Consider the following 124608-nt stretch of genomic DNA (forward strand, 5'->3'; position numbering starts at 1 on the left):
TGTGAAATCAAGAAAAGCAAACCTTAACTACAGTTGGAGTCTGGAAGGTCTCTAGAGGGAGCTCTCATGCCATGTCATTCATCCTCAATTACCTTAACAGGAAGAGGGCATTTACAGATCCCAACAGGAAGAAATATACCTTGCATTCTCAAACAAGAAGGGCAGCCACATTAGCACCGCAGCTGGAGGAGAGAAGACTTCCCTTTTGGCCAGCAACAAACCCAGCTAATAGACAATTTTGCAGTTTAGCTAATAAGAAGCCATTTTCACTTGAATGTTTCCTTTCCTCCACTGAAGTTACACTTGTTCTCTTGCTGGTGACTTATTTCCTTGTCCTGCTCTACTTAGCTTAAAAGCCATCCATGATGTTTAACCCCTTGGAGTATCTCCCTATCTTCCAAATGAAATGATGCCTGATTCATGAATCATTTACTAGAGGCAGTTTATTACAAATTCAAAGTAAATCTTCAAATTTGCTCAGTTAATTTTTGTTTTTTTAATGTACTGGTGGCAGCAATGGGATCTCAAGGGAATTTCTGATGACATTTGGAGACAAGGAGAAACAACTGTGGTGCCCACACATCCTCTGAGTTCACTGCCTTTCTTGCCATCTGTGCAGGTTGTTAGTAAACTCCTTTTGGTTTGAGCTTCATTCTCTTTGCAATTGTGCCCCTAAACTAATTGGCTTTCCTTTCAGGGCAGGTTGGGTTGGCTGGCAGATCATTTTGCCTGAGGCCAAACCCATAGCCTTTTAGATCAAATTTCCAGTGCACAGCAACATTTCTTGGTTGTTGCCAGTCTATTTTCCAGTGGTAAACCCTAGCCCCTAATTTTGTTTGCTAGATTCCACATTGGGAACTGCTTACAGTGTAGTCTTTACTTCCCTATGTGTTCAGAATCAGTATCAGCTCCTAGATTCAGCGCTCAGAACTGGTGGTGAGCAGCTATAGCTCTCCATTTTGCATGGAATCAGTTTGTAGTGCCCATTTCTTGGGATGTCCTGCTTCTATGCTTTTCTTCATACAAGGCTCCCTGAGAGTTGGTGCTTGTGCATGCCAGGCCTCATCTGGCCAGGTGGTGGTAGCATCTCTCGGGTAGTGCTGGAATATTATGGCACAGGTGTGTCTGTCTTGTTTGGGGATGACAAAGGCCAGCTAAGGAAATGGGAGCCTTCACCCCTGTTGAGCATGAGCATGCCACCTTCTGGCACTCCAGCTTATTTTATATGTTATATGTAAGAGCTATGGACTTTAAGGCTGTAGATATTAGAAAGATGGCAAAATTTTATTAATACTGATCTAGGATTATCATAGTCATTGTGCAGAGTGTTCCAGTTAGACAAGATTGTTCATTTAAGGAAAACCCTAGAGAGCATCAGATCCCAAATTGGACAAGGGGCATGAGATGCCTACTTTAATTGATATGAAAAAACTTACAGAAGGTTTCAAGATTCCAAAATAAAGGCCTGCTCTTTTTAAGGATTCAGTACAAAAAGCTAATGAATGCATTGAAGTGTGTGCTTTACCGTATGTAAAATAGTCAGCTAGTGAGAAGTTGCTATATAACACAAGGAGTTCAACCTCCTGCTCTTTGACAACCTAGACAAGTGGGATGAGTTGGGGTGGGAGGGAGGTTCAGAAGGCAGTATATATATGAATATACGTATGGCTGATTCACATTCTTAAACTGCAGAAACCAACACAAGATTGTAAACCATTTATCCTCCAAATAAAAATGTTTATAAAAAGCTAAAGAGACAAAATGTACCTAAAGCAAAATACTATAGACAGATGTAGCTAAAGACTTAAATCCTCCTACCCACCTACCATGTCTTTTTTCATGTTTTACTAATTGTCTGAACTACTTTCCTAATCTAAAGAGATATTTAACAATTCTCATTTAAGATAACTCTACCTGAGGTTTCAGGCGATCCTCCTCAATTGCTCTTTACTCGTTGGTCAAAACTGAACTGAGAGCTGTAGTCAAAGAATTCTTTAAACTTAAGGAGGAGCCCCCAAAATTTTTTGAAGAGCTAAGAGTCATTGTCAGGGCCTGTAACCCCAAACTGCTAGATCTTTCTCAGCTTGTACACATGTTGGCAGGACCAGGGGAGGCCTCTCAATGAATGGAGGAAGCAAAACAGAAAACTCCTAGGATGATATTCAAGGGTTGGGCAGAATCCCCTGGGGGAGGGCATGACAACCTACTCCAGTATTCTCGCCTGGAGAATCCCCATGGACAGAGGAACCTGGCAGGGCTACAGTCTACGGGGTCTCAAAGAGCTGGACACGACTGAGCGACTAAGCACAAGACAGCCTTTAAAAGTCTTCCAGAATAACAACTGACTTTTACAAGCCATTTCTAAAATCATCCCTGCGCACACTGATTGATCTGTTATTCGATCATACAAACAAAAGAGGGAAGAATCTGCGGCCATTTGACAGCTAATTTGGAAGCTCTCTTTTTACAGCATTTGGGGTTCCATGTAATACAAAGGACACTCAGCCAACTTTAGCTGCCCTCTTGTAAACATATTATCTTCTGAGATTGTTGATTTCAGTCCCTAAATCCTGTCTAACTCTTTGTGACTTCATGGACTGCAGCACGCCAGGCCGCCCTGTCCTTCACTGTCTCTGTAAGTTTACTCAAACTCATGTCCATTGAGTCAGTGATGCCATCCAACCATCTTATCCTCTGTCACCCCCTTCTCCTCTTTCCCTCAATCTTTCCTAGCATCAGGGTCTTTCCCAATGAGTTGGCTCTTCAAATTAGGTGGCAAAAGTATTGGAGATTCAGCACCAATCCTTCCAATGAATGTTCAGGGTTGAGTTCTTTTAAGACTGACTGCTTTGATCTTCTTGCAGTCCAAGGGACTCTCAAGAGTCTTCTCCAGCACCACAGTTCAAAGCATTAATTCTTCGGCATTCAACCTTCTTTATGGTCCAACTCTCAAATCTGTTCATGACTACTGCAAGAATTATAGCTTTGTCTATAAGGATCGTTGTCAGCAAAATGATATCTCTGCTTTGTAATACACTCACTAGATTTGTCATAACTTTTCTTCCAAGGAGCAAGCATCTTTTAATTTCATGGCTACAGTCACCATCCACATTGATCTTGGGCCCAAGAAATGAAATCTGAACACTCTTCACTTTTCCCCTCTCATGTGCCATGAAGTAATAGGACCGAATGACATGATCTTTGCTTTTGAATGTTGAGTTTTAAGCCAGCTTTTTCTCTCTCCTCTTTCACTTTCATCAAGAGGCTCTTTAGTTCCTCTTCACTTTCTGCCATTAGAGTGGTGTCATCTGCCTATCTGAGGTTATTGATACTTTCTGAGCAATCTTGATTCCAGCTTTGAGTCATCCAGTCCAAAATTTCCTATGATGTACTCTGCATATACGTTATATAAGCAAGGTGACAATATACAGCCTTGACGTACACCTTTCCCAGTTTGGAACCAGTCTGTTGTTCCATGTCCAGTTCTAACTGTTGCTTCTTGTCCTGCATACAGGTTTCTCAGGAGGCAAGTAAGGTGATCTCATATTCCCATCTCTTTACAAATTTTCCTCAGTTTGCTGTGATCTACACAGTCAAAGGCTTTAGTGCAGTCCATGAAGCAAAAGTAGATGTTTTCTGGAATTCTCTTGCTTTTCCCATGATCCAACGGATGTTGGCAATTTGATCTCTGCTTCCTCTGCTTTTTCTAAATCCAGCTCGTACATCTGGAAGTTATCAGTTCATGTACTGCTGAGGCCTAGCTTGAAGGATATTGGGCATGTTTTTCTGGCATATGAAATGAGTCAGGGTCTCATTTCACAGCAATTGTACAGTAATTTGAACATTCTTTGGCATTGCCTTTCTTTGGTATTGGAAGGAAAAGTGACCTTTTCCAATCCTGTGGCCACTGTTGCGTTTTCCAAATTTGCTGGCATACTGAGTGCAGCACTTTAACAGCATCATCTTTTAGGATTTTAAATCACTCAGCTGAAAATCCATCACTTCCACCTACTTTGTTCAGAGTAATGCTTCCTAAGGCCCAACTGACTTCACAGTCCATGATGTCTGACTCTAGGTGAGTGACCACACCATCGTGGTTATCTGGGTCACTAAGAGCTTTTTTGTACCCTTCTCCTCTGTTAATGGAGATTCTTCAGGCAAGAATACTGGAGAGGGTTGCCATACCTTCCTCCACGGGATCTTCCCAACCCAGGCATGGAACCCATGTCTCTTATGCCCCCTGCATTGGCAGGCGGGTTCTTTACCACTAGTGCCACCTGATTGACATAAATAGGCCAAAAGAGCCCTCATATCCACCCTGCCTCTCTTAGAGGAAAGATTGTCATCATGCAGATAATCTGACTTAACAGTGATAAATGCATGATGGCTATCATTAAGTCAGTGTTACCAAAGCAGGGAAACTAGTCGTTTATGTGTAAGAGAAGTATGTGTGTGATATCACTGAAGTCCCCCTTTGGAAAGGGCTGGATATACAATGTGAGGATTTTGATGATTGCTGTACACTTGGTGTATGGTAATGCACACTTTGATTATTTATGTAAACTTTCTTTGATTCACATATGGAGTCCCTTCTGGTCATTTTATTAGGCCGTGTGTATATATCAAGCAAGATTAGATGGTATCTTTTGTAAATTCCACACTATTTGAGGAAATGTATCCTTTTCGTAACCGTATAATGAGCATAAAATGGAGCCCATTTGAGTCTTGGAAATTGTACATTTTAAAAGAATTATTTAAATACTGAATCTTCTTAAATAGTTTAAGCTATGTTACTTGGACATTAAGATTAGATATCATATGTTGGAAATATGCAAATATCATTTGAGAGCATTACCACATTTTGAGAAAAAAATAAGTATTTTTTTGCAGGGGACCAAAAAGGAATATTTCCAGATATATGATTCATTTGAAAAACTTACACATAATTTTAGGCTGTTGCATTTGAACATAAAACCCAAGCCTGACACAAGCTGTTATGTACAAAATGCTGCATTAGTTGCACAGCCGCCTGGGAGGTGAGTGAAACTCCACACACCTTGTTGCTGGTTAATTTTATTCCTAGAGCCCACTTGCTGCATTAAGTAAAGAAACCTGCATCATAAGTTCAGATCTTATCCTCCAGAAAAGAAAACAATGTGATCTTGGCACCATCTGACAGGAAGATGAATAAATGGGACAAATAAGATGCTTGCATTGGAGGTTGGCAGCATTTAACTCATGTCTAAAATCTGTGATGCTCTAAGCCATGGGGCAGAGCTCAAGCTGATGAATATCTGTGGAGGAAAGACTTTTGCAGGTATGTACGTGGAGCACCATGACTCTTCTGATCAGAGGCAATGGTTGCAAAAGACAGAAGGCATGAGCATGTCCCCAAGCAGAGAACCCCGTTTAGGGCAATGCTGACAATGTCTGGATGCCTGGAGCTCTGGGAGTGGGCACCATCACTGGTCCTTCTCCTGTGCTGCCTGACATCAGACCCCCCATGAAGGACGTGTAGTGTCAGTGCGTGGGTACTCAGATCCTAAAGAACACCTGGGAGGTGTGTGCATGGGAGGTGTCAGAGAGAGGTCTCTGTGGGATGCCCTGAGTGGTCTCAGGGTGAGATTTCTCAGAGTGGATGTGTGGGAGGTCCCCCTATGGAAACAGTGTGGGTCTCTGTGTGGAGACTCCTAGTGAGGGCACCTCGGTTGCTGACTGTTCTGCCCCTTACAAGAGAAGGGCACAGGGATTTTCCCCTTCTGGTTTCTTGCTGTTCTGTCGCTGTCCCTCTGTCTCACTTCTCCGCACAGGTGTCTGCGGGGTCAGCTCCCCCCACCCTCAGCACTGACCTCTTGATGCCTCTGAGGACCAGGCAACCCCCAGGCTCAGAGTCTCTGCGTGTGCCTCCCTCTCTCCTGAGCTCTGGAGGCCACTCTGTGCCCTGAGTCCCAGCCGCTCCCTTAGACCCTGTCTGAGCCCCCACTGCTGTGCCCACCCTGAGGGATGGGGCCCAGAGGCAAGACCTGGCTTCAGGCACAGACCTCAGCACAAGCAGGCCTGTGCACGCCGCCATGCAGACCTGGACCTGGTCCCGTGGGTGGGGGCCCTAACAGGCGTGGGGGCAGGCCCATTCCAGCTGTCACCTGGATCAGTGCCCCCTCCTGGAGCCAGTCTCTCTACCCCATTAGTGACTCTGACACAGAGCCCCGAACTGCTCCAGAGAATTGCTCTTGTCTCCTTGCCTTCCAGGGCTTCCCTGGTGACTCAGATGGTAAAGAATCTGCCTGCAATTCAGGAGTTCTGGCTGCGATACCTGGGTCAGGAAGATGCCCTGGAGAAGGGAATGGCTACCCAGTCCAGTATTCTTGTCTGGAAAATTACATGGACAGAGGAGCCTGCAGGGCTCAAAGAGTTGGACATGTCTGAGTGACTCACAGTTTCTTGTGTAGATGGGTCCTGGGGAGACAGCTGACTGCACCCTTCTCTACAGGTCACTTCCCACACACCAGGGGACACATCCTGTCTGCTGGCTGCCTCCATGGCCAGGCTCAGGGCTGAGCGAAGCTGATGACAGCTGAGGCTCGGTGTGACACAGCAGAGCCCCTGGGCTTGTTGAGTGCCACCTGTCCTCTGGGAGCCTCCTTGGGCCACATGCACACGTAGAGGTCCCGGACCGTGAGTCTGTGCTGAGCTCCCGGTCCTGAGAAAGCCGATTAACTACACTCTGGAGAGGTGGAGATTGCCTGCTTGGAGGCTCTGCTGCTTCTGAGGGCCTGGCCCTCTGTCAGGGACTCCAGGTGACCTCCCTCAGTCTGGGCTCTGGGAACTGGAGTAGAGGGGAGGCTCTGGGGTCGGGCCGACCAGAGCCAACGGCCCCGTAACTTCTTTCCTCTGGGCGTGTAGATGCTGGTGGACACCAGGGGCTCCTTGGTCACTGCACCATCTATGCGCACCTCTGACACCTGCCTCCTTTCCCTGCATGCGACACTAGGGGTACTGTGTCCCACCCTCAGACAGTGAGGTGACTCCACACAGACATGCCCCCTGCCCATTCCCTGGCAGAGGTGAGTACTATGAGCTGTCCTCTTCCCCAGGGCAGGGGTGGGCCAGCCCTCAGGGGCCTTCATGCTCCACACTGCAACCCTTAGAGCTGAGAGTGTGCAATCCTCATTCTCACCCCTGCTCCAGAGCATGAGAAAAACAGGGGAAGGGTGACAGGCCTGGCATGTCTCATTACAGCTCCATCTGGAAGATGAGGAGCTTCCAGTACAGCGCCATCTAATCCCACCATGACACGTGGATGAGGTTTCTCCCACCCTGGACTCAGGGCCAGCACTGCCCCAAACTCCCTTCCTTATTCTGACGGGTGAACTTGCTTCTGACACTTTGTGAGCCTGGGGGGAATTTCAGCTTGGGCAAACTCTTCCCCTACAGACTCACAAGTTCAAGGCAGAGAGAGAGGTGGGCAGGACTGAGCTGCATCCTGAGAAGAGGGAGGTCTTCAGGTCTAGTTCACCGTGACATGTCCTGAATGCTGTTGCTTGTTTCTGTAATGCTGTGCTGGTATTATGGACACCGAGGTGCACGGAGGGAATTAGGGTGTGGATGAGTATCCACGCTGGGGTTCACTTTCCTTCCATGACCGCATCCCATATGGAAGTCAAAGCAGGCGCCTGGGAAGAGTGGACCCTGACCCATTTCCTTTCTCCAAGCAGGGCACAGACAGAGCACCATTTCTCAGGAGAAAAGACATTTATTTCAGAAAAGAATTTTTTGGTAGGAAGAAGCTTTTAACACACAGAGGATGTCCTAACATGAGAGAAAAATTGTTCATATGCACAGTATGCATTTTTTCTGGGAGAAGAATTTTCCTACCAGGAATGCTGTGACAGGGATGTTCTGATTGACCAGCAGAGGTGTATTTCTGAAGAAGACAGTGCCTTGGGCTGCGGAGGGGATGGCCTGGGACACTTGTCACTCTTGATCCGTGCTGGCAGGCTCTTCCCAGCTGGGGACCTGGCTCCCTGGGTGGGAAGGTCCACGTGCTGTTCCTGGGACTGGTCCACTTCCTCTTTGTAGGATACATATGGCCTATGGGGGTAGCTCGCTGGTGGTGGGCTGTTTGTTTCATCACTCTCCTTTGCTCTTGATTTCAGAGAAAGCCGTGGTAGCAGTAAGCTGGACTTAATGGGGCCTGAGTTTCTGCTTTGTACCAGTGAAGCTCCGAAGATGTGGTCCATGGTGAAGCTCCATCTTCTCCTATAAGATCTGTCCAACAGATGTCAGTCATGAGAGCCTGAGCCTCAACAGCCTTGCTGTCCGCAATCAGACTTCTTTTGACAGTCCCCTGCCTCTGGGCAGTGTCTGCTGCAGGCTTGCTTTTTGCAGGGCTTGTTCCAGTCTTTTGCCTTCAGGGGCAAATCCACTGCAGAAACTGCTTAATCCTTTCTTTCAAGTGGTTTTCTGAAGAAACCTGTCCCTTCTTCAGGATTAACTGTTTTGTAGGGACTCTGCTGATTCCTTTTTCTGGCCAGGGTGGCTCATCCTGCGGGCCTGGTAGAACCTCTGTACCACCAACCCCTTTTTATGCTATTGTAGTTTGGGCCTCCTATTAGTCTCTCTGGCATCAGTGGAAACGAACTTCCTTTGCTGACTCTTATGTTGGGGCTGCCTTCTCCGGGCTTTCTGCTGTCCCTGGCTGCTCCCTCCACTGGACATAACATCACATGTGTGGGAATTGGACAGGGATTCAGAACAGCACAGAGTTTCCTGGGAAGCCAAGGTGTTTGTGGCAATGAATATATCTGAGTGACAGGTTTTGAGAAGCCTCCCAGCGGCACAGTCTTGAAAGAGCAGGCAAGTGGCCTGGCCTTGAGCCAGTTTCTGCCAGTCTATGAACCCTTGGAACTTAAGCTTATGAAACTGTTCATCAAAGTATACATCTTCTGGATTTGTGGCAACAGTCTTTGTGTTTGAGGAGGGATTTTTATGGGACCTTGGAGACCATGATCTTATATCAATATTAATTATTTGGGATTTGATTAGTAGACTAGATTCAAAAGAACCTTTCTAAGCAGGGTCTCCCTCCACAGTCTCTTGTTTTCTGGAAGATTGGGAACATTCATCAGGGTCCATGACAGTCACACTAGAGCAAGTTTCTGGGGTGGCCCAATCCCCAGATTCCTCCTGTGGCTCATTCCTGGCCATTTCTGGATGTGGACTGGTCTCCAAGCTGCCTTTGTCAGCCTCCACAATAGACTCAGTGTGCCAAATTCTGCCCCCAAATGTGTATGTGGGGGCCTGAGAAGGTGGCTTGTCTTCCTGCCCAGCCACAGGGGCCTCTGAGGGCTTCTGGATGTTTCCAGTTGAGGTTCCTCCCAGAGCCCCCCAGGTTTTCTCAGTTGCCTGGTAGGGGTCAGGGCAGGTACTCTCCAGGGTGGGCACTGCCTGGATTGTTATCACTTTCTCTCCTGGATGGGGATGAGAATGTTTTCCTGAGCCCTCTGTTAACTTGGGTTTTTGGGTGGTCCCCAGAGTCACTGGTAATCTTCAAGGTGGATCTTGGAAGTCGTATGTGATGAGAAGTTTTCAACTTCAAGCTATACAGGAACCTAGGAGAAGGACCCATCTGTGCCTCACCTGAAACTTTATTATATGAACTTCCAGCTTCTGTTCAATATAAGGACTGAGGAAAAAAGACTCATAGGAAGTCTACATGGAAGCTTCCCAATCCTGAGAACAACCTGCATTTTCTGTTCCCATGGGAGCATTTGACTGTCCAGGAAGGTCTATGAAGTGGTTGGCAGAAAGCCTTGAACAATAGACATTAACAGGGATCCAACCATTATGGATCTGCTGTGACTTCCTGTTTATAAAGACCCCCAGGATTTCTTCTGGATGCTTCCTGCCTGGGCTCAACTCTCTTTCTAACTCAGGCTTTGCACTTGGGACCTTCACTGGAGGGTTTGCTGAGGTCATGCACAAAACTTTTAGGAACCTCCTCATGCTCTGCTTTACATCTTGGCTCAGGAGCTTTCCTGTTGGGATCCTTGCTAGGTACCAGGATGCCATTTTCTGTGTTTCCTGGCTGCTTTTGCCTAGACCTGCAGAAAGCCTTGAGGATCTCTTTGTGTCCATTGCCTGCCAAGGCCTTGGGGATTCGCCCTGAGGCTGCATCACTTTCTGAGACTCTTGGGTTCTGCGGGGCGGCCACTCTCTTGCTGCATGAACCTTTTGGAAAGAGGGCACTCCAGTCTCTCCTGAACCTCAGGGCTGATCAGATCCCCAGGAACAAAGGAGACAGATTTCTGTGCCTGGGAAGACCTGTTTTCCTGGGGAAGATTGGGGGTGATCTGGCTAAAGACTTGCTGAGATTTTTCTAACCAAAGAGGGTAAAGTTTGCCCACTTTCTAGGTGCTTTTTTAAAAAGTGACATTGTAGGATTTGAATTGCATTGAGGATCAAAGTTTGTGCCTTCTTTTGGACTATAGGTCAAGACACTTCATTATAGACAGTCTTCAGTTGAGAGGAAGATGGTTCCATTGGGAAAAACAGTGTGAGATGGGCAGTGGGTCCCCATGTGTCCAAGCATCTGTTCTGGTTTGCTTTTTATTTTCCAGGAATTCTGGTGCCCAAGGTGTCCTCCTTGTCACTCAGTGACTTAATTCTCTTCATCAATGAAGTCACATGGCAGCCTGCCTCCTCCTTCTTTTCTTACTCCTTCCAAAACATTAATTCCACTCTCTTGGTGATTGATATTTCTAGCAGCTTCTGCACATCTGTGCTGACAAAAAAGAGGCTACCTGCCTCTACCTGTCTGTTTCTCGGGTCTCACCAAAATCATGCCTCTGGTGAGTGTATGGGAAGGTATTCTTTTGGGTCCCCAAGTGTGTCAAGGTGGACAAGCTCCATTCTTTGGCAGCCCCCGCCACCAAGACAGGGTAGGAAGAGGATAGCTGGAACAGACGATCCCTACGATGGCTGGTCTCCAAGGGGAGCATGGGCGTGACCTTTGTGGGATGGTGCCCGTTGTTAGTGCCATGGGCTCACCCTGAGGGAGGCTCAGCAAGGAGCCTAATGGTGCTGAGGTGGAAGGCAGGTCCCTGTATCAGGATGACATGGTGGGAAGGAGAGAAAACCAGTGGGTGGAAGACTGTCCAGGGGAAAGAGAGGCTGTGGTGTTGGCGAGGCTCTCAGGGATGAATCTGAGTGAGTGGAAACTAAGGCGGGAACTAAGCCTGGAGAAAAGCTGGAGAAATGCTTGAGGCTCGAGGCAGAGGCCGTTTGGGCAGAGGAGACATGGAGCACATGGGGAGCGGACTTTTCCCGCCACAGCTGTTGGGCTCCAGGAGGTGTTTCTTTGCACATCTCCCCTGGGGCATCTTGAGAGGAGACCTGATGAAAGCTGCCTTTGTCAGGGAACCGTCCCAGATGTCTGCAGCAGACATGAGGAACAAGCTGCAGCCAGGAGCTTCTGGGCCTGGAGAACTGGGCAGGCTGGGAAGGGGTGGTCATCTGCAACCAACTGCCCTGCACGAGCCCCATACTGAATTCACAATGTCCGTGCTGTCTCTCACCCCAGGATTTTAGCCATAACCCACCCCCAGGACTCCCCCTTCCAGTTCAACCCGAGGCTACCTGCACCCCTGCGGTCACACCATAGGCTCTGGAAAGAACCACCACTGAGGAGAGAAGGGGATGATTCTCTACCTTTGCAGAAGCGTTGTCACATCCCAGACCTCTTCCAGTCGTTCCAGGCAACCTCTGCAAGCTGGAAATCAGCAAACTGGGTCATGGTGAGGAAGCCAGGGCATAGGGGTATTACAGGAGGCTGACTGCAGTATTCCTTTAAGGGGACACAATTGGGATATTGGAAACAAAGTACGAGGGCCCAAGGCCACATGATCCCTGACAGTGATGGTGAAGCTGTGATAGGGTGTACATTAACAAAGTGCTTTCATACCCACTACCCCTTGATGCCTTCACCAGTCCCTTTGTGAGGGAGAATGGGCAGCATTCACTGCATAGATGAATCTGAGAAATGTTAAATGATGTGCAAAAGTAATTAACCTCAAATTAAAATGAATAAATTAATTAAAAAAACAATGTGTCCACAGTTGGACCTGGAGTCCCACCTCCCAATCCAGCTGCTATTGGTAGTGCAACCCAGAGGCTCCTGCTGGGCCAAACCTTTTTCCAGGCCCCTCCAGCTTCATTCTCTGGGTAGTGTCTGGGTCCTGTTCTTCCAGGAGCTTCCCTGAGGGTTCTGTTTGCCAAGGGACGGGCCCTGCCACTGGCCTCCTCTGAGCTGGTGGACATGGTCCCTCAGGGTCGGAGAGATGGGGCTAAATCCAGGGGCACACATAGCTGAATGGCAGAACGTACCTTTCAAAGCTCCACTCCTCTCCCTACTCCCACTTCTCTGCTTTGGCTCCTTTTGATGCTGAGACAGAAAAAATGTGGACTTGAGACCCAGTTCTCAGTCTCTCTAGACAAGCATCAGACTCTCAGTGTCCATACATAATATGACTTTTGGCATTTCACTAACAGAGCTCTGTGGTTTTTCTTTTCACGAATTTTTAAGGTGGATGAAAATATTTTGTTTTCCTTTTTTGAAGCACATAAGGATTTTTGAACTGAGATTCACCCGGATCTTTTGTCATTGTTCCTCTGCTCAAAAATGCACACATTCTCAGAACAATGGGTGACTCTGACTCTGTCAGGTGGTCCTCTGTTTCCGAGTCCAGCGCCCCACTCCAAGACTCTCAAGACCTCAGCACTGTCCTCAGATCAGTCCTGTCCAAGATACCTGTTCACAGCTGGTGAAGCGGTGCTCGCGCACCTTGCTGTAGTTGAGACTGAACTCAGTATCCAGGCCTCGTGCCCTGGTTACTGTGTTTGGGAGATACCGTGGAGCCCTCGAACATACCTGGAAAACTGATATCTGAGGTCTTTGGAGAGACGTGTTCACTCTGCCCCCTGTCCAGCCTGGTTGTCTCCAGAGCGTAATGTTTTATTCTTCCATGAGAATAGATGTCCTATTCTTTCCCTTCTCAGGAATCTCTCTAGATGATTCAGAAGCGTAGAAATAATAATAGAAAAGAGAGGATCACGTGCTTGTGGGTCTCAGCCAAGGTTTCCTTATCTTCCTGATGGTTCCATGTTTCTAAGGAGGAGGAAAGGACGGGTTATTCTCGAGCTAAGGAAGCATCCAGAAAAGGAGCCCTAGTGTACACAGAAAGGGGAGGATGGTATCGATCTCCCAGGAATTGGAGCTGGAGTTCCGTCTGTATCAGAAGTGCTTTTCAGAGAAAAGAGAGGATTCTCCATTGTCTGCATCACACGGCTGCCCTCAGGAAACTGGGCACAGGGTGTGCTTGGGGGCTAACGTTCTAGGCCCACATTCTCGAGCTGTGATCAGTCACAATGGGCTCCTGAAGGTGAGGAAGGAGCAATGGAGGCGGAGGCTGGGACACGCCACCCCCTCCCCGGGACATTCAGCCCTGCAGCTCCACCCACCTCCCTCCTCTGAGCCTCCCTTCCTGTCTTAGTCAAGTTTCAGTTCACCCTACCTGGAGCTCCGACAATGCTTACTACAGTTTATGTCAGAAAAAAAAAAAAAAGATGGAGGGAACCAGATGCAAGTTTCTGGTTGTCTCTCCTCTGGGCTTGTACAGTGCTCAGCTCTCTCAGCAAACAGTGTGACAGTGTGTGCAGAGCAGTGTTAGCCATCATTAAGCCTTGGTGTCCAGGGTTGTTACTGGGGCTCAGTCACATTCGAATGAAAGGATCATATGACTGTACTTATTACTTAGTCACCAATACCCCTCCCTGACATCAGACTGTTATAGCCTGTCCAAGTGACCAGGAGTTGATTAATAAATAACAACTTTTCTAACTTTTCTCACTGCTTCCAGCTTAGGACAAACCAGAGAAACCCAAATATATATACCTAACGAGTCACATAAGGTGCCCTACTTTGGGACTTCCCTGGTGGTAGAGTGGCTAAGAACCTGTGTGGCAATGCAGGGAACATGAGTTTGCTCCCTGCTCTGGGAAGATCCCACATGCCCTAGAGCAAATGCACCCGTGTACCACAACTCCTGAGCCTGTGCTCTGGAGCCCACAACTACTGAAGCCTGAACACCTAGAGCCCGAGCTCTGCAACAATGAACACCTTACTCATCACAGCTAGAGAAAGCCTGAGTGCCACAGTGAAGACCCAGCAGAGCCAAAGACGATAAATAAATGCAAATGTTAAAAATATGCCTTACTTCTAGTTAGCTGTCAACAGCTTCCCAGTTCCAACAGCCTCTACTCAGGGCACACCCAAAGCCTCCCATTATCTCCCCTGTAAAGCTCCCCCCTCCCCTGCCAAGCTTTGGATCTCTGGCCAACACAAGTAATGGTGGCTGACTCCCTTGTTAAAGCAAGCTCCGAACAAACAACTTGGCTTCTTTTCATTTGGTTGGTTTGTATTTATTCCCAGCTACATTTTTAATGGTTTTCCTAGATTTAAGTCTTAAATGATAGAAAATTGAAATAGAAAAGTTATAGAAAGAACACTGTCAAGGTTCTGATTCAAGATGGTGATGCAGGAAGATGCTTTGCTTACCACCTTCCACGGACACACCCATTTTACAGCTCTATGTGGAACAATTTCCTCGGGGCAGGGCTGGGAGGACTAAAGACTGGCTGAGCAATAACTACACATCAGGCAAAAGAGAAAAAACACACACTGAATCAGATATGAGAAGGCAGACCACATCTCACAATTAACCCCACCTCTGACACTGCAACGCACAGTAGGGATGGAACTCAAAAATAGGAGATTCTCCCTCAGAAGCAAAGGGCTTGAACCCCACATTGAGTACCTGAACTTTTAAGACCTACATATGAGAAATGAGCCCCCAAAACATCTAGCTTTGAAACCCAGCAGAGATTGCATGTATTATACAAGACCCTAAGACTGCCATGATCTAAGAAACAGATCTTAAAGAGCTCATGTATCACACTCACCCATCCAATGGCCCAGTCCATTGTGCAAACTTTAAGTGAGAGAGAATCATTTGCATGTATTACAGCATTGACCTGAGGGGCACACACCTGATTTAAAACACACAGCAAAGAGTGTGCTAGACAGTCATCAAGACAGTATGGTACTGGCACAAAGACGGAAATATAGATCAATGGAACAGAATAGAAAGCCCAGAGATAAATCTACGAACCTATGGACCCCTTATCTTTGACAAAGGAGGCAAGAATATACAATGGAAAAAAGACAACCTCTTTAACAAGTGGTGCTGGGAAAACTGGTCAACCACTTGTAAAAGAATGAAACTAGAACACTTTCTAACACCATACACAAAAATAAACTCAAAATGGATTAAAGATCTAAATGTAAGACCAGAGATTATAAAACTCCTAGAGGAGAACATAGGCAAAACACTCTCCGACATGAATCACAGCAGGATCCTCTATGACCCACCTCCCAGAATATTGGAAATAAAAGCAAAAATAAACAAATGGAACCTAAAGAAACTTAAAAGCTTTTGCACAACAAAGGAAGCAGTAAGCAAGGTGAAAAGAAAGCCCTCAGATTGGGAGAAAATAATAGCAAATGAAGAAACAGACAAAGGATTAATCTCAAAAATATACAAGCAACTCCTGAAGCTCAATTCCAGAAAAATAATTGACCCAATCAAAAAGGGCCAAAGAACTAAACAGACACTTCTACAAAGAAGACCTACAGATGCCTAAAAAATACATGAAAAGATGCTCAACGTCACTCATTATTAGAGAAATGCATCAAAACCACAATGAGGTACCATTACACGCCAGTCAGGATGGCTGCTATGCAAAAGTCTACAAGCAATAAATGCTGGAGAGGGTGTGGAGAAAAGGGAACCCTCTTACACTGTTGGTGGGAATGCAAACTAGTACAGCCACTATGGAGAACAGTGTGGAGATTTCTTTAAAAAACTGGGAATAGAACTGCCATATGACCCAGCAATCCCACTTCTGGGCATACACACTGAGGAAACCAGATCTGAAAGAGACACGTGCACCCCAATGTTCATCACAGCACTGTTTATAATAGCCAGGACATGGAAACAACCTAGATGCCCATCAGCAGACGAATGGATAAGGAAGCTGTGGTACATATACACCATGGAATATTACTCAGCCATTAAAAAGAATTCATTTGAATCAGTTCTAATGAGATGGATGAAACTGGAGCCCATTATACAGAGTGAAGTAAGCCAGAAAGATAAAGACCATTACAGCATACTAACACATATATATGGAATTTAGAGAGATAGTAATGATAACCCTATATGCAAAACAGAAAAAGAGACACAGATGTACAGAACAGACTTTTGGACTCTGTGGGAGAAGACGAGGGTGGGATGTTTTGAGAGAACAGCATGTATATTATCTATAGTGAAGCAGATCCCCAGCCCAGGTGGGATGCATGAGACAAGTGCTTGGGCCTGGTGCACTGGGAAGACCCAGAGGAATCGGGTGGAGATGGAGGTGGTGGTGGGGTGGGGGGGGTGGGGGTATCGGGATGGGGAATACATGTAACTCCATGGCTGATTCATGTCAATGTATGACAAAACCCACTGCAATGTTGTGAAGTAATTAGCCTCCAACTAATAAAAATGAAAAAAATAATAAAAATAATAAAAAAAATAAAATAAAAAATAAAATAAAATAAAAAAAAAAATAAAAAAAAAAATAAAAAATATAAAAATGAAAAAAAAAAAAAGCCTTAAACGCCAAAAAAAAAAAAAAAAAAGAGTGTGGTAGAACACTTGGGGGACAGAGACTGGGGGAGCATACCAGTCTGGGTATGCATTCTTTCTGTCTTGCTCTGGACAGCAGGCACCATTTATTTTTCTTCTACTTCTTATGGGGGTACCCAACAATAGGTACCCACCTAGCTACAGTCAGCAGAGGGCATGTTTGCATGCTATCTCTGCCATACTCCAGAGCACCAGATTCTATCAGAAGGAAGCTTTTACAGGCTTCTGGTGCCCTGATTTCTGTAGCCACTGCCCAGGGAACCTCCTTGGTCATCTGGTTCTGGAGACAATGGGAGGCTTGTATTCCTTCATGTCAGAGAGACACGTTTTGGTAGGCTATCAACCCCAGAGCATTGCACAGATAGCAGACTGAAAAATGCCCCACATTCCTTTTCCCACAGTGGAGGAGGCATATTTGCTGATCTAAGAGCTCTGGCCTGAGGAGCAGGCTTATGGTATGATATAAATCCAGGGACCTACGGTAGTGCTTTCAGGGAGCAGAGGCGATCAGAGACGATCTCTGCATTCTCCCTTGGTCTCGCCCCAGCTCATCAGTATCTCTCAGAAGGTAGCTTCTACCCTCGGCAGAAACCACAGTTTTTGCACCTGCTGCGAGGTGATGCATGTACATGGTCTGCCTCTGGTGGTTAAATGACTTATGCTAATACGTCCCACAGGATGGTAATCAAAAGAAGAAGTGTTCTCCTGAGCACAGCAAGAGACAACAGGCCCAGGAGCTCAGTCTATGAGACAGGCCTAATTTCTCTCTCTTTGCTATTGGAGTCAGCTTTTCCCCTTCAGGAGTTGTTATTCTTTATTTTTTGTTATTCTTCTTTTTTCTTTTCTCTCTTTTTTTTTCCTCCCTCACACCCCACATCATGTGGGATCCCAGTTCACAGGCCAGAGATGAGGTGTGAGCCCCTGTGGCTGAGTTCGAATTTCCTGAGTAACAGAGAATGTCGGGCCCCAGGAACTATTAATCAGAATAAAGTATCCAAGAGGTTCACATCTTAACACCAAGACCTGGTTCTACCCAACTGCCTGCAAACTCCCCTTCTGGAAATGTCAGGCCAAACAACTAACAAGATGGGAATAAAGCCACAGTCATCACACACACACACACACACACAAATGATGAGACGGCAAGAAAAAAAATGTTCCAGATGACAGAGAAAGGTAAAAATTTACAAGACCAAATAAATGAAGAGAAAATAGGCCAACCTATCTGTAAAATAATTAATGATAGTAAAGAAGTTTCAAAATATCAAAATAGAATGGAGAAAATGCAAGAAAGATTTACTCATTTAACGGACACCTAGAAGAAATAAAGAATAAACAGTGACGAGCAACACAGTACCGAAATTAAAAATACTTCAGGAGTTGATAGCAGAATAACTGAGGCAGAAGAATGGATAAGTGAGCTGGAAGACAGAATGGTTAAAAGAACTACCAAGGATCAGAATAAAGAAAAAAGAATGAAAATAACTGAGGACTGTGTCAGAGACCACTGGAACAATATTAAACACACCAACATTTGAATTATAGGGGTTCCATAAAAAGACAAGAAAAAGAAAGGGTATGAGAAAGTATTTGAGGAGATTATAGTCAAAAACTCCCGTAACATGGAGAAGGAAAGCCACCCAAGTCCAGGAATTCCAAAGAGTCCCATACAGGATAAACCCAAACAGAAATGCACCAAGACACATACTAATCAAACTAACGCAAATTAAACACCAAGGTAAATATTAAGAGCAGCAAGGGAAAAGCGAAAAATAACATACAAAGGAATCCCCAAAAGGTGAATACCTGACTTTTTGGCACAAACTCTGCAGGCCAGAAGAGAGTGGCAAGATATATTTAAAATGATGAAAGAGAAAAACCTACAAGAGGACTCTATCCAGCAAAGATATCATTCAGATTGGATGGTGAAATCAAAAGTTTCATAGACAAGCAAAAGCTAAGAGAATTCAGCACCACCGAACCAGCTTTACAACACATGCTAAAGGAAATTCTACAGCAGGAAAGGCCAGACAGGAGAAAGATCCACAAAAGAGACCTATTGCTAATCATCAAAGATGCAGTCTGAAAGATAAATTTCTAATCAAACACACATCTGAGGTCTGACAGAGACATCCTTTCTGTAGAACTCAGAGGCTGGGTACTAGTAACATTTGACAAAATTCAACATCCATTTATGGCTAAAAAACCCAACAAAGTGCTAGAGCAGGAATAGACCAATATGAAATAAAGTGATTTATGACAAGCTTACAGTTATGGTGAAAAACTAAAGCTTTTTCTCTAATATAAGGAACAAGACAAAAACGCCCACTCCTTCTGGTTTATTCAAGAAAGTGTTGGAAGTCCTAGCCAGACAAATTATTAAAAATAATGATAATAATCATAATAATAATAAAAGCATTCCACTAGAAATAAAGAAATAAAAACACTCACTATTTGCAAATGATGTAATATTATTTATAGAATAAAATAAAGAAGGACCAGTCAAGATGACAGGGTAAGAGGATGTGAAACTCACTATGAACACAACAAAACTAAATCTACATATAGAAGAAGTCTCAACGAAAGGTAACAGAAAACTGGATGAAGGATTCCAGTACAATCAAGACTATCAGAAGGAAGCACAGGTAGTCAGGTAGGAAGGGATGAAAAGCAATCTTCTTGACATCTGTGACCTCAGGAGAAAAGGGAAAATACACAGCTGGACACCTACCCTTGGGAGGGATTCTTAAGACCCACAAATTGGGGTCTAACACAAGGGAGACAAGCCCATTGGGTGGTGGAAGGACTGCTGGGACAAATAGATGGGCAGTGGGAAACTTGGACTTTCTTCACAGGGAGAGCATGTGCTGGCTTGCGCCTGAGGCAAGGCGAACAGAATTCTGTTCTACCAGCTGTTGATTTTCTCATTATCACCTCAAAACATGTCCTAGCCTTAGAAAAGCAAACACTTTGGTCCTGCTCACCCCATGGCAAAGTTCGGCATTGAATCTGGAGCAATGACAATGAGAGATAAAGACATGACTGTGGCAGCAGAAGTAACCTGGCTTTGGGGTAGAGCCTGGGTGCGGCAGAAAGAGTGCAATGCTTGGTGCTTACTCGGCAGGGCATCAGGAGCAGCCCAGACCTCTGACAACAGCCACTGCATGACATCTTGCCCCCAGATACATGCAGAGAGGTCACTAAAGCCCTTTGTCTCCACAACTGGGCAGGAATGGCAGAAAATGGGGGCAGTGATCAGCTGTGAGGACCAAAGAAGTCTTGAACCTGAGGCTGAATCTGTGCAGACTGAAAGAAGTAACTATGGGTGCCTGCCCATGCAGAGCATCAGAGAGAGCTCAGGCCTCTGTCCACAGCAGACTTACCTGAAGAACCTCCAAAGGCCCCACTTGCTGCATGTCTTGCCCCCTCAGGGGCAAGGGACCTGGTGAAGGGACAGGAGAAAACACACTTAAAGGAAACAGGGCCAACTTGGGCCCAACCCATTAAATAAGAATATGGGACTTCAACACCTCAAGTGCATCAGTGGCCTTCATTGGTACAATAGACAATAGATCGATTGGAATTCATGTATCATTACAAGACATTGTATCCCAAAGTAGTAGAATAAACTTTCATATGAATACATAACATGCTAGGGCACAAAACAAATCTCAACAAATTAGAGAAGAATAATTATTTAAAGCATTTTTTTTTCTGGTCACACCAGTATGAAATTAAAAATAAATTGCTGTAAGAAAATGAGAAAAAGCACAAGAGACTAAAAATGCTAAAAACAGCAACGAAAAAGCAATTTGTCAGTGAATATCTCAATGCCAAAGAAAGGCAATGCCAAAGAAAGCTCAAACTGCCACACAATAGTACTCATCTCACACACTTAGTAAAATCATGCTCACAATTCTCCAAGCCAGGCTTCAGCAGTACATGAACCATGAAGTTACAGGTGTTCAAGATGGTTTTAGGAAAGGCAGAGGAACCAGAGAGCAAATTGCCAACATCTGCTGGATCATTGAAAAATCAAGAGAATTCCAGAAAAACATCTATTTCTGCTTTATTGACCACGCCAAAGCCTTTGACTGTGTGGATCACAATAAACTGTGGAAAATCCTGAAAGATATGGGAACACCAGACCACCTGACCTGCCTGTTGAGCAATCTGTGTGCAGGTCAGGAAGCAACAGTTAGAACTGGACATGGAACAATAGACTGGTTCCAAATAGGAAAAGGAGTATGTCAAGGCTGTATATTGTCACCCTGCTTATTTAACTTCTGTGCAGAGGACATCATGAGAAATGCTGGGCCAGATGAAGCACAAGCTGGAATCAAGATTGGTGGGAGAAATATCAATAACCTCAGATATGCAGATGATACCACCCTTATGGCAGAAAGTGAAGAGGAACTAAACAGCCTCTTGGTGAAAGTGAAAGAGGAGAGTGAAAAAGTTGGCTTAAAGCTCAACGTTCGGAAAACTAAGATCATGGCATCCGGTCCCATCACTGCATGGCAGATAGATGGGGAAACAGTGGAAACAGTGGCTGACTTTATTTTTCTGGGCTCCAAAATCACTGCAGATGGTGATTGCAGTCATGAAATTTTAAGATGCTTACTCCTTGGAAGGAAAGTTATGACCAGACTAGACAGTATATTAAAAAACAGAGACATTATTTTGCCAACAAAGATCCATCTAGGCAAGGCTATGGTTTTTCCAGTGGTCATGTATGGATGTGAGAGTTGGAGTATAAAGAAAGCTTAGTGACAAAGAACTGATGCTTTTGAACTGTGGTGTTGGAGAAGACTCTTGAGAGTCCCTTGGACTGCAAGGAGATGCAACCAGTCCATCCTGAAGGAGCTCAGTCCTGGGTGTTTATTGGAAGGACTGATGCTGAAGCTGAAACTCCAATACTTTGGTCTCCTGATGTGAAGAGCTGACTCTTTTGAAAAGACCCTGATGCTGGGAAAGATTGAGGGCAGGAGGAGAAGGGGACGACAGAGGATGAGATGGTTGGATGGCATCAGCGACTCGCTGGACATGAGTTTGGGTAAACTCCGGCAGTGGGTGATGGACAGGGAGGCCTGGTGTGCTGCGGTTCATGAGGTTGCAAAGAGTCGGACACAACTGAGCAACGGAAATGAACTGAACTGAACTGAAAGTGGAGGTAGTAATATTTCGTGTGTTATAGGTTTATTAAGAGGATCAAACCATGTCTATAAAGTCCTTGCCTCTTTGGGAACACGTTATAGAGTTTAGTCGTGCTGATGACCGTTGCTTACTACCCTGGCCAATTGCCCAAGCTTCCTCAAAATGTAATGTTGGAAATTTAAGAGCTCTGACGATAAAACAATTCATTTATTGACAAAAACACAGACCCAAGAAAGGACTCAGTTCAGTTCAGTTCTGTCTCTCTGCCGTGTCCGACTCTTTACGACCTCATGAATCGCAACACGCCAGGCCTCCCTGTCCATCACAAACTCCCGGAGTATACTCAAACTCATGCCCATCAAGTCGGCGATGCCATCCAGACATCTCATCCTCTGTCGTCCCCTTCTCCTCCTGCCCCTAATCCCTCCCAGCATCAGGGTCTCTTCCAATGAGTCAACTCTTCGCATGAGGCGGCCAAGGTATTGGAGTTTCAACTTCAACATCAGTCCTTCCAGTGAACACCCAGCACTGGTCTCCTTCAGGATGGACTGGTTGCATCTCCTTGCAGTCCAAGGGACTCTCAAGAGTCTTCTCCAACACCACAGTTCAAAAGCATCAATTTTTCGGTGCTCAGCTTTCTTTACACCCCAACTCTCACATCCATACATGACCACTGGAAAAACCATAGCCTTGACCAGATGGACCTTTGTTGGCAAAGTAATGTCTCTGCTTTTTAATATGCTGTCTAGTTTGACCATAACTTTCCTTCCAAGGAGTAAGGGTCTTTTAATTTCATGGCTGCAGTCACCATCCACAGTGATTTTGGAGCCCCCCCCCAAAAAAGTCTAACACTGTTTCTACTGTCTCCCTATCTATTTCCCATGAGGTGATGGGACCAGATGCCATGATCTTAGTTTTTTGAATGTTAAACTTTAAGTCAATGTGTTAACTCTCCTCTTTCACTTTCATCAAGAGGCCTTTCAGTTCCTCTTCACTCTCTGCCATAAGGGTGGTGTCATCTGCATATCTGAGGTTATTGATATTTCTCCTGGCAATCCTGATTCCAGCTTGTGCTTCTTCCAGCCCAGCGTTTCTTATGATGTACTCTGCATATAATTTAAATAAGTAGGGTGACAATATACAGCTTTGATTTACTCCTTTTCCTATTTGGAACCAGTCTGTTGTTCCATGTTAAGTTTTAACTGTTCCTTCCTGACCTGTATACAGGTTCCTCAAGAGCCAGGTCAGGTGGTCTGGTATTCCCATCTCTTTCAGAATTTTCCACAGTTTACTGTGATCCACACAGTCAAAGGCTTTGGCATGGTCAATAAAGCAGAAATAGATGTTTTCTCTGAAACTCTTTTGCTTTTTCAATGATCCAGTGGATATTGGCAATTTGATCTCTGGTTCCTCTGCCTTTTATAAAAACCAGCTTGAACATCTGGAAGTTCTCGGTTCACGGATTGCTGAAGCCTGGCTTGGAGAATTTTGAGCATTATTTTACTAGTGTGTGAGATGAGTGCAATTTTGCGGTAGTTTGAGCATTCTTTGGGATTGCCGTCCTTAGGGATTGGAATGAAAACTGACCTTTTCCAGTCCTGTGGCCACTGCAGAGTTTTCCAAATTTGCTGGCATTGAGTGCAGCACTTTCACAGCATCATCTTTCAGGATGTGAAATAGCTCAACTGGAATTCCATCACATCCACTAGCTTTGTTAGTAGTGATGATTTCTAAGGCCCAATTGACTTCACAATACAGGATGTCTGACTCTACGTGAGTGATCACACCATTGGGATTATCTGGGTCGTGAAGATCTTTTTTGTACAGTTCTTCTGTGTTTTCTTGCCACCTCTTCTTAATATCTTCTGCTTCTGTTAGGTCCATACCATTTCTGTCCTTTTTCGAACCCATCTTTGCCTGAAATATTCCCTTGATAGCTCTAATTTTCTGGAGGAGATCTCTAGTCTTTCCCATTCTGTTGTTTTCATGTATTTCTTTGCATTGATCACTGAGGAAGGCTTTCTTATTTCTCCTGGCTATTCTTTGAACGTCTGCGTTCAAATGGGAATATCTTTCCTTTTCTCCTTTGCTTTCTGCTTCTCTTCTTTTCACAGCTATTTGTAAGGCCTCCTCAGAAAACCATTTTACCTTTTTGCATTTCTTTTCCATGGGGATGGCTTGATCCCTGTCTCCTGTACAATGTCATGAACCTCTGTCCATAGTTCTTCAGGCTCTCTGTCTATCAGATCTAGCCCCTTAAATCTATTTCTCACTTCCACTGTATAGTCATAAGGGATTTGATTTAGGTCATACCTGTATGGTCTAGTGATTTCCCCTACTTTCTTCAGTTTACGTCTGAATTTGGCAATAAGGAGTTCATGATCTGAGACACAGTCAGCTCCTGGTCTTGTTTTTGCTGACTGTATAGAGCTTCTCCATCTTTGGCTGCAAAGAAAATAATCAATCTGATTTCGGTGTTGACCATCTGGTGATGTCCATGTGTTGAGTCTTCTCTTGTGTTGTTGGAGGAAAGTGTTTGCTATGAGCAGTGCATTCTCTTGGCAAAACTCTATTAGCTTTTGCCCTGCTTCATTCCGTACTCCAAGGCCAAATTTGTCTGTTACTCCAGGTGTTTCTTGACTTCCTACTTTTGCATTCCAGTCCCCTATAATGAAAAGGACATCTTTCTGGGTGTTAGTTCTAGAAGGTCTTGCAGATCTTGACAGAACTGTTCTGCTTCAGCCTCTTCAGCATTCCTGGTTGCGCTACACAGCTCTGTGGAAAGGGAGCATCTGTGAGGAGACACCCCGCGTCCAAGGGGAAAAGGAAAAGTGCAAGCAAGAGGGCGGGAGGGGCGAAGTCACCTTTAGAATCAAACCCCATGCCTGCCAGAGACTCTCCTTGGGCTCACAAATACCTTGTACGCACCAGGACACAGAGACACCCACATGGACCGAGACAGAACTGTGTCTGAGTGTCTCCTGTGGGGGTACGGGTCAGCAGTGGACTGCTGCAGGAGCATGGGATCTGGGTGCAGCAGACCGGGGTATGGCATAAGCCCTCCTGGAGGAGGTAGCCATTAACCCCACCACAGAACCACCAGAATTTGCACAGGCTTGGGGAAACAGACTCTTGGAGGGCACAAACAGAACCTTGTGCACACCAGGACCAAGGAGAACGGAGGAGTGACAACACAAGACACTGACCCAGACAGGCCCGCGTGTGTCCAGGAGTCTCCAGCGGAGGCATGGGTCGGCGGTGGCCTGCACGGTAGGGGCACTGAGTGTAGCAGTGTGTCCATGGGACCTTCTGAAGGAGGTCACCATTATCTTCATTACCTCTACCATAATTTGGCCTCAGGTCAAATAATAGGCAGGGAACACAGCCCCACCCATTGACAGAAAATTGGATTAAAGATTTACTGAGCATGCCCTCCCCCACCCCCCCATCAGAACAAGAACCAGTTTCCCCCTCAGTCAGTCTCTCCCATCATGAAGCATCCATAAGCCTCCTATCCTTCTCCATCAGAGGGCAGACAGACTGAAAACCACAATCACAGAAAACTAAGCAATCTGATCACATGGACCATAGCCTTGTCTAACTCAATGAAACTATGAGTCACTCCGTGTAGGGCCACCTAAGACGGACAGGTCATGGTGGAGCATTTGAAGAAAATGTGGTCCACTGGAGAAGGGAAAGGCAAACCATTTCAGTATTCTTGCCTTGAGAACCCCATGAACAGTACGAAAAGGCAAAACGATAGGACACTGAAAGATGAACTCCCCTGGTCGGTAGGTGGCAAATATGCTACTGCAGAAGAGTGGAGAAGTGACTCCAGGAAGAATGAAGAGACAAAGCCAAAGCACAAACAACACCCAGTTGTGGATGTGACTGGTGATGGAAGTAAAGTCCAACGCTGTAAAGAGCAATATTGCATAGGAACCTGGAATATCAGGTCCATGAACCAAGGCAAACTAGAAGTGGTCAAACAGGAGATGGCAAGCGTGAACACTGATATTTTACAAATCAGTGAACTAAAATGGACCAGAATGGGTGAATTTCACTTAGATGACTATTATATCTACTACTGTGGGCACGAATGCTTTAGAAGAAATGGAATAGCCATCATAGTCAACAAAAGAGTCCGAAATGCAGTACTTGGATGTAATCTCAAAAACGACAGAGTGATCTCTGTTCATTTACACAGGAAACCATTCAATATCACAGATCACAGTAATCCAAGTCCTCTTGGGTAGTCCTCCATTATTTGAGACGTGGCACCGAGTCTCTCCTTCTTCATGGAGATTTCTTGACTGTGCAGCTCTCACTGAGCCTTTTCACTTCAGCCCCTGTTATCTAGTCTCTGAGGAACAGTTTAGCCCCTAATTTTAAACTGTCGTCTCACCCCCCCCCCCCAGTATGGGGGAGAATCTTGGCTAAGTATACATTGGTTGAACAGGGAATATTTATTGACATGCACAGCTCTTGTCTTGCATAAATGGACAGTAACAAAGCATGACAAGAATGAGGCGTTTTTTGTTGTTGCTGCTGCTGTTGAGAAAAATGTATGGACCATCTCAGTAATCTCTTAGGAGATGGGATGTCTCCTTGGAATGCCACTCAAATTAGCAACAAGTCTTTGTAGTTCAGAAAAAGGCTTATGGGATTAGAATCCATATTTATAAGATTTATGAATCAGAGTCTTATTCTCACAGTCTCCTTGTGGGAGGCATTTATTAACTTAGCCCTAGATAACTGAATACAGCATCCATCCCTCAAACTTCTTTAAAACCCTGGGACATTAAGATGAGGGGAAGGAGTAAGAGACGGTCTACGAAGAGGTGACTTGTAGTCATTTTATGGAGGAAAGATAGAAAAATATTACTGTAGAACAATAAAACAGTGTAAAATCAAGTACAAACCTTGTGTGACAAAGATGACAGTGAAGAATATGTTCTGTGACTCTTGGTGGTGTGAACATCTTTCTTGATTCTCTGAGTAATTCCTGGTCGTACATTCTACAATATAGATATTTATTTGATCCTGGGTTTGAGTTAGGCTGTGCTCAGTCCACTTTCTTCATTATCACTTGGTATTGTTGTATTCCTGAAGATTGATGATCTTCCAGCAGAGCTGGAAACTGCATTTTCAAAATGTCTGCACTGGATGCAGAAAAATCAAGTGTTCAATAGGAGTTATTATCTATGAAAGGAATGCAAAAGAAATGTGAAAAACTAGAGAGAAGAAAAAGAAGTTGGAGCAAGAAGTAATGAATCTCAAAAGTCATATAGAAAAAAGAATATAATAGAACACAGTCAAGTTGAGCAGTATAAACAGGAGACCGAGGAAAGGGAGACAGGATCTAGCAGAGAAATAAAAAGAAGTCAAACTATTTTTGCAGGTTAATTCGTTGATCTGTCATGTGCTTGAATTCACTTTCACTGCAGATTACATTCCAGATGTAAACTGCTTATGTGTTTCCTCTATTTCCCTTAGAGCAGTCTGTTTTATAGATTTCAAAGAAGGGGACACTTGTCCTCCCTTTAGATATTTCAGTTTTCATCATACTTACACTAAATTGACCTATCAGAATGATTCCCACAAGACAATCCTTTTACTTATAAGATCAATTGGTATAAAACAAAACTATGAAGAATAAAAGAAAACATTATGGTTTAGAGCTAGTACCATCCTCTTGAATTATTCTTAAGTTGATCCTCTTATTCACTGAATTGTCAGTATATAAGTACTACTATAATAATGATTTCACTTTAATTTTATAATTCAGATCTAATTCACTTGACATTGTCAATAATTATTTTAAACTTCCGTTCTACTTTATTTTTTCACTTTTAAAATCTCTCTCTGAAAAACTGACTCAACACTAAAGGGAACAAATATAATATTCCAGGTTATAATTATTTTAAAAATGTTACCTTTTTCAATTTCCTTTAGATAAAAGCAGGATCTCAACAGATGGAACTCAGAATTAAAGTCTTGGGATCTGAACTCTCCAAGATGAAAACCTTGCATGAAGATTCTAACAAAGCAGAGTTGGAAAAATATAAGAAGTTGTACTTAGTAAAACTAGACGTTAGAAAGTCATTGGAAGATAAACTACACAAGTGAGTCAAAACACAGAATCACAGAAAAGAAATTTAGGTCATTAATTTGTCTCTAAAGCTTAATTATTATAGAGTGTGGTTCATGAGATTGGCAGAAAGTGAAAGCTAACTAGATAGTCACAGCTAAGGGAGAGCCCCAAGACAAACTATTAATACTGTATCATGTTTTTCTACACTATGAGCAAAGTCTCTGTTTCATAATTTTATTAATGTATTTTTAGGCATCTACACTGTTCTTCAAATTTTATGAAAATATCAACATCAGTTCAGTTCAGTTCAGTTGCTCAGTTGTGTCCAACTCTTTCCATTCCCATGGACTGCAGCACACCAGGCTTCCCTGTCCATCACCAACTCCTGGAGGTTTTACAAACTCATGTCTATTGAGTCGGTGATGCCATCCAACCATCTCATCCTCTGTCGTCCCCTTCTCCTGATGCCTTCAATCTTTCCCAGCATCAGGGTCTTTTCAAATGAGTCAGTTCTTTGCATCAGGTGGCTAAAGTATTGGAGTTTCAATGTCAACATCAGTCCTTCCAATGACTATTCAGGGCTGATTTCCTTTAGGATGGACTGGTTGGATCTCCTTGCAGCCCAAGGGACTCTCAAGTCTTCTTCAACATCACAGTTCAAAAGCATCAACTCTTCGGCACTCAGCTCTCCTTTATTCCCCAACTCTCACACCCATACATGACTACTGGAAAAACCATAGCTTTGACTAAATGGACCTTTGTTGGCAAAGCAATGTCTCTGCTTTTCAATATGCTGTCTAGGTTGATCATAACTTTTCTTCCAAGGAACAAGTATCTTTTAATTTCATGGCTTCAGTCAACATCTGCAGTGATTTTGGAGCCCAGAAAATCACCATCACTGTTTCCATTGATTCCCTGTCTATTTGCCATGAAGTGATGGGACCAGATGCCACGATGTTAGTTTTATGAATGTTGAGTTTTAAGCCAACTTTTTCACTCTCCTCTTTCACTTTCATCAAGAGGCTCTTCTGTTCTTCTTCACTTTCTGCCTTGAGGCTGGTGTCGTCTCCATATCTGAGGTTATTGATAGAAATACCAATATTTCTATATGTCAGTATTTCATCCCAGCAATCTTGATTCCAGCTTGTGCTTCATCCAGCCCAGCATTTCTCATGACATACTCTGCATATAGGTTAAAAAAGCAGGGTGGCAATATACAGCCTTGACATACTCCTTTTCCAATTTGGAACCAGTCTGTTGTTCCATGTCAACTTCGAAGTGTTGCTTCCTGACCTGCATACACATTTCTCAGGAGGGAGATCAGGTGGCCGGGTATTCTCATCTCTTATAAGTCATTAGGAAAATAGAAATTAAAATCTCAGTGAGATAGCACTACACACCCATTAGAATGGGTGACATTTAAAAGGCTAACCATACCAAGCATTGGAGTGGATGCAGAACTGGAACTCATACACTGCTGGTGTGAATGCAAAGTGTACAACCACCTTGGAGGAGTTTGGAAGTTTCTTCAAAAGTTAAACTCACACCTACATTAAGACCCAGCCATTTCACTCCTAGTTATTCGGCCAAAGAAAAGGAAATACACATTCAGAACAGACTTGTACATCGACATTCCTGGCATCTTTTCTGTAACAGCCCCAACCGGAAATAACATACTGTTGGCAAAGAAGGTTAGGGGGAGTGACTCTCGTAACTCCTGGTGTAGTATAAAATATAATTCCTATATATTTCAGAAAGAGCCATCAAAAGTACAATTATCCTACACACAAAGCTGTGCATGTGTAAAATGATGTATCCACAAGGGTACACATATAGCTTTGTCTATAACAGCAAAAGGATGGAATGTCTTCAAGTGTCTCTCAATTAGGTAAACACATTAAAAAAACAAACAAAAAAAAAGATACTAAACGTCCTCTATTAGTTTGCAGGGGTTGCCAAAACAGAATATTACACACTGGGTGACTGAAACAAAAGTAATTTATTTTCTTACAATTCTGGAGGCTAGAAATCCGAGATCAAACTTATTAACAGGTTTGTTTTTCCTGAGGTCTCTGTCTTTGGCTTGCAGATGGCTGCCTTCTTTGTTACTACATTTTGTTTTATATGAGAACATTGTTTTTGTAATGTCACAAATAGAATAAATTCAACTCATCCTAAAATACCATCAAGTGTGAAAAGCAATAGACCACGTGAAATTAGCACCTCCCTCCTCTACATCCTAGAGGATTAATACAGTATCAATACAGATACTTCTTCCAGTTATACGGCTAAGATGAGAAAGGAAAGACAGACACATATTAGGGATAATCATATGTAGTGAAATGAAAAAAAAAAAAAAAAAAACAACGGCCTTAATACATTTCAAAATATAGATTTAAAAAAGCTTAGGAAAAAAGACTAACTGAAATTTACTTAAGAAAAAGTAGAAAACTTTGACTACAAACTAAAGAAAAGAAAAGAAAAAATCATCAAGTATCTCTCTCCAAAGAAGATTTATACGGAGATAGTTAGATAGCTATCAATGCCATTTTCAAAGGTACATGTCTATGAAAAATAGATGAAGGAACTTGTACCACTAAAAACTGACATCAGAACACTGACACCCCATCTGACTGTGCGGCCTCTTGCTGTTCTGCCTTTATGTGGTCCACGTGGCCTCTTCACTGATTCTGAGCAACTGGGGCTGTATTAGTTGACTGAATTTTGGCAGAAAATGGTGCTAGTCCACTACCAGGCCTAGTCGTTCAGAAAATTAGCAGCACCCACATCCACCCTCTTAACCCTGCAGGGTCCCAAGCTGCCAGGTAAGAAGCCCAACCAGCTCACTAGAGAGAACCTCGCAAGAGGCCCACATGGAGAACAGAGGCCAAGCCATCCCAGTCAGGCCACCAGAGGAATGCACCTGCAACAGGGACCCTAAGCAAGAGCCGCAGAACCTCCCAGTAGAGCCCAGTCAACCTGCAGAGCTGGGAAAGTCAATCAAATGGTGTGGTTTAAAGCCATTGTGTTCAGATGGCTGTTTCATAGGAACAGATGACTGGAAACACTGACAAAGCAGAGACACATATGCGAATACATACACACCCATCCCTTCTTGCTAAGCACTATAAAACAGCATCACTCAACGTTGCAAAATTCCACAATAAAATAACAGCAAACCAATCTTGCAGTTCAATGAATGGTTAACACACTATGGCCAAAAGAATGCTACAAATGGACTGTAAGATAGTGCAACAGTTATATATATATATGCAATCCATAACTTTAGGGAGTTAAGGGAGAAACCATATATGATCATCACTCAAGTTCCAAAAGTACACTTGGAAAACATGTTAATTACCACTGTTTTACTACAGTTTTAAATTTATTTTGAAGTGTCAGGCTGCACTGAGGGAGGCCACAAGTCTCGGCAGTTTTCCTGGAGAAGTATGGGGCAGAGAGATGAAGACAGTGTCATTCAGGTTGAGTGAGGAAAAGGATAAGCTGCCAGCTATTACCAGCAGTAGTCAACATTTTTCCGAAAGTTCCAGATGACAAAATCAATGTGAAAAAGAGATGACTTAATATAGGAAAATGGCCAAATCATTATCATACACTGCTTTTTAATATTTATCAGCCAAAACCAGTTAGAAAATGTAACAGAAAAGAAGATTCCGTTTACATCAGGAACAAAAACTGAAAAGTATTTCATTGGAAAAACACCTGAAATGGGATTGCATTTTATATCCATAATCAGTTAACAATGGGCACACTGGACGGTGGCATTTAGTAGGTAAAAGATTTTCTACATTGTATGTTTTCTTTTATCTTTTTAATTGTGCATTACCTTTAAATTAAAAAAAAAAAACATGTATTTTAAAATTCTAGACACAACTCTATAGAACCAACCAACATAAATCAATAAAACCTACAAAATTTTAACTTGTCAACCAGTATACATTTACTTCAAATAAGAACTATACTTATTATTTTATTTTGGGAATGAATCAGAAAAGTATATCATACAGTTTATATACAGGAATGATGCTGGGCTGGCAACAGGGCATTGGCCTTTACTGCAGGTTCCTCCTCACAGCTGACTCACATGGACTCTGGGCTCCCCTGCACATGGTTCAACATGCTTAGAAGAGCAGAATGCAAGGGAAGTGACCACTGGCCTACAATTAAAACATCATCCATCCCATTCACTAGAGAAATTTTCCTTATTGTTTCCTGGCAGAGATTCAGATGAAAATCTGATCTGGCTATGAATCTATGGAAAGAAGTATTTTTAAGAATGAGGGGATTCCCTAGAGGTACATGGTTAAGGCTCCGTGCTTTCAACGCCCAGGGTGCAGGTTCAATCCCCGATCGGGAACCAGATCCTGTGAGCCGCACAGCTTGGAAAAGAATCTGCCAAGGGCTGCCTGCTGACTTAAGTTTTAATACGTGTGTTGTGAAAATATGCAGATCCACACCCTAGGTAGAGGCTCTCCGTAGCTTGACTACTTGAGTATAATTTTGGCCTGAAATATTCCCGTCTAAGAAATAAATTGTACAGAGAGCCCCAGGTACTGGGTTTATCTGGGTTTTAAACTTCAATGTCTCTGAGATTACTGGGCTGGTCATGGAGGGGACTGGTAGAGAAAGGGTACTGACCAGCAGGTAGGAACCCCTTGTGCCTCTCTGATGCCTATCATTTCAATGGACAGTAGAAATTGCCCTCCACTTAGCTGATCAGCTCTTCCTGTGTCTTTCTGGTCAATGGGACTCTTGGGGCGAAATTGCACAAAATTCCTTTCCTAGTCCCAATCTCAATTTCCTTTTCCAAAATGGACATCCTGCGACACAAGCTTGCACACAGGCACGAGCCAGACCAGCCACCACTGGAAATGGGCAAAATCCATTGTGTCCTTTAGAGACCGCCAGCTCCACCTGCCCATGGGATTTGGAAACAAACTTCGGAAATGCAGCTCCCTGGCCTGCACAGCACACTTCCAGCAACAATCCAAGAGGCAGAGGGACACAAGGCCTCCCTTCACACCAGGTGAAGCTTTCCCTCAGTGTTTAAAAGAGACGAACAAGAACATTACAGCATACTGACACATGTATATGGAATTTAGAAAGGTGATAACGATAACCCTATATGCAGAACAGAAAAAGAGACACAGAAATACAGAACAGACTTTTGAACTTTGTGGGAGAATGTGAGGGTGGGATATTTCAAAAGAACAGCATGTATACTATCTATGGTGAAACAGATCACCAGCCCAGGTGGGATGCACGAGACAAGTGCTCCGGCCTGGTGCACTGGGAAGACCCAGAGGAATCGGGTGGAGAGGGAGGTGGGAGGGGGGATCGGGATTGGGAATACATGTAAATCCATGGCTGATTCATATCAATGTATGACAAAACCCACTGGAAAAAAAAAAAATAAATAAAATAATAAAAAAATAAAAAAATAAAAATAAATAAAATTTAATAATGAAAAGAAAAAAAAAAAAAAAAAGAGAGACGAACATCTAACAAGTGTTCACTGGCATGAAACTGAAACACAGGGTAGCATTTGGGGAATTGTAGGACGTCGTGATTACAGAGACAGCTTACTACACAAAGGGGAGAATCCTGTACGATAGAAACTCAAACCTCCTGCACGCTGTGAGGACAGAATGAGAAATGGCAGTTTACACGCCGGGAAGCATTCTCTTTAAGCTCAGCATCTGCTAAAACCCTGACCTTGGACTCTGCTGTAGAGCTGTGGACAGCAGGGTGGATGTGTGTGGATTCTCTGCATGGCCAGAGTGCAAACTCTCTTTTGAGAACCAATACTTCAAAGTACAAACATACAACACAGATTCACAAATATGTTTACCATGGAAGGTAATGGAATTATATTCAGAAATGAAAAAAACAGAAATTAACATCCAAATGAAAAGAAAAAAAAAGAAAACAAACTAACCATACTCTTCTGCAAAGCATTCTTGCATAAAGAAAGTTTCCATTTTATTTTATTTATTTTTTTAATTAATTAATTTATTTTTTCAGTGGGTTTTGTCATACATTGACATGAATCAGCAATAGATTTACACGTATTCCCCATCCCGATCCATTTTAGAACCAAAAAGCAGTGGGCCTTGGGGAGGTAGAGAGGGAGGTGGAGAAGTGACCTTGGTTGGTGCAGTCTCACACCAGGAGGGAGTCTTAGCAGCCATCTGGCCAGGGGTCATGACAGCACACGCTCCAGAACGCCTTGTCTAATCAGCTGCTCATACTTCCACCGAGGTAAAAAGTGCTCAGGGGAGAGGGGAGGAAGAGAGAGGAATGAAAAGTGTTTTAAATTACATGTTGTGTCATTAAAAAGCAGCAATACACGATGAATATTTCAAACTGCACCAGTGAAGGAGTTAAAGTAAGCTTAAGTATATTTGCTATTTTCATCAACTGAAATTGATGTTACTTAGAGCTATACTAAAATCTGAATTTTATACACAAATGCATTCCTTGCTTAAGTTAAATTTAAACTAAAGACTTATGAATTCTAGTAGGTATTCTCCTCAGTGTTCGCATTTTAAGATTTAAACACAGGAAAGCCAGGTAGGTGATCTGGGCCACGGACCACAAGGGCTGTGGCAACAGTTCACTAAGAAGGCACGCGGAAGGAGTGTATTCTCCACTAAACCTCTTCGAGGATCTATGTCTGAACAGTCATTCCTCTAACAGTGCAACTCTTCTCCCATATTCTTCAAGGATGAAAAGTCTTTGTAACCCAAGAATGCTGGCCACATGCTGTGTGTGAGGACAGTGGTGCCCGGCAAAGGCTCATCCTGCGTATCTCCTGAGAGCACACTGCTCTCATTCTGAGCTGGAATGGCATCTCCTGGTCTCATTCCCTCCCAAACAGCAAGGCTCAACCCACAAGGGCACACTGACTAAATTCTGGTACGGGGAGGGGCAGGGAGTGAGGAAGGAAGACTTTTCAGCTCACAGGTGACCAAAGGAAACTCAAAGACTAGACAGACATAGATACTTGAGTGAAAATGGAAAACAGTGCATTAGAAAGTGCAGCGTAGAGAACTCTAGACAGGAACTGAAGAAGCGAGTAGAGTAAGTGCTCAAGGAAGCGGATGCTGTTTCAGCAGCACCGTGCGCCTGACAGTTCTCTACAAGCTCAAAGGCCTCGCGTGGGACCCACGGCCAAACAAACTCCTGCCAACCAGTCAAGAAGACCCATGGGCCAAGGGCTGGTGGCTAACTTAACTGAATGTTTAAGTCTTACAACTGTGAAATCCAAAAAGAAAAAGAAAAAAAAAAAAAAAAAACGATGGAGTTGTTCACAGAACAGTTATTCCAATGTCTACTAAAGACATTTGTTCTCATTTCTGGGCAATGAGAAACATGCCCCATAGAGTCAAGAATAAAGGACTGTATGGTAGGAAAATGTTTCCCTATTAATATTTCACATTGTGTGGGTGATCTATAACACAGATTTTATAGAAAACTTATTTCAGATGTGCTAAGACATGTTAGAAGCCCCTTAATGTCCACTAGAGTAGACGATGCTTTTAAGTTACCCCAGTTTTACAGGTTGATCCTGAGAGACAAAATCTCATCAAGAGGAAGGCTTCTGCACACAAACTCTAGAATCCACATGCCACAGAGCCCACACACCACAACTACCAAGTCTGCATGCTGCCACAATGGAAGCCCGTGTGCTAGAACCTGTGGGGAGCGGGCAGTTTGACTACACCCATTATCCCTACATGATGTTCAAGGGTCAACTGTACCGTCCCTTTCTGCTTCAAGGTTTTAGAAAAAGGATAAAAGGATATTTATGGTAAACTTAATGTCTATGACACAAATGATCATCGCAAGGTGGTATTTAGTTTACTACTGATTCCAACATTTCCATCATTTGACACCCTTAAAAAGTTAAAGTATCCTAAGACAGTAAATCCCTGGCTATGTTTTTTTTTTAATAGCACTGAAGTACCATCTTCAACTTCAAATTCTCCATAGTCTTTTAGACACCGCACCAGAAAAGAAAAACTGATGTTTTACAATATCTACATTATTTTTTATTATGGAGTCATCATCCAGTAGCTGGGCACTGCACATGCACCTCCAGGTAAGTGTTAGGCTCTGTTTGCGTCTTCTCTGTGTAGTTAGGCTTAGCATTCTTTCCTGAGGCATTCTAGCAGTTCAAACTGTCCAGTTCTGATGGGGAGGAAGAAAAATGGCAAATCTCTGAATATATGTATAGGTCAGCATGGACAGAAAGGAAACTGAAGGCGATGCCAAGGAGAGTTTTGGGTTGGTTTTTCACTTTGATTTCATTTTCTTTTAACAATGTGTAAAATATTTACATGGTTCTAAAGCTAAAACTTTAAAAACAGGTACCGCCAGAAATTTTTAATTGTTCAATCCCATTCCGACTACAGGCAAATGTTTTGGTTTGGGTTTATGTTTCCTCTCTTGTTTGTGTTTTGCGTTATTGTGCTTCTCCAATACTGATTTTTTTTTTTTTTTTTTTTACAAACTAAAGATTTGTGTCAACCCTGCATTGTCAGAGAGCAGGATTTTTTAGCAATAAAATATGTATATAATGTTAAGACATACTCAATAGATGAGTGTAAGCATTTTTCACATGCGCGGGGAAACCAAAAGATTTGTGTGACATGTTTCAGTGAATATTCACTTTATTATGAGTCAGAAACCAAACCTATGGTGTCTCCAAGTTATATGCCTATATACAGTAGTGGATATTCATATACCCCCTCCTTTGGACAAAAGTAAGCACACTCTAAGAATTAAAGAAACACCCATTTTTTTTAAAGGTATACTTACTTCTATATATAGGCTTTTTGGAGGTTTCACATCCTGTGTGATGTCCAAACCTTGGTCTCCTGCCAATGACCTCATGGTAGCAAGGGACATTTTGTAACCATTGAACCAGTCCACCTGGAAACATAAAGATGGCCATTTGACAAAGCAGTAAGAAAATAAACTTGCAGAAACTGTACACTAAGCCTTTCAAAAACAGCACAGATGCCCACATGCATCCTCCCTATGACCATTCATTCAAACTACAAATATTATTGATTGCCTCTTATGAACCAAGCACTGGTACCTGGAACAGTAGGTATTGCTCATTCTGCACAGTGGTACCTAATAATGCAGAATGATACACCACTTTCAAGGACTGGATGATTCAGTATTACAATACTGTTAACTGATTTATAGATCCAAGTCATTCCCAATCAAAACTCCAATTGTTCAAAAATATCAAACTTGACAAATAAGGCTAAAATTTACATGCAAATGCAAAAAGCCAAAACTAGTCAAGACACTTGAGAAAGAAGAACAAAATGGGAAAACTTACTTAAGAAGTACTACAAAATTATAATCATTTAAACGGTATGAAAAAGGTACAAGGACAAACAGACAAAGACAAAAGAAAGCCGCCACCCTCCCCGCCAACCACAGACATGCAACTTGGCTCATATTATTCACAAGAATCTATTCCAGTACCATGGTTATCTCTGTGAAAAATAAAACAAGATAACTCCGAGAAGACTGTACAGAAAAACATCTTCATAACCTTCACTAGTAAAGCATGCACATGTATACATACACACATACACCCCTCCCTCAGGTTTGATACTTTGCTAGAACGACTCTCAGGACCCAGGAAACCACTGCCCTGATGTCCACTGTTGTACTGTAGTGAAAGGAATACAAATGAGAACCAGCCAAAGGAAGAGACACCCAGGGTGAGGTCTGGGAGGGTCCCAGATGTGAAGCTTTGATTTCCCCTCCCCGAGGAATCAGGACACACCATCCTCCCAGCACACTGCCGTGGAACAATGCACATGATGTGGTGTCAACCAGGGAAGCTCGCACAAGTCTGGATGTCAGGACACAGGTGCATCGATGGATCAAACTATGACAGACTGAATCACAGGTGACGGAGCCCTAGTTCTGGCTCCCTTCTCCTCTCTGCAATGATGTCAAGAGGCTAAAAGCCTCAAACCTGAGGGGAGAGTGGGAACCTCTGAATTTCCAGCCAGGTGGTCAGAAGGGAGAGTGGCCCTGGGAACCCCCAAGCCATAGCTGGTTTGTGAAGTGAGGGCAGTTTTAACCTATGAATTTTGGTCTGACTAGGGAGTTAGTGTCTGAAGTCACTGCAGCAGATGCTATGACTTTCACTTTGCAAATGAGGGAATTTAGGCACAGGGAGAGATGGAGCCTCCTGCCTAGGATCTCACAGAAGCAGAGCCAATATTTCCACAAGAGTCTGCTTGCCTTCAATCCTGTGTCCTTAAATATTGTGCCTCAGTGACTGAACAAATCAAGAATTCATCACACATATTCACAAATATAAGCAAAGTATGTGTGTGCCTGCTGAGTCTCTTCAGTCGTGTCCGACTCTCTGTGACTGTATGGACTGTAGCCTACCAGGGTCCTCGTCCATGGGATTCTCCAGGCAAGAATACTGGAGTGGGTTGCCAAGCCCTCCTCCAGGGGATCTTCCCAACCCAGGGATTGAACTCGCATCACTTACGTCTCCTACATTGGCAGGCAAGTTCTTTACCACAAGTGCCACCTGGGAAGCCCCAAGCAAAGTATGTACACACACATATTTTATGAAAAATTTCCAAATAATGATGCCTGTTTTGCACCCTACTGATGGATCTCTAGCAACTAACAGAACGGGACCCTTTATTTTGTTAACAGTAGTTTTCCATACAGCATTTAGAATTACCACTACCATTCTCAAACAGACCAAAAACTACTGAAAATCAAAGGTTCAAACAAAAAGACAAGTACTATAAATACTACTGTAGAAGCTGAGCCAGAAGCTCAGCCAGTTTCCGACTTTACAGATTTGAACAAGAGTGCTAACTTATCTCTTCAGCAGACATGTGAAATCGTAAAGGCCTTGGCAAGACACTGCCATAACCCCACCTGAGGGTTCTAATCCGAAGCAGCCGGTCATGCCTGGAACATTAATACCGCATTGGATCAGAAGTTGTCTTGATCAGGAAAGGCTTATGACTGATCCACCAGAAGGTAACAAGTGGATTTGATTTGGTTCCGGAGGCAAACAAACCACTGCAAGGGGACACCTTTGGGACAACAGGGAAAAGAGGAGCAGACTGGATGGATGCTGTGAAGGGACGGTCACTGCTCCAGACAGGAGAGTTACACAGAGGTCACAGGTCAACTATACAGTGAGAAAAGGCCCCAGAGGGCCTTATTTCTTAAAGATGCACACAAAACTGTTCAGTGGAGAATGCCTAATGGTTAGCCTAGACACATAAAACAAGACGAAGCAATTATGGCAAGATGTTAGGAACTGTTTGACATATATGATGGCTCCATGGGGGGGCTGTATGTAATGCTACTCCCTAGTTTAAGAATACTGCAACTTTCCATGATAAAAAACATTTAAAAGGAAACAGAAAATTCACAATGTGCACTGAAGAGAGACAGCTCCAAGAATTTCTGACACCCCCTGGGACGGGAACCCCGCCTGCTTCCTGCCACCCCCGCAAACACAGAAACTCACAGGCCGGCTTCGGCGCAGCGCTGACTTCTTAGCAAAGAACAGTGTCGAAACTTGATGGCTGGGACCAAATCACCTCGTCCTCTTGACTTTGCATTATTCCTGGTAAAAATTTAAGGAAAAGAATGTCTACTGAGAACAAGTCACATTTTCAAAGTCAGCTAACAACTGAGGCCATACTAGTAGTCAGCCATTTGTGTTAGGAGTTAACCTACCTGCCTCCACGTCAGAGCTTTTGCTAATAGGATAAAATAGAAAAGAGTCAGGGAATTCCCTGGCCGTCCAATGTTTAAGACACTGCACTTTCACTGCTGAGGGCACAGGTTCAATCCCTGGTCAGGGAACTAGGATCCTGCAAGCTGTGTGCACAATTAAATAAATAAATAAATACTTAACTAATTTGCCTAGGATCACAATCCCATTCTCTTGTTTAGCCATGTGGCACCTTGGGTTTTGTACACTGATTAATTTCCATTGTCTCCAAAAGACAATCTTTGCCTCACTTTTTAGAATCCCTTTTTCATGATGGGATAAGAGATCAAATATCACAGTGCATAAGACTATGGCCTCACATCGTGCTCTCATCCTATGGAGTCTTCTTTCTATGATATCAATACTGTCAAATCCTCATTCCCATAAAGTGAGCAAAAGACTCTAAAGTCAAATGCTCCTCCACTCATCCAAGAAATAGTTCTTTATCTTCAACTCTGTGCATGTTTGTACTTTACGGTCCTGTACACAGAGGGGGAGAAAATTTTGGCTTTACCCTATAAAATACGTGTCTCCTTAGATATCAGACAAGCATCACCCTTTCCAATCAGATGTACAATTGTTTACTGGGTATGGTGTTTCAGTTTTGTAAAACGAAGAGTTCTGGAGAAGGTGGTGGTGGTGATAGCTATATGACACTATGAATGTTTAGAATACACTGAATTGTATGTGTTCTCAGTCACTCAGTCGTGTCCAACTCTTTCTGACCCCATAGACTGTATCCTGCCAGGCTACTCTGTCCTTGGAATTTTCCAGGAAAGAGACTGGAGTGGGTCACCAGTTCCTTCTCCAGGGGATCTTCCCGACCCAGGGAATGCATCTCCTGCATTGGCAGTCAGATTCTTTACCACTGAACTATCTGGTGTGTATCTTAACCACAATTGAAAAGAAAAAAAAAAAAAAAACGAAAAACAAAACCAGATGTACAGAATTAATAAATATCTACTTTAGAGTGTTAAAAGGGAACAGATTAAATACAAAATGTATGTGCCTGCTCTAGACCTGAAAATAGAGGCAAAATATATGTCCCGTGTCTTCTAGATATGTACCATGTACATAGATGTACCATGTCTTCTAGATCTGTTCTAGACACTTCTGCCATTCTAGAAATGTTAGATTTATTCTCCACACTGCTTAAAATATGCTCTTGATTATAATGAATTGCACAAATAAAATACACCCAACTTAACATCAAAGTACATGATTTAGTACAAAAGAACTTCCTTAAAATATTCACATTTCCATGTGAGCAATGAAATAGGAATATATTTCTTCTGACAGAGAATTTTAACCAGAAACTGATAATAGTGGTGTCCTGCCCAGAACCAAACTAGGAGGATACGGCACAGAATTTTGGATCCTGATTGTCCCCATGGTACGAACAGAGGAAAATCATTCCCTTACTGGACCGAGGCCTGTTCAGTCACCTCCTAAACAGGTGTGTAAACTGTTCTCCTTTCCCCTGGTCTGGCTCACCTCTCCTGTCACCTGCATGACCCCCATCCTCCCTCTCGATCCCACCATCCCCTATCCACATGGGGCCAGGGTCGTCCTTAGATGACCTTAGAACACAAACATGCCACCACCTGCCCCACATGCTTAGAAATCTCCCCTGGTGTTGCTCTCGGCCTGCTCACTAAGTTCCAGCCACACTGGCCTTTGGGAAGGCCCAGGTCGCTGGGCATCCCACCCTCTTTCAAGACTCAGGGCCTTTGCACATGCTGTTTCCTCTAACTAGAATGCTCTCTGCCCACAGTTACTTCCTCGCTAAAACCCGCTTCTTTAAGCTCCAGCTGAAGAGTCTATTCCTCGGAAAGAATTTCCCAGATTTCACAATCTACCAATATTTTCAGTGCATGACTCTCCTCCCAGTATGGTGTTTTCCTTCACAGCAGGTACTCTGACCCGCTTTATCCGCATTTAACACCTGCCTTCCGCATGACACTGTTGAGGGCCATGGGGCCAAACCTCTTGATTCTGCTGTTTACAGTTGAAACACCAGAGCCCTTTGTCAGCTCATAACTGCTGAGTTGCAGGAACAAATGAAGGACTTGGGAACCCGAGTGCAGGACTTTCCATTTCCCTTACATTGACCGCAGACCTCTTGCACATCAGTTCCTCATCATCAGTAACACAGTCACTGCAAAGTGTCCCTGCCGTTCTGTGTACTCCACGCACCCTAACAACATGCTACCGATTTCTATGCCCAACCAACTGATGAAAACACTACCGAACAAGGCCAGGGACGAAATCTCAAGTTGCAGACATACTTCTCTCCAGGATGAGCTCTCAATAACTCATTTTCCCTCCAGCAGTCAGTACTCTTGTGTCTTATTCTTCACCCAATCACAGATCCTCTGAAGTTTGTCATTCAGCTCAAATTCTCCCCTGTGCCAACTACCATGCTTGACTCTAAACAGTCTGCAACTCCAGAACCCTCTAGCCTACCAAGCTGTAGTGTTCTGCAGCACGAGTTCCCAGCCAACTTCAGTCAAGCTTTCACAAGTCTCTGCTACTCCTGCTAAATTTGCAAGCTGCCTCTTCTCCCTTGAAACCCACTAAGGCCTCACCTGATGAAAACAAGCAGTGGAAACAATGCCCTTTACTCATCAGCTCTGTTACTTGCTCCTGGATCATCTCTTTTGGATCCACCCTAATTCCTTTCAAGTCACACCAGTCAAACAAGAAGTATTTATTGAACATCTACCATGTGCCAAGCACTATTTCGTCCCTAGAGACATAAGAATCATTAACACAAATCCTTCTACTTCTGTATAGCTAGGGTATGACCAGGCTCACAGAGAATTAAAAGAAAACAAAAAACACAAATCATATCTAAAAACTAATGTTAAGATGATCTGACATCAATATCATATTTCTTAAACTGTTTTAAAATATCAACTTACCAACTTACACATCAGGTAGGTTTTGTTCGTTTAAGGCTTTCATCTCCTCCAGAACTTGCCTCAGTCCATCCTCCTGGAACATATACAATTACACTCATTAATTCCCCTACCAAGTTGGTAGCAACAGTCTTTGCTTATGTATCTTATGAAAAAGCAAAAGTCCTTCCACACTTACTAAGATGGCTATAATAACAAGTGTTGGAGTGGATGGGGAGAAACTGGAACCCTTGTCCAATGCAGGTAGCAATGTAAAATGGTACAGCCCTATAGAAAACAGCCTTGTGAGTCCACAAAAGTCAAATTTCGAATTTCCATATTATCCAGCAATTCCTCTTCTAGGTACACACTCAAGAGAACTGAAAACCTATGTTCATACAAAGTATGTCTATTCAATGGAAAATTACTCAGTCAAAAGGAAAATGCTGATAGATACAACATGAACTTTGAAAACACTGCTTAGTGAAATAAGCCAGACACAAAAGGACAAATATGGTATGATGCAACTCATCTGAAATGTCTAGAATAGGCAAACTCATAGAAGCAGAGTAGATTAGAGGCTACCAGGCTGAGGGGGTAGGAGAGTGGGTAGTCACTGCTTAAAAGCTATAGAGTTTATTTGGTGTTATGAAAAAGCTTTGGAAATAGAGGTGATGGTTGCAGAACAATGGGAATATAATTAATACCACTGAAGTGGACACAGAAGAATGGTTAGAAATGGCAACATTTAGTTTTGTATCACCACAATTAAAAAAAATAAAAGGAATGAATTACCAACAAAATACACAATCAACATAGTCATTAAGGATAATCTTAAAGACTGAGAAGTCAGACAGAAAGGAGCACACACTGTATGCTTCTAGCTGGCCCTGTACAGAGGAGTTTGCTATTGCTGGCATGTGGACTCCAGAAATACAATGAAAAAGACAAATATAATCTGTAGGGGAAAGAAAATCCTTGGCTACCTAAGGCTGCAGATGGGAAGTAGCCAGTGCCACAAAAGAGAAAAGGGAATCCTTGGGATAGCAGAAATCTTGGTTGGGTTGCTGGTTATAAGGATTGTATATATTTGTCCAAACTCTATTAAAATGTGTATTGTGTTATACATAAATTATACCTCAATAAAACTAATGACAATAGTCTACAGAAGTAATAACACATGACAAAAGCATGAAAATAACTTATTATTAATTGGAAAAGGATCTTAAAAGGTTACCACTGGAAAAAAAAAAAAAAAAAAACCTACACACTGCTAGGATAGAAAACAGAAAGGTAAAAGGAGTTTTTCCACGTTCTACTTTGACAAATTTCTAAAACAATTTCCCTTGGAAGGATAAAAATACTAGAATTATAAAATTCATAAATGCTACACAATGTGTGTCAACAGGCAACCCCTATGACTGAAACACTGTACATAAACTATATTTCAATTAAAATTTTACCAAAATAAAACCCAATAATGCTATAACAATGGCAACCAGAAAAAGAAACAAACAAAAGAATCCTCAAAACAAAACAATGATAAGCAACCCATCTACTGTTAGAGCCAAAATAGATGCATTAGCAAAAAAAAAAAAAAAGAAAAAATGTTTTAGCACTACGGTTTATAACTACAAAATTACACTATTTAATGCTGCTTGGATGTAAGAAATGATTTCTAATGAAAAATGGAAACATGATTTTACCTACTCTTTCATCAACTGGTTAAAAAAATTATCATGGAAAAGTCTGATTTACTAGAATTCACTTAAATATTCCTTTCATCACAAATATTATTTTAAAGGACAGCTGAAACTCTTGCACAATTAGGAGATCAGCAGGTATACAAAAGATAAGTATGAAATAAACTCGTAAAGATACAACCAAGTTTTCAGATTTAAATTTTTATTTATTTTTTAAGACTTAAATTTTTAAAATTTACTCTGGGAATTGCATCATTTTCTGCTCCCACCTCCAGCTGTAAGCCCCTGGAAACTCAAGATAATTTTCCTAAAGACTCAAACGATGATCAGTTCTGCAGATACAAAGTGCATCATTCCAATTTGCCAAACACAGCACCTAACCATGAGGGAGTCTGGAATGAACAAGGCAGAGTCCCTGCTCTAAACCAGCTACCATCTGCCAGGGGGGAATGATTCTTGAAAGCATGTGTGGGTTCAGGGTGTGAGGGGTCAATCAGATCAAGACCAATTCTTAGTCTAATTCCAACTCAGCTGTCCCAGTGGCCAGCCCCCAAAGGCAGCCACAACTGCAAGAAAAGGTGCACTGACGCCCTCTAAGACCCAGAAAAGCCAGTGATTTTACACTTCTAAGTTCATCTCTGAATCCCCCACCTCCACCCTGCCGCTTCCCAAAGTGGGAAACCAACACTTCCAAGTCTGAGCGAACTAGACAGCCGGACTAACAGTCTGAAAAGCCAGCACCTGTGGGCACTGTCTGCACCTTTGGGCTCCTTTCTTCCCGTGTGACCTAGTCTTCCCACCCTAGTGGGGACATATTGGAAAGCCGCTCCACCCTTCTCAAATATCTGGCTTAAAACTCAGCATTCAAAAACTAAGATCATGGTATCTGGTCCCATCGCTTCATGGCAAATAGATGGGGCAAAAATGAAAACAGTGGCAGAATTTATTTTCTTGGGCTCCTAAATCATTGCAGATGGTGACTGCAGCCGTGACATTTAAAGACCCTGGCTCCTTGGAAGAAAAGCTATGACCAGCCTAGAGGGCTTTGCAGACAAAAGCCCCTCCCTATAGTCAAAGCTTTGCTTTTTCCAGAAGGCATGTACGGATATGAGAGTTGGACCAGAAAGAAGGCTGAGCACCAAAGAATTGATGCTTTTGAACTGTAGTGTTACAGAAGACTCTTGAGAGTCCCTTGGACAGCAAGGAAATCAATCCACTCAATCTTAAAGGAAATCAACCCTGAATATTCCTTGGAAGGACTGATGCTCATGCTGAAGATCCAATACTTTGGCCACCTGATGTAAAGACCTGATTCATTGGAAAAGATCCTGATGCTGGGAAAGATTGAGGATATGATGAAGGAGAACGGGACTACAGAGGGTGAGATGGGTGAATGACATCACTGACCCACTGGACATGAATTTGAGTAAACTCAGGGAGACAGGGAAGGACAGGGAAGCCTGGTGTCAGGCCTCAGTACATGTGGTCATAAAGGCTGGGGCATGACTTAGGGACTGAACACCAACAATCCCTCTGCGATCTACGTCTCCAGTGAACCGCCCACTGTGGTCTCCTAACTTTTTAGATAAGGTAACTGCCCGAAGTTGCAAGAATAACAGGCTGGAACAGAATTCAAGCTGGGGCTCCGCTTCCAACAACTGCAAGTTCAGACATGCCCATTAACTTGATGCGTAATTCCAGTGGTTCAGCTTCCCCATCTGTTAAATGGCCCAAGTGTCAGATGAAGTGCTCTTGAATGTTCAAAACAAAACTCACCTTACCCAAAGGCTCTCCCTGATGACCGCCAGATGTTTACTCTGCTTCCTGAGAGAAGCCTCCAGAGACACGGTGTTTCCCCTCCCCCGCTATTTCTCTCAACTCCACGCCCGTCCTGTACCTACAAGACCTGTCCTCTCAGGACAAGCTGTTCAGTGACCCCGGACCGGGCTGTTGACCACATCCATCTCTCCTGCTGTCTATCATAACCCACTCAGAACCAGTCTTTCTTCTATCCGATCCATTCCCCTAAGGACTGCGGGGTGGTTTAGTCCCTAAATCGTGTCCGACTCTTGCAATCCCATGGGCTGCAGACTGCCAGGCTCCTCTGTCCATGGGTTTCTCCAGGAAGGAATACTGGAGTGGGTTGCCATTTCCTTCTCCAGACGATCTTCCCAACCCAAGAATCGAACCTGGGTCTCCTGCTTTGCAGGCAGATTCTTCACCGACTGAGCTATGAGGGAAGCCCCTTAAATATGGGGAAGCCCCTTAATTAGTGAAGTGAAAGTCGCTCAGTCTGACTCTTTGTGGCAGTCCATGCCATAATAGTGGAGTGGGTAGCCTTTCCCTTCTCCAGGGGATCTTCCCAACCCAGGGACTGAATCCAGGTGTCCCACATTGCAGGCGGATTCTTTACCAGATGAGCCATAAGCACTGCAACCGCTATCTAAACACAGAGAAATCCCATGGCTCCTCTGAAAAGCCTTGTGAGTGAAGAGCGAACCTCCCGCCCCAGAGCCCCCTTGCGGCCCGCCCTTCCGCGGCGGGGAGGGGAGGGTGTTTGCCTGGCCGGCCCCGGGGGGCTACCCACACCGCAGCCCTCAGGGCGCGGCCCTAAGGCCCGGGCTACCCCGTCCCCACCTCTGCGGGGTAACTCGCACCTGAGCTCCAACCGCCCGTCTCCCGGTCTCTCCGCGCGTCACCGGGGCGAGACGCCCACCGCGCAGCCCGCGCGCGCAGCGGCTTCCAGGAAGCGGGGCGGGGGGGCGCTGAGGAAATGGCGGCGACCCCCGCGCGCGGGAAGCCAGCGAAACCGACCTGCCCACAGCCACGGAGTGGAACCGCAAGCACAACCGCCATCCCGCTCGCGGTTGTGCAGCCCCAGAGGAGCGGCCCGGGAGGCGCCCGCCCGCCCCCGCCCTCAGGGTGCCCCGACTCAGGCAGCCTTCCCTCGGCCGCGCGGGGCAGCTCCCGGGCGGCTCCACGGCCTTCTGCAGAACTCGGCGCAGGCGCCGGGCGGAGAGCTTAGCCGAGCCTCTGCGAGGTCAGCGGCGCGCAGACGGCGTGAGCGGCGAGTAGCGGCCGGCGCCTGGGGGTCGGGGGTCGTGTGGGCGGCGGACCGGGCGGGCGCCTGCGCGGGGCGGGCGGCCGGGGAGCGCGGGCCGGCGTCGGGGGAGAGCGGGAGCGCCGCCGGCGCACCGGGGCGAGGGCGGCGGGTGAGCGGCGAGCCTGGCGGGGCGGGGAGCCGGGAGCGTGAGCTGGGAACGTGGGAGCGGCGAGCCGAGCCCGCACCGCAGGGGGCGTGTGAGCCAGAAACGGGGCCCTGTCATTGGGACACGGGCGCCGGCCTGAGCCGGGAGGGCGGGCGGTCGTCCTCGCCTGAGGGGCGGGCAGCTGGCCGTGGAACCCGGGCCCCTTCCGCGAGGGCCCGGCGGGAGCCGGGAGAAAGGTGCGAGGCGCCAGCGGTGGGCTTGGCCAGTGCCTGGGCCCTGCCGCCGCCGGGCTCCTATTTGTTTTTAATTTGAGGATAATGACAATATCTTGATTTTCCTACCCAACACTTTGGCTTCTGAAGTGACATTTATCTAAAAACTGCTGCATTGTTCCAGGTCAGTCTGTAGCCACATGTTTGTGTTTGTTTCTTCCTTCTGTTCTCCCCTCGGTGTTTATTGGAGTAGAGTTGATTTACAGTATTGTCTCAGTGTTGGCTGTGCAGCGAAGTGAATCAGTTATGTGTCTATATGTGTATCAGCTCTCTTTAGAAACGCTTTTTCCATACGGGCTGTCACAGAATGTGGCGTCCCCTGTGTGGTACAGTTGGCCCCCGTTAGTTATGTTTCATTCACAATAGTGTGTCAGTCCCAGCCTGCCAGCCACATGTGTGTTTCTTTGGTGCATGTGTGTGTGTAAAACTGCTAGAGAGGGTCAGAAACAGGCTGAATTGTGGGGTTTTGTTTGTTTGTTTGTTTGTTTGTTTTACCTCTTCGGCCTTGAAAAGATAGTTCTTGAAACTTGAAAGTATTACTGCATTTGGATTGTCTAGTTGATCTGCAAGAAACATTTCAAGAGACACAAAAGCATGGGGGGTAGTGATAAATATGTGGGTTTATGACAACAGCAGTTTGCTTTAGTGATGTTTTAGCAAGGGCTTCCCTGGTGGCTCAGTTGGTAAAGAATCCGCCAGCAATGCAGGAGACCCCGGTTTGATTCCTGGGTTGGAAAGATCCCCTGGAGAAGGGAAAGAAAGGCTACCCACTCCAGTATTCTGGCCTGGAGAGTTCCATTGACTATATAGTGCAGGTGGCCGCAAAGACTCGGACTCAACTGAGCGACTTTCACTTCTATGCTAATAATACAAAGCATTTTGGATGTGCAGAGTACCTTTATGGCGATCGTACTTGAAGAAACAGAAAGTAAGGCTGCCCTGTTTGAAGGTGGCACCAGTGGAAGGAGATAGGAAGGGCCTGCTCTCTTCGTTGCAGGCGGCTGCTGCATGGTGATCCAGCACTGTGTCTGAAGTCAGCATCCTGGTTCTGACACTTACCAGCTGTGGGATCTTGGCAAAACCTGTCTTACCGGGTTAAATGTGGGCAGTTTTTAAAAGTAGGGTATTTTCTTAGAAAGGGTTTAGGAAATCTTCAGGCAACTGAGTATTAATTTTAAGAGAGTATCTCTGGGAGCCTTCCACAGAAGTATGTGGATCCTTTATCTGGCGCTGCTGGCCAAAGAGGAAAAAAGACATTAAATGGACAAGTAGAAGGTAAGAACTGGATTTGATAGAAAACTCATTAACAGAATGTTGAATTAAAATGGGACTGCTGACATATTCTAATAGCCAGAGAAAATCATCTGTTGGACCTCTAGTGACGAAAAAGATGAGGAGGGAAATAGTGTATCTTATCAGGTGTCAGCCACAGATTAAATTGAGATTGCCATTTACGGAGCTAAGTCATGAGATCCTGGACTTCCTTGGTGGTCTGGTCCAATGGTTAAGACTCTGTGTGGTTAAGCCTCTCCAATGCAGGGGGTTCAGGTACGATCCGTGGTCAGGGAACTAAGATTCCATCTGATCCATGTCCAAGAGGAAAACAAAATATATATATAAATAAAATATATATATTTTAAAAATATTTTTAATTTTATATTTATTTAATTATTTTAATTATTTATATTTATTTAAATATATTTATAAGTATATTTAAATACATTGAAATTATGTATAAATATATAGACCAGAGTTTCTCGCATTTGAATTAGTTGCCTGGGGACCTTGTGGAAAGGGCACTTGCTGAGCAGGAGGTCTGAGATTCTGTGTTTCTAGCAAGCTCTCTGAGTAGCAAGGGTATAGCCTTGCCTTTAGAGACATCTGGAAGAAGAGCATTGGATAGTGCAGGACATAACAGGATCAAGAAAAAGCATTATTTTATTTTTCTTTCTGAGCGTGTTTATAGCCAGAGGGAAGCAAGGAGTTGAAGTAGCAATTACAGGTGTAAGATACCATTGCTAAGCAAAGGGAAAAAGAAGTGGTGGAGATGATCCATAGAAAGACTGTAAAGGGGGAAGAATTAAGACCACAGATCCAGAGATTACCCTTTGGAGAAGAGAGATTCTAGTGAAAGGAGGAAAGGAAGAAAGTAAGTCCTTAGGGAGGTGAGTTTGGAGTTGATGAGGACACTTGAGAGAATTCCTTCTAGATGGCTTCAGTGTATTTACATTGAAAAGAGATAAAATCGTTGTTGCTCCAGAGAATACTGGGGGTTGGGGAGAAGGGTGGTGGTGCTAGAAGTAGGGGAAACCCCAGCCACTCTAAGTAACTCTCAGGCATCAAAGGTATATGTTGTATTGATATTTGTTATTTGAAGTAGATTAATTTGAATATGGAAGGCATTGACTTTCTTTTTCTTTTATTTAAGATAACTGAGTTTTTGGCAGTTGTTTCACAGAAATGCTTTGAAGCATTAGCATGATGTAGCAAACCAAACTAAGTTTTCAAACAAAACAGATGAATAGGGTTCATTCCCTAAATGCTAGAGTTGTCATTTTCAATAAACACTACACTGATTTTGAAACATGCAAGATTTTTAATATCTAATAATTTTGTGGCAATTAAATTATTCATAAAGTTCTTATGGAATACAGAATAGGGAACAGATTGAGTGAATCAATGTAAGTCATACTAGAAAAGTAAAAATTAGAAAAAATGAGACACACTAGTTAGCATCTCTTCATAAATGGCAATGACGTGTAAGACACAGTAAGCCGTGAAGGAGTAGTGAGTTTGAGGGGAGAGGAGGACGTGGAAGTGATTCTCTGACATAAGAGTTCGTAGGAGGTAGTCAGAGTTGTATTCTTACTCACATTCTAATAAATGGAGACTTTGTTTTCAGATTTTTCAGATTGGGATTCTACTAGTTTGAGCCTCAGTAATGAGACTTGTCAAAGAGCCAGGCATTTGCAAGTTGATGATCAGTGTCTGTTGATTTCACAACCAATGACCAAAAATCAGTCAGCATCCACAAACTTGGAACAGATGACCTTGTTAGGTAGTTAGAATAGGAAAAAAGAGTCCAGAACGGTGGTGGCTGAAAGACTAGGAAGGGTAGAGCCCACAAAGATAGAACAAAGGAAGGTCCGAGGACCGGAGTGAGGACCTCAGGTAGAACAAACAGTACTCCTGGCTAGCCCAATTTACATGGGGCAAGCCCATGGGGAGGAAAAAAACATATAAAAGGAGGAACCAAAGGGCCGGGTGTGTCTCCCCCATGCGTATGGGCTCTGACTCTCTCTCTCTCTCTCTCTCTCCCTCTCTTCTCTTTGCGTCTTTTGGGTCTGCATGCCCTCACACCTCCAGGATGTATTTTCCAAATAAAACTGAGCTGTAACATGGAGCTATAACACTTTAAGAGAGTTGTGACGCGCCGAGAGGTTTAACGTCTGGTGCTTCAAATTTTTGCTGTGACAAGACAGAACCGAGGAAATTACACACTCCCTTGACAACCTTAATAGATAAAGAAAAGGTGAATATTTGAGTGGTGTTTCTGGTAGGGAATCACATGCTCCATCAGCTGTGCAAGTCTCAGCTGCCAGAACACAGAGAAAGCAACAAGGCAGTGAAGAAGCCCAGAGCACTCAGCCCTGGGCCACCTGGGCACTGACATTTCCAAAATTAAATGTTGTGGCAAAACCTACTGTGTGCTGACTCCTTTTATGCAACCTGCAGCCAAACAGTATTTCTTAGAAAGGTGTTTGCATTCTTCCTCTGACCCTAGTAAGAGAATCCATGACAAAGAGAGTTAGGAGAAAGTAAATTCATTTAGTCTATCATGTAGCATACCTGAGAGTGGGTAGCAGGATTATATTTAGGATTTTGCATCTACTTGTGAGACCTAGGTAGACATCTAGAGATTGCCTTCTCAAAATGTGGCTTCGCAGCCATATTTTTGCATAGCTCTGAATTCATAAGTATTAGTTATAAATTGTATTGAGTATGACTGCAGGAGCACCTCTGAAGCCAAATGCTAAAATATTTCTTGTGTTTTCTATGACATTATATATTTTAGAAATGGCTTTCCCAGTGACAATGGGAGGCATGGGAAATTGCTACATAGTACCTCCTCAGTTGTACCTGTCTAATATATCGACTTGTTTTATTATTTGTAATGAATTAATAGTTCAGAAGGAATGTTGGTTTTAAGGAGTGCTATATCATTTAAAAGCAGTGTATAGAAAAGCAATTCTTATTCTACTAGGATGCCCAGTCTATTGAGTAACCACATCTGGTACGTGTTGTCCATGAATACCAATTTATTTAGTGCCTTCAATTGGTCATACAATCAGGGCTATAGTAAGAAATCATACACTGTTCTTTTTTCAGTCCTATTGTTTTTTCCTTTTCTTTCCTCACCTGTAGAAGTTACCTTTGCGTTTACAAGATTCTCAGTTATCTCCTAGAATAGTGACCACAAGCCATCAACTCAAAGTGTTTGTGTGTGTGTGTGTGTGTGTGTGTGTGTGTGTGTGTGTGTGTTAACATCTCTACAAGTGACTTGGTTGCTCTTGTTTCTCAGTGAGCTTAGTAGGTCCAAGAAGCACAAATTCAAATAAATCACCTACCTGAATTCTTTCGACACTGGAAGAAGTGACATAGGAAAACCACCAAATAAATAGAAGCAACTTCAGACAGTTCATGAAGATTCTCAATCTCTTCTCAGTTGCTACCTTTTAAAGAGTAACTGGCAGAGTCTACTCCTTTAGGGTCCCAGGATTTGTACATGTATTAATTTCATATAGATTTATTCTGTACTCGACCTAGAACATTTTATATCCTAAATATTTCTGGAACCATTCCCCAGTATAGGCCTGCCTCTCCTTTTTTTTTTTTTTTTTCATTATTAATGCCTTCAGATTCTTCTCCCTCCATTTATTTGTATGCCCTTGAGATTCCATCCCCTGTAGTGTTTAGAGTCACCTGTCTTAAAAGCACATGTGACCATAAACCACTCGTCAAATTGCATTAATATGTAGACATCTTACAGCGACGCGTGATGCTTTCATAGTCTGACTTGCGCCTGACTCTCCATCTCTCGCCCTTTCTGTCCTTTGCTCTGGAATCCTGAGCCGCTGCTGACGCCCCCTCACCTGTCCCTGCGCTCTGGACAAATGTTCACCCTCTCCTGTGCGCTTCTGTCGCCGTCTTGCTGCAGCCTTCCGTGCGCTCCCTCTCCTGCCCGCTGTTCCCGTGAACTGCCGAAGTCTGCGCTCAGGCAGTCTCTCTCGAAAAGTCATCCCTGACCCCCTTTGTCTACATTTGTCTTTAAAGTCCAGCGTCTAGTACTGAGCAGGAACCCCCCAAATAATTATTGAATAAAAGAACTAAAGACTTCTGTATACCTGGGTGATTCTTAAGAGCTTGTCCTCTGCAGTCTAAGAGCCAAGAGGGTAGACATGTGAAGAAATAACTTACATTCAGGTGATGAAGATACACTTGAAAAATCTATAAAGTCCTAAGGAACTTTAGGAAAGAGATACCTGTTTATCTGGGGAAAAAAACAGCTATAATCAAGGAGAACTTTACAAAGCAGGCTGAGTCTTAAAAAGTGAAAAATAATTTCTTGGGCAAGAAGTATTTCAATTTAAGGAATTGAGAAAAGGGGAAAAACAGTAACAGAATTTTGTAAATGAATAACGTTGCAGCTGAAGCTTGGTGTGTTGTTATGAAGTAGAGAAGAAAAGAGATTGTGGCTTTATGTGTCTGTCCAGTATTTCGAAATTTTGTTTGGTTTCTGATTGTTTTGTTCCTTGATGTTTGGATGAATTTATGAATGAATCTTTGAGATGTTTGTGTCTCTGTAACCTGATGAATTCTGGTATCTCCCAAAAGGTTTCTTGAAGTTTTAGATCATTGGAAGTATTTCTTAAAGAAGTAAAAATTCAGCTGAAGATTAAGATTGATATAAGCTGGGAGGAGGGATCGGGATGGGGACCACATGTAAATCCATGTCTGATTCATGTCATTGTATGGGAAAAACCACTACAATATTGTAAAGTAATTAGCCTCCAACTAATAAAAATAAATGAAAAAAAAAGATTGATACAAGCTGTCATTTGATGCAATGTTTTAAATATTCTATTTTTATCTAAATATTCTAGGTAATTTTAACAAAACGTACAGATTTGTTAGCAGAACTAGACTTAGAAATGACCTGAGAGGAAAAATAAGAAAAATCTGATGGAGATGAAAATAACCATTCACAGGTATGTGAAAGTGTAAATTTAAATTTCTGGTTTAATACTATTTTCTAGTCTTTAACAACATAATACAGTTTGCAACAAAGTTCATAACAAAGAAAATTACCTTTCAAAAGTAGACTTTTAGAATCAACAGATGATCACTTAAGTTTTTATAGCACTTCAATTAGAAAACATAAAATATTGTTAGAGTCTACTGTAATTTATAGCTTGTCTTTGGAATTTAGGCAAAAAGCTCTCCTGACTACTGTTTACTTCTTCCATTTTTATAATTTCTTTACATGGTAAAGAAGGTGAGATCAAATACCGAATCATAGGATTAAAGAGTTGAATTTATGAACAATAGGACAATGATGGTCCCTGACCTAGATATGTGTAGAGAGAAATCATTGCCAGTGGTCAAGGTTTTCTGTTGAAATTGCCAGTCACTGGTGCCAAGACTAAAGATTCATTCTGTCTGATATCTCAGCATAGTTGACTTCAGTTCAGTTCAGTTCAGTTGCTCAGTCATGTCCAACTCTTTGTGACCCTGTGGACTGCAGCAAGCCAGGCCTCCCCGTCCATCACCAGTTCTCGGAGTTTACCTAAACTCAGGTTCATTGAGTCAGTGATGCCATCCAACCATCCCATCCTCTGTCGCCCCTTCTTCTCCCGCCTTCAGTCTTTCCCAGCATCAGGGTCTTTTTAAATGAGTCAGCTCTTCGCAACAGGTGGCCGAAGTATTAGTTTCTGCTTCAACATCAGTCCTTCCAATGAACACTCAGGACTGACCTCCTTTAGGATGGACTTAGGGATGAGCATTCAGCAACAGAGTAGATCATAGAATCAGCCCAAATGCCTATTAAAAGTATTGAACCTTCCAGATTGGACCTTTGTTGTTAGGGTACAAATAATACCTTTATAGTTTATTTCATTTCCAGGTGGGAAATCAGTAAATATTATTAAAAATGCTTTATCCACTTTCATCGGTGGCTGTTAGGATTTAATATAACTGAATGTAGGGGCTTCCCAGGTAGCTCAGCTGGTAAAGAATCCACCTGCAATGCAGGAGACCCCAGTTCAATTCCTGGCTCAGGAAATTCCCCCGGTGGAAAGGCTAGGATACGCACTCCAGTATTGTTGGGAGATCTGGGTTCAATCCCTGGGTTGGAAAGATCTCCTGGAGGAGGTTGTGGCAACCCACTCCATGTTCTTGGCTGGAGAGTCCCCATGGACAGAGGATCCGGGCAGGCTACAGTCCTAGGGGATGCAAAGAGTCAGGCAGGACTGAGTACACACATAACTGAATTTAAGCAGGTAATATGTATTGATGTATAACATTATCATTATATATACTTTGCATTAATTTAGGAATTGGTTTCTCTTTCTGATTGGTGTTAATAGATTTTGGCTCCTCATAATATAAAGTTTGTCTGTTTTCCAGATATTAGTCCTTAAAAAAAAAAAAATAAAAAAAAAAAAAGCTTTCAAATGTGCTGTAGGGACTCCCTGTTTAAGATATAGTGAGAGGAAATATTTTTAAGGGAAGCCAGCATTTATAACATTAAAAATCATCTCCTAATTCATTTTTGGTAGATTTAATATACATGAATTAATTCAAACAAACAGGGACAAAATTGGGTTTTGAGTTCAGGTTTTTCTCCTATTTTCGGGTAAGGCAAGTTACTTTTCACCTAACCGCAAAAGGGTAAGGTGAGGACGAGGGCCTTTGGCCAGGAGTCGTTTCAGGGCCTCGTCCCCTTGGCAGCTGAACTGTAGCAAATACACGTAAACAGCTGCACAGGCGCTATTTCCTGGGACAGGCAGCGGAGAACTGGATGGTAACTGAAGAGGAATAGGGAGTTCACGGGAGTTTCCTATTTTATATTCAGAGGGGAGCTTTTAGTGTATATATGCTGCTAAAAATGAGCCAGCAGAGGACGTGTTTATTGAGTTGAATCTTGTTTCCATTTCCAATCTTAGAAAGCTTATTGATTGTATGACATTATCTTTCAACTATTACAGTAAACTAATTGTACACAATACTTCTGTTGATATATAGTTTTGTGGTAAGGGCTTGTTCATTGGTTCTGAAGTGTAATATTCTTATGTAATTGAATATGCAGATGATTGCTTCAATTAAATCTATCATACATAGATTTTTAAAAATTATAGAATCATGAATATACAAACCCTTAGGCTATACTGAATAGGATTTAATTATTCCTTGGTGATTCTGGATGATCGTATCATCGTGAGTAGCTACAGTTTTGTAAGGTACTCTGAAACATCACATCATATTAACTTCATGTTGTTTATAGATTCCTGGGAAAGGGGGAATTTTTGTTTATATTCAGTAGAAAAAGCTATTGACAATCTTTCCTTAATTATTATTTTTGGATCATAAAGTTCTAAATTAGTAAAACCATGCTTCCCATACTAAGAGTGTCGTTAACACATCTTGTGTGCTCAATAAGTGCATGTCAGATGCATGTAGAAAGAGCAGAATGGTTACATGAATGCCTATTGATGAATTTCTTTCCAAAAAGCAAGTCTTTATTGCAAGTAGATTTCCAATATTGCCTACATGGAAAGATGTTTGATTTTTTTAGAAATATGCTAAGATTCAGAAATCATTAATTATTTATAGCTATTGGTAGGCATGGAATAATAATATAGATTCATTTGCTATCATATTACTTAGAAAGACTTATTCAAATCTCACTTTCTCAGCATGCTTTGGAGCCGCAGTGTTGAGGCCAGACTTCCTGAGTTTGAACTCTGGGTCTGTTGGTGACCTGCTGTGGGCTTGGACACAGTCCTCAGTCTCTCTGTGCCCCATCTTTCCCCGTGTAGAGGACCTCATGCATTACCTGTCTTCGAGAATCACTGTGAGGATCAAAAGTGCCTTCAGATATGGCAAGTGCTGATCATAATGCATAGTGGTTGCATAGGAAGTCCTCAGAAGACTAACATCATGGTTATTGTGGTTTTCTTAAAAATGGGTTTCTTTCTTATAAGGAATTAAGGAAAACTCCAAGATAGGTTTCACTGCCATAAAAGGTAGTTCTTATTGAAAATGACAACTGCCGCAAACCCTGGTATACTGCTTCCTATCAAATAACACAAGTAATGTTATATTTTTCCTTTTCCTTTGATCTAAATTCAATGCTTTATTAGTATTATTCATATATTTTCTTTGTCCATTAATGCCACTCTTATTCATTGTTTAATCTTTTAGTAAAAAATTACTTCCCAGTGCAAAGGTTTTATGTCAAAAGCCAAAGTTTAGATATTGTTTGTATTTTTAAATATTTAATATTAGCCTGAAAAGAATCATTTGTTATTTTAGGGCTGCAAAGAAAACATCTAATGAAAAGAATAAGGTATAATAAAAAAGTTAATTATAAAAAATATCATCCTAGTAAAATATAGTTTGTAAAAGGAATAGTGTCAAAACAGAAAATCTTCATATGTTGTAGAGACATACACTTTGAGAACTTAATTTAGAAACACTATTGATCAAAGTATCATTTTGGTAAAAATCTGTCCTTTTAAGAAGTGTCTGTTTTTCATTTAATGACGAGGTATTTATCACCTTTGCACAGTTAGTATATTTTATAAATATTTTAAGGACATTGTGAAACAGTATTGTTTATATGTAGGTCAAAGCACAGATTAATGACGTGAGCTACCTGAATGACTGAACTCAGTCATCTGAAAGTGCTTCCCAGGATGGTGATGTCTTCACTCTAAGATTTCCACATTGCAAGTAGAACCACTTGGCTTGAGGTATAAAGGTAGGACCATGGTGTAAATATCAGTACAAAGCCTGTTTGTGTATAGTGTAGTAATACATGCTCACCTTGTCTACGACTGCTCTAGAGCTATGGATATTACAGTGCTGTGCATCTTATAGATATGTTTTGTATTAAAAGACAGTGAAAGTGAGTGTATACGCTGAGCCTATGATCATTCTTACTGTACCTGAATTTATAATTTTATATATATACATATATATGTCATTATTTCATTTCTCTTTCTCTTCTACTAGACTGCAAGCTAAACAAGAGCCAGGGTCATGTGTTTTGTCTGGAGAGCTTAGAATAATGTCTTCCACTTGATAGACACTCAATATTTGTTCAGTGTATGGAGGAGTAGACATGAAAGACACAGTCCTTTATACTCAAAAATTACTCACATCAGTGTGTTTCTTGTTTCTATGTGTTTTCTTCTTGTTGCAGATTGTGTTAGCTTGTTGAAAATTCGGGATGCAATTCTTTCATGTGAAAGATAAATAGAACTTTAATAAAGCCACTGTGAACTACTTAGAGGAGAAATTTAAAAACTGGAAAATAAGGTCCATGAGCTACAGAAAGAACTGTCCGAGAGAAAAGAAGTGAATCAGAGTTAGGGCATCAGAAAGTGGAGTGGCAACGAGAGCTTGGCAGCTTGAGATACTGCACATCCTAGTTTTAAAGCGATATATGAACTGTTCTTTACTTCAATACTGCAGAGACCTAGCTGTGTTATAATTTTTAACTTACCCTCTGGGATTTTACAGCAGAGAATACGTCGTTAGTATTCTGGAGTGTGAAATTCATGGAAGTAATATAAGTTCTTAACAGTGAATGCTTCTAATGACTTAATGTATATTTTTCCAAATCATCATTTTCATGATCATACAGGAGTCCACCATAACAGAAACCTCATTCACAATTCAACAGATTGACTTTCGATTCTTTTTCACTTTTCTGTATTATGTTTAATCTTACAAGGAACATCTTTTCTACAGATTCATTTCTACATGTCTCATTATTTTGAATTCATTTTCTTTAATAATAGTGATTTATTTGGTTAAAGTATGAGAACGTATAGAAACAGTCTTCGATCCATATTTCTAAACTATTCTTTAGAAAGTTTAGATTACTTTTCATTTCCACCCACAGAAGTATGAAGTAGCCATTTTTCTCAAGACAGAAAAAAATATGCATGCTGTTTTATTCTTAACCCTCTGCATGAAAACAGTGATCATTATTAAGTGTTCTTCACTGTATTTCCCCCCATTTTACTATTTTAAACATTGTGAAGGGGGAATGAAAGTTACTGCAGCAGTGAATAGTCTCATGTTTTTTTTAAGAAGAGCTCTATAAATTTTGCAGATTGACCCTAAAGCAAGAAGAAGAGAATAGAAGAAATGCTGACATATTATAAGAAAAAATTAGGGAGCAGTTAAGAAGAAAGGAAGACCAATATAGTAAAGAAGCTGAAATGAAACAGCAACTTGAACTCACTCTCACAGCACTAGATGGAACTGAAGACTGAGAAAGGATCTGAATCAGGTAGAGTAATCGTTGCTGAAAATTTCAAATTTCTAACACCATTTCATCAATATTATTTATAATATCCCATTTATTTAATATGTATTATTTAGATTTCAAACAAGGTGTTATCCCAACCTAGGTATGAACTGTGACATTCGTAGTTTAAGTGATTAGTTTCTTACTATTCTTGGCTTCTAATAGATGCTCTGTATGTGTTTTCTGAGTGGAGGACTGGATATAACTTGAGGTTAATTATTAACATAATGATTGGCACTTTTGATACATTAGACAAAATAATCTTCTTAATTCCAATCCATGTATTAATTTTGGGTTTTTAAATGTTAAAATACAGTCTAACTTGGCTTGAGACTGTGAAGGAGCTAGTTAAATGCTTTGTAAAGAAATTTCCTTTCACAATAATATATCTGCATGCTTTTGCTCTGTGATAAATTTAGCAGACATTTAAATTAAGATCCAAATTAAGACATTTAAATTAAGATTTAAATTGAGATAAAGATTCTTGTGCTTGAAAAGGCTACTTCCTCTAAACAGTTTTATATATTTTATATTCTGCTTCTAAACTTTTAACTGTTTCTTTTTCTTTTCATAATATGGGCCCAAAAACTTCATATAGTGTCTCTCCAGGTTATGGAAGAGTGACATGATGCTCAGAAGCAGCTTTCTGGAGAACGGAATGCCAGAATCTTACAGGAGGGAATCCTGGCCAATCACCTTGCCAAACAAAAGCAGAAAGAAATGGCTGATAAGGAAATGAACTCTCAGGTATTTTCTGTATTCATTTATGTGTGTGTATGTATCTATGTATGTATGTTTTTTATAAACAAAGAGTATGTACCATAGAAAATGTACAGGCTTGTGAAAGCCTATACATCTATATTTTGAGGAGGGATGACATTTTTCATGTGTCGGATCAAGTAATATTTGTAATTCAGATCCATTTGTCTACAGCAGTGAGGTAGGGACATGCGATGACCTCTTCCAAGGAGAGACCTTTAATATTTTCCATAGGAATTGATCTCAAAATTATTGCAACGGTATCAGAGGAGCCGGCACCCTCCTCTGCGCTTTAGGCCAGGAAGACGGCGTGTGCTCCGCCATCGCCTGCGCTGCACACCCGAGTCCCTCTGCTCTGGGGGGAGCGTGTGCGCCGCTCCATGCCCGTCCTCACCTTCCGTGTCTCAGTCAGAGTCCGCTCCTGGCTCCACTCTCATTTCTGTAACCAGCGCCCTGTCAACGGCCTTTGCACGTCATTTAGTTTTCCAGTTTGTGAAAACTGCAAGATCAGTTGTAAAACATTTTTGAACACTTTAAAAAGTAACTTCTTCAAAATAAACTTATAAAATTCTGCCTACCCCATCCCCCCAAAAAAAACCATACCTCTTGCTACTAACAATAGATACTCTTAATTTTTGGTAATGATTTCACTTCCTTGATAAATCATTAGGGTCGTTTATCACTTCCACTGGTGGTAAGGAGGAAAAGTACAGGCAGTTCAGAGACCATATTTTGGATGTCATTCTTGTGAGGAAATTAACGCTTTGCTCTATGTAGGGTCCTATTTTAGTGCAAGGAACTTTTAAAAACAGTGATAGATATGATACCATATGTATTTAGTGATAAGTAATAAGTGTTTTTCATTGTCTTTCAGCCTATCTTACTATTTGAGACATTACAAAAAGGTATTGAAAGTTATGGAAGCAGCAAATAGTATCATGGTTGTCTAAGAAGAGCTCTCCAAGTTTTACCTATCACCATCTGTGTATGCACTGTGAGTGAAGTAAGAGGCTTATTCTGTGTTGATGTGTTTGCACCAGGGAAGTGGCCGGGGTCTGATGTACGAGGACAGGTGGAGTCGGAAAACCTGCTGCTTCCTTATATTTCTAGCTTCTTCTTTCCCAGAGTCGTTATAGCTGATGAGCTAACTGATGTTTTTGTAGAAGTGCTTAGTGCAGCTGTCAATCGGTTTAATTCTTGTAATTGACTATTAAGATGTTAGAACAGTAACATATTCTCAAGAAAAAAACTTTTTACAAAATGTAATCTATTTAAATGTGTACAGAGCTAAGGCTCTTATTGTAGGGCAGCTGGATAGGTTAGGTATCAGCTGTATAGTTTCTAAAGCTAGCAAGTGGTGGTGTGTACTGGACGTATTTGTCATATTTGTTGGGATAGTTTTATTTTTATTCATGTCAATTTGAATTAATTTGGGAAACATTTCAGCATTGAATCATTTATTTTTATAGCCTCTCAACTGTTTCAAGGCATCTACTTCTAATACAATCATAATTTGGAACTCAAGTGGTGAGCTTTACCCAAACTCTTCTTGATTTAATCTTCCATCTGCTATTTATGATTTACTTAGAACATTTTTGCAAACGATTTGTTGATAGTTCTCATTTTAAGGCTCAGTTACTATCGTTTAGGTACACGCTTGTCCACTAAAACTGAAGAATGGCAGGATTCATGAGCAGCGGGAATGGAGGGAGTCAGGGACAGGGTTGTAACAGCTGCATTCCGAAGGCAGCTGCAGGCCAGGTTTTTGAGGCTCCTTGAAGGCATGGGAGCAACCTCATTTTTTAAATTTGATGTTTCTTTTATATTGGAATATAGTTGATTTCCAATTTTGTGTTAGTTTCCTCTGCAGGGGAGAGCTAGTGAGCCTAGGTCTGTCTGGAACATTCCTGAATCCTTCGGGGATACACTCTGTGTGTCAAGCTGAATACCAGACCTAGGGGGCAAAATTTGCATTTTTCTCTCAGGGAGCCCTAACGTGGTGCGGCCTAGCAACTGCTTGAAAATCCATCAAATTGCTGTTTCCTTCCTTCTGACAGAGCTAGCTTTGCTTCCCCCTTTGGGATTTCTGAAGCAAGGGGGCAGCACGAAACACCTCGCCTGTGGTCCATTTGAGGTGCAAGGTGACCTCGACCAGGTGACCACAGTATGGAACCTGGCCCTCTCAGACACGCTCCCACAGCCTGCTTCCTCGTGGGCAGTACTGCTATGACCTAGGAATGTGTTTGCAAGGCTTGAAAAGTGCAGGGAGGCACGCAGCCCTGACTTTGCAATTTAGGCCCTTGGATCAGGCCTGGAGGTCTGACGTCTGAGAAGTGAAACACTTGCTGCAAGATAGAGGCCTGGAAACTCTCTCTGCGGCTGCCTTTCCTGGCTCCAAGGAAGATAGCTTCCCCAGCTGTCTGTGGGCTGAGAGTCACACACGGCTGGAAAGCGCTTGCTTGGAGGTCATTTGTCAGTGGCAGTGGCCCCCGAGCCCCGGTGCCTAGGGAGGGGTCCCACACTCAAAGGGAAAGTCAAAGCGATGTCCAAACGTCTGTTCCATCACATTTCCTCTGCAGGAGAGATCTAGTGAGCCTAGGTCTTTCTGGAACATTCTTGGATCCTATGGGGACACACTCTGTCAAGCTGGATCCCGGTCCTAGGGGGCAAAATTCGCATTTTTCTCTTGGGGAGCCCTAATGAAGTGCGGCCTAGTAAATGCTTGAAAATCCATCCAATTGCTCTTTTCTTCCTTCTGACAAAGCTAGCTTTGCTCTCCCCTTTTGGATTTCTGAAGCAAGGGGGTGGCCTGCAACTCCTCGCCTGGGGCCAATTTGAGGAGCAAGGTAACCTTGAGGAGGTGACCACAGTAGGGAACCCAGCCCTCTCAGACTCACTCCTACAGCCTGCATCTTCATGGGCAGTACTGGTATGACCTAGGAATGTGTTTACAAGGTTTGGAAAATTCAGGGGGACACATGGCCCTGACCCTGGAATTTAGGGCCTTGGAGCAGGCCTAGAGGTCTGATGTCTGAGACATGAAACAGTTGCTGTAAGATAGAGGCCTGAAAACACACTCTCTCTGGATGCCTTTTCTTCCTCAAAAGAAGATAGCTTTCCCAGCCTCCTGTGTGCTGACAGTCACCCGCTGCTTGTAAGCATTGCTTGGAGGTCATTTCTGAGTGGCAATGGCCCCTGAGGCCCTACACCTAGGGAGGGGACCCACACTCACAGGGAAAGTCAAAGCAACATCCAAAGCTCTGTTCCATCATGTTTCCCCTGCAGGAGGGATTTAATGAGTCTAGGATTGTCTGGAGCATTCTTGGATCCTACAGGGAAACACCCTGTGTGTCAAGCTGGATACCGGCACTAGGGGGCAAAATTCACATTTTTCTCTCAGGGAGCCCCAACGTGGTATGGCCTAGCAACTGCTTGAAAATTCATCCAATTGCTGTTTTCTTCCTTCTGACAGAGATAGTTTGCTCCCCCCTTGGGGATTTCTGAGGCAAGGGGGCAGCCCCCAACTCCTCCCCGGGGGCCCATTTGAGGTGCAGGGTGCCCTCGACCAGGTGACCACAGTATGGGACCTGACCCTCTCAGACACACACCCGGAGCCTGCTTCTTCATGGGCAGGACCACTCTGAACTAGGAATGTGTTTGCAAGGCTCAGAAAGTGCAGCGAGACACACAAGCCTGACTCCATAATTTAGGCCCTTGGAGCGGGCCTGGAGGTCTGATGTCTGAGAAGTGAAACACTTGCTGCAAGACAGAGGCCTGAAAGCACACTCTCTGTGGATGCCTTTCCTTTTTTCAAGGAAGATGGCTTTCCCAGCCTCCTGCCTGCTGAGGGTCACACACTGCTTGAAAGTACTCGGTTGGAGGTCATTTTTCAGTGGCAATGGGCCCTGAGGCCCTGCCCATTGGGAGGGGTCCCACACTCACAGGGAAAGTCAAACCAACATCTAAATGTCTCTTTCATCACATTTCCTCTACAAGAGAGATCTAGTGAGCCTAGTTTGTCTGGACCATTCTTGGATCCTGTGTGGACACACCCTGTTTCAACCTGTATTCCAGGTCTAGGGGACAAAATTCATATTTTGCTCTCAGGGAGCCCTAACACGGTGCGGCCTAGCAACTTCTTGATAGTCCATTCGATTGCTGTTTTCTTCCTTATGACAGAGCTAGCTTTGCTCCCCTTGGGGATTTCTGAAGCAAGGGGTGGCCCCCAACTCCTCTCCTGGAGCCCTTTTGAGGTGCAAGGTGACCTTGATGAGGTGACCAGAGTATGGCACCCAGCATTTTCAACACACTCCCACACACTGCTTTCTCATGGCCTGTACCGCTATGACCTAGGAATGTATTTGCAAGCCTTGGTAAGTGCAGGGTGACACACGGGCCTGACTCTGTCATATAGGCCCTCGAAGCAGGCCTGGAGGTCTGCTGTCTGAGAAGCGATACAGTTGGTGCAAGATAGAGGCCTGAAAACACACTCACTGTGGATGTCTTTCATTCCTCCAAGAGAGATGGCTTTCCCATCCTCCTGCGTGTTGAGAGCCACACACTGCTTAAAGGCACTTGCTTGGAGGTCGTTTTTCAGTGGAAAGTTCCCCCGAGGCCCTGCCCATTCAGAGGTGTCCCGCACTCACACGGAAAGTCCCAGCAACATCCAAAGTCTCTTCCATCACATCTGCTCTGTAGGAGAGATCTAGTGAGCCCAGTTCCGTCTGGAAAGTTCTTGGAACCTGTAGGGACACACCAAGCGTGTCAGCCTGGATACAGGCCAAGGACGAAAAATTTACATCTTTCTTTCAGGGGCCTCTAAATTAGTGTGGCTTAGCAACTGCATGAAAACCCATCCAAATGCTGTTTTCATACTTGTGACAGAGCTGACTTTACTCTTCTCCACCCCTTGGAATTTCTGAAGCAAGCAGGTAGCTCACAACTCCTTGCCACTGGCCAATTAGCAGTGGAATGTCACCTTGATGAGGTGACCACAGCATGGCACCCAACACTCTCAGAAACACTCCCGCAACAGTATCCTCAGGAACCATAGTGGAATGAACTAGGAATTTGTTTTCAAGGGTAGAAAAGTGCAGGGAGACACATGGCCTTGACTCATTGGAATCTAGGCACTCGGAACAGCAACTGAGGACTCACATCTTAGAAGCAAAATGGTTCATGCAAGATAGAGGCCTGGAAACACACTCTCTGTGAATGCCTTTCCTTCCTTGAAAGAAGAAAGCTGTCCCAGGATCCTACATGCTGAGAATCACACACTGCTTGAAGGTCATTTTTCAGTGGCAAGTCCCCTGATGCCTTGAATGTTGGGAGGGTTCGCATATTCACAGGGAAAATCAAAACAACATCCATAGGTCTGTTCCATCATGTCTTTTTCTGTAGGAGAGATCTAGTGAGCCTAGGTCTTTCTGGAACATTCTTGGATCCTGCAGGGAAACACCTTGTCGTTCAAACTGGATACAGAGCCTAGGAGCCAAAATTCACATTTTTCTCTTGGGGGACCCTAAAGAGGTGCAGCCTAGCAGCTTCTTGTAAATCCATGCAATTGCTGTTTTCTTACTTCTGACAGAGCTAACTTTGCTCCACCCACCCTTTCGGATTTATGACACAAGTGGGCAACTCACAACGCCTCGCCTTGGGCCAATTTGCAGTGACATGTTACCTCCATGGCGTAAACACAGTATGGCACCCAGCACTCTCTGACAGAGCCGCACAGACTGCATCCTCATTGTCAGTACCGGTATGAACCAGGAATGTGTTTGCAAGGCTCAGAAAGTGCAGGGAGACACACTGCCTTGACCTGGGATTTAGAACCTTGGAGGAGGCCTGGATGTCTCACGTCTTAGAAGCAAAATCCTCCTTTGGGAGGGATCCCACACACACAGGGAAAGTCAAAGCAACGTGTATATGTCTGTTCCATCACGTGTTCTCTGTAGGAGAGATCTAGTAAACCTAAGTATGTCTGGAACATTCTTGGATCCTGCGGGGACACAACCTGTGTGTCAACCTGGATACCGGGCCTGGGGGCAAAATTCATAGAATGCTCTCAGGGAGCCATAAACATGTGTGGCTGGGCAACTTCTTGAATATACTTCCAATTGCTGTTTTCTTCGTCCGGAAAGAGCTACATTTGCTCTACCTTTTGGGATTTCTGAAGCAAGCAGGCAGCTCTGAACTCCTTGCCTCAAGTCTATTTGCTGTGTAATGTCACTTCAATGAGTTGACCACAGTACGGCACCCAGCACTCTCAGACACACTCCTGCAACCTGCTTCCTCATGGGCAGTATGACTATGACATAGGAATGTGTTTGTAAACCTCATTAAGTGCAGGGTGACACACGGCCCTGATTATAATTTAGGTGCTAGGAGCAGGCCTGGATGTCTCATGTCTTTGAAGCTAATGAGTTCCTGCAAGAGAGAGGCATGAAGACACACTTTCTGTGGATGCCTTTCCTTCCACGAAGGAAGATAGCTTTCCCAGCATTCTGGGTGCTGCGAGTCACACACTGCTTGGAAGCACTTGCTTGGAGGTCAGTTTTCAGTGGCAAGGTGCCCTGAGGCCGTGAGCAGAGACAGGGTTCCCACACTCACAGGGAGAGTCAAAGCAACTTCCAAACATCTGTTCCATCACATTGTCTCTGTAGGAGAGGTCTAGTGATCCTAGGTTTATCTGGAGCATTCGTGGATCCTTTGGGGAAGCACCCTGTGTGTCAACCTGGATACAGGACCTAGGGGGCAAAATTTACATTCTTCTCTTGGGGATCCCTAATGCAGTGTGGCCTAGCAACTGCTTGAGAATCCATCCAATTACTGCTTTCTTACTTCTGATAGAGGTAGCTTTACTCCACCGTTTGCAGTTTCTGAAGCAAGCTGCCAGGGCTTAGCTCTTCGCCTCGGGCCTACTTGCAGTGGAATGCCACCTCAGTGAGGTGAACACGCTATAGCACCCACCACTCTCAGACACACTCGTGCAGCCTGTTTCCTCATGAGCAGTATGACTGTGACATAGAGATGTGTTTGTAAGGCTTGGGAAGTGCAGGGAGATACACGGCCCTGACTCTGCAATTATGTCCTGCAAACAGACCTGGGGGGCGGGGGGTCTCACGTCTTAGAGGCAAAACCGTTCCTGTAAGATAGAGGCTGGAAAACACTCTCTTTTAATGCCATTGCCTCCTCGGAGGAAGATGGCTTCCCAGCATACTGGGTGCTGAGAGTCACACTTGGCTTAGAAGCACTTACTTGAAGTTCATTTTTCAGTGGCAATATCCCCAGAGGCCGTGATCATATGGACGTGTCCCACAGTCACAGGGAGAATCAAAACAACGTTCAAAGGTCTGTTTCATCACGTTTCCTCTGTAAGAGAGGTCTAGTAAGCCTAGGTATATCTGGAGCATTCTTGGATCCTGTGGGTACACAGCCTGTGTGTCAACCTGGATACCGAACCTAGGGGGCAAAATTCACATTTTTCTCTCTGGGGACCCGAACGCGATACAGCCTAACGACTGTTTTAACATCCATCCAATTGCTGTTTTCTTTCTTCTAATGGAGCAGGATTTGATCCACCCTTTTGGATTTTTGAAGCAAGCGAGTGGCTCGCCACTCCTCACCTCAGGCCCATTTGCTATGGAATGTAACCTCAATTAGGTGACCACAGTATGGCACCCAGCACTCTCAGACACAATCCCACTGCATGCTTCATTATGGGCTGTACCAGTGTGACCTAGGAATGTGTTTTCAAGGCTCAGAAATTGCTGCCACCACAGAATCCTGTCTTGCCCAGAGGAAAGGAGAATGAGGAGAGATACACCCCGTTATCACCAAGCCACCCCGACGAGACATAGCTTTTCCAAAAAGAGTAAGTGGACCAGTCCCAGGGACAGCAAGTGGGCCCTCTCACCCGGGGAGCCAGGTCCCCCTCCAGGCAGAGCCTGCCAGCATGGCTCACGAGTGACACGGGCCCCAGGCCATTCCCTCCACTGTCCAAGGCATGGTCTTCCTCAGAAATATACCTCTTCTGGTGAATCCAACATGCTTTTCACAGCATTCTGGGTAGGAAAACTCTCCTCCAAGAAAAAAATGCATGCCATGCAGATAAATACATTTTTCTCCAATGTTAGCACATCCTCTGTGTGCTAAAGGCTTCTTCCTACCAGAAATTTTGTTTCATGAAATAAATGTTTTTTGTTTTTTGTTTTTTTTTCCCATGAGTACGGGTAGTGGCCTCTCGGTGCCTCACTGAGGGAGATGGAAGGCATCGGGGTCCACGCTTCCCAGGTGCCTGCTTTGACTTCCAGATGGGATGGGGCCGTGAAGGGAGGGTGACCGCAGCATGGATACTCACCCTCATCCCAGTTTCGTAACTGCGCCTTCAGTTTCCATAATACCAGCATTAGAGAAACAAGCAACAGCATTTAGGACATGTCACAGTGAACTAAACCTAAAGACCTCCCACTTCTCAGGATCTTGCTCAGTTCCATCCTACTCTCTCTCCACCTGGACATTGTACAGCTGGTAGGGGAGGTGTGTTCAGAAGCTGAAATTCCCCTCAGGCTCAAGAAGTGTCAGGGACAAACTCCCATGTCAGAATAAGGAGGGGAGTCCAGAGGTGGGACAAGCCTCACCCCCGAGTCACAGCAGGGTAGATGCTGCTGCCCTGAAAGCCCCTTTCTGTCCCAGATGTGGCTGGGATGGGATGTAGGGGAAGGATGTTAGTGGCAGGGGAGCCCATTGATGGTGCATTTACCAAGGAGCATTGGTGTCCCACCACCGTCCACAGGGCCAGAGGAAAGAAGTGAGGGGCCTGGTGGCTCATGCTGGCATCGCTCCAGAGCCTCCCCTCTACTGTACTTCCCCGGACCTGTCTGAGGGAGGCCACGTGGAGGCCCTCAACAGAGGGCCAAGCTCCCAGAGGCAACAGAAGCTCAAGCAGAGAAGCTTCACTTTTTCCCACGGTAGCAATCAGCTTTTACAGGACTGGGTACTCAGGACAGACTCACAGTCCATGACCTCTACCTACATGTGTGGCCCAAGGGGGCTCCCAGGGTACAGGTAGGACTCAACAGGCCCAGGGACTGTTCAGGAGTCACAGCAGGTCTCACCTGCACTCAGTCTTACTCACTCCAGAGGCCGGGGTGGAAGACACCAGCAGCCAGGATGTGTCACCCAGCATGCATGGAAGGGACCTGCAGAAAATGAACACGCCATCAGCTTTCCTCCTTGGGCTCATCCAAGCTGGAAAGCGGGGAGACGAGCATTTCTCCAGAGAGATTCTGGGCTCTATGTCACAGACACTGCCCTGGTGCACAGTCCCCCTCCAGAAGGGGGCCTCTGATCCAGGAGCTGGCAGGAACGGCCCTGCCTCCATGCCTGTCAGGGCCCCCACTTGTGGGACCAGGCCCGGGGCTGTGGGGGCCGTGGGCACAGGCCTACTTGTGCTGTGGTTCCTCCCTGGAGACTAGTCCTGACTCTGCACCGCATCCCCCACGGTGGGCACAGCGGTGGGGGCTCAGCCAGGGTCTGAGTGGAGGCGTTGGGTCCTAGGTCATCGAGTGACCTCGAGAGTTCAGGAGAGGGGAGCACAGAGCTTGGATCCTGAGCCCGGCTGCTGCCAGGGCCTCTCAGAGGCACCAAGAGGTGAGTGCTGAGTTGGGGGATCTGGAACTAAGGTTCCCGTCTGGAGACATGACGCAGAAGGGACACTGATAGAACAGCAAGAAACCTGACCTGGAGAGTCCCTTCCTTCTCGCGCCGTGAGGTGCAGAGAGGACAGCAATGGAGGGGCCCGTGAAGAGTGGGTGAGACCCACACTCACCCCAGAGAGGGACCCCCCATATACACACAGTGACCCAGCACAGGGCCCCCCAAAACCCCACGGAGACCTTGACAGAACCACACTCACCCCAGAGAGGGACCCCCCCATACACCCACACTGATCCAGCACAGGGCCCCCAGTAACCCCACAGAGACCTCGACAGACCCACACTCAGCCCAGAGAGGGACCCCCCATACACCCTCTAGGATTTCAGGAGTTTTGTATGGGGCCATCTATATATATTTTGCTGTGTAGGGGGCAAGTCTGTGGCTATTTTTAGGGGCTGGTAGATGTTGTTTATTCTTGTGTTTATATGTTTCTGTATTCTACATGATGGGAGAATTAATTCTGTGTGAGAATTTGGGAATGTGGCATAAGCATATGCAGGTAGTGTGGTATGTATTTGAAACAGAGTATATGTATATAGTCATATCTTTGCATATTTGCAATGTAGTGGGTAATTGTGGTTATATTTGGGGCTTATGGAGAGTTCTGTGTATAATGAGCTTTTGTGTGTATTCAATGAGAATGGCCATTTGGAGGAATATTTGCTAGTGCTTTGATTTCTATTTTTCAGTAGGGGCCACCTAGGCTTACATATTTTGAGAAGTTATTATGTGTATATCTGATGAGAAGGTGAGATTTCAGGTTTATACCAGGGAGTTGGTAAACTTCATTTATATATATTAGAAATAGGTGAAGTGATTATTTGTTAATATATGCGGATGTATGAGCTGGCTTCTACTAGCTAGGGATCATTTGGTATATGGAAGTTTTTTCATAAGTGGTTTCCTGGAGATATTTCTATCTGTCTTACTTGTGTATACTGATTTGTATGTGTCCATCATTAGGTGCATGAATTATGAAAGTGCTCATAATGTATGGAGTCCTGGGCGTATTTAAATGTATTTCTTTGAAGACTGTTAGGGTGTTTATACCTGTGTGTGGTAGTAGGTAATATATTTGTATATTCAGGGTGAGGATTGATATACATATATAGTGTCCTTCTCTTTATATGTTGGGAGAGAGGTGAGGAGGTTGTATTCTGGAGAGATAGCATAATGGACCTCCAGTATTCTTGCCTGGAGAATCCCCATGGACAGAGGAGCCTGGTGGGCTATAGTCCATGGGGTCACAAAGAGTCAGACACAACTAAGTGACTAAGCGCAGCATAGCACAGCATTTCATTCTTTATATTCAGAATGGTGTTTTTTCCTTAATACCCTTTTTGGGATAGTTCATTGCTTTATATAATGACTACTATATGCTGATTTTACATCCTGCAACTTTGCTGAATTCATTTATGAGTTCTGAAGGTTTCTGTTACCGTTGTCACTGTTGTTGTTTTTGAAACTTTAGGATTTTCTACATATATGATCATGTCATCTGCAAATGGAGGCAATTTGACTTCTTCCTTTCTGATTTTAATGCATTTTATTTCTTCGTCTTGCCTAAGTCCTCTGGCTCGGACTTTCAGTGCTGTGTTAAATAAACGTGGTGGGTGTGGGCATTTTTGCCTGCTTCCTGATATTAGAGTGAAAGCTTTCAGTTTTTCACTTTTGAGTCATATGTTTGCTGTGATCTTTTCATATGTGCCATTATTGTGTTGAGGTGTGATCCTTCTGTACCCAATTTGCTGAGAAAGAATGTTGAATATTGTCAAATCCTTTTCTGCGTCTATTGAGATGATCATGAGTTTTTCCCCATTTTGTTAATGTAGTGTATTATGTTGATTGATTTGTGTTATTTTGCACCATTCTTGCATCCCATGAATAAATCACATTTAATCATGGAGTAGGATCCTTCTAATTAATTCTTGAATTAGCTTTGCTAACATTTTTTGAGGATTTTTGAATCTGTGCTCATTCCAGATATTGACCTATAATCTTCTTGTACTGTCTTTTTCTGACTTTGATATCAAGGTAATGCTGGCCTTGTAGACTTAATTTAAAAGTGTTCCCTGCTCTCCAGTTTTCCTGGAGGACTTGAAAAGGATTGGTCTGAATTCTTTAAATGTTTGGTAAAACTTACCAATGAAGTCATATGGCCCTGAATTTTCTTTATTTCTATATTATTGATTCTGTCTCCTTATTTGTTATTGGTCTGTTCCGACTTTCTATTTTGTCTCAATTCAGTGTTAATAGGTTGTATGTTTCTAGGAATTTATCTGTTTCTTCTAGGTTATCTAATTTGTTGACATAATTATTTATGATCGATTCTAATGATTCTTTTATTACTGAGGCATCATTTGTATTGCCTCCTTTTTCATTTCTGATTTCACTGATTTGTGTCTCTTTCATCTTAATCTAGCTAACAGTGTGTCACATTAATGTTTTCCAGAAAACACTACTTAGTTTTGTTTATATTTTCTATTACTTTTCTGTTGTCTCATTCCTTCTGCTAAATGTGAGATGAGTGTTTTCATTTTCTATAGTTCCTTGAGGCATAAAATTAAATTTTTTATTTGAAGTTTCTCTTACCTTTTAATGTATGCAATTATCATTATGAACATCTCCTGTAGTTTTGCTTTTGGTTCATCCCATAAGTCTTAGTGTGTTGTGTTTCATTTTAGTTTGTCTCAATATACTTTTTCATTTTCCCTTTGATTTCATCTTTGACCCAATTTTTTTTAAAAAAAAGCTTTTATGCAGCGTGATAAATATAGTTAAAATTGGTGTATTTTATATATGAGGTTTAAGAAAGTAAATCCTAAGAGTTCTCGTCACAAAAGAAAAATTTTTTTCTTTTATTTTTATTTTGTATCCATATGAGATGATGTTCACTAACCTTCTTGTGATAATCATTTCCTGATGTATGTAAGTCAAATCATTATGCTGTATGTCTTAAAATTATGCAGTGGTCAATGTCAGTTAAGCCTCAGTAAAACCACAAGTGGGGAAAAGACTGTATGGTTTAGATTCCACATATTTCTCAATTTTCCTGTTTTCTTGCTCTTAAGGGATTTATTTCATCTTACTGTGGTCAGAAAAGATACCTAAATTATTTCAAATTAATTAATTAATTAGTTAATAATTATTTTGAAATAGTAATTTCATAACCAAATTTTTTGAATTTGTTAAAACTTGACTGTGGCCTATTGAGTGTCCTGGAGAAGGTTGCTTGTGTATTTGAATGTATATGCACTGATGTTTGGTGGTATGTTTAAATATATCTGTAAGGAGCATGTGATCTATAGTGTTTTCAAGGCATGTTTGTTTACTGATTCTCTATCCGTTTTTATAAGTGGATAATTGAAGTTCCTTACAGCCACTTTATGCAATCAATTTTTTTTTTCTTTTTTTCCAGTATTTTCTTTATACCTTTATGGGCTCTGATGCTGTATGCATATATAATTTTTATATCTTCCTGTAGAAGTGACTCTTATTAAAATACAGAGATGTTCTTTTTCTATGGAGACAATTTTGGACTTAATATCTATTTTCTCTTTTATATGAGTAGCCACCCCTGCTTTCTTTTGCTTACTATTTACATGCATGGAGTATCTTTTTTTATCCCTTCATTTTGAGCCTATATATGTCTTTAAATCTAAAATGAGTTTCTTGTAGATAACTGCAAGTTGGGTCTTTTTATTTCTTTCTTTATTAACCATTCAACCACTGTTTAATCCATTTATCTTATTTATTGATCAGTAGGGATTTCTGTAACTGTTTAGTTAATTGTCTTCTGTGTATTTTGCAGGTGTTGTCCTCTTCCTCTCTAGCATTCTTTCATTGTTGTTTGATGACTTTTTAGTAGTGATTTGCTTTTACCCCTGCCTTCATTTTGTTTTCAAGATTTTGTATCACCTTTACTATCAGTGTTCTGAATTCTCTGATAGACTCCCTGTCTCCTCTTCTTTTGTTTGGTCTATCGAGTTTTACCATGTTCCTTCACCTCCTGTATATTTCTCGTCTTTTCATTTTATTTAGTTTGCTGTGTTTGGTGCCTCCTTGCTTTAGGCTGGAGGGTTCTTCAGTTCAGTGCAGTTCAGTCGCTCAGTCGTGTCCGACTCTTTGCGACCCCATGAATCGCAGCACGCCAGGCCTCCCTGTCCATCACCAACTCCCAGAGTTTACTCAGACTCATGTCCATTAGTCGGTGATGCCATCCAGCATCTCATCCTCTGTTGTCGCCATCTCCTCCTGCCCCCAGTCCCTCCCAGCATCAGGGTCTTTTTCAATGAGTCAGCTCTTTGTATGAGGTGGCCAAAGTATTGGAGTTTCAGCTTCAGCATCAGTCCTTCCAATGAACACCCAGGACTGATCTCCTTTAGGATGGACTGGTTGGATCTCCTTGCAGTCCAACGGGCTCCCGAGTCTTCTCCAACATCACAGTTCAAAAGCATCAATTTTTTGGCGCTCAGCTTTCTTCACAGTCCAACTCTCACATCCATACATGACCATTGGAAAAACCATAGCCACGACTAGACAGACCTTTGTTAGCAAAGTAATATCTCTGCTTTTTAATATGCCATCTAGGTTGGTCATAACTTTCCTTGCAAGGAGTAACCATCTTTTAATTTCATGGCTGCAGTCAACATCTGCAGTGATTTTGGAGCCCGAAAAATAAAGTCTGACACTGTTTCCACAGTTTCTCCATCTATTTCCCATGAAGTGATGGGACCAGATGCCATGATCTTAGTTTTCTGAATGTTGAGATTTAAGCCAACTTTTTCACTCTCCTCCTTCACTTTCATCAAGAGGCTCTTTAGTTCTTCCTCACTCTCTACCATAAGCGTGGTGTCATCTACATATCTGAGGTTATTGATATTTCTCCCAGCAATCTTGATTCCAGCTTGTGCTTCCTCCAGCCCAGCGTTTCTCATGATGTACTCTGCATAGAAGTTAAATAAGCAGGGTGAAAATATACAACATTGACATACTCCTTTTCCTATTTGGAAGCAGTCTGTTGCTCCAGGTCCAGTTCTAACTGTTGCTTGCTGACCTGCATACCAGTTTCTCAAGAGGCAGGTCAGGTGGTCTGGTATTCCCATCTCTTTCAGAATTTTCCACAGTTTATTGTGATCCACACAGTCAACGGCTTTAAAATAGTCAATCAAGCAGAAATAGATGTTTTTCTGGAACTCTCTTGCTTTTTTGATGATCCAGCGGTAGTTGCCAATTTGATCTCTCATCCCTCTGCCTTTTCTAAAACCAGCTTGAACATCTGGAAGTTCACAGTTCACGTATTGCTGAAGCCTGGCTTGGAGAATTTTGAGTGTTACTTTACTAGCGTGTGAGATGAGTGCAATTGTGCGGTAGTTTGAGCATTCTTTGGGATTTCCTTTCTTTGGTATTGGAATGAAAGCTGACCTTTTCCAGTCCTATGGCCACTGCTGAGTTTTCCAAATTTGCTGGCATATTGAGTGCAGCACTTTGACAGCATCATCTTTTAGGACTTGCAATCGCTCACCTGGAATTCCATCATCTCCACTAGTTTTGTTCATAGTGATGCTTTCTAAGGCCCACTTGACTTCACATTCCAGGATGTCTGGCTCTAGGTGAGTGACCACACCTTCATGATTATCTGGGTCATGAAGACCTTTTTTGTACAGTTCTTCTGTGTATCCTTGCCACCTCTTATTGATATCTTCTGCTTCTGTTAGGTCCATAACTTTCTGACCTTTATCAAACCCATCTTTGCATGAAATGTTCCCTTGGTATCTCTAATTTTCTTGAAGAGATCTCTGGTCTTTCCCATTCTGTTGTTTTCATGTATTTCTTTGCACTGATCGCTGAGGAAGGCTTTCTTATTTCTCCTTGCTATTCTTTGGAACTCTGCATTCAAATGGGAATATCTTTCCTTTTCTCCTTTGCTTTTCACTTCGCTTCATTTCACAGCTATTTGTAAGGCCTCTTCAGACAACCATTTTGCCTTTTTGCATTTGTTTTCCACGGGGATGGTCTTGATCCCTGTCTCCCGTACAATGTCATGAAGCTCCGTCCATAATTCATCAGGCTCTCTGTCTATCAGATCTAGTCCCTTAAGTCTATTTCTCATGTCCACTGTACACTCATAAAGGATGTGATTTAGGTCATACCTGAATGGTCTAGTGGTTTTCCCTACTTTCATCACCATTAGATCAGTCTAATAGGAAATGTTAAAAGGAGTTCTACAAGCTGAAATGAAAAGATGGTAATTAAGAAAAGGAAACTCTATCAAAGTATAAAACTCGCTGGGACAGATAAGTACACAGTTAAAATCAGAAAACTCTAGTGTTGAAACAGTGGTGAGCAAAGCATTTATATATCACATATAACTCATATGTCACTTATAAATTCAGTATGAAGGTCAAAACATTAAAATATCAAAATAATGATAACTGCAAGATGGACTAAAGGAGCCATGCTTGAAGAATTAGATGAAAATATGATACTCAGTCAAAAGAGACACTCAATGAGTAGCTAGGAATTGTTTTTAAAAAGGAAACTAATATAAATCCTAGACTTGAAAACTATAGTTGTTAAATTGAAAAATAGGTTCAATAGCACACTTGAGATGGTAGCAGAAAGAATCCATAAACTGAAAGATGAATTCAGGAAATCAGTGTAAAAAACAAAGAGAGAAGATGTTGAGGGAAAACGATCTACAGCATCCACTCAGCACACCATCAAATATGGAAGGAAAGAGACTCTCGGAAAGAAGGGAGATGAGAGGGGACAGCATAACATTACTTGTAGACATCATGGCTAAAAGTTTATAAAATTTTGATGAAAAACACTCTCCAGATTCAGAGTTCACCTCTAGAAAAATGACAGGAAACACATCCACTCTATGACACATCTTGGTCAAACTGTGGAAAAACAAAGGAAAAATCTTGAAAGTAGCCAGAGAGAAACTGTTCTCCAGATATGCTGCTGCTGCTGCGTCACTTCAGTTGTGTCTGACTCTGTATGACCGCATAGATGGCAGCCTTTCCAGGCTCCTCTGTTCCTGGGACTCTCCAGGCAAGAACACTGGAGTGGATTGCCATTTCCTTCTCTAATGCATACATGCATGCTAAGTCGCTTCAGTCATGTCCGACTCTGTGCGACCCCATGGACAGCAGCCCACCAGGCTCCTCTGTCCACGGGATTCTCTAGGCAAGCATACTGGAGTGAGTTTCCATTTCCTTCTCCTCTCCATATATGAGGAGACCACAATAAGATTAATCACTGACTTCCAGTCAGAAATGGCAGGGTGAAGGCCGTGGTATGTCATATTGAAAGATTTGAAAGAAAAAAATTGTCATCCAAGCATTCCGTGTCTATAAAATCTAAGCTTCAGGGAAAAAGGCAAAATAAAAATGTTCCCAGATAAACAGAGACTGGGAGAATTGACTGCTAGCAGCCCGACTTATAACAAATACTGAAAGATAACTTTTGAACTGGTTTAAAAAAACCAAACAAACTTGGTTCTTAGATTTGAAAACACTGGGCTGATTTGTTAAAAGGATGTGTGTGTATCTGTACAGAGTGTTCCAAATCTTTTTGTTCAGTGTATTGCGTTCAGAAAACAAGGATGCTGGCAAATTATGGAAAACTTACTCTGAAAGTTTATTTCGATTTGTTTTATATTTCATAGCCTTGTAAATTTCAAATTATTGTAAATTAATTTTTAATTCCCAGTAGTTGAATATAGTAAAAATTAACTGAAATTAGAAAAAATATGTATCATAAAAGTAAAAATACCTGGGATTAACCAAAGTTATAGGGAGAACTCCAGAATTTTTAAAGTATTGATGGAACTCAAGCAATGTTATCAAAGGAACCAGGAATTCTCAGAGTTCTAGGTGGAAAGAAGCAACACTTGACCAATGTCTCTACCAGGATGAGAAGGTAGGACGGGAAGGCTCAGAGAAGGGAGATGAATGGAGCTGTGTGGCTGGATGGTTAGGGAGGGGCTATGGTCCAGCCTCCTCCTCTGCTAACCCCTCTCACCCCCAAGGGCCCTTTGTGACCAGACCACATCTCTATGATGCGAGCCTAGTACTTCAGTCCCCAAGTGCACCCCTTGGCTCAGTTGCCTGAGGGCAGCGGTGTGATTCAGATGATGGAGAATCTGCTCTTTTCTCTGAAAAGCACTTTTGATACTTGGCTGAACTCCAGCTCCCCTTTCTGGGTGATCGATACCATCCTTGCCTTTCTGTGTGGACTGGGGCTCTTTCTCCTGATCCTTCCCTACCTGGAGAATAACCCATCCTTTGCTCCCCCTAGGAAACATGGAAACATCAGGAAGGTAAGGAACTCTTGGTCCAGACTGACAAGCATATGGAATTATTTATTATTATTTATTATTATTATTTCTGAATCAACCAGAGATTCTTGAGGTGGGAAAGAACAGGACATCTATTTTCAAGGAAGAAAATATTATGCCTCTAGGGACAAACCAGCTGGGCAGGAGATAGAGTGAACACTAGGATTTCTACCCAAAGATCTCAGATCAGTTGTCCTGGTGTGGTAGGGGTCCAGGGCATGTCCCAAACACAGTGACCAGGGGTTGAGGACTGGATACTGAGTTCAGTCTCAGGCTGAGGACAGGACTCTGAGCCCTAGTTCAGCAGCTGTGAACAGTGTCTCAGGGCTGATGATCTGGCAGCGCTGAAGCCCCAAGAGCATCAGAGCAGGGGCTGGGGGGCGGGCTGGTATCAGGAAGCAAAGATCAACCTGATGAAGCTCAGATTCACCCACAGTCTGAGAATGTGTGTGTTTCTTGAGCAGAGGAACAGTGACGAAAGTAGTACAGAGTGCATTTCACATTGAAAATAGTCTTTCATTCTTCAAAGAAGGAAAACAGAAAATATTTTATCCACTTTAAAAATGAGTGAAAAGAAAGAAAAATCACAGAGCTCTGTCAGTGAAATGTAGAAAGTCATATTATGTATGGACACTAGTGCCTGATGCTTGTCTAGAGAGAGGAGACTGAGAATTGGGTCTTAAGCCCTAATTTTTTCTCTCTCAGCATCGAAAGGAACGAAGGGGAAGAAGCAGGAGCAGCAAGAGAAATGGCGCTTTGAAAGGTGAGTTCTGACATCCAGCCATGAGTGCCCCGAGTGCTAGTCCCCACCACTCTGGCCATGAGGTCCAGCTCCACGGGCTCTGAGCGGGGCCAGTGGCAGGACTTCTCCCTTGAGAAGCAGATCCCCCAGGGAGGTTTCTGGGAAGGAGGGCAGAATCCAGATACTTCCCAGATTCCATGTGTAGAATGGAGCTGTGAGGGGCCTGGAAAAGACTCTGTACCAAAAGGGCGTGTGGGCTGCATTGGACTAATAGCACCTGGATTGGGAAGTGAGCCCTCCAGGACACATAGGACACATGGTTTACCTGTGCTCAGGTTCAACTGCAAAGTGATGCCTGCCCATCGCCTACAGGTAGGTGGTGAGGGCAGTAAGGAGTAAAGGATATGGAAAAACGTTAAGTGATAAACCCTTTCTTGAGCGTCACCATCACTGTCAGGGATCATGTGGTGTTGGACACTGGAGCTTGGGCTCCAGTCTCCCAATGGTGTCCCCTTAAAGAGACAATGCACTCAACTTCTATAAGACCCCTGGCTCCTATCTTCACCACCATGACCCAGTCTGCTGATTTCCAGCTTGCAGAGATTGCCTGGAAGAACTGGAAGAGGTCTGGGACCTGACTTCACTTCTGCAAAGGTAGAGAATCTACCCTTTCTTTCTAGGGGGTTCTTCTAGAGTCTGTGGTGTAAACCCAGGGATTCTGGCAGCCTGGGGCTGAGCTGGGAGGAGTCCTGAGGGCAGGGTATGGCTATCATCCCGTGGTGAGGAACAGCAGGAGCATTGAGAAGTCAGCACTGGGGCCGTGCAGGACTGTGGGGTGTGGCTGCACCCCCCCATCCCACCCCCGCCGCCGCCTGGCCTGTCTGGTCCTCCTGGCCTGGCAGCTCCTGGCTGCAGCTTGTTCTTCATGTCTCCTGCAGACACCTGGGGAGGTTCCCTGACAAGGACAGCTTTCATCAGATCTCATGGCAAGATTCACCTGGTGAGGTTTGCAAAGCAGTGCCTGCTGGAGCCCACCCACCATGCAGGGAAGAGGCGGCTCCCACCATTTCCCCAGCTCCTCTGACCAAGCAGCCTCTACCCTGCACTTCTGCCATTTCTCCAGGGTCAGTTTCCACTTACTCAGAGTCATACCTGAGTGCCTCTCCAACACCAGAGCCTTTCTTTCCCCTGGACAGCCTTTCCCCCTGGCCACTGGCTGTTTCCCCTTCCCCACCAAGCCCGCCTCATGGGAGAGCCTGCCCTCCACCTCCAGCACCCTGCTCTACCCCAACACCATCAGGCTCCATGCTGAGTCTCGCTCAGAGTGACTCCACGACACGCACACTGGGTACCATCCCACACAGGTCATCTCCACACTCCCCCTGGAGACCAGCCATCCCAGGGATTGTCCATTCAAGCAGCCCTGGATCGGCCCTGGCCTGGTGGCAGGAAGCAGCCACAGCCTGGAGCTTCTCCACCTCAACACACTTAGAGTCCCAGAAAGAAAGCCTTCCCCTCTACCCACCAGAGGCCTCATTCTGGGAAGATCCCCGAAACGGGCAGGGAGAGGCTGGTGGCCTCGCTTTTATCAACCCTAATGTCCAGGAGCTACTGGAAATACTAATCACCAAAAGGGTGGAACTGAAGTCTTGGGAGGAGAAAGAAAAGGACAAGGAGGCAGGCTACCACCTGAATTCTTTGGGGAAGAGGATCGAGTCGCTGGGTCACAAACAGGACACCTTGCGTCACCAACACTTCGGGAACATAACTGGCAAATATGATCAGCTGCTTGGTCCCGAGAAGGCCCAATATCCTGATACTCTGGGGGGCTGTCTACAGAAGACATGCAGCCAGCTCTTCTGGGGTCTCCCCTTTCTGCACAGTGAGTCTCTCATAGCTGCTGTCACAGTACCTGGGTCAGCTCTAGAGTTATGCCCTGTCTTATTTAACGAACGCTCTAAAGCCAAACCATTGCATATTCCAGCTAAAGTAACTTCACAACTGTCATTGGCCAAGCACTTGACCCAACCTGTGGCCCAGGCTCAACCTCAGTCCTTGACTCCCACCATGCCCCAGTTGCAGCCATCACCTCTGGGTCACATGAAGACCCAGGCCCAACCCATACCCTTAACTCCAATCATGCCCCAATGTCAACCATCATCTGAAGTTTCATTGGAGACCCAGTCCAGCTCCCAAATCGTGGCTTCAACCATGCCTCACTCTCTACCACCAACTCGGGCTCACATGGAGGCCCAGGCCCGACCCCAACTCTTGGTTCCAACCATGCCTCACTTTCAGCCACCACCTCAGACTCACATGGAGACCCAGGCCCGCCCCCCACCATGGACTCCACTCACGCCCCAATTTCAACCATCACCTCGAGCTCACATGGAGACCCAGGTGCGATCCCAACTCTTGGCTCAAACCATGTCTCATTTTCAACTACCACTTCGGGCTCACATGAAGACCCAGGTTCCGCCCCTAGTCCAGACTCCATCCATGTCCCAGTGTCAATCACCACAACCTCAAGCTCACATGGAGATTCTGGACCAATCCCTACCTTGGACTCCAAACATGCCCCAGTTTCAACCACTTGTTCAGGCTCATGTGGAGACCCAGGGCCGATCCCTACCCTGGACTGCAACCATGCCTCAATGTCCACCATCATCTGAGATTTCCATGGAGGTCCAGGACCACCAACAACCCTCAGCTCCAACCATGCCCCAGTTTCAACCACCTCCTCGGGCTCACGTGGAGATCCAGGCCCAACCGATACCCCTGGCTCTAAATATACCTCACTGTCAGCCATCTCCTCGGGCTCATATGGAGATCCAGGCCCAACCTCAATTTTTAACTCCAACCATACCCCATTATCATCCACAACCTCAGGCTCAGTTAGAAACCACTGTCCATCTATCACGCTCCCCCCTAGTCCAGTCATCATCTTCTCAACGCCAGATTGGCATTGAGAAGTCCTTTGAAACATCTTGCACTACAGTCCCAAATAAGGCATCATCTTTCAGTTCAAATGCAATTGAAAACCTGGAATGTCACTTTTGGAAAAAACAACTAGAAAGCAGGAGAACTTTGCCCTCTTTGGTTAAAAATTCTCAGCAAGTCTTTAGCCAGGTCACTCTCAACCCATCCCAGGAGACCAGGTCTTCCCAGGCCCACAGCTCTGTCCCCATCCTTCCTGGGCATTTGATCAGCCCTGAGGTTCGGAAGAAACTGGAGCACCACATTTCCCAAAGGTTCATGCAGCAACAGAGTGGCCTGCCCTGCAGAATCCAAGCATCTCAGAAACTGATGCAGCCCCAGGATCAATACCCAAGGCCATGCCAGGCACGGGACAGGGAGGGGCCCTCAAGATCTTCTGCAGGTCGAGGCAAAATGAGCCAGGATGTACAAAAGATGAGGTCCAAGTGCCCAGCACAAATCCTACCAGGGACAGACCTGTGCCATGAGGTGGGGCAGAGTGTGGGGAAGATCGTAAAAGATCTGTACATGTTCCCAGCCAACCCTCCAGTGAAGGACCCAAGAGCAAAACCTGCATCAGAAATAGAGTTGAGCCTAGACAGGAAGCAACCAGAAGTCTCAGGAGTCCTTACAGAGAGGAAGGCAGAGCAGATCTGTGAGAGTGAGATCCCTGTGAATGTCTGTCACTTGAGGCTTGTGGACAACCTTGCTTTAGGCACTCTGGGAGAGACAAATGCTCCCATGAAGACAGAAAGTACACAGTCCTCTCAGGATGGGAAAGCCTCCATGATCACCTCCCATGAGTCTCTTGTCCTCAGCCCGTATACTGAGCAGGAGTTGGAAGCACATATAATAAGGTTTCGGGTGAGGCACAGGTGGAGCCTACTCTTCAAAGTCCTTAAGTTCATATTTCGCTTGAAGTTGAAAAAGGTTCAAGTGCCCACATTGAAGGTCACCTGTGAATCTGGATACCAGTCAACTGCCCTATTAACCAAGGGCTTGGGAAAACCTCCTCAGCCCCATGCAGGTGAGAAACTGAAAAGAACGGAGGCAGTTCCCCCACTGGAGAGGCCCCTCCCTGTCCCCTCACAGGTGACTGAGGAAGCCCGGGGGGCTCTGGGAGGACGCACACCTGGGGACACCCATAAGCCCCCAGAGGCCCCTCTGACTGGACAGGAAGACAAGCCACCTCCTCAGGCCCCCACATACAGCTTTGTGGGCAGAATGTGGCACAGCATGTCTGTAGTGGAGGCTGACAAAGGCAGCCTGGAGCCAAGTCCAAGTTCAGCCATGGCCAGGAATGAGGCACAGAAGGAAACCAGGGGGCAGGCCTCCCCAGCATCTTGCTCTAATGTGATAGTTGTGGACCTTGATGAATGCTCCCCATCTTCCAGGGCGCAAGAGGTCGTGGAGGGAGACTCTGCTGGGAAGGGCACCAGGGAACCTAGCGTGCAGGTCAAATACCTAGACATCAATATCGATCTCGGGAGATCACGGTCTCCAAGGTCCAGTGAAAGCCCCTCACTGAACACCACATCTGCTGCCTCAAATACAGAAGATCTACTCTTTGAGACACAGTCTCGTAAGCTTGAGTCTCAAGGGTTCGCTGACCAGCAGGCTGCGGCTCAAGGCCGAGCTACCAGCGTGCTCCTTCAAGACTGTGAAACTGGAGTACTCCTTCAAGACTGTGCCACCGATGTGCTTCTCAAAGACTGTCACTCGAATATGTTTCTTGCCACAAACATCTTGGCTTCTCAGGAATCTCTGTCCTCTTTTCAGATCTTATCCAGTGGAGACAAGTGCAATTCCCAAAAACTCTATGATGCTACCTCAAGTGAAGGGAGCAGCCAGGGGCAGCAGGTGGACATGAGGCGACAGCTCAAATATAAGAGCCACTGCAAGGAGTCTGTTCCCAAGGATGGGAGAGAGAAATACACAAGGCCCAAATTAAGACAGATTAAAAAGGGGCTGGCAGAACGGAGGGTTTACCAAGCCCAGGGGATGAGTCATCCTGGCCAGAAAAAAGAATCAACAGAGTCCCTAAGAAGCAAGTTTCGGCAGTTAGTCCTAAAGAAGAGACAGGTTCCATCAGAAAGCCACTTCAAAGATAGGATTAAGCTCCTTCTGCAGTGGATTTTCCCCAGTAAAGGCAGAGAACCAGAAGAGCCCTTGCAAAAAGGCAGGCCTGAAATAGCCACTGTCCAGAGCCAAGAATCAATCAAGAGCAAATCGACCATGGACAGCAGGGCTGTTGAGGCTCAGACTCTCATGACAGCTGTTGGGCAGATCCTAAAGGAGAGGATGGTGTTTCACCAGGGACCTCACACCACGGAGTTAAACTGGTACCAAGCAGAATTCCAGGGCCCCCGAGGTCTACATTACTGCCACCACAGAATCCTGTCTTACCAAGAGGAAAGGAGAATGAGGAGAGATACACCCCGTTATCACCAAGCCACCCCAACGGGCCATAGCTTTTCCAAAAAGTGGACCAGTCCCAGGGACAGCAGGTGGGCCTTTTCACCCAGGGAGCCAGGTCCCCTTCCAGGCATAGTCTGCCAGCATGGCTCACGAGTGACACGGGTCACAGGCCATTCCCTCCACTGTCCAAGTCATGGTCTCCCTCAGAAATTTACCTCTTCTGGTGAATCCGAACATGCTTTTCACAGCATTCCGGGTAGGCAAACTCTCCTCCAAGAAAAAAATGCATGCCATGCAGATAAATACATTTTTCTCCAATGTTAGCACATCCTCTGTGTGCTAAAGGCTTCTTCCTACCAGAAATTTTGTTTCATGAAATAAATGTTTTTTTCCCATGAGCAGGGGTAGTGGCCTGTCGGTGCCTCACTGAGGGAGATGGAAGGCATCAGGGTCCATGCTTCCCAGGTGCCTGCTTTGACTTCCAGACGGGATGGGGCCGTGGAGAGAGGCTGACCGCAGCATGGATATTCACCCTCATCCCAGTTTCGTAACTGCGCCTTCAGTTTCCATAATACCAGCATTAGAGAAAGAAGCAACAGCATTTAGGACATGTCACAGTGAACTAAACCTAAAGACCTCCCCCTCCTCAGGATCTTGCTCAGTTCTTTCCTACTCTCTCTGCACCTGGACATTGTGCAGCTGGTAGGGGAGGTGTGTTCAGAAGCTGAAATTCCCCTCAGGCTCAAGAAGTGTCAGGGACAAACTCCCATGTCAGAATAAGGAGGGGAGTCCAGAGGTGGGACAAGCGTCACCCCCGAGTCACAGCAGCATAGATGCTGCTGCGCTGAAATCCCCTTTCTCTCCCAGATGTGGCTGGGAGCAAATAGGCGAGGTTCATCACCCTCCCCCTGCCTTTCTCCTGCTCTGAAGCAGCAGCAAGAATGAGGAGCACACACTCTGAGAGGACCCCGCTCTTAGAGTTTGCAGTGCAGAGCATGCAAGCCTCCGAGGGCTGGTCCCACCCAGCCCTGGAGGAGAGGACAGCCATGCTTACAGAGCCCACCTCCCCAGTGAATGAGCATGGTCATGACTGTGTGCGGAGGCACCTCACGGTCTGAGAGCAGGATGCTGTGCCCCTGGGATGGGATGCAGAGGAAGGATGTTAGTGGCAGGGGAGCCCATAGATGGTGCATTTACCAAGGAGCATTGGTGTCCCACCACCGTCCACAGGGCCAGAGGAAAGAAGTGAGGGGCCTGTTGGCTCATGCTGGCATCGCTCCAGAGCCTTACCTCTACTCTAGTTCCCCGGACCTGTCTGAGGGAGGCCACATGGAGGCACTCAACAGAGGGCCAAGCTGCCAGAGGCAACAGATGCTCAAGCAGAGAAACTTCACTTTTCCCCACGGTAGCAATCAGCTTTTACCGGACTGAGTACTCAGGAGAGGCTCACAGTCCATGACCTCTACCTACATGTGTGACCCAAGGAGGCTCCCAGGGTACAGGTAGGACTCAACAGGCCCAGGGACTGTTCAGGAGTCACAGCAGGTCTCACCTGCACTCAGTCTTACTCACTCCAGAGGCCGGGGTGGAAGACACCAGCAGCCAGGATGTGTCACCCAGCATGCATGGAAGGGACCTGCAGAAAATGAACACGCCATCAGCTTTCCTCCTTGGGCTCATCCAAGCTGGAAAGCGGGGAGACGAGCATTTCTCCAGAGAGATTTGGGGCTCTATGTCACAGACACTGCCCTGGTGCACAGTCAGCCTCCAGAAGGGGGCCTCTGATCCAGGAGCTGGCAGGAACAGCCCTGCCTCCATGCCTGTCAGGGCCCCCACATGTGGGACCAGGCCCGGGGCTGTGGGGGCAGTGGGCACAGGCCTACTTGTGCTGTGGTTCCTCGCTGGAGACTAGTTCTGACTCTGCACCGCATCCCCCACGGTGGGCACAGCAGTGGGGGCTCAGCCAGGGTCTGAGGGGAGGCGTTGGGTCCTAGGTCATCGAGTGACCTCGAGAGTTCAGGAGAGGGGAGCACAGAGCTTGGATCCTGAGCCTGGCTGCTGCCAGGGCCTCTCAGAGGCACCAAGAGGTGAGCGCTGAGTTGGGGGATCTGGACCTAAGGTGCCCCTCTGCAGACATGACGCAGAAGGGACACTGACAGAACAGCAAGAAACCTGACCTGGAGAGTCCCTTCCTTCTCGTGCCGTGAGGTGCAGAGAGGACAGCAATGGAGGGGCCCGTGAAGAGTGGGTGAGACCCACATTCACCCCAGAGAGGGACCCCCCCATATACACACAGTGACCCAGCACAGGGCCCCCAATCACCCCACAGAGACCTTGACAGACCCACACTCACCCCAGAGAGGGACCCACCATACACCCTCACTGACCCAGCACAGGGCCCCCATGAAGAGTGGGTCAGACCCACACAGCCCATAGAGAGACCTCCCATATACCCACAGTGACCCAGTACTGCTGCTGCACAGGGCCCCCAATAACCCCACAGAGACCTCGACAGAACCACACTCACCCCAGAGAGGGACCCCCCATATACACACACTGATCCACCACAGGGCCCCCATCAAGCGTGGGTCAGATCCACACTCACCCCAGAGAGAGACCCCCCATATACCCACAGTGTCCCAGAACTGCTGATGCACAGGGCCCCCAAAAACCTCACAGAGACCTCGACAGACCCACACTCACCCCAGAGAGGGACCCCCCATACACCCCACTGATCCAGCACAGGGCCCCCATGAAGAGTGGGTCAGACCCACACTCACCCCAGAGAGAGACCCCCCATATACCCACAGTGACCCAGAACTGCTGCTGCACAGGGCCCCCAATAACCCCACAGAGACCTCGACAGACCCACACTCACCCCAGAGAGGAACCCCCCATATACACACATATGCACAACTTTCACATCCAGTAAATGGTTAACTGATGCTTAAAACGATTAGTCTTTTGCAGTTGATGCTTTTGTTTTGTTTTGTTTCTCCAGACATCCCACTTCACCCTGGCTTGCCAGCTGGCACTGTAGTAACTAGGATTTCAGGAGTAGGCATCCCAGCTTCCCTTTCTATTACTGCTTTTAGATTTTGTTTCCTTGAACAGTTTTACTTTTCATGAATGTGTTTTCTCAGGGAGAGATCCCTTTCTGAAATGATACCTACATTCTGGGAAAATGAAGCTCCATGTCTATTCAACAAAGCATCTCCTATTTCTTTTCTAAAACTCCACTCTTGTGCCAAGACCCCATTAATCATCAAACAAGTAGTACAGAAAGCCCTGGCTGAACACCTGTCATCTAATCCTTCTCAAAAGTGGCCTGGGAGAAACCAAATTATGTGGTAAGATGAATCAAGTTTTTAGTTCTGAATGAATTGGCAGTCCTTTAAAAAATGATTTTGTTTTCAACTAGGAACATTAGAGAAATGTATTAGGATTTTTTTTTCTGCATCAACTGGGTAAAAATCTTGATTTTTGAGGTGATATTTTATTTTTGTTTTGCAACCAAACAATTTATAATAACTATAATATTTCTTAAAATTGCATATTATTTCTCTAAGTGGTTTTGGAAATAAGCCCTATATTATTATTTTATCCTTTTAAAAAATAGGAAAACTAGATAACTATAAATAGGATTTCCAGTCATGCCATCTTCATTAAAAGCTATCTATTTATCAGACCTGATCCCCCCAACACATTTCTAATCTCTATTGTTCCCTCTTGTTCCATTTATTATTGGCCTAGGAAACCATAAGGCTCAATAATTTGTGAACACAGTAGGAATCCCTAAAAGAGAAAAGCTCGGAACTAATTTTAGAATAAGAAGAAAACCACCATGTGCTTGCTCTTAGGTCCCTAGGTTGCATGGCTGACTCAATTCCATAAATAAACAGCCTTCCCACATTTGGAGATAACATTATCAACTGACTTCAGTTCAGCACAATACTCATGTCTGGAGTTGGTGATCTTGGGGGAGGGCGTTTGCTACGGTGACCTGAGATGAGCCAGGCCTCACAGCCCAGTGGCCTACAACCTTGTCCTCGCTCCTATTCATTCTCCAGTGCCCAGTTTCTCCACATGTAAAGTGGAGACTGTATGGAGCTTCCCCATCTTTGGCTAGAAGAATATAATCAATCTAATTTCGGTATTGGCAATCTGGTGATGTCCATGTGAAGCATCTTAAATTCAGACTTAAATTGAAGAAAGTAGGGAAAACCACTCAATCACTCAGGTATGACCTAAATCAAACCCTTTATGATTATACAGCGGAAGTGAGAAATAGATTCAAGGGACTAGATCTGATAGAGTGTCTGATGAACTATGGACAGAGGTTCATGACATTGTACAGGAGACAGGGATCAAGACCATCCCCAAGAAAAAGAAATGCAAAAAAGCAAAATGGCTATCTGAGGAGGCCTTACAAACAGCTGAGAAAAGAAGAGGAGAAAAAGAAAGATATACCCAATTTGAATGCACAGTTCCAAAGAATAACAAAGAGGTAGAAAGCCTTCCCCAGAGGTCATAGCAAGGAAATAGAGGAAAACAATAGAATGGGAAAGACTAGAGATCTCTTCAAGAAAATTAGAGATACCAAGGAATATTTCATGCAAAGATGGGCTCAATAAAGGACAGAAATGGTATGGACCTAACAGAAGCAGAAGATATTAAGAAGAGGTGGCACGAATACACAGAAGAACTATACCAAAAAGATCTTCACGACCCACATAATCACGATGGTGTGATCACTCACCTAGAGACAGACATCCTAGAATTTGAAGACAAGTGGGCTTTAGGAAGCATCACTACGAACAAAGCTAGTGGAGTTGATGGAATTCCAGTTGAGCTATTTCAAGTCCTAAAAGATGATGCTGTGAAACTGCTGCACTCAATATGCCAGCAAATTTGGAAAACTCAGCAGTGGCCACAGGACTGGAAAAGACCAGTTTTCATTCCAGTCCCAAAGAAAGGCAATGCCAAAGAATGCTCAAACTACCACACAATTGCACTCATCTCACATGCTAGTAAAGTAATGCTCAAAATTATCCAAGCCAGGCATCAACAGTATGTGAACTATGAAATTCCAGTTGTTCAAGCTGGTTTTAGAAAAGGCAGAGGGACCAGAGATCAAGTTGCCAACATCCGCTGGATCATCAAAAGAGCAAGAGAGTTCCAGAAAAACATCTATTTCTGTTTTATTGACTATGCTAAACCTTTGACTGTGTGGCTCACAATAAACTGTGAAAAATTCTGAAAGAGATGGGAATACCAGAACACCTGACCTGCTTCTTAAGAAACCTGTATGCAGGTCAGGAAGCAACAGTTAGAACTGGAAACGGAACAACAGGCTGGATCCAAATTGGGAAAGGAGTATGTCAAGGCTGTATATTGTCACCCTGCTTATTTAACTTCTATGCAGAGTACATCATGAGAAGCGCTGGGCTGGAAGAAGCAGAAGCTGGAATCAAGATTGCCGGGAGAAATATCAATAACCTCAGATATGCAGATGACACCACCCTTATGGCAGAGAGTGAAGAGGAACTGAAAAGTCTCTTGATGAAAGTGAAAGAGAAGAGTGAAAATGTTGGGTTAAAGCCCAACATTCAGAAAACTAAGATCATGGCATCTGGTCCCATCACTTCATGACAAATAGATGGGGAAACAGTGGAAACAGTGTCAGACTTTGTTTTTTGGGGCTCCAAAATCACTGCAGATGGTGATTGCAGCCATGAAATCAAAAGACCCTTACTCCTTTGAAGGAAAGTTATGACCAAAGTACACAGCATATTAAAAAGCAGAGACATTCCCTTGGTCATAAAGGTCCATCTGGTCAAGGCTATGGTTTTTCCAGTGGTCATGTATGGATGTGAGTGTTGGACTATAAAGAAAGCTGAGTGCTGAAGAATTGATACTATTGAATTGTGGTGTTGGAGAATACTCTTGAGAGTGCCTTGGACTGCAAGGAGATCCAACCAGTCCATCCTAAAGGACATCAGCAAGTGAACTGAACTGACCTGTTTCACAGGAAGCTGCAACGCCATCAGATGGAGCCACGCAATCAGCGTGGACACCACAGCTGACCCCACAGCTACCTCTGCCTCCCATGGATTCACCCAAGAATTTCTGAGCCATCTTATCGGTGAGTCTTCTGGCCTTTTCTCCCTCAGTGTGAATCTTCCTGCTAACAAAACATGCTGTGAAATGAAGAAAAGCAAACCTTAACTATAGTTGGAGTCTGGAAGGTCTCTAGAGGGAGCTCTCATGCCATGTCATTCATCCTCAATTACCTTAACAGGAAGAGGGCATTTACAGATCCCAACAGGATTAAGTCATTAGAAAGGGTCAATTTGAGTAAGAAAGTGAAGATCCTATAATTTAGTGACTTCATTCTCTAATAGAGGTTAACTTCCAGCCAGAAAATGCTGGGTCATTTTCTTTATGATATTCCCACTACTCAGAAGCCTTGGTTTCCCGGAAATAGTAAGGGATGCTGTATGTTAAAGCTATTTCAAAACTGTGAATTTCACTGAGATAACTGGCAGGTAATATTCATATATATACAGACATAAGCAAAGCTATTATGCCTATGTGGAACTACCCAGTTTGTTGACCTAAAATAACTAAGAGTCACTAGTTGAGAAAACGAGGGGAGCAACAAACAAAATCTTGCAACTAATAGCTTTCAATAAAGGGGTGCATATTGCCTAATGTTCATTGCAGAACTGTGTACAACAGGTAGGACATGGCCCCAACCTAAACGTCCATCAGCAGATGAATGGATAAAGAGGTTGTGGCACATATACACGCTGGACTATGACTCAGCCATAAAAAGGAAAGATTGGGTCATTTGTAGTGATGTGGATGGATGTAGAGTCTATCATACAGAGTGAAGGCAGCCAGAAAGAGAAAAACAAATATTGTAATTTAATGCATCTGTATGGAATCTAGAAAGATGGTACAGATGAGCCTGTTTGCAGGGCAGAAAGAGAGACACAGATGTAGAGAACAGATGTGTGGATGTGAGGAGTGGAGGGGAGACAAATTGGGAGAGTAGGATTGACATATCTACACTGTAAGATAGCTAGTGAGAAGCTACCGTATAATACAGGGAACTCGGCTTGATGCTCTGTGATAATGTAGAGGGGTGGGATGGGAGGGGTTAGGAGGGAAGCTCAAGAGGGAGGGGATATATGTACACGTATAGTTGACTCACTTCATTGAACAGCAGAAACGAATGTAACATTGTAAAGCAATTATACTCAAAATAAATGTGTACATTTTGAAATAAAAAAAAAAAAAAAAGAAAGAAATATACCTTGCATTCTCAAACAAGAAGGGCAGCCACATTACCTCCGCAGCTGGAAGAGAGAAGACTTCCCTTTTGGCCAGCAACAAACCCAGCTAATAGACAATTTTGCAGTTTAGCTAATAAGAAGCCATTTTCACTTGAATGTTTATTTTCCTCCACTGAAGTTACACTTGTTCTCTTGCTGGTGACTTATTTCCTTGTCCTGCTCTACTTAGCTTAAAAGCCATCCATGATGTTTAACCCCTTGGAGTATCTCCCTATCTTCCAAATGAAATGATGCCTGATTCATGAATCATTTACTAGAGTCAGTTTATTACAAATTCAAAGTAAATCTTCAAATTTGCTCAGTTAATTTTTGTTTTTTTAATGTACTGGTGGCAGCAATGGGATCTCAAGGGAATTTCTGATGACATTTGGAGACAAGGAGAAACAACTGTGGTGCCCACACATCCTCTGAGTTCACTGCCTTTCTTGCCATCTGTGGAGGTTGTTAGTAAACTCCTTTTGGTTTGAGCTTCATTCTCTTTGCAATTGTGCCCCTAAACTAATTGGCTTTCCTTTCAGGGCAGGTTGGGTTGGCTGGCAGATCCTTTTGCCTGAGGCCAAACCCATAGCCTTTTAGATCAAATTTCCAGTGCACAGTAACATTTCTTGGTTGTTGCCAGTCTATTTTCCAGTGGTAAACCCTAGCCCCTAATTTTGTTTGCTAGATTCCACATTGGGAACTGCTTACAGTGTAGTCTTTACTTCCCTATGTGTTCGGAATCAGTATCAGCTGCTAGATTCAGCGCTCAGAACTGGTGGTGAGCAGCTATAGCTCTCCATTTTGCATGGAATCAGTTTGTAGTGCCCATTTCTTGGGATGTCCTGCTTCTATGCTTTTCTTCATACAAGGCTCCCTGAGAGTTGGTGGTTGTGCATGCCAGGCCTCATCTGGCCAGGTGGTGGTAGAATCTCTCGGGTAGTGCTGGTATATTATGGCACAGGTGTGTCTGTCTTGTTTGGGGATGACAAAGGCCAGCTAAGGAAATAGGAGCCTTCACCCCTGTTGAGCATGAGCATGCCACCTTCTGGCACTCCAGCTTATTTTATATTTTATATGTAAGAGCTATGGACCTTAAGGCTGTAGATATTAGAAAGATGGCAAAGTTTTATTAATACTGATCTAGGATTATCATAGTCATTGTGCAGAGTGTTCCAGTTAGACAAGATTGTTCATTTAAGGAAAACCCTAGAGAGCATCAGATTCCAAATTGGACAAGGGGCATGAGATGCCTACTTTAATTGATATGAAAAAACTTACAGAAGGTTTCAAGATTCCAAAATAAAGGGCTGCTCTTTTTAAGGATTCAGTACAAAAAGCTAATGAATGCATTGAAGTGTGTGCTTTACCGTATGTAAAATAGTCAGCTAGTGAGAAGTTGCTATATAACACAAGGAGTTCAACCTCCTGCTCTTTGACAACCTAGAGAAGTGGGATGAGTTGGGGTGGGAGGGAGGTTCAGAAGGCAGTATATATATGAATATACGTATGGCTGATTCACATTCTTAAACTGCAGAAACCAACACAAGATTGTAAACCATTTATCCTCCAAATAAAAATGTTTATAAAAAGCTAAAGAGACAAAATGTACCTAAAGCAAAATACTATAGACAGATGTAGCTAAAGACTTAAATCCTCCTACCCACCTACCATGTCTTTTTTCATGTTTTACTAATTGTCTGAACTACTTTCCTAATCTAAAGAGATATTTAACAATTCTCATTTAAGATAACTCTACCTGAGGTTTCAGGCGATCCTCCTCAATTGCTCTTTACTCGTTGGTCAAAACTGAACTGAGAGCTGTAGTCAAAGAATTCTTTAAACTTAAGGAGGAGCCCCCAAAATTTTTTGAAGAGCTAAGAGTCATTGTCAGGGCCTGTAACCCCAAACTGCTAGATCTTTCTCAGCTTGTACACATGTTGGCAGGACCAGGGGAGGCCTCTCAATGAATGGAGGAAGCAAAACAGAAAACTCCTAGGATGATATTCAAGGGTTGGGCAGAATCCCCTGGGGGAGGGCATGACAACCTACTCCAGTATTCTCGCCTGGAGAATCCCCATGGACAGAGGAACCTGGCAGGGCTACAGTCTACGGGGTCTCAAAGAGCTGGACACGACTGAGCGACTAAGCACAAGACAGCCTTTAAAAGTCTTCCAGAATAACAACTGACTTTTACAAGCCATTTCTAAAATCATCCCTGCTCACACTGATTGATCTGTTATTCGATCATACAAACAAAAGAGGGAAGAATCTGCGGCCATTTGACAGCTAATTTGGAAGCTCTCTTTTTACAGCATTTGGGGTTCCATGTAATACAAAGGACACTCAGCCAACTTTAGCTGCCCTCTTGTAAACATATTATCTTCTGAGATTGTTGATTTCAGTCCCTAAATCCTGTCTAACTCTTTGTGACTTCATGGACTGCAGCACGCCAGGCCGCCCTGTCCTTCACTGTCTCTGTAAGTTTACTCAAACTCATGTCCATTGAGTCAGTGATGCCATCCAACCATCTTATCCTCTGTCACCCCCTTCTCTTTCCCTCAATCTTTCCTAGCATCAGGGTCTTTCCCAATGAGTTGGCTCTTCAAATTAGGTGGCAAAAGTATTGGAGATTCAGCACCAATCCTTCCAATGAATGTTCAGGGTTGAGTTCTTTCAAGACTGACTGGTTTGATCTTCTTGCAGTCCAAGGGACTCTCAAGAGTCTTCTCCAGCACCACAGTTCAAAGCATTAATTCTTCAGCATTCAACCTTCTTTATGGTCCAACTCTCAAATCTGTTCATGACTACTGCAAGAATTATAGCTTTGTCTATAAGGATCGTTGTCAGCAAAATGATCTCTCTGCTTTGTAATATACTCACTAGATTTGTCATAACTTTTCTTCCAAGGAGCAAGCATCTTTTAATTTCATGGCTTCAGTCACCATCCACATTGATCTTGGGCCCAAGAAATGAAATCTGAACAGTCTTCACTTTTCCCCTCTCATGTGCCATGAAGTAATAGGACCGAATGACATGATCTTTGCTTTTGAATGTTGAATTTTAAGCCAGCTTTTTCTCTCTCCTCTTTCACTTTCATCAAGAGGCTCTTTAGTTCCTCTTCACTTTCTGCCCTAGAGTGGTGTCGTCTGCCTATCTGAGGTTATTGATACTTTCTGAGCAATCTTGATTCCAGCTTTCAGTCATCCAGTCCAACATTTCCTATGATGTACTCTGCATATACGTTATATAAGCAAGGTGACAATATACAGCCTTGACGTACATCTTTCCCAGTTTGGAATCAGTCTGTTGTTCCATGTCCAGTTCTAACTGTTGCTTCTTGTCCTGCATACAGGTTTCTCAGGAGGCAAGTAAGGTGATCTCATATTCCCATCTCTTTACAAATTTTCCTCAGTTTGCTGTGATCTACACAGTCAAAGGCTTTAGTGCAGTCCATGAAGCAAAAGTAGATGTTTTCTGGAATTCTCTTGCTTTTCCCATGATCCAACGGATGTTGGCAATTTGATCTCTACTTCCTCTGCTTTTTCTAAATCCAGCTTGTACATCTGGAAGTTATCAGTTCATGTACTGCTGAGGCCTAGCTTGAAGGATATTGGGCATGTTTTTCTGGCATATGAAATGAGTCAGGGTCTCATTTCACAGCAATTGTACAGTAATTTGAACATTCTTTGGCACTGCCTTTCTTTGGTATTGGAATGAAAAGTGACCTTTTCCAATCCTGTGGCCACTGTTGTGTTTTCCAAATTTGCTGGCATACTGAGTGCAGCACTTTAACAGCATCATCTTTTAGGATTTTAAATCACTCAGCTGAAAATCCATCACCTCCCCCTAGTTTGTTCAGAGTAATGCTTCCTAAGGCCCAACTGACTTCACACTCCATGATGTCTGACTCTAGGTGAGTGACCACACCATCGTGGTTATCTGGGTCACTAAGAGCTTTTTTGTACCCTTCTCCTCTGTTAATGGAGATTCTTCAGGCAAGAATACTGGAGAGGGTTGCCATACCTTCCTCCACGGGATCTTCCCAACCCAGGCATGGAACCCATGTCTCTTATGCCCCCTGCATTGGCAGGCGGGTTCTTTACCACTAGTGCCACCTGATTGACATAAATAGGCCAAAAGAGCCCTCATATCCACCCTGCCTCTCTTAGAGGAAAGATTGTCATCATGCAGATAATCTGACTTAACAGTGATAAATGCATGATGGCTATCATTAAGTCAATGTTACCAAAGCAGGGAAACTAGTCGTTTATGAGTAACGAGAAGTATCTGTGTGATATCACTGAAGTCCCCCTTTGGAAAGGGCTGGATATACAATGTGAGGATTTTGATGATTGCTGTACACTTGGGGTATGGTAATGCACACTTTGATTATTTATGTAAACTTTCTTTGATTCAGATATGGAGTCCCTTCTGGTCATTTTATTAGGCCATGTGTATATATCAAGCAAGATTAGATGGTATCTTTTGTAAATTCCACACTATTTGAGGAAATGTATCCTTTTTGTAACTGTATAATGAACATAAAATGGAGCCCATTTGAGTCTTGGAAATTGTACATTTTAAAAGAATTATTTAAATACTGAATCTTCTTAAATAGTTTAAGCTATGTTACTTGGACATTAAGATTAGATATCATATGTTGGAAATATGCAAATATCATTTGAGAGCATTACCACATTTTGAGAAAAAAATAAGTATTTTTTTGCAGGGGACCAAAAAGGAATATTTCCAGATATATGATTCATTTGAAAAACTTACACATAATTTTAGGCTGTTGCATTTGAACATAAAACCCAAGCCTGACACAAGCTGTTATGTACAAAATGCTGCATTAGTTGCACAGCCGCCTGGGAGGTGAGTGAAACTCCACACACCTTGTTGCTGGTTAATTTTATTCCTAGAGCCCACTTGCTGCATTAAGTAAAGAAACCTGCATCACAAGTTCTGATCTTATCCTCCAGAAAAGAAAACAATGTGATCTTGGCACCATCTGACAGGAAGATGAATAAGTGGGACAGATAAGATGCTTGCATTGGAGGTTGGCAGCATTTAACTCATGTCTAAAATCTGTGATGCTCTAAGCCATGGGGCAGAGCTCAAGCTGATGAATATCTGTGGAGGAAAGACTTTTGCAGGTCTGCACGTGGAGCACCATGACTCTTCTGTTCAGAGGCAATGGTTGCAAAAGACAGAAGGCATGAGCATGTCCCCAAGCAGAGAACCCTGTTTAGGGCAATGCTGACAATGTCTGGATGCCTGGAGCTCTGGGAGTGGGCACCATCACTGGTCCTTCTCCTGTGCTGCCTGACATCAGACCCCCCATGAAGGACGTGTAGTGTCAGTGGGTGGGTCCTCAGATCGTAAAGAACACCTGGGAGGTGTGTGCATGGGAGGTGTCAGAGAGAGGTCTCTGTGGGATGCCCTGAGTGGTCTCAGGGTGAGATTTCTCAGAGTGGATGTGTGGGAGGTCCCCCTATGGAAACAGTGTGGGTCTCTGTGTGGAGACTCCTAGTGAGGGCACCTCGGTTGCTGACTGTTCTGCCCCTTGCAAGAGAAGGGCACAGGGATTTTCCCCATCTGGTTTCTTGCTGTTCTGTCGCTGTCCCTCTGTCTCACTTCTCCGAACAGGTGTCTGCGGGGTCAGCTCCCCCCACCCTCAGCACTGACCTCTTGATGCCTCTGAGGACCAGGCAACCCCCAGGCTCACAGTCTCTGCGTGTGCCTCCCTGTCTCCTGAGCTCTGGAGGCCACTCTGTGCCTGAGTCCCAGCCGCTCCCTTAGACCCTGTCTGAGGCCCCACTGCTGTGCCCACCCTGAGGGATGGGGCCCAGAGGCAAGACCTGGCTCCAGGCACAGACCTCAGCACAAGCAGGCCTGTGCACGCTGCCATGCAGACCTGGATCTGGTCCCGTGTGTGAGGGCCCTAACAGGCGTGGGGGCAGGCCCATTCCAGCTGTCACCTGGATCAGTGCCCCATCCTGGAGCCAGGCTCTCTACCCCATTAGTGACTCTGACACAGTGCCCCGAATTGCTCCAGAGAATTGCTCTTGTCTCCTTGCCTTCCAGGGCTTCCCTGGTGACTCAGATGGTAAAGAATCTGCCTGCAATTCAGGAGTTCTGGCTGCGATACCTGGGTCAGGAAGATGCCCTGGAGACGGGAATGGCTACCCACTCCAGTATTCTTGTCTGGAAAATTACATTGACAGAGGAGCCTGCAGGGCTCAAAGAGTTGGACATGCCTGAGTGACTCACAGTTTCTTGTGTAGATGGGTCCTGGGGAGACAGCTGACTGCACCCTTCTCTACAGGTCACTTCCCACACACCAGGGGACACATCCTGTCTGCTGGCTGACTCCCTGTCCAGGCTCAGGGCTGAGCGAAGCTGATGACAGCTGAGACTCGGTGTGACACAGCAGAGCCCCTGGGCCTGTTGAGTGCCACCTGTCCTCTGGGAGCCTCCTTGGGCCACATGCATACGTAGAGGTCCCGGACCGTGAGGCTGTGCTGAGCTCCCAGTCCTGAGAAAGCCGATTAACTACACTCTGGAGAGGTGGAGATTGCCTGCTTGGAGGCTCTGCTGCTCCTGAGGGCCTGGCCCTCTGTCAGGGACTCCAGGTGACCTCCCTCAGTCTGGGCTCTGGGAACTGGAGTAGAGGGGAGGCTCTGGGGTCGGGCCGCCCACCGCCAAGTGCCCCGTAACTTCTTTCCTCTGGGCGTGTAGATGCTGGTGGACACCAGGGGCTCCTTGGTCACTGCACCATCTATGCGCACCTCTGACACCTGCCTCGTTTCCCTGCATGCGACACTAGGGGTACTGTGTCCCACCCTCAGACAGTGAGGTGACTCCACACAGACATGCCCCCTGCCCATTCCCTGGCAGAGGTGAGTACTATGAGCTGTCCTCTTCTCCAGGGCAGGGGTGGACCAGCCCTCAGGGGCCTTCATGCTCCACACTGCAACCCTTAGAGCTGAGAGTGTGCGATCCTCATTCTCACCCCTGCTCCAGAGCATGAGAAAAACAGGGGAAGGGTGACAGGCCTGGCATGTCTCATTACAGCTCCATCTGGAAGATGAGGAGCTTCCAGTACAGCGCCATCTAATCCCACCATGACACGTGGATGAGGTTTCTCCCACCCTGGACTCAGGGCCAGCACTGCCCCAAACTCCCTTCCTTATTCTGACGGGTGAACTTGCTTCTGACACTTTGTGAGCCTGGGGGGAATTTCAGCTTGGGCAAACTCTTCCCCTACAGACTCACAAGTTCAAGGCAGAGAGAGAGGTGGGCAGGACTGAGCTGCATCCTGAGAAGAGGGAGGTCTTCAGGTCTAGTTCACCGTGACATGTCCTGAATGCTGTTGCTTGTTTCTGGAAAGCTGTGCTGGTATTACGGACACTGAGGTGCAGGGAGGGAATTAGGGTGTGGATGAGTATCCACGCTGGGGTTCACTTTCCTTCCATGACCGCATCCCATATGGAAGTCAAAGCAGGCGCCTGGGAAGAGTGGACCCTGACCCATTTCCTTTCTCCAAGCAGGGCACAGACAGAGCACCATTTCTCAGGAGAAAAGACATTTATTTCAGAAAAGAATTTTTTGGTAGGAAGAAGCTTTTAACACACAGAGGATGTCCTAACATGAGAGAAAAATTGTTCATATGCACAGTATGCATTTTTTCTGGGAGAAGAATTTTCCTACCAGGAATGCTGTGACAGGGATGTTCTGATTGACCAGCAGAGGTGTATTTCTGAAGAAGACAGTGCCTTGGGCTGCGGAGGGGATGGCCTGGGACACTTGTCACTCTTGATCCGTGCTGGCAGGCTCTTCCCAGCTGGGGACCTGGCTCCCTGGGTGGGAAGGTCCACGTGCTGTTCCTGGGACTGGTCCACTTCCTCTTTGTAGGATACATATGGCCTATGGGGGTAGCTCGCTGGTGGTGGGCTGTTTGTTTCATCACTCTCCTTTGCTCTTGATTTCAGAGAAAGCCGTGGTAGCAGTAAGCTGGACTTAATGGGGCCTGAGTTTCTGCTTTGTACCAGTGAAGCTCCGAAGATGTGGTCCATGGTGAAGCTCCATCTTCTCCTATAAGATCTGTCCAACAGATGTCAGTCATGAGAGCCTGAGCCTCAACAGCCTTGCTGTCCGCAATCAGACTTCTTTTGACAGTCCCCTGCCTCTGGGCTGTGTCTGCTGCAGGCTTGCTTTTTGCAGGGCTTGTTCCAGTCTTTTGCCTTCAGGGGCAAATCCACTGCAGAAACTGCTTAATCTTTTCTTTCAAGTGGTTTTCTGAAGAAACCTGTCCCTTCTTCAGGATTAACTGTTTTGTAGGGACTCTGCTGATTCCTTTTTCTGGCCAGGGTGGCTCATCCTGCGGGCCTGGTAGAACCTCTGTACCACCAACCCCTTTTTATGCTATTGTAGTTTGGGCCTCCTATTAGTCTCTCCGGCATCAGTGGAGACGAACTTCCTTTGCTGACTCTTATGTTGGGGCTGCCTTCTCCGGGCTTTCTGCTGTCCCTGGCTGTTCCCTCCACTGGACATAACATCACATGTGTGGGAATTGGACAGGGTTTCAGAACAGCACAGAGTTTCCTGGGAAGCCAAGGTGTTTGTGGCAATGAATATATCTGAGTGACAGGTTTTGAGAAGCCTCCCAGCGGCACAGTCTTGAAAGAGCAGGCAAGTGGCCTGGCCTTGAGCCAGTTTCTGCCAGTCTATGAACCCTTGGAACTTAAGCTTATGAAACTGTTCATCAAAGTATACATCTTCTGGATTTGTGGCAACAGTCTTTGTGTTTGAGGAGGGATTTTTATGGGACCTTGGAGACCATGATCTTATATCAATATTAATTATTTGGGATTTGATTAGTAGACTAGATTCAAAAGAACCTTTCTAAGCAGGGTCTCCCTCCACAGCCTCTTGTTTTCTGGAAGATTGGGAACATTCATCAGGGTCCATGACAGTCACACTAGAGCAAGTTTCTGGGGTGGCCCAATCCCCAGATTCCTCCTGTGGCTCATTCCTGGCCATTTCTGGATGTGGACTGGTCTCCAAGCTGCCTTTGTCAGCCTCCACAATAGACTCAGTGTGCCAAATTCTGCCCCCAAATGTGTATGTGGGGGCCTGAGAAGGTGGCTTGTCTTCCTGCCCAGCCACAGGGGCCTCTGAGGGCTTCTGGATGTTTCCAGTTGAGGTTCCTCCCAGAGCCCCCCAGGTTTTCTCAGTTGCCTGGTAGGGGTCAGGGCAGGTACTCTCCAGGGTGGGCACTGCCTGGATTGTTATCACTTTCTCTCCTGGATGGGGATGAGAATGTTTTCCTGAGCCCTCTGTTAACTTGGGTTTTTGGGTGGTCCCCAGAGTCACTGGTAATCTTCAAGGTGGATCTTGGAAGTCGTATGTGATGAGAAGTTTTCAACTTCAACCTATATAGGAACCTAGGAGAAGGACCCATCTGTGCCTCACCTGAAACTTTATTATATGAACTTCCAGCTCCTGTTCAATATGAGGACTGAGGACAAAAGACTCATAGGAAGTCTACATGGAAGCTTCCCAATCCTGAGAACAACCTGCATTTTCTGTTCCCATGGGAGCATTTGACTGTCCAGGAAGGTCTATGAAGTGGTTGGCAGAAAGCCTTGAACAATAGACATTAACAGGGATCCAACCCTCATGGATCTGCTGTGACTTCCTGTTTATAAAGACCCCCAGGATTTCTTCTGGATGCTTCCTGCCTGGGCTCAACTCTCTTTCTAACTCAGGCTTTGCACTTGGGACCTTCACTGGAGGGTTTGCTGAGGTCATGCACAAAACTTTTAGGAACCTCCTCATGCTCTGCTTTACATCTTGGCTCAGGAGCTTTCCTGTTGGGATCCTTGCTAGGTACCAGGATGCCATTTTCTGTGTTTCCTGGCTGCTTTTGCCTAGACCTGCAGAAAGCCTTGAGGATCTCTTTGTGTCCATTGCCTGCCAAGGCCTTGGGGATTCGCCCTGAGGCTGCATCACTTTCTGAGACTCTTGGGTTCTGCGGGGGGGCCACTCTCTTGCTGCATGAACCTTTTGGAAAGAGGGCACTCCAGTCTCTCCTGAACCTCAGGGCTGATCAGATCCCCAGGAACAAAGGAGACAGATTTGTGTGGCTGGGAAGACCTGTTTTCCTGGGGAAGATTGGGGGTGATCTGGCTAAAGACTTGCTGAGATTTTTCTAACCAAAGAGGGTAAAGTTTGCCCACTTTCTAGGTGCTTTTTTAAAAAGTGACATTGTAGGATTTGAATTGCATTGAGGATCAAAGTTTGTGCCTTCTTTTGGACTATAGGTCAAGACACTTCATTATAGACAGTCTTCAGTTGAGAGGAAGATGGTTCCATTGGGAAAAACAGTGTGAGATGGGCAGTGGGTCCCCATGTGTCCAAGCATCTGTTCTGGTTTGCTTTTTATTTTCCAGGAATTCTGGTGCCCAAGGTGTCCTCCTTGTCACTCAGTGACTTAATTCTCTTCATCAATGAAGTCACATGGCAGCCTGCCTCCTCCTTCTTTTCTTACTCCTTCCAAAACATTAATTCCACTCTCTTGGTGATTGACATTTCTAGCAGCTTCTGCACATCTGTGCTGACAAAAAAGAGGCTACCTGCCTCTACCTGTCTGTTTCTTGGGTCTCACCAAAATCATGCCTCTGGTGAGTGTATAGGAAGGTATTCTTTTGGGTCCCCAAGTGTGTCAAGGTGGACAAGCTCCATTCTTTGGCAGCCCCCGCCACCAAGACAGGGTAGGAAGAGGATAGCTGGAACAGACGATCCCTACGATGGCTGGTCTCCAAGGGGAGCATGGGCGTGACCTTTGTGGGATGGTGCCCGTTGTTAGTGCCATGGGCTCACCCTGAGGGAGGCTCAGCAAGGAGCCTAATGGTGCTGAGGTGGAAGGCAGGTCCCTGTATCAGGATGACATGGTGGGAAGGAGAGAAAACCAGTGGGTGGAAGACTGTCCAGGGGAAAGAGAGGCTGTGGTGTTGGCGAGGCTCTCAGGGATGAATCTGAGTGAGTGGAAACTAAGGCGGGAACTAAGCCTGGAGAAAAGCTGGAGAAATGCTTGAGGCTCGAGGCAGAGGCCGTTTGGGCAGAGGAGACATGGAGCACATGGGGAGCGGACTTTTCCCGCCAGAGCTGTTGGGCTCCAGGAGGTGTTTCTTTGCACATCTCCCCTGGGGCATCTTGAGAGGAGACCTGATGAAAGCTGCCTTTGTCAGGGAACCGCCCCAGGTGTCTGCAGCAGACATGAGGAACAAGCGGCAGCCAGGAGCTTCTGGGCCTGGAGAACTGGGCAGGCTGGGAAGGGGTGGTCATCTGCAACCAACTGCCCTGCACGAGCCCCATACTGAATTCACAATGTCCGTGCTGTCTCTCACCCCAGGATTTTAGCCATAACCCACCCCCCCCCCCCCAGGACTCCCCCTTCCAGTTCAACCCCAGGCTACCTGCACCCCTGCGGTCACACCATAGGCTCTGGAAAGAACCACCACTGAGGAGAGAAGGGGATGATTCTCTACCTTTGCAGAAGCGGTGTCACATCCCAGACCTCTTCCAGTGGTTCCAGGCAACCTCTGCAAGCTGGAAATCAGCAAACTGGGTCATGGTGAGGAAGCCAGGGCATAGGGGTATTACAGGAGGCTGACTGCAGTATCCCTTTAAGGGGACACAATTGGGATATTGGAAACCAAGTACCAGGGCCCAAGGCCACATGATCCCTGACAGTGATGGTGAAGCTGTGATAAGGTGTACATTAACAAAGTGCTTTCATATCCACTACCCCTTAATGCCTTCACCAGTCCCTTTGTGAGGGAGAATGGGCAGCATTCACTGCATAGATGAATCTGAGAAATGTTAAATGATGTGCAAAAATAATTAACCTCAAATTAAAATGAATAAATTAATTAAAAAAACGATGTGTCCACAGTTGGACCTGGAGTCCCACCTCCCAATCCAGCTGCTATTGGTAGTGCAACCCAGAGGCTCCTGCTGGGTCAAACCTTTTCCCAGGCCCCTCCAGCTTCATTCTCTACATGGAATCTGGGTAGTGTCTGGGTCCTGTTCTTCCAGGAGCTTCCCTGAGGGTTCTATTTGCCAAGGGACGGGCCCTGCCACTGGCCTCCTCTGAGCTGGTGGACATGGTCCCTCAGGGTCGGAGAGATGGGGATAAATCCAGGGGCACACATAGCTGAATGGCAGAACGTACCTTTCAAAGCTCCACTCCTCTCCCTACTCCCACTTCTCTGCTTTGGCTCCTTTTGATGCTGAGACAGAAAAAATGCGGACTTGAGACCCAGTTCTCAGTCTCTCTAGACAAGCATCAGACTCTCAGTGTCCATACATAATATGACTTTTGGCATTTCACTATCAGAGCTCTGTGGTTTTTCTTTTCACGAATTTCTAAGGTGGATGAAAATATTTTGTTTTCCTTTTTGAAGCACATAAGGATTTTTGAACTGAGATTCACCCGGATCTTTTGTCATTGTTCCTCTGCTCAAAAACGCACACATTCTCAGAACAATGGGTGACTCTGACTCTGTCAGGTGGTCCTCTGTTTCCGAGTCCAGCGCCCCACTCCAAGACTCTCAAGACCTCAGCACTGTCCTCAGATCAGTCCTGTCCAAGATACCTGTTCACGGCTGGTGAAGCGGTGCTCGCGCACCTTGCTGTAGTTGAGACTGAACTCAGTATCCAGGCCTCGTGCCCTGGTTACTGTGTTTGGGAGATACCGTGGAGCCCTCGAACATACCTGGAAAACTGATATCTGAGGTCTTTGGAGAGACGTTTTCACTCTGCCCCCTGTCCAGCCTGGTTGTCTCCAGAGGGTAATGTTTTATTCTTCCATGAGAATAGATGTCCTATTCTTTCCCTTCTCAGGAATCTCTCTAGATGATTCAGAAGTGTAGAAATAATAATAGAAAAGAGAGGATCACGTACTTGTGGGTCTCAGCCAAGGTTTCCTTATCTTCCTGATGGTTCCATGTTTCTAAGGAGGAGGAAAGAACGGGTTATTCTCCAGCTAAGGAAGGATCCAGAAAAGGAGCCCTAGTGTACACAGAAAGGGGAGGATGGTATCGATCTCCCAGGAATTGGAGCTGGAGTTCCGTCTGTATCAGAAGTGCTTTTCAGAGAAAAGAGAGGATTCTCCATTGTCTGCATCACACGGCTGCCCTCAGGAAACTGGGCACAGGGTGAGCTTGGGGGCTAACGTTCTAGGCCCACATTCTCGACCTGTGATCGGTCACAATGGGCTCCTGAAGGTGAGGAAGGAGCAATGGAGGCGGAGGCTGGGACACGCCACCCCCTCCCCGGGACATTCAGCCCTGCAGCTCCACCCACCTCCCTCCTCTGAGCCTCCCTTCCTGTCTTAGTCAAGTTTCAGAGCTCAGACAATGCTTACTACAGTTTATGTCAGAAAAAAAAAAAAAAAAAAAAGATGGAGGGAACCAGATGCAAGTTTCTGGTTGTCTCTCCTCTGGGCTTGTACAGTGCTCAGCTCTCTCAGCAAACAGTGTGACAGTGTGTGCAGAGCAGTGTTAGCCATCATTAAGCCTTGGTGTCCAGGGTTGTTACTGGGGCTCAGTCACATTCGAATGAAAGGATCATATGACTGTACTTATTACTTAGTCACCAATACCCCTCCCTGACATCAGACTGTTATAGCCTGTCCAAGTGACCAGGAGCTGATTAATAAATAACATCTTTTCTAACTTTTCTCACTGCTTCCAGCTTAGGACAAACCAGAGAAACCCAAATATATATACCTAACCAGTCACATAAGGTGCCCTACTTTGGGACTTCCCTGGTGGTACAGTGGCTAAGAACCTGTGTGGCAATGCAGGGAACATGAGTTTGCTCCCTGCTCTGGGATGATCCCACATGCCCTAGGGCAGCTACACCCGTGTACCACAACTCCTGAGTCTATGCTCTGGAGCCCACAACTACTGAAGCCTGAACACCTAGAGCCCGAGCTCTGCAACAATGAACACCTTACTCATCACAGCTAGAGAAAGCCTGAGTGCCACAGTGAAGACCCAGCAGAGCCAAAGATGATAATTAATGCAAACGTTAAAAATATGCCCTACTTCTAGTTACCTGTCAACAGCTTCCCAGTTCCAACCGCCTCTACTCAGGGCACATCCAAAGCCTCCCATTATCTCCCCTGTAAAGCTCCCCCCTCCCCTGCCAAGCTTTGGATCTCTGGCCAACACAAGTAATGGTGGCTGACTCCCTTGTTAAAGCAAGCTCCGAACAAACAACTTGGCTTCTTTTCATTTGGTTGGTTTGTATTTATTCCCACCTACATTTTTAATGGTTTTCCTAGATTCAAGTCTTAAATGATAGAAAATTGAAATAGAAAAGTTATAGAAAGAACACTGTCAAGGTTCTGATTCAAGACGGTGACGCAGGATGATGCTTTGCTCACCACCTTCCACGGACACACCCATTTTACAGCTCTATGTGGAACAATTTCCTCGGGGCAGGGCTGGGAGGACTAAAGACTGGCTGAGCAATAACTACACATCAGGCAAAAGAGAAAAAACACACACTGAATCAGATATGAGAAGGCAGACCACATCTCACAATTAACCCCACCTCTGACACTGCAACGCACAGTAGGGAGGGAACTCAAAAATAGGAGATTCTCCCTGAGAAGCAAAGGAATCGAACCCCACATGGAGTACCCCAACTTTTAAGACCTACATATGAGAAATGAGCCCCCAAAACATCTAGCTTTGAAACCCAGCAGAGATTGCATGTATTATACAAGACCCTAAGACTGCCATGATCTAAGAAACAGATCTTAAAGAGCTCACGTATCACACTCAGCCATCCAATGGCCCAGTCCATTGTGCAAACTTTAAGTGAGAGAGAATCATTTGCATGTATTACAGCATTGACCTGAGGGGCACACACCTGATTTAAAACACACAGCAAAGAGTGTGCTAGACAGTCATCAAGACAGTATGGTACTGGCACAAAGACGGAAATATAGATCAATGGAACAGAATAGAAAGCCCAGAGATAAATCTACGAACCTATGGACACCTTATCTTTGACAAAGGAGGCAAGAATATACAATGGAAAAAAGACAACCTCTTTAACAAGTGGTGCTGGGAAAACTGGTCAACCACTTGTAAAAGAATGAAACTAGAACACTTTCTAACACCATACACAAAAATAAACTCAAAATGGATTAAAGATCTAAATGTAAGACCAGAGATTATAAAACTCCTAGAGGAGAACATAGGCAAAACACTCTCCGACATGAATCACAGCAGGATCCTCTATGACCCACCTCCCAGAATATTGGAAATAAAAGCAAAAATAAACAAATGGAACCTAAAGAAACTTAAAAGCTTTTGCACAACAAAGGAAGCAGTAAGCAAGGTGAAAAGAAAGCCCTCAGATTGGGAGAAAATAATAGCAAATGAAGAAACAGACAAAGGATTAATCTCAAAAATATACAAGCAACTCCTGAAGCTCAATTCCAGAAAAATAATTGACCCAATCAAAAAATGGGCCAAAGAACTAAACAGACACTTCTACAAAGAAGACCTACAGATGCCTAAAAAATACATGAAAAGATGCTCAACGTCACTCATTATTAGAGAAATGCATCAAAACCACAATGAGGTACCATTACACGCCAGTCAGGATGGCTGCTATGCAAAAGTCTACAAGCAATAAATGCTGGAGAGGGTGTGGAGAAAAGGGAACCCTCTTACACTGTTGGTGGGAATGCAAACTAGTACAGCCACTATGGAGAACAGTGTGGAGATTTCTTTAAAAAACTGGGAATAGAACTGCCATATGACCCAGCAATCCCACTTCTGGGCATACACACTGAGGAAACCAGATCTGAAAGAGACACGTGCACCCCAATGTTCATCACAGCACTGTTTATAATAGCCAGGACATGGAAACAACCTAGATGCCCATCAGCAGACGAATGGATAAGGAAGCTGTGGTACATATACACCATGGAATATTACTCAGCCATTAAAGAGAATTCATTTGAATCAGTTCTAATGAGATGGATGAAACTGGAGCCCATTATACAGAGTGAAGTAAGCCAGAAAGATAAAGACCATTACAGCATACTAACACATATATATGGAATTTAGAGAGATAGTAATGATAACCCTATATGCAAAACAGAAAAAGAGACACAGATGTACAGAACAGACTTTTGGACTCTGTGGGAGAAGACGAGGGTGGGATGTTTTGAGAGAACAGCATGTATATTATCTATAGTGAAGCAGATCCCCAGCCCAGGTGGGATGCATGAGACAAGTGCTTGGGCCTGGTGCACTGGGAAGACCCAGAGGAATCGGGTGGAGATGGAGGTGGTGGGGTGGGGGGGGGGGGGTATCGGGATGGGGAATACATGTAACTCCATGGCTGATTCATGTCAATGTATGACAAAACCCACTGCAATGTTGTGAAGTAATTAGCCTCCAACTAATAAAAATAAATGAAAAAAAAAAAAAAGCCTTAAACGCCAAAAAAAAAAAAAAAAAAAAAGAGTGTGGTAGAACACTTGGGGGACAGAGACTGGGGGAGCAGACCAGTCTGGGTATGCATTCTTTCTGTCTTGCTCTGGACAGCAGGCACCATTTATTTTTCTTCTACTTCTTATGGGGGTACCCACCAATAGGTACCCACCTAGCTACAGTCAGCAGAGGGCATGTTTGCATGCTATCTCTGCCATACTCCAGAGCACCAGATTCTATCAGAAGGAAGCTTTTACAGGCTTCTGGTGCCCTGATTTCTGTAGGCACTGCCCAGGGAACCTCCTTGGTCATCTGGTTCTGGAGACAATGGGAGGCTTGTATTCCTTCATGTCAGAGAGACACGTTTTGGTAGGCTATCAACCCCAGAGCATTGCACCGATAGCAGACTGAAAAATGCCCCCACACTCCTTTTCCCACAGTGGAGGAGGCATATTTGCTGATCTAAGAGCTCTGGCCTGAGGAGCAGGCTTATGGTATGATATAAATCCAGGGACCTACGGTAGTGCTTTCAGGGAGCAGAGGCGATCAGAGACGATCTCTGCATTCTCCCTTGGTCTCGCCCCAGCTCATCAGTATCTCTCAGAAGGTAGCTTCTACCCTCGGCAGAAACCACAGTTTTTGCACCTGCTGCGAGGTGATGCATGTACATGGTCTGCCTCTGGTGGTTAAATGACTTAGGCTAGTACGTCCCACAGGATGGTAATCAAAAGAAGAAGTGTTCTCCTGAGCACAGCAAGAGACAACTGGCCCAGGAGCTCAGTCTATGAGACAGGCCTAATTTCTCTCTCTTTGCTATTGGAGTCAGCTTTTCCCCTTCAGGAGTTGTTATTCTTTATTTTTTGTTATTCTTCTTTTTTTCTTTTCTCTCTTTTTTTTTCCTCCCTCACACCCCACATCATGTGGGATCCCAGTTCACAGGCCAGAGATGAGGTGTGAGCCCCTGTGGCTGAGTTCGAATTTCTTGAGTAACAGAGAATGTCGGGCCCCAGGAACTATTAATCAGAATAAAGTATCCAAGAGGTTCACATCTTAACACCAAGACCTGGTTCTACCCAACGGCCTGCAAACTCCACTTCTGGAAATGTCAGGCCAAACAACTAACAAGATGGGAATAAAGCCACAGTTATCACACACACAGACACACACACAAATGATGAGACGGCAAGAAAAAAAAGGTTCCAGATGACAGAGAAAGGTAAAAATTTACAAGACCAAATAAATGAAGAGAAAATAGGCCAACCTATCTGTAAAATAATTAATGATAGTAAAGAAGTTTCAAAATATCAAAATAGAATGGAGAAAATGCAAGAAAGATTTACTCATTTAACGGACACCTAGAAGAAATAAAGAATAAACAGTGACGAGCAACACAGTACCGAAATTAAAAATACTTCAGGAGTTGATAGCAGAATAACTGAGGCAGAAGAATGGATAAGTGAGCTGGAAGACAGAATGGTTAAAAGAACTACCAAGGATCAGAATAAAGAAAAAAGAATGAAAATAACTGAGGACTGTGTCAGAGACCACTGGAACAATATTAAACACACCAACATTTGAATTATAGGGGTTCCATAAAAAGACAAGAAAAAGAAAGGGTATGAGAAAGTATTTGAGGAGATTATAGTCAAAAACTCCCGTAACATGGAGAAGGAAAGCCACCCAAGTCCAGGAATTCCAAAGAGTCTCATACAGGATAAACCCAAACAGAAATGCACCAAGACACATACTAATCAAACTAACGCAAATTAAACACCAAGGTAAATATTAAGAGCAGCAAGGGAAAAGCAAAAAATAACATACAAAGGAATCCCCAAAAGGTGAATACCTGACTTTTTGGCACAAACTCTGCAGGCCAGAAGAGAGTGGCAAGATATATTTAAAATGATGAAAGAGAAAAACCTACAAGAGGACTCTATCCAGCAAAGATATCATTCAGATTGGATGGTGAAATCAAAAGTTTCATAGACAAGCAAAAGCTAAGAGAATTCAGCACCACCGAACCAGCTTTACAACACATGCTAAAGGAAATTCTACAGCAGGAAAGGCCAGACAGGAGAAAGATCCACAAAAGAGATCTATTGCTAATCATCAAAGATGCAGTCTGAAAGATAAATTTCTAATCAAACACACATCTGAGGTCTGACAGAGACATCCTTTCTGTAGAACTCAGAGGCTGGGTACTAGTAACATTTGACAAAATTCAACATCCATTTATGGCTAAAAAACCCAACAAAGTGCTAGAGCAGGAATAGACCAATATGAAATAAAGTGATTTATGACAAGCTTACAGTTATGGTGAAAAACTAAAGCTTTTTCTCTAATATAAGGAACAAGACAAAAACGCCCACTCCTTCTGGTTTATTCAAGAAAGTGTTGGAAGTCCTAGCCAGACAAATTATTAAAAATAATGATAATAATCATAATAATAATAAAAGCATTCCACTAGAAATAAAGAAATAAAAACACTCACTATTTGCAAATGATGTAATATTATTTATAGAATAAAATAAAGAAGGACCAGTCAAGATGACAGGGTAAGAGGATGTGAAACTCACTATGAACACAACAAAACTAAATCTACATATAGAAGAAGTCTCAACGAAAGGTAACAGAAAACTGGATGAAGGATTCCAGTACAATCAAGACTATCAGAAGGAAGCACAGGTAGTCAGGTAGGAAGGGATGAAAAGCAATCTTCTTGACATCTGTGACCTCAGGAGAAAAGGGAAAATACACAGCTGGACACCTACCCTTGGGAGGGATTCTTAAGACCCACAAATTGGGGTCTAACACAAGGGAGACAAGCCCATTGGGTGGTGGAAGGACTGCTGGGACAAATAGATGGGCAGTGGGAAACTTGGACTTTCTTCACAGGGAGAGCATGTGCTGGCTTGCTCCTGAGGCAAGGCGAAGAGAATTCTGTTCTAGCAGCTGTTGATTTTCTCATTATCGCCTCAAAACATGTCCTAGCCTTAGAAAAGCAAACACTTTGGTCCTGCTCACTCCATGGCGAAGTTTGGCATTGAATCTGGAGCAATGACAACGAGAGATAAAGACATGACTGTGGCAGCAGAAGTAACCTGGCTTTGGGGTAGAGCCTGGGTGCGGCAGAAAGAGTGCAATGCTTGGTGCTTACTCAGCAGGGCATCAGGAGCAGCCCAGACCTCTGACAACAGCCACTGCATGACATCTTGCCCCCAGATACATGCAGAGAGGTCACTAAAGCCCTTTGTCTCCACAACTGGGCAGGAATGGCAGAAAATGGGGGCAGTGATCAGCTGTGAGGACCAAAGAAGTCTTGAACCTGAGGCTGAATCTGTGCAGACTGAAAGAAGTAACTATGGGTGCCTGCCCATGCAGAGCATCAGAGAGAGCTCAGGCCTCTGTCCACAGCAGACTTACCTGAAGAACCTCCAAAGGCCCCACTTGCTGCATGTCTTGCCCCCTCTGGGGCAAGGGACCTGGTGAAGGGACAGGAGAAAACACACTTAAAGGAAACAGGGCCAACTTGGGCCCAACCCATTAAATAAGAATATGGGACTTCAACACCTCAAGTGCATCAGTGGCCTTCATTGGTACAATAGACAATAGATCGATTGGAATTCATGTATCATTACAAGACATTGTATCCCAAAGTAGTAGAATAAACTTTCATATGAATACATAACATGCTAGGGCACAAAACAAATCTCAACAAATTAGAGAAGAATAATTATTTAAAGCATTTTTTTTTCTGGTCACACCAGTACAAAATTAAAAATAAATTGCTGTAAGAAAATGAGAAAAAGCACAAGAGACTAAAAATGCTAAAAACAGCAACGAAAAAGCAATTTGTCAGTGAATATCTCAATGCCAAAGAAAGGCAATGCCAAAGAAAGCTCAAACTGCCACACAATAGTACTCATCTCACACACTTAGTAAAATCATGCTCACAATTCTCCAAGCCAGGCTTCAGCAGTACATGAACCATGAAGTTCCAGGTGTTCAAGATGGTTTTAAGAAAGGCAGAGGAACCAGAGAGCAAATTGCCAACATCTGCTGGATCATTGAAAAATCAAGAGAATTCCAGAAAAACATCTATTTCTGCTTTATTGACCACGCCAAAGCCTTTGACTGTGTGGATCACAATAAACTGTGGAAAATCCTGAAAGAGATGGGAACACCAGACCACCTGACCTGCCTGTTGAGCAACCTGTGTGCAGGTCAGGAAGCAACAGTTAGAACTGGACATGGAACAATAGACTGGTTCCAAATAGGAAAAGGAGTATGTCAAGGCTGTATATTGTCACCCTGCTTATTTAACTTCTGTGCAGAGTACATCATGAGAAATGCTGGGCCAGATGAAGCACAAGCTGGAATCAAGATTGGTGGGAGAAATATCAATAACCTCAGATATGCAGATGATACCACCCTTATGGCAGAAAGTGAAGAGGAACTAAACAGCCTCTTGGTGAAAGTGAAAGAGGAGAGTGAAAAAGTTGGCTTAAAGCTCAACGTTCGGAAAACTAAGATCATGGCATCCGGTCCCATCACTCCATGGCAGATAGATGGGGAAACAGTGGAAACAGTGGCTGACTTTATTTTTCTGGGCTCCAAAATCACTGCAGATGGTGATTGCAGTCATGAAATTTTAAGATGCTTACTCCTTGGAAGGAAAGTTATGACCAGCCTAGACAGCATATTAAAAAACAGAGACATTATTTTGCCAACAAAGATCCATCTAGGCAAGGCTATGGTTTTTCCAGTGGTCATGTATGGATGTGAGAGTTGGAGTATAAAGAAAGCTTAGTGACAAAGAACTGATGCTTTTGCACTGTGGTGTTGGAGAAGACTCTTGAGAGTCCCTTGGACTGCAAGGAGATTCAACCAGTCCATCCTGAAGGAGCTCAGTCCTGGGTGTTCATTGGAAGGACTGATGCTGAAGCTGAAACTCCAATACTTTGGTCTCCTGATGTGAAGAGCTGACTCTTTTGAAAAGACCCTGATGCTGGGAAAGATTGAGGGCAGGAGGAGAAGGGGACGACAGAGGATGAGATGGTTGGATGGCATCAGCGACTCGTTGGACATGAGTTTGGGTAAACTCTGGCAGTGGGTGATGGACAGGGAGGCCTGGTGTGCTGCGGTTCATGACGTTGCAAAGAGTCGGACACAACTGAGCAACGGAAATGAACTGAACTGAACTGAAAGTGGAGATAGTAATATTTCATGTGTTATAGGTTTATTAAGAGGATCAAACCATGTCTATAAAGTCCTTGCCTCTTTGGGAACCCGTTATAAAGTTTAGTCGTGCTGATGACCGTTGCTTACTACCCTGGCCAATTGCCCAAGCTTCCTCAAAATGTAATGTTGGAAATTTGAGAGCTCTGACGATAAAACAATTCATTTATTGACAAAAACACAGACCCAAGAAAGGACTCAGTTCAGTTCAGTTCTGTCTCTCTGCCGTGTCCGACTCTTTACGACCTCATGAATTGCAACACGCCAGTCCTCCCTGTCCATCACAAACTCCCAGAGTATACTCAAACTCATGCCCATCAAGTCGGCGATGCCATCCAGCCATCTCATCCTCTGTCGTCCCCTTCTCCTCCTGCCCCAATCCCTCCCAGCATCAGGGTCTCTTCCAATGAGTCAACTCTTAGCATGAGGTGGCCAAGGTATTGGGAGTTTCAACTTCAGCATCAGTCCTTCCAGTGAACACCCAGCACTGGTCTCCTTCAGGATGGACTGGTTGCATCTCCTTGCAGTCCAAGGGACTCTCAAGAGTCTTCTCCAACACCACAGTTCAAAAGCATCAATTTTTCGGTGCTCAGCTTTCTTCACAGCCCAACTCTCACATCCATACATGACCACTGGAAAAACCATAGCCTTGACCAGATGGACCTTTGTTGGCAAAGTAATGTCTCTGCTTTTTAATATGCTGTCTAGTTTGACCATAACTTTCCTTCCAAGGAGTAAGGGTCTTTTAATTTCATGGCTGCAGTCATCATCCGCAGTGATTTTGGAGCCCCCCCCCGAAAAAGTCTAACACTGTTTCTACTGTCTCCCTATCTATTTCCCATGAGGTGATGGGACCAGATGCCATGATCTTAGTTTTCTGAATGTTAAACTTTAAGTCAATGTGTTAACTCTCCTCTTTCACTTTCATCAAGAGGCCTTTCAGTTCCTCTTCACTCTCTGCCATAAGGGTGGTGTCATCTGCATATCTGAGGTTATTGATATTTCTCCTGGCAATCTTGATTCCAGCTTGTGCTTCTTCCAGCCCAGCGTTTCTTATGATGTACTCTGCATATAATTTAAATAAGTAGGGTGACAATATACAGCCTTGATGTACTCCTTTTCCTATTTGGAACCAGTCTGTTGTTCCATGTTAAGTTTTAACTGTTCCTTCCTGACCTGTATACAGGTTCCTCAAGAGCCAGGTCAGGTGGTCTGGTATTCCCATCTCTTTCAGAATTTTCCACAGTTTACTGTGATCCACACAGTCAAAGGCTTGGCGTGGTCAATAAAGCAGAAATAGATGTTTTCTCTGAAACTCTTTTGCTTTTTCAATGATCCAGTGGATATTGGCAATTTGATCTCTGGTTCCTCTGCCTTTTGTAAAATCCAGCTTGAACATCTGGAAGTTCTCGGTTCACGGATTGCTGAAGCCTGGCTTGGAGAATTTTGAGCATTATTTTACTAGTGTGTGAGATGAGTGCAATTTTGCGGTAGTTTGAGCATTCTTTGGGATTGCCGTTCTTAGGGATTGGAATGAAAACTGACCTTTTCCAGTCCTGTGGCCACTGCTGAGTTTTCCAAATTTGCTGGCATTGAGTGCAGCGCTTTCACAGCATCATCTTTCAGGATGTGAAATAGCTCAACTGGAATTCCATCACATCCACTAGCTTTGTTAGTAGTGATGATTTCTAAGGCCCAATTGACTTCACAATACAGGATGTCTGACTCTACGTGAGTGATCACACCATTGGGATTATCTGGGTCGTGAAGATCTTTTTTGTACAGTTCTTCTGTGTTTTCTTGCCACCTCTTCTTAATATCTTCTGCTTCTGTTAGGTCCATACCATTTCTGTCCTTTTTCGAACCCATCTTTGCCTGAAATATTCCCTTGATAGCTCTAATTTTCTGGAGGAGATCTCTAGTCTTTCCCATTCTGTTGTTTTCATGTATTTCTTTGCATTGATCACTGAGGAAGGCTTTCTTATTTCTCCTGGCTATTCTTTGAAATTCTGCGTTCAAATGGGAATATCTTTCCTTTTCTCCTTTGCTTTCTGCTTCTCTTCTATTCACAGCTATTTGTAAGGCCTCCTCAGAAAACCATTCTACCTTTTTGTATTTCTTTTCCATGGGGATGGCTTGATCCCTGTCACCTGTACAATGTCATGAACCTCTGTCCATAGTTCTTCAGGCTCTCTGTCTATCAGATCTAGCCCCTTAAATCTATTTCTCACTTCCACTGTATAGTCATAAGGGATTTGATTTAGGTCATACCTGTATGGTCTAGTGATTTCCCCTACTTTCTTCAGTTTACGTCTGAATTTGGCAATAAGGAGTTCATGATCTGAGACACAGTCAGCTCCTGGTCTTGTTTTTGCTGACTGTATAGAGCTTCTCCATCTTTGGCTGCAAAGAAAATAATCAATCTGATTTCGGTGTTGACCATCTGGTGATGTCCATGTGTTGAGTCTTCTCTTGTGTTGTTGGAGGAAAGTGTTTGCTATGAGCAGTGCATTCTCTTGGCAAAACTCTATTAGCTTTTGCCCTGCTTCATTCCGTACTCCAAGGCCAAATTTGTCTGTTACTCCAGGTGTTTCTTGACTTCCTACTTTTGCATTCCAGTCCCCTATAATGAAAAGGACATCTTTCTGGGTGTTAGTTCTAGAAGGTCTTGCAGATCTTGACAGAACTGTTCTGCTTCAGCCTCTTCAGCATTCCTGGTTGCGCTACACAGCTCTGTGGAAAGGGAGCATCTGTGAGGAGACACCCCGCGTCCAAGGGGAAAAGGAAAAGTGCAAGCAAGAGGGCGGGAGGGGCGAAGTCACCTTTAGAATCAAACCCCATGCCTGCCAGAGACTCTCCTTGGGCTCACAAATACCTTGTACGCACCAGGACACAGAGACACCCACATGGACCGAGACAGAACTGTGTCTGAGTGTCTCCTGTGGGGGTACGGGTCAGCAGTGGACTGCTGCAGGAGCATGGGCTCTGGGTGCAGCAGACCGGGGTATGGCATAAGCCCTCCTGGAGGAGGTAGCCATTAACCCCACAACAGAACCACCAGAATTTGCACAGGCTTGGGGAAACAGACTCTTGGAGGGCACAAACAGAACCTTGTGCACACCAGGACCAAGGAGAAAGGAGCAGTGACAACACAAGACACTGACCCAGACAGGCCCGCGTGTGTCCAGGAGTCTCCAGCGGAGGCATGGGTCGGCGGTGGCCTGCACGGTAGGGGCACTGAGTGTAGCAGTGTGTCCATGGGGCCTTCTGAAGGAGGTCACCATTATCTTCATTACCTCTACCATAATTTGGCCTCAGGTCAAATAATAGGCAGGGAACACAGCCCCACCCATTGACAGAAAATTGGATTAAAGATTTACTGAGCATGCCCTCCCCCACCCCCCCATCAGAACAAGAACCAGTTTCCCCCTCAGTCAGTCTCTCCCATCATGAAGCATCCATAAGCCTCCTATCCTTCTCCATCAGAGGGCAGACAGACTGAAAACCACAATCACAGAAAACTAAGCAATCTGATCACATGGACCATAGCCTTGTCTAACTCAATGAAACTATGAGTCACTCCGTGTAGGGCCACCTAAGACGGACAGGTCATGGTGGAGCATTTGGAGAAAATGTGGTCCACTGGAGAAGGGAAAGGCAAACCATTTCAGTATTCTTGCCTTGAGAACCCCATGAACAGTACGAAAAGGCAAAATGATAGGACACTGAAAGATGAACTCCCCGGGTCGGTAGGTGGCAAATATGCTACTGCAGAAGAGTGGAGAAGTGACTCCAGGAAGAATGAAGAGACAGAGCCAAAGCACAAACAACACCCAGTTGTGGATGTGACTGGTGATGGAAGTAAAGTCCAACGCTGTAAAGAGCAATATTGCATAGGAACCTGGAATATCAGGTCCATGAACCAAGGCAAACTAGAAGTGGTCAAACAGGAGATGGCAAGCGTGAACACTGATATTTTACAAATCAGTGAACTAAAATGGACCAGAATGGGTGAATTTCACTTAGATGACTATTACATCTACTACTGTGGGCACGAATGCTTTAGAAGAAATGGAATAGCCATCATAGTCAACAAAAGAGTCCGAAATGCAGTACTTGGATGTACTCTCAAAAACGACAGAGTGATCTCTGTTCATTTCCAAGGGAAACCATTCAATATCACAGATCACAGTAATCCAAGTCCTCTTGGGTAGTCCTCCATTATTTGAGACGTGGCACCGAGTCTCTCCTTCTTCATGGAGATTTCTTGACTGTGCAGCTCTCACTGAGCCTTTTCACTTCAGCCCCTGTTATCTAGTCTCTGAGGAACAGTTTAGCCCCTAATTTTAAGCTGCCGTCTCACTCCCCCCGCCATGGGGGAGAAATTCGGCTAAGGATACATTGGTTGAATAGGGAATATTTATTGATATGCACAGCTCTTGTCTTGCATAAATGGACAGTAACAAAGCATGACAAGAATGAGGCGTTTTTTGTTGTTGCTGCTGCTGTTGAGAAAAATGTATGGACCATCTCAGTAATCTCTTAGGAGATGGGATTTCTCCTTGGAATGCCATTCAAATTAGCAAAAAGTCTTTGTAGTTCAGAAAAAGGCTTATGGGATTAGAATCCATATTTATAAGATTTATGAATCAGAGTCTTATTCTCACAGTCTCCTTGTGGGAGGCATTTATTAACTTAGCCCTAGATAACTGAATACAGCATCCATCCCTCAAACTTCTTTAAAACCCTGGGACATTAAGATGAGGGGAAGGAGTAAGAGACGGTCTACGAAGAGGTGACTTGTAGTCATTTTATGGAGGAAAGATAGAAAAATATTACTGTAGAACAATAAAACAGTGTAAAATCAAGTACAAACCTTGTGTGACAAAGATGACAGTGAAGAATATGTTCTGTGACTCTTGGTGGTGTGAACATCTTTCTTGATTCTCTGAGTAATTCCTGGTCGTACATTCTACAATATAGATATTTATTTGATCCTGGGTTTGAGTTAGGCTGTGCTCAGTCCACTTTCTTCATTATCAATTGGTATTGTTGTATTCCTGAAGACTGATGATCTTCCAGCAGAGCTGGAAACTGCATTTTCAAAATGTCTGCACTGGATGCAGAAAAATCAAGTGTTCAATAGGAGTTATTATCTATGAAAGGAATGCAAAAGAAATGTGAAAAACTAGAGAGAAGAAAAAGAAGTTGGAGCAAGAAGTAATGAATCTCAAAAGTCATATAGAAAAAAGAATATAATAGAACACAGTCAAGTTGAGTAGTATAAACAGGAGACCGAGGAAAGGGAGACAGGATCTAGCAGAGAAATAAAAAGAAGTCAAACTATTTTTGCAGGTTAATTCGTTGATCTGTCATGTGCTTGAATTCACTTTCACTGCAGATTACATTCCAGATGTAAACTGCTTATGTGTTTCCTCTATTTCCCTTAGAGCAGTCTGTTTTATAGATTTCAAAGAAGGGGACACTTGTCCTCCCTTTAGATATTTCAGTTTTCATCATACATACACTAAATTGACCTATCAGAATGATTCTTACAAGACAATCCTTTTACTTATAAGATCAATTGGTATAAAACAAAACTATGAAGAATAAAAGAAAACATTATGGTTTAGAGCTAGTACCATCCTCTTGAATTATTCTTAAGTTGATCCTCTTATTCATTGAATTGTCAGTATATAAGTACTACTATAATAATGATTTCACTTTAATTTTATAATTCAGATTTAATTCACTTGACATTGTCAATAATTATTTTAAACTTCCGTTCTACTTTATTTTTTCACTTTTAAAATCTCTCTCTGAAAAACTGACTCAACACTAAAGGGAACAAATATAATATTCCAGGTTATAATTATTTTAAAAATGTTACCTTTTTCAATTTCCTTTAGATAAAAGCAGGATCTCAACAGATGGAACTCAGAATTAAAGTCTTGGGATCTGAACTCTCCAAGATGAAAACCTTGCATGAAGATTCTAACAAAGCAGAGTTGGAAAAATATAAGAAGTTGTACTTAGTAAAACTAGACGTTAGAAAGTCATTGGAAGATAAACTACACAAGTGAGTCAAAACACAGAATCACAGAAAAGAAATTTAGGTTATTAATTTGTCTCTAAAGCTTAATTTTTATAGAGTGTGTTTCATGACATTGGCAGAAAGTGAAAGCTAACTAGATAGTCACAGCTAAGGGAGAGCCCCAAGACAAACTATTAATACTGTATCATGTTTTTCTACACTATGAGCAAAGTCTCTGTTTCATAATTTTATTAATGTATTTTTAGGCATCTACACTGTTCTTCAAATTTTATGAAAATATCAACATCAGTTCAGTTCAGTTCAGTTGCTCAGTTGTGTCCAACTCTTTCCATTCCCATGGACTGCAGCACACCAGGCTTCCCTGTCCATCACCAACCCCTGGAGGTTTTACAAACTCATGTCTATTGAGTCGGTGATGCCATCCAACCATCTCATCCTCTGTCGTCCCCTTCGCTTGACGCCTTCAATCTTTCCCAGCATCAGGGTCTTTTCAAATGAGTCAGTTCTTTGCATCAGGTGGCTAAAGTATTGGAGTTTCAATGTCAACATCAGTCCTTCCAATGAATATTCAGGGCTGATTTCATTTAGGATGGACTGGTTGGATCTCCTTGCAGCCCAAGGGACTCTCGAGTCTTCTTCAACATCACAGTTCAAAAGCATCAACTCTTCGGCACTCAGCTCTCCTTTATTCCCCAACTCTCACACCCATACATGACTACTGGAAAAACCATAGCTTTGACTAAATGGACCTTTGTTGGCAAAGCAATGTCTCTGCTTTTCAATATGCTGTCTAGGTTGGTCATAACTTTTCTTCCAAGGAACAAGTATCTTTTAATTTCATGGCTTCAGTCAACATCTGCAGTGATTTTGGAGCCCAGAAAATCACCATCACTGTTTCCATTGATTCCCTGTCTATTTGCCATGAAGTGATGGGACCAGATGCCACGATGTTAGTTTTATGAATGTTGAGTTTTAAGCCAACTTTTTCACTCTCCTCTTTCACTTTCATCAAGAGGCTCTTCTGTTCTTCTTCACTTTCTGCCTTGAGGCTGGTGTCATCTCCATATCTGAGGTTATTGATAGAAATACCAATATTTCTATATTTCAGTATTTCATCCCAGCAATCTTGATTCCAGCTTGTGCTTCATCCAGCCCAGCATTTCTCATGACGTACTCTGCATATAGGTTAAAAAAGCAGGGTGGCAATATACAGCCTTGACATACTCCTTTTCCAATTTGGAACCAGTCTGTTGTTCCATGTCAACTTCGAAGTGTTGCTTCCTGACCTGCATACACATTTCTCAGGAGGGAGATCAGGTGGCCGGGTATTCCCATCTCTTATAAGTCATTAGGAAAATAGAAATTAAAATCTCAGTGAGATAGCACTACACACCCATTAGAATGGGTGACATTTAAAAGGCTAACCATACCAAGCATTGGAGTGGATGCAGAACTGGAACTCATACACTGCTGGTGTGAATGCAAAGTGTACAACCACCTTGGAGGAGTTTGGAAGTTTCTTCAAAAGTTAAACTCACACCTACATTAAGACCCAGCCATTTCACTCCTAGTTATTCGGCCAAAGAAAAGGAAATACACACTCAGAACAGACTTGTACATCGACATTCCTGGCATCTTTTCTGTAACAGCCCCAACTGGAAATAACAGACTGTTGGCAAAGAAGGTTAGGGGGAGTGACTCTCGTAACTCCTGGTGTAGTATAAAATATAATTCCTATATATTTCAGCAAGAGCCATCAAAAGTACAATTATCCTACACACAAAGCTGTGCATGTGTAAAATGATGTATCCACAAGGGTACACATATAGCTTTGTCTATAACAGCAAAAGGATGGAATGTCTTCAAGTGTCTCTCAATTAGGTAAACACATTAAAAAAACAAACAAAAAAAAAGATACTAAACATCCTCTATTAGTTTGCAGGGTTGCCAAAACAGAATATTACACACTGGGTGACTGAAACAAAAGTAACTTATTTTCTTACAATTCTGGAGGCTAGAAATCGGAGATCAAACTTATTAACAGGTTTGTTTTTCCTGAGGTCTCTGTCTTTGACTTGCAGATGGCTGCCTTCTTTGTTACTACATTTTGTTTTATATGAGAACATTGTTTTTGTAATGTCACAAATAGAATAAATTCCACTCATCCTAAAATACCATCAATTGTGAAAAGCAATAGACCACGTGAAATTAGCACCTTCCTCCTCTACATCCTAGAGGATTAATACAGTATCAATACAGATACTTCTTCCAGTTATACGGCTAAGATGAGAAAGGAAAGACAGACACATATTAGGGATAATCATATGTAGTGAAATGAAAAAAAAAAAAAAAAAAACGGCCTTAATACATTTCAAAATATAGATTTAAAAAAGCTTAGGAAAAAAGACTACCTGAAATTTACTTAAGAAAAAGTAGAAAACTTTGACTACAAACTAAAGAAAAGAAAACAAAAAATCATCAAGTATCTCTCTCCAAAGAAGATTTATACGGAGATAGTTAGATAGCTATCAATGCCATTTTCAAAGGTACATGTCTATGAAAAATAGATAAAGGAACTTGTACCACTAAAAACTGACATCAGAACACTGACACCCCATCTGACTGTGCGGCCTCTTGCTGTTCTGCCTTTATGTGGTCCACGTGGCCTCTTCACTGACTCTGAGCAACTGGGGCTGTATTAGTTGACTGAATTTTGGCAGAAAATGGTGCTCGTCCACTACCAGGCCTAGTCGTTCAGAAAATTAGCAGCACCCACATCCACCCTCTTAACCCTGCAGGGTCCCAAGCTGCCAGGTAAGAAGCCCAACCAGCTCACTGGAGAGAACCTCGCAAGAGGCCCACATGGAGAACAGAGGCCAAGGCATCCCAGTCAGGCCACCAGAGGGATGCACCTGCAACAGGGACCCTAAGCAAGAGCTGCAGAACCTCCCAGTAGAGCCCAGTCAACCTGCAGAGCTGGGAAAGTCAATCAAATGGTGTGGTTTAAAGCCATTGTGTTCGGATGGCTGTTTCATAGGAACAGATGACTGAAAACACTGACAAAGCAGAGACACATATGCGAATACATACACATCCATCCCTTCTTGCTAAGCACTATAAAACAGCATCACTCAACGTTGCAAAATTCCACAATAAAATAACAGCAAACCAATCTTGCAGTTCAATGAATGGTTAACACACTATGGCCAAAAGAATGCTACAAATGGACTGTAAGATAGTGCAACAGTTATATATATATATGCAATCCATAACTTTAGGGAGTTAAGGGAGAAACCATATATGATCATCACTCAAGTTCCAAAAGTACACTTGGAAAACATGTTAATTACCACTGTTTTACTACAGTTTTAAATTTATTTTGAAGTGTCAGGCTGCACTGAGGGAGGCCACAAGTCTCGGCAGTTTTCCTGGAGAAGTATGGGGCAGAGAGATGAAGACAGTGTCATTCAGGTTGAGTGAGGAAAAGGATAAGCTGCCAGCTATTACCAGCAGTAGTCAACATTTTTCCGAAAGTTCCAGATGACAAAATCAATGTGAAAAAGAGATGACTTAATATAGGAAAATGGCCAAATCATTATCATACACTGCTTTTTAATATTTATCAGCCAAAACCAGTTAGAAAATGTAACAGAAAAGAAGATTCCGTTTACATCAGGAACAAAAACTGAAAAGTATTTCATTGGAAAAACACCTGAAATGGGATTGCATTTTATATCCATAATCAGTTAACAATGGGCACACTGGACGGTGGCATTTAGTAGGTAAAAGATTTTCTACATTGTATGTTTTCTTTTATCTTTTTAATTGTGCATTACCTTTAAATTAAAGAAAAAAAAAAACATGTATTTTAAAATTCTAGACACAACTCTATAGAACCAACCAACATAAATCAATAAAACCTACAAAATTTTAACTTGTCAACCAGTATACATTTACTTCAAATAAGAACTATACTTATTATTTTATTTTGGGAATGAATCAGAAAAGTATATCATACAGTTTATATACAGGAATGATGCTGGGCTGGCAACAGGGCATTGGCCTTTACTGCAGGTTCCTCCTCACAGCTGACTCACATGGACTCTGGGCTCCCCTACACATGGTTCCACATGCTCGGAAGAGCAGAATGCAAGGGAAGTGACCACTGGCCTACAATTAAAACATCATCCATCCCATTCACTAGAGAAATTTTCCTTATTGTTTCCTGGCAGAGATTCAGATGAAAATCTGATCTGGCTATGAATCTATGGAAAGAAGTATTTTTAAGAATGAGGGGATTCCCTAGAGGTACATGGTTAGGGCTCTGTGCTTTCAATGCCCAGGGTGCAGGTTCAATCCCCGGTCGGGAACCTGATCCTGTGAGCCTCACAGCTTGGAAAAGAATCTGCCAAGGGCAGCCTGCTGACCAAAGTTTTAATACATGTATTGTGAAAATATGCAGATCCATACCCTAGGTAGAGGCTCTCCGTAGCTTGACTACTTGAGTATAATTTTGGCCTGAAATATTCCCGTCTAAGAAATACATTGTACAGAGAGCGCCAGGTACTGGGTTTATCTGGGTTTTAAACTTGAATGTCTCTGTGATTACTAGGCTGGTCATGGAGGGGACTGGTGGAGAAAGGGTACTGACCAGCAGGTAGGAACCCCATTGTGCCTCTCTGATGCCTATCATTTCAATGGACAGTAGAAATTGCCCTCCACTTAGCTGATCAGCTCTTCCTGTGACTTTTTGGTCAATGTGACTCTTGGGGCGAAACTGCACAAAATTCCTTTCCTAGTCCCAATCTCAATTTCCTTTTCCAAAATGGACTTCCTGCGACACAAGCTTGCACACAGGCACGAGCCAGACCAGCCACCACTGGAAATGGGCAAGATCCATTGTGTCCTTTAGAGACCGCCA

At 44.1% G+C, this 124608-nt stretch overlaps 1 protein-coding gene and 3 long non-coding RNA genes across 12 annotated transcripts; 1 reads left to right on the forward strand and 3 right to left on the reverse strand.

Annotated features, from left to right (window-relative positions):
* Nucleotides 1–7781: 7781 nt before the first annotated feature.
* On the reverse strand, nucleotides 7782–13086 carry LOC133059349 (uncharacterized). Of its 2 annotated transcripts, XR_009693527.1 has the most exons (4): nucleotides 12929–13086; nucleotides 12385–12442; nucleotides 11710–11845; nucleotides 7782–11102 (listed from the first exon to the last, which is right to left on the reverse strand). It is a non-coding gene; the product is annotated as an uncharacterized LOC133059349 (long non-coding RNA). The 2 variants fall into 2 exon arrangements; XR_009693528.1 differs by having other exon boundaries at nucleotides 11710–11770; nucleotides 12385–13086.
* An 11522-nt stretch (nucleotides 13087–24608) lies between these two features.
* On the reverse strand, nucleotides 24609–46673 carry LOC133059345 (uncharacterized). Of its 4 annotated transcripts, XR_009693521.1 has the most exons (7): nucleotides 46257–46673; nucleotides 42802–42874; nucleotides 39629–39727; nucleotides 36904–37017; nucleotides 27902–28005; nucleotides 26888–27127; nucleotides 24609–24740 (listed from the first exon to the last, which is right to left on the reverse strand). It is a non-coding gene; the product is annotated as an uncharacterized LOC133059345 (long non-coding RNA). The 4 variants fall into 4 exon arrangements; XR_009693518.1 differs by lacking the exons at nucleotides 24609–24740; nucleotides 26888–27127 and adding an exon at nucleotides 27130–27167; XR_009693520.1 differs by lacking the exons at nucleotides 24609–24740; nucleotides 26888–27127; nucleotides 27902–28005 and adding an exon at nucleotides 34112–34351.
* Nucleotides 46674–47477: 804 nt separating this feature from the next.
* Nucleotides 47478–84920, forward strand: LOC133059340 (spermatogenesis-associated protein 31A6-like). Of its 5 annotated transcripts, XM_061146318.1 has the most exons (7): nucleotides 57865–58003; nucleotides 59366–59545; nucleotides 60173–60310; nucleotides 61197–61316; nucleotides 79092–79149; nucleotides 79722–79782; nucleotides 80067–84920. In XM_061146318.1, exon 7 carries the CDS (start codon nucleotides 80434–80436, stop codon nucleotides 84844–84846), a length of 4413 nt encoding a protein of 1470 aa, XP_061002301.1. In that variant the 5' UTR covers nucleotides 57865–58003; nucleotides 59366–59545; nucleotides 60173–60310; nucleotides 61197–61316; nucleotides 79092–79149; nucleotides 79722–79782; nucleotides 80067–80433; the 3' UTR covers nucleotides 84847–84920. The 5 variants fall into 5 exon arrangements, with proteins under 5 accessions (XP_061002300.1, XP_061002301.1, XP_061002299.1 ...); XM_061146316.1 differs by lacking the exon at nucleotides 61197–61316 and having other exon boundaries at nucleotides 60162–60310; XM_061146313.1 differs by lacking the exon at nucleotides 61197–61316.
* Nucleotides 84921–99482: 14562 nt separating this feature from the next.
* Nucleotides 99483–104861, reverse strand: LOC133059346 (uncharacterized). The gene is made up of 3 exons (XR_009693522.1): nucleotides 104647–104861; nucleotides 104104–104161; nucleotides 99483–103478 (listed from the first exon to the last, which is right to left on the reverse strand). It is a non-coding gene; the product is annotated as an uncharacterized LOC133059346 (long non-coding RNA).
* Between the last annotated feature and the right edge of the window lie 19747 nt (nucleotides 104862–124608).

This window comes from Dama dama, chromosome 7, assembly GCF_033118175.1.
Source record: "Dama dama isolate Ldn47 chromosome 7, ASM3311817v1, whole genome shotgun sequence".
Taxonomy (NCBI): Eukaryota; Metazoa; Chordata; class Mammalia; order Artiodactyla; family Cervidae; genus Dama; species Dama dama.

What these genes read in the sequence shown, in the direction of transcription:
- LOC133059340 (XM_061146317.1), top strand. Translation starts at nt 60,284, where the DNA reads ATGGCTGATAAGGAAATGAACTCTCAG. An exon ending in ATAAGGAAATGAACTCTCAG is followed by an intron (nt 60,311 to 79,091) that starts GTATTTTCTGTA and finishes TTTCTCTCTCAG; the next exon opens with CATCGAAAGGAACGAAGGGG. An exon ending in CTGACTTCACTTCTGCAAAG is followed by an intron (nt 79,783 to 80,066) that starts GTAGAGAATCTA and finishes TGTCTCCTGCAG; the next exon opens with ACACCTGGGGAGGTTCCCTG.